Source organism: Urocitellus parryii, chromosome 11 (assembly GCF_045843805.1).
Source record: "Urocitellus parryii isolate mUroPar1 chromosome 11, mUroPar1.hap1, whole genome shotgun sequence".
Classification (NCBI taxonomy): Eukaryota; Metazoa; Chordata; class Mammalia; order Rodentia; family Sciuridae; genus Urocitellus; species Urocitellus parryii.
This window is the reverse complement of record NC_135541.1, coordinates 36,434,269-36,577,984: the sequence shown is the minus strand read 5'-3', so window position 1 is coordinate 36,577,984 and position 143,716 is coordinate 36,434,269. Positions and strand designations below refer to the sequence as shown.

The window sequence follows — 143,716 nt, the reverse complement described above, 5'->3', positions numbered from 1 at the left end:
CATGATGGTCACAAAGGACTCTGTAGTCAAAAGTTTGTCCTGAGTTAAGTTGGACCTGATCTCATAGACCTACAAATCTTCCTATCCTACTACATTGATAAACTTGATCTGTTTTTCACTGATAAGATTATGAGTTACTGTTCTCATTGTTTTCAGAGACTGGCTGAAATACTAATTGCTTTTGTGCTAATTGTTCACACAAAAAAAGTAATGCTTTGTTGTCTTGTTTATTGTTGTCTTAACATGATCCCTGCCCTATGTATGCCTTGTCCAGTCACCTGCCATATGCTACTGTGGGCCTCTGGACTTCCCTGATGCTGAATACCCTTAACTGTCCATGCCCCACCTAATAGAGAACACAGACTTTGGGTTACTTCCTCCAACTTTTCCCTCTTTCATCAAGAAGCAGCTTGGAGATGTCATTGCCTGTGTGCTCATAGAAATTGAATATAGAGATCCAGGAGCCATCTTGGGACTACGGCAAGGCAGAACCAAAGGAAACTGGAAATCAAGATCTGTGAGTTTGCAGCTAGGTCTGTGTGGACCTGTCTGAGCCTAGCAAACCTGTGGAAAGTCAGAAACCGGTTGCATTTCAGGGGGAACACATGTTAGAGATGCATGAGGGAGCAGGCTCTGCCTAGCTCCATGAGCCCAGAGGCTCATGGGGATTGACAGGACTGGTTATAGCAGATCAGGATTGGAAGGTTGGAAGAGGGTGAAAGGGCATTTTGCCCTCAGCTCACCTAGCCAGTCAGTTCAGCACCCAGCAGGTTCTCTGAGCCTGCCTCAGCCCACACTCACCAAGTCCCAGCACCAGCCTGGTCCCAGAGCCCCCTCCTTCCTAGTCCAGCATCCACGGTTTCCGAGCCCCACCAGGTGTGGCACCAAATAGGGCCCTCTGGCTCCCTGGTCCCCAGTCTCCCAATCCCTCCCGGGTCCCCTACCCTGTTCATCATTCCCAGCTTTGTGGCAGGCCCACAGGTCCTAGCACCTGTGCACAGGTTCTGCTGCCCGAACTGGATCAGCCTGACTCAGAACAGCTGGGCCCCCAGCACAGCCAGGCCCCAACTTGCACCACAGGCCACTAGCCACCAGGCCCACCCAGTCCAGCCAGCAGCTTCCTGGCTGCCTGCAAATCCTGGCAGCTGCCTGCAGGTTCTGTTGCCTGTCTTTGATCTGCCCCAGTCAGAACAGCTGACAACCCCACCTAACTGCCGAGAAGGGAAGTTGAGAAACTTCTGAACTCCAACAGAAACAATCATTTCAGTTTTTTTTAAGTATGTATTTTTAGCTGTAGGTGGACACAATACCTTTATTTTATTTTTATGTGCTGCTGAGGATGGAACCCAATGCCTCATGAATGCTAGGCGAGTGCTCTACCACTGAGCCACACAACCCCTGCCCCACAATCATTCAGTTTTTATTGAGATCTTTTTTCTTTTTCTGGTCTTTTTCTTTTTTTTTTTTCTTCTCACATTTCTACCATTTTTGACACCAACTATTTTTCATGCATCAGTTTATTGAGGACTGGGATGTCTGAATAGTATGTTTCAGTATTGTTTTGCATTCATTTATTTGTACCTTTTTCTTCTTATTTTTACATTTTTTAAAAAACATTTATCTTATATGTATATTTTTTCCTCTCACTTCTCTGTTTCCCTTGATTCTCTTTTCCCCTGCTAATAATATACCTCAATTATTTCCTCTTTCATGCTTCCTGTAATTTTTCACTTCTATCTTGTCTCCTCCTTCCTCATAAACATTACATCCTATACCAGTCCTGTTCTCTTTGTCCACCGTCTGAAATTGTAAACCTTTTGCAAACTTGCTGTTTTTACTGTAGGCAATAACTAAATATATCATTTCTGCTTATTGTGACAAAATTGTAGATGTCATAGTAGGGACTAATTTGGTTTAAGGCTGTATATTTTTTTTGCATTGGTTGCTGTTATTATTTGTCTCCCCCTTAAAGGCAAGCTACTAGAAACCTTCAGGGACACTATAAGTCTACAGGGTAGAAACTATACCACCTCAGGTACACACTGTTAGATGGGTAGACACAAAAACAGCATGAAAAAATAAGGGAACAAATTGCCCCAACAAACCAAGACACACCAATAATAGAATCCATTGACACCACAGTGGAAGAAATGTTAGAGAATGAGTTTAGAATATACACAGTTAAAACTGATCCATGAGATAAAAGACAATGTAAGGAGTGAAATCAGAGATAAAATTCAGGAGGTAAAATATCTCTTCAATAAGGAGATAGAGATTCTGAAAAGAAGTCAAGCAGAAATCCTTGAAATGAAGGAAACAATAAACCAAATTAAAAATTCAATAGAAAGCATCACCAATAGACTAGACCACTTGGAAGACAGAGTTTCAGGAAATGAAGACAAAATATATAATCTTGAAAATAAAGCTGACCATGCAGAGGAGATGTTACAAAACCATGAACAGAACTTCTAAGAAGTATAGGATAACATGAAAAGAACAAATTTAAGATGTAATGGGATAAATGAAGGTACAAAGATATAAACCAAAGGAATGCACAATCTTTTCAATGAAATAATATCAGAAAATTTCTCAGATCTAAAGAATGAAATGGAAAATCAAATACAAGAGGATTACAAGACCCCAAATATACAAAATTACAACTGACCCACACCAAGTCACCTTATGATGAAAACACCTAACATATAGAATAAAGATAGAATTTTAAAGGCTGCCAGAGAAAAACGACAGGTAACAGCTGGGTTTCAGCTGATCTCAACCCAGACCCTCAAAGCAAAGAGGTCTTGGAATAATGGCTCTGAAAGAAAGTGGATGCCAGCCAAGAATAATATACCCAGAAAAATTAAGGTTCAGTTTTGAAGATGAAATAAGAACCTTCTATGACAAACAAAAGTCAAAATAATTCACAACTAGAAAACCTGCACTACAGAACATTCTCAACAAAATATTCCATGAAGAATGAAATTATGGCATTTACAGGTAAATGGATGGAACTGAAGAATATCATGCTAAGTGAAATAAGCCAATCCCAAAGAACCAAAGGCCAAATGATATGCTGATGCTAATTCACAATAAAGGGGAAGGTCTAGGGAAGAATATAGCTACTTTGGATTATATGAAAGGGAGTGAAGGGAGTGGAATGATAGTAGAATGAATCAGACATTCTTACCCTATGTGCATATATGATTACATGACTGGTGTGATTCTATATCATGTACATCCAGAAGAATGAGAAGTTATAGTCCATTTATGTATGATATTTCAAAATGCATTGATTGTACTATCATGTATAACTCATTAGAACAAGTAAACAATAATTAAAAATTAATTAAAGAAATGGAATGTAGAAATTAACAGTGGGGAAATGTAACAGTGGTCCACTTTATGCTTTGAGTATAGCTCTTGCTGCTCTGATATTGTAACTTATTTTTTTAAAGAAACATGTTTCTTTCTCTTTTTGTTTCCCTGATCCTCCCTGATCTCTTCTCCTTCCTAATCTTGGGGAAAACAGGATGGCCTTTCTTCCCTATCCTAGGTAGGGGTATCTTCCCACCACAGGAACAAAATAATTCACACTTTGGGGATGGCACCAGAATATCTCAGAAATGACTCTCTCCCAAATTAACAAGCAAATTAACTCTGGACAGAAAATGCGGAATGTAGCCTTTGAAACACCTCTTTAAAAGTCCCCTGTTCCTGCTGCTGAGCAGAATCACAGCCTCTGGGACAGGAGTCTCCTGTGCTTCTCCTTTGCTAGCAAAGCAATACAACTTATTATTATCATTATTTTTATTTGTTTTACTTCATTTTACATGACAGCAGAATGCATTTCAATTCATCATACACAAATGGAGTGCAACATTTCAATTCTCTGGTTGTACACAATGTAAAAAACTTTATTTTCTTCTTTTCAAAAGCATATCCTCACCATTGGATTGGCATTGGGGAACAAGGACCAAGCTTTTGGTAACAATACCCAGGCAAAAAAAAGCCAGTGGTTGTGCTGCTGATAGCCACCGAAAGTGTAAACCAGCCTGATGCTCACGGTGAGAGAATTGGTAGATTCATACCACCAAAAACTAAGCAGCCGTCCCAAAGAAAGTGGGAAATCTACATGTAAAGTTCTCCAAGATACAAGCACAAAAAGTTTCTCGTGAGCTTATATGTATGATCAGAATTTATTTGTGTGAATAAAACACTATATATTCACATCAGAATACATGAGTAGAACAGGTGTGGAAGTACCCACCTGAAGCCATTAATTGCTGTGGGTCTGGGGAAAGGGATGCTGGGTGGGGGGCAGAGAAGACAGGAGTTTCTACTTTTCACTTTATATTTCTCTGTACTGTTTGACATTTTGCACAATAAGCAAGTCTTGCTTTTGGGATCAAACACTTTTAATATTAAAACTATATCTTTGAGGGCTGAAGCTGTAAGTCAGTGGTAGAATGCTTGCCCAGCACGTGTGATGTGCTGGGTTCAATCATTAGCACCACATAAAAATAAGCAAATAAAATACAGGCATGCTGTCCATCTACAACGACACAAGTTTTTTTAAAAAATATATCTTTGAAAACTTACATTTGAAGAAACCACTGGGGCTATTGTGAATCATGAGTTGGGGATGGGGTAGGGACCCGGATGGAGTGAGTAGAACAGGTAGGCACTACCAGATTCTAGATGACAAGTGGGGTAGACAGGAGAAAAGGGTGAGCTGGGAAGTTACTTGGGAGATTGAGAGGAATGGGTGATTTTGTTGGGATCAGGGGGTTCATGCAAGCCCTAGAAGAAAGCTGTTGTCGGTGTGGACACTGGAGAAGAAAGTGACAACGAGACTGCTTACAAAGGTCTGCAAGAGAGATGGTGCATGCTCAGGCTAGCCAGCGGTGGGAGCTGTAATCACCTCCAGGCCTAGAGGCAGAGAGGACAAGGTCACTGGAACCAGACAGCATAGCTGCCACTCATCTGCCAAACCCAACTGGAAGCCAGAGGACAAGCCCATGCAGGGAGCTTCTTAGAATGACAGCTGGGGTGAAAAGGGTGGGAGGTCTAGGTTGAGGTCCAGACTCCTGGCCTGGGTGACTGATAGATGGAGGGTTCTTTGGTGATGCAGGACAGGAGAGAGCAGGTTTGAGAGAAGGTGAGGACTTCCATTTGGGGTGCGTGTTTCATTCAGGTAGGGTGAGCTACCTGCTTAATATACAGACGAAAAATCTGTTGGGGGTGGTGGTATTGAGATGGGATTAGAGCTTAGGTCCCAAATGGTGTAACTTCTTATGGCAGACACCTGGCCCACCTGGTCACCCACCCTCCACTCCTACCCGCCCAGGCCCACAGCTCCCTCCCTGCCTGTGTAGAGGGAACCCTAGATGACTTCTAGTGAAGGGTACCAAGGGGATTGGGTGAGAACTCCCAAGGTCTTCAAGATTGCTGGGGTGGTTGATGTGGGACTTATGAAATCTGCAACATGGTTGGGCCCACGGCGGGCAACGTAGGGACCCAGGGCTTCTGGGGCAGGTTAAGCTGAGGGAAGGGCATTTTCCCCAAACTCATTCAGACCAGCCTTGGGCCACGCACACCACTGTGCCCAGGCAGGGAGACATTCGAAGAGTTGGGTTTTCTGCGGAGGGGTGGGCTGTGGGAGGGGCAGGCCAAGGGGCACTTTCCATGGGCTTGTGGGGACCTGGAGTCCCTCCAGGACGGAGACCCGCTCCTCAGAAGGATGAAGCCCCTGCGTGTTTGCAGGGGGAGCAAGGAATCTGCTGGCACTCTCAGCACATTCCATGGGATTCTACAATCAGATTAGCTCTCAGGAGAGCCTGGCCAGGAGGGGATGATGGGGGTGGGAGAGAAAGCAGGCCAGGAAGGGGCCCTATGCTGAACCGCCCGGCTTTTGCCTTCCTCACCCTGTTCTGAGTCTTTGAATCTCCCCGTCTAAGCACCCCCAATCAGTAAGGGGACACAGCCCCCGAGGAGGAAAGGGACTTGTCAGGGCTGGGGATGTGGCTCAAGGGGTAGCACGTTCACCTAGCATGCATGAGGCACTGGGTTCAATTCTCAGCACCACATTAAAAACAAAATAAAGATATTGTATCCAAAAAGAAAAAAAAAAAAAAGAAAGGGACTTGTCTAGGGTCGTGCCATCAGGGATAGATCTTACTCCCTAAGCCTATCCCTCCTGGTGGGATGCTCTTCCCCAGCCCCTGCTGCTGACAGGCTCCTCCTTACCCCAGGCAACACTGGTGCATAATTTGCAGGAGCCAGTGCAAAACAAAGGTGTAGAGCCCCTTGTTCAAAAATAGGGATTTCCAAAGGGTGATCGGGAGCAGAAAGCCCTTCTGAATGTAGGACCCATGGAACTGCACAGACTCAACAGCCCTGTGGGGCCGGCCCAAAGCCCAGCCCTCAACTCTGATTAGGGTGATTATTCCCCTTTCCCTCCAGGTTGCCACCCTGTTCATCCCCTGGATCCCAGCCCCAGCCCCACACCTTCCCTGGGAGAAGCATTCCCTGTCTCCAGGTTGGGTCAGGGGCTCCTCTCAGCCTGCAGCCCCTGGTGTCTCTTGGTGGCATTGGAGGGGGCGTGATCTAGCAGCTTGTAGGCTTCCTGAGAGACACCCCCAGAGCCCAGTGCAGGCCTCTGGGCATTTGTAAGTGACTGAGCACATTTCTCCTGGCTCCCTGGAGCACAGTTCAAGGATGGGAGGGTGAGCTCACAGACTACCCCCTTCCCTCCAGGCTCACCCAGGACCACTGAGGACCTGAAGTCAGGCCTCCATCCCTGTCTGGTTCCCCAGAGCAGAGTGGGACGGTCCACACACTGCTCCCTCTCCGGGAAAAGAACTGAAGGCCAGGGAAGATTAAGGGGATTTCACAGAGAGCAGCTGTAGAGCTCTGTGACCACGGTGGGAATTAAGAGATTACTGTTCAGGGCTGGTCTTCCGTCTCAGGTCTCAGCTCCAGCTTTGAGCCCACATCTCTGCTGATAATTGTCAGTGTGAGTTCAAGCAGTACAACAGCCTCCAGGCAGGCAGTCTCTAACAGACTATTGCTATTATTCCCATTGTACAGATGAGAAACTGAGGCTCAGAAGTCAAAATGCCTGGAAGTGGCTGAGGTGCAACTTAAACCCAGTACTGACCCCAATTGCCAAGTCAGGCTCTGTCCCACTCTCAAGGTCCCCACTGTCTAGTAACTGAGTCACTAAGTGAACTCAGGAGGGAAAGGTCCCTGTGCTGAGAGCAGTCAGGGGAGATTTTCTAGAAGAGATGAAGAGAAGCTCACAAGCTGCCTGAGAGTTAAAAGCCATTTCCTTCACGGGGGGGGGGGGGGGGGGGGGGGGGGGGGGAGCTGTTGCAGGTGAGCGGACAGCCTGGGGGAGGGGTGGGGAAGGGCTGGACATGGTGGGTCTGGGGTCTTCACACAAGGCCTGATGGAACTGAGGTCCTTGCAGGGAACCCTGAGTGGACAGCAGCCAGGTAAAGCATTTGGCCTTGCTCCTCTGGGTCAGGGGAGCTCAGGAAAGGGCAGGCTGTAGATTCTGGGAAAACTGAGCCACCAGGGGACTCTACCTGCTGCTGGGAAAAAAGCAAGGACCAGCAGCTGAAAGGTTGTGGAGTCTTGGGTCTCCAGGAGCTGCCAAAGTGAGAAAAAAAAAAAAAAAAAAAAAACCACCCTGCTTCGGGGGTGGGGATGTGGCTCAAGCGGTAGCACTGGCATGCGTGCGGCCTGGGTTCGATCCTCAGCACCACATACCAACAAAGATGTTGTGTCCGCCGAAAACTGAAAAATAAATTCTCATTCTCTCTCTCTCTCTTAAAAAAAAAAAAAAAAAAAAAAAAAAAAAAAAAAAAAAAACAAGTTTGCCCTGTACATTAACTCCTAGACCTTGGTCCCAGGATCTGCAGACATGTCCTTCCCAGCTGCATTGGTGACAGCAGTTCCAGAAGTCTAAGAGGTAATAATGTCTACTTGGGTGCCTCATTCTGCCCAGGCATCAGGACAGAGAGTTATAAGAGAAGACAGTGATGACCAAGCCCCCAGAAGTGGCTATTTGACAGATGAGTACACTGAGGCTAGCTGTGGGAAAGGACTTAACCCCAGGCTACTCAGCTAATGAAAGAATTTGCAGGCTGAGAACATGGATCTAGTAAGGGTCTTTTAATTTTTTCAGAGAGAGGATCAAACATCAGTGAGCACACTCAGGCCAGGGACCTGCCGGGTGTTTATTATTATTCATTTTGACTACGTAACATGGCCTCCAAGCTCAGAGGGGCCTTAGTTGGCATATATCTGCAATGTGTGCCGGAGACTTCTTTGCTGAGCCTCAATTTCCTCATCTGTGCAAAAGAATCCCAAGGGGGAAAGTAGAGGCCTGGGGACCTCACCACACTTGTTCATGTGGGTTCCAATGACACTAACTCCTAGCACCAGGTTAGAATCTCCCTGTCCCTGAAGAAGAGGGAGGCAACAGGGTGCCTACTTAAGGAAGGTCAAGAACAGCCTCTTCTTCCCAAAGTACATACAGGAATGTTCCTGAAATGTGCCTCCAAGCCCTGATGTCTGCCTGTGGCTCTGCAGTAGAATCTGTTTTACCACAAGCATGGCGGCCTCATGTGAAGACTGACCAGTTCAATCATCTCTGCTTCCCTCTGTCACACACTCACTGGGCCCCAGAAATGGATAGATAAGTCCCTGGGTGTGGGGGAGGGGCAGGAAAGACCAAGCAAAGGAACAGATGGTGACTGCAGTGGTCATCTTCCTTATCCACAGGGATACCTTCCAAGGTCCTCGGGGGGAACCTGAAACCCCAGATAGTACTGAAACTTACCTAGGCTATGTTTCTCCTACATCTACATAGTTTCATTTATAAATTAAACACAGTAAGAAATTACAATAGGAATAAAATAGAACAGTTATAAGAATGTACTATAATACAAGTTATACAAATATAGTCTTTCTCTCTCTCTCTCTCTCTCTCTCTCTCTCTCTCTCTCTCTCTCAAAATACCTTATTGTTCTGTACTTTAATTTCAGACTTTGGTTGACCAGGGGCAGCTGAAACTGGGAGAAGGACGCATTGCTATCCACAGATGGATTAAAGCCAAGACAGAAGGAGCCCAGGGCTTGTGGCAGCCCAGAGGAGAGAGTCTTCGCAGATTGAGATCAGAAATGACTTCCTAGAGGAGGTGTCACTTTAGAAGAAGAAGAGCAGGAAGAACATGAGCAAAAGTGGAGAGACAGGACCAACCTGTCACATCTGGGGACCTACAGGGAGTTTGGTGGAAGCTGGAGGCTGATGGGGGAAGGGGCCATGGGGATGCAGAGGTGGGATGACGGAGTACCCCGCCAGCATTTTGAATAGTAAGTGAATGAAAGTTATTGTTTTTAAAAAAGTTTTATTTTAGAAAATTTCAAATATTTATATATAAAATAAATAGAATATAAATGAACCCCCATGTACTCTTCTCCCAGCTTCAACAATTATCTGCCAAGGACCAACTTATTTTCACTTTTACCTCCTAACTTCTGCCATCCTTCCCCCACCACCAGGGTATTTAAAAGCAAACCTCAGGTAACATATCAGTTAATACAGTAAAGCTTCATTATAAAACTTCAAATGATTTTTTTCAAAAAAGCATTGAAGACCATAATCGCATGGGTCTGGGAATGAATCATGCCCCCGACCCCCATGACTCATTAGTTGAAGGCCGGACCCCCAGTACCTCAGATTGCTACTGCAACTGGAGGCGGGGTCTTCAAAGAGGCAATTAGATCAAGATGAGGTCATTAGGGTGGGCTCTAATCCAGTCTGATAGGTGTCCTTATAAGGGGAGACTAGAACCCAGGCCCACACAGAGGCAGAGGGCGGCCATCTGCAAGCCCAGGTCCTGCCAGCACCCGGATCCCAGTTCTCTGGCTTCCAGAATTGTGAGACGATAGCTCTCTGGCGGTTAGGCATCCAGTCAGGGGCTTTCACAGCCGCCCTAGCAAACTAACAATGGCAATATTTTGGTAACACCTAAAATATTCATCAGAATTCCTTAATATTGTCAAATTTCCAGCCCAAAATTGTTTACTTTGGGGTTTTTTTTTTTTTTTTTGCTTGAATAATGACCTAAAGAAGGTCCAAACATGACATCAGATGGCCAGATCTCAAAAACCCAATCTAAAGGTTCCTCCCCTCCCAGCACCTGTTTGGAGAAGCTGCACCATTGTCTGCCTGACCACCTTCTGGATTGCCTTCACGGTTGCGTGCCTTCAACCATGCTGACCATATTCCTCCACCCTCTGTGCTTCCTATGAGCTGGCGGGTAGCTCTAGAGGCTCGGTGGTATTCATACAGCTTTCCTTGCAAAAACAACTGGTAGGTGATTGTGTGGACATCCCCCCCAACCCCCAGAGGTATAAAATGTCTGCTTGTCCTCATTTTGTTTTCTGATTTTTTTTTTAATTAAAAAATTTTAACTGGTACATAAAAACATGAAAATTGGACGTTTCAATAGGGTACCATGAGTCACAGCGCAGTTGTGCCAGGGAAGTGGGATAGGTTGGTTAAGAGGCCAAAGAAAATAGCAGCGCACAGGGCATAAAGCTTTATTGAAAAATGCTTACAGGGAAGGTCCAGTGGTGACAGGCTGAACAGCTAGCACCTCTGTCCCCCACTGACCTTCACCAAGCAGTGCCTTCTCTCCCTCAGAGTGTTTATCCAGTGGCCAGCCGGATGACTGACATGGAACCTTTCCACAGTGCCCTCAGTTCCACACCAGTCATAACTGAGAGAAGAGCTGTATGCCTTGGGCTGCAGAAGCAGTGACACCATCAGCATTAGTTTGCTTGTATGTGGCGTCCCAAGGAGCAACAGGATGCAAATGCATAAAGCCACTTTCTACAATTGACACTATCTTGTCCTAATTCCCAAAATACATGAGAAGAAGCCAGTGTCCTTCAGATAATAAGTATCTGAATATTTCCAGCCCAAGCTTGCTCTCATTGTTTCCTGAACTTGGCTAGGTTTGGGGGAAACAGAGAGGGGCATTTAGGGACGTGGTGTTTTACAATCAGTTTTTCCTTAAAGATGACACACCGGGTAATTTTTGACATATGTATAATCATGCAATCAAGTTGAATATGTCTATCTCTTCAAACATTTATCATTTCTTCATGGTGAAAACTTTCAAAATCCTTTCTTGTAGCTTTTAGGACAATGTGCAGTGTGTTATCGTTATCTACAAACATGCTGCTGTGTTAACAGCACACCAGAACTCTTTGCTCCTGATTGTAACTTAATACACATTGACCAACCTTGCCTACTCCCCCACCCCCAGCTTCTGGTAACCCCCATTCTACTCTCAACTTCTATGAGATCAACTCTTTTAGATTCCACCTATGAGTGAGATCACGTGATGCTTGTCTTTCTGTATCTGACTTATTGCACATAATGATCTCCAGTTCCACCCATGTTGCTTCAAATGATAGAATTTCATTCCATTTTATGGATGAATAGGATTCTATGTAGTATATGTACCACATTTTAAAATCCATTTATCAGTCGATGGACACTGAGGTGGTTTCCACAATTGTCCTCATTTGTGATTAGCAGTCATTGAAGAACATTGATAAGAGCCATTCATTGTTTCATTAGGGGGTGCAAAACTATGACATTTGATTCAATTATTATTTTATAATATGTTACCTGGAATATTTCTATGCAGGTAAATGTCTCTTTACCAACTATTAGTTTACCTTGAGGTACAGTCACTGCAGGCATGAAGCTGGCATGTGACAGTGTCAGATATGCCTTTTCTGAGCTGAATGAGGTGGCACATGATCATGATCTCTGTCACAAGCCGTCCATGGGCTGTGTGTGTGAACTATTGCACATAGTAGCCAAATGAGGGGATAGGCCTGGCATTGCGGGCTCCCTGTCAGGAGTGATGGCTTGATGCAGGTGCATCTCCCCCTCTAGCTCTGCCTGAGATCCCACACAGCACCTGAGATAGGTGTGATTGCCATGATGTCAATCAATCTGTTGACCACAAAACATCATGAAGCAAGACTCCACCCTTGAAACCATATCCCTGCCTCTGATGTCCTCACTATAAAATAAAGGAAACACAGGCTCACACTCCCTCCTTCCTAGTGCTTTTTCCAGCATGGAATCTGACCTTGAAGGTGGCAGAACCTTTGATTTGAAAAACTTATGTCTGTGTTGCATGATTTTTCACCACTTTCTTAGTTTAATGTTGTAGCCAGCACTTTTAAACCCAGTTTGTCTCGTCTGTGCAGATGGTTGGATGAGAGATCTCAGCTAATGAGGGGGCTGAGGCAGGAGGATTGCAAGTATGAGGTTAGCCTGGGTAACTTAATGCAACTCTGTCTCAAAATTAAAAATAAATAAATAAATAAAAAGGCTGGGAGTGTAGCTCAATGATAGTGCCCCTGAGTTCAATCCCCAGTATGGGGCGGGGAGTGCTTTTTCGGAAAGAAAAACTAAAAGCACTAAGTACTATGGAAAAACCAAAGGACATAGTTATAAAGATTCCCTCAAGCCATTATACTCTAAATATTCAGGGTGTATCCTTCCAAGCCTTTGGGAACATATCTCCAATGCTGTTTAACTGCTCCAGAGCCTAGAGGAAGGAGCGCTGTTTTCATAAAGGCGGCTTAACTTTGACAGCAAAACACAAGAAAGCACAGAAAAATAAAATGATAAATCAACCTTTCATAAATATTTGGGGTTCAACTATCCCCAGTAAAGTAATACTCTTAGGAATAAAGTTTAGAATTCAGAAGCACATTAAGAAAATAGCATACTGCTGTAACTAATTATTGGAATTTATACCAGAAATGCAAGATTGTTCTATTTTAGGAAATCTCATGTTAATATCAATAATTAAATAGTATGCCTTCATTAATAGATCAATAGAGGGAAAATTATGTTATTTTTCTATATATATACTGAAAATACTTTTGATCAATATTCTTTCCTGATTTTTAAAAACTTCCCACTAAAATAGAAATACGTGAATTCTTCCCTAATAGGCTATTATAGTTATTAATTTGAGTAGTGTCTATTTTATATAATTAGATGACCAACATTTGGGTACAAATATTTACATTTGTTTTATCTTTCATTGTATCTTCTTGTTGAATTGTTCCCTTTACCAGTATGAAGTGATCTTCTTTGTCTCTTCTGATTAATTTTGACTTAAAGTCTACTTTTTTGGATATAACAGTAGTTACTCCTGCTTCTTTCAGGCTCCACTTGCATGGTGGAGCATATTAATTTCCATCCTTCACTTTTAGCCTGTGACTCTAGCCTTTGCCTATAAGGTAAACCTCTTGCAAACAACATCTATTTGGGCCTTGTTTTCAGATAGATCATAATACAATAATTGTTGGTGATTTCAACACATCTCTCTCATCAACAGGTAGGTCATCTATATATAAACTCAGTAAGGACTCTTTGGACCTAAAAAAAACATTATAAATCAAAAGGACTTAATAGACATCTATAGAATATTTCATCCAACAACAGCAGAGTATACTTTCTCCTCAGTTGTTCATAGAACCCTCTCCAAAGAGATTATATTTCAGGCCACAAAACAACTCTTAGCAAATTTAAAAAATCAATATAATTCCTTGTATCTTATCTGATCAAGGAAATGAAATGAGAAGTCAACACACACAAAAAAAAGCCTACAGAAACTATTTAAAGCCCTACAGAAACTATATAAACACATGGAGATAAAGCAATACACTTCTGAACAACGATTAGATGATAGAAGAACTGGTGAAAGGAGTAAGAAAATTCTTAGAATTAAATGAGGATAATGTCCACATATACTCTAGAAGCTATGAAGGCAGTTTTAAGAGGACAATTTATTGCTACAAGTGCCTACATAAGAAAATCAGAAAAATCCCAAATAAACAACCTAAAGATGCATCTCAAGTCTCTTGAAAAAGAAGGACAAATCAATTCCAAAGCCTGTAGAAGGAAGGAAACAATTAGGATCACAGCCAAAGTCAATGAAATAGAGATTTAAAAAAAAAAAAAGCATCAATGAAACAAAGAATTGGTTCTTTAAAAAGGTAAACAAGATTGACAAACCCTTAACCAAACTAATCAAAAGAAAAAAGACCCAAATTAATATAATTAGTGATGAAAAAGGAGAAATCACCACAGACATGACAGAAATTCAGAGGATCATAAGGGACTATTTTGAACACTTACACTCCAATAAATTGGAAAACCTAATAGAAATGGATACATTTCTAGACATATATGACCCGCCAAAGTTGAATCAAGAGGACAGATAACCCAAACAGACCAATAACTAGCAATGTGATAGAATCAGTAATAAAAAACAAACAGAAAACCTTCCAACAGAGAAAAGCCCAGGACCAGATGGATTCTCAGCTGAATTCTACCAGACCTTTAAAGAAGAGATAATATCAATGCTTCTCAATTTCATGAAATATAAAGGGACAGAACACTTCCCAAATTTATTCTATGAAGCCAATATCACCCTGATACCAAAATAAGATAAGGACACATCCAGAAAAGAAAACTATGGATTAATATCCCTCATGAACTTAGGTGCAAAAATAATAAAATATTTAATATTTAATAAAATATTAGTAAATCATATTCAGCAACATATTAAGAAGCTTACATGTCACGATCAAACAAGTTTTATCCCAGAGTTGCAAGGATAGGTTAGCAGATGCAAATCAATGAATGTAATTCAACACATAAATAGAATTAAGAACAAAAATCACAGTCATATTAATAAACACAGAGAAAGTCTTCAACAAAATCCAGCACCAGTTCATGATATAAAACACTGAAAAAATTGGGATAGAGGAACTTGCCTCAATATCATAAAGGCTATATATAACAAACCAAAAGCCAACATCAGAGTAAATGGGGGAAAACTGAAAACATCTCCTTTACAATCTGGAACAAGGATGTCTATTCTCACCACTTATATTCATTATAGTACTAGAAATTCTAGCCAGAGCAGTTAGATAAGAGAAGAAAATAAAAGAGATGAAAACAGGAAAGGGAGGAGTCAAATTATCACTGTTTGCAGATAATATAATCCTATACTTAGAAGATCTGAAAAGTGCCACCAGAAGACTGCTAGATCTAATACACAAATTTAGAAAAGTAAGCAGTTTACAAAATCAACATACCAAACAATATCTTTTGGCCAGGTGTGGTGGTATATGACTGTACTCCAAGAAGCTTGGGAGGCTGAGGCAGGAAGATTGCAAATTCAAAGCCAGCCTCAGCAACTTAGTGAGGCCCTATCTCAAAATAAAAAATAAAAAGGACTAGGGATGTGACTCAGTGGTAAAGCACCCCTGGGTTTAATCCCTAGTAACAACAACAAAAAATCAATAGCTTTCCTATATACCAAATACACCAATAATGAATCTACTCATGAAGAAATCAGGAAAGCAATTTCATTCCCAATAGCCTGAAAAAATAGCTATAGGAATAATCTAACCAAGCAGGTGAAAGATCTCTATAATGAAAACAATAGAACATTGAAGAGAAAACAAAAGAAATTGGAAAATTCTCCCACATTCATGGATGGGCAGAATTAATATCGTTAAAATGGCCATACCACCAAAATCAATATACAGATTCAATGCAATCCCCATCAAAATATCAATGACCATCTTCACAGAACTGGAAAAACAGTCCTGAAATTCATTTGGAAGAATAAAAGATCCACTGTGTATAACTATAATGTACCAATAAAAAAATGAAGGAAAAAAAAGATCCAGAATAGTCAAAGCAATACTAAGCCAAAAAAGCAATGCTGGAGGCATCATAATACCTGATTTCAAATTATACTGCAGAGCTATAGTGACAAAAACTACATGGTAGTTCAAACAATAAACACATAGGCCAATCAATAGTACAGAATAGAAGACACAGAAAAAACCCACACAGATTCAGTCATCTGATCCTTGACAAAGGTGCCAAAAACATCCATTGGAGAAAAGATAGCCCTTTTAAACAAATGGTGCTGGGAAAACTGGTTATCCATTTACAAAAGAAACTAGACTTTTATCTCTCACCCTGTACAAAAGTTAACTCAAAATGGTTCAAAGACATAGGTAGGAATTAGACCAGAAACTATGCAACTCCTAGAAGAAAACAGGGTCAGCACTCCAACATATAAGCAAGGGCAATGACTTCTCAATAAGACCCTTAAAGCACAGGAAATAATGCCAAGAATTAATAAATGGATGGCATCAAATTAGAAAGCTTCTGCACAGCAAAGGAACCAAGACCATGAAAGGAGAACCTATAGAATGGGAGAAAATCTTTGCTAGTTACTCTTCTGACAAAGGATTAATATCCAGAATATAAAAGGAACTCAAGAAACTTAAAACCAAAACCCCAAATAACCCAATTAATAAATAAGCTGATGAACTAAACAGACACTTCTCACAAGAAAAAAATACAAATGACCAACAAAATATATGAAAAAAATGTTCACATGATTAGCAATTAGGGTAATGCGAATCACAACTATACGAGATTTCATCTCACGCCAGTAAGAATGGCAGTCAGCAAGAACCCAAACAATAAGAAGAGCTGGAGAGCATGTGGAGAAAAAGGAATGCTTTCACACTGTTGGTGGGGTTGTGAATTAGGACAACCATTATGGAAATCAGATGGAGGTTCCTCAAAAGATTAGGAATGAAACCAGCATGTGATTCATTTCAAAGCAGAATGAAAACCTATTCTACTTTCAGGTTTTCATCCTAAAGAATTAATATCAGCATATTATAGGAATACATGCAAGGCCATGTTTATGGCATCAGAATTCACAATAACCAAACCATGTAACTAGTCTCGATGTCCATTAATGGATGAATTGATAAAGAAAATGTGGTATATATACACAATAAGTTTTACTCAGTCATAAAGAATAAATGAAATTATGTCATTTTTAGGAAAATGGATAGGACTTCAGAACATTAGGTTAAGTGGAATAAACTAAACTCAGAAAATCTAGAGTTATATATATATTTTTTGCACAAGTGAAAGCTAGAGCGGGTCTCATAAAAATTGAAGAGGTATCAGTAGAATAGAAGAAAGATACCAGGGAGAGGAGGAGGGGAGGAAAAGGGTAAATACTGGAGAATTATATTGTCCAAATTATATTGTTATATTGTGTGCATGTATAATATGTAACAATGAATTTGACCATTATGCACAACTATAGTGCACCCATAAAATATGGAAAACATGACTCTGAGAAGAAAAGAAGGAGATTGTCTCAGAAACACAAGGTTATCATAATATTCAGAAAGCAATCAATACATTTTATTATACTTATAAAATAAAGGAGATAATGCACATGATTGTTTCCATAGATTCAGAAAAATCCACTTGACAAAACTCAAAATTTGTTTATGATAAAAACTGTCAGGAAACTAAAATTAGAAGGCAACATTCTCAATTTGATTAAAGGTATTTACAAACAATCTACAGCTAACATCACACTTTTTTTCTGATTTCAATAACAAGGCAATGGGCTGGAGATGTGGCTCAAGCGGTAGCGCGTTCGCCTGGCATGCGTGTGGCCCGGGTTCGATCCTCAGCACCACATACCAACAAAGATGTTGTGTCCGCCGAAAACTGAAAAATAAATATTAAAAATTAAAAAAAAAAAATAACAAGGCAATGATGTCTACTCTCACCATTTTTAATTCATATTGAACTGGAATTTTTAGTGCAATAAGGAAAAAAGAAGAAGGAAGGAAGGAAAAAGAGAAAAGAAAAGAAATAAACAGCATAAATAAAGGAAAAGAGTAAGTTAGTGATACACTGTTTAAATAAGAACACCCTATGGCTGAGCACTGTGGTGTACACCTGTAATCCCAGTGCTCCGGAGGCTGAGGCAGGATGATCACAAGTTCAATGCCAGCCTCAGCAACTTAGAAAGGCTGTAAGTAACCTAGTGAGACCCATCTCAAAAAAAAAAGGGCTGGGGTTGTGGCTCAGTAGTTAAGCGCCCTTGGGTTCAATCCCTGGTACCAAAAACAAACAAGCAAAAAAAAAAAAAAAAAACACCAACAAAAAAAACACCCTATAGAATCTGGAAAGTATTCCTAGAACTAAAAAGTAAATTTAGCATGGTTGTAAGACATGAAGTAAGTTTATAAAAATCAATTTTATTTGTATCTAAAAACTACAGAGTATGGCTAAGATAAACTAAAGATCTAAATAAATGAAGTGATACACCCTGAAAGACTGGACACAGCGGAGATGTCCATTCTCCCTGGGTGACCAGCACTTCAGGGCAACCCCATCAGAATCACAGCAGACTTTTCTGAGGAAGCAGATGGTCGGGTCCTTGAATTACATGAGAATTTGAGTCTACAGTAGCCAAAACAATCTTGCAAACAGAGAACAAGTTTGAGGAACAGACACTACCTGACTTCAGAACTTATTATAAAGCTACAGTAGTTAAGACAATTGGTATCTAAGTATAGACAAATGGATCAAAGGAACAGAACACAATATTCAGAAACAGACTCCCATCCATGGCCAATTGAGTTTCAACCAAGACATCAAAACAATTCACTGGGGAAGTAATTTTTTTTTAAACAAATGATAGATAAAAAACTGGATATTTATATAGGGAAAAAATAAATTTATCCCTTATATCACTCCAAAAAGAAGCGTTAACGTGGTACAAATTGCAGACCTAAATGAAAATGCCATAATCAAAAACTTCTACAAAAATAACATAAGAGAATATGTTTGAGAATTTGAGATAAAAAGAGATTTCTTGGAGGACAGGACATAATCAAGAAAAAAACTTGATAAATCAGACTTGGAAATTAAAAGCTTCTGCTATCAAAAGATATTACTGAGGTGGCAGAGCAAGGTGGCAGTTAAGATCCTGTGGTGATCGTCTCCTTGCAGACACTCCAATTTGAACAGCGATTCACACACCAAACTACCTTCACAAGTGCTACGGAAGGAGACGTGAGATTTGATCTGAGAAATTGAAGACACTTTAGTGTTCATTGCATTCAGCACCTACTCTGTGCAGAAAAGGCCAGTGTGACAGTTTTGACAGTTGTTGATCTAGCTTCAGCTCTCAAATTCTCTTTAGCATTTTATGAATTCCTGCTCCCTGAAGATGTAGAAAGCCTTGGGATGGAACCTAGATCAGAGAGAAGAGTTGTGCCGTTCTCTTCCTGTTTCACTTGTATTATGTGGATGAATACTTGTTTGAATTACCTGAAAACAGAATCCAGCATCAGAAGAACCAAGTTTTATTTGCATGATTACACATATCGGGACTGTCACGCATGCTGAGTGAATAATGTGAATGACGGGAATATGATTTTTCCAAACAACTGTGCACAAAGGACTGTAATAGATTATTTCCAACTTTTAATTTTTTTGAATAAAACTCTTTAATATCTTAAAACTTCCTGACCATAGATTGGGAGATACATCTTGTCATTAAAGATGCTATTTCTCCTTTTTTTTTTTTCTCATTTCCAACTCTTCCAAAAAACCTACACGAGCAAATAAATATAAAGTACACAGCAACAATTCCCCATACTTACAATACTGTTACCCATTACTTTTGTTGATACTATACAAATAAGATGGTGATTTTGTTTTGGGGTACTGGGAATTGAGTGGAGGGTGGGGGTGCTTTGGCATTGAGCTACACCTCCAGTCCCTTTTATTTTTTATTTTGAGCCAGAGTTTCACTAAGTTGCTGAGGGCCTTGTGAGTTGCTAGGATTACAGGTGTGAGCCACTGTGCCAGGCAAATGATTATGATTTAAAAATAAGACATCATTGAGAAAATGAATAGGTAGGCTATAGATTGGTTAAAAAATAACCTGCAAAACATATATATGAAACAAAGGATTAGAATCTAGAATAGATAGAATTTCTATGACTCAATAATAAAAAAAAGATAAATAATCTAATTTTTAAAGTAGGTCCCTGCTATGAACAGATACTTCACAAAAGAAGTTCTGCAAATGACTAATAGGCAAATTAAGAAGTACTCAACACCGTTAGTCATCATTTAAATACAACACAAATTAAACCACAGTAAGATATAACCACACACCTGCCAGAATAGTTAGAAGTGAAAAGATTGACAATCCCAAATATTAATAAGGGTGATCACAATTGAATTTCTCACATGTTGGTGGTGGGAATATAAAAATTGTTCAACCATTTTTGAAAAAAATCTGATAGGTTTCTTTTTTTTTGTACTCAAGATTGTACCCAGGGTGCTTAAACCACTGAGCTACATCCTCAATCCATTTTATATTTTTATTTTTAGACAGGATCTTGCTAAGTTACAAAGGCCGGCCTCGAACTTGCCATCCTCATGCCTCAGCCTCCTGAGTCACTGAGATTTTAGGCATGTGTCCCTACACTGAGATCTGATAGCTTTTTTTAAATTTTTTTTTTTTTAATTTTTAGTTGTGGATGGACACAATACCTTTATTTTGTTTATTTAGTTTTTTAATGTGGTAGTGAGGATTGAACCCAGTGCCTCACATATGTTAAGCAAGCCCCTCTGATCGCTTTTTATAAAACTAATACACACCTACCCTCTGACCTAGCAATTTCACCCAAGAGAAATGGAAAAATATATATATTTTTAGATAGATTTTTACAAGAATGTTTGTAACTACTTTATTCATAGCTATCCACGCCTGGAAACCATCCAAATGTCTATTGATAGGAAATCAGCTAGACAAATTGTGGAATGTACATATAATGGAATACTACAGCAATAAAAGGAACATAGTGTTGATATGCATAATGACCTAGATGGAATTTTAGAACAACAAAAACAAATCTATGATTGAAAAAAGCAGAGTTGTTGCCTCTGGGCTGGTGGGAGGGGAGACTGGCTGGGAATGGGCAGGAAGGAATCTTCTGGGATGATGGAAATGTTGTCTCTGGAGCAGTTACTTGTGTACACTTATTGAATTAGACACTGAAAAATCTATGCATTTTGTTATACATAAATTATACTACAATAAAAACAAAAAGAATAGCTAGAAGATGATAAAAGAAAGAATGAGTCCATAATTAGACACACACACACACACACACACAGATGAAAATTTAGCTTCATTTCAAATGAGTCAATTAAAATGGGTTATTTAATAATGGTGTTGAGGTAACTGGGAAAAAGCAGATTGGAACCACATACCACTTCTTATATCAACATTAACTTTGGGTGGATCAAAGATCTAAAGGTGATCAATGAAATCCTGAGAGCACTTAAGCAAGCATGGGTAATTATTGTGTTGTTTTTAGTGGAAAGGAAAGGCCTTTCTCAAAATGATTCAAAACCAAAAGCCATATAGGAAGAGATGAATGGGACCACACTAAAATCAACTCCATCTGATTGAGAAAAAAAAATACCATAACTAAAATTAAAAGAAAAACTTAAAAACGATTATGTAAAGGGAAACCACATTTTTAAAAGATTAATAACCTAAGAGAAAAAATGGGCCCAGGATATGGACAGATGGTTCACAGAAAATATATGCAAATGGCTTCTAAACATATGAAAAGACATCCATGCTCAATTATAGTAAGAGAAAGGCCAATAAAAATCTACATCGAGTTACCATTTTCCCCTATGAGAGAGCATAGATCAAAATTTTTTATAATATCCTGTGTTGGTGGATGCTGGGCAATACACTTTCCTGCCTCGTTGATGGGAATATAAATTGATCGACTCTTGTGAAGACAATCTGGTGATATCTATCAAATATAAAACTGCACTCACCCTGTGACCCAGGCATTCAGCTTCTAGGAATTAATTCAACAGATACACTTCCACATGTCCAGAAAGACAAACGACAGAGACATCTAGTGCAGCCTTGCTCGCAGAGGCAAATAATAGCCATCAAGAGGAGGCTGGCTCAATAAATGGCCATGCCTAGACATAATGGGATTGCTCGAGATTGCCTGAAGTACCCCGTGGTGCAGTGTGTTCCTCAGCACTCAGCCTCTCGGGCTGGGAGCCTGGATCCTAGCATCCGCTCCGCTACTTACTGACTGTTTGATGACACCAATTATAACCTAACCTTGATAGGCCTCAATTTTCTTTTCTCTAAAATGGGATTGGTAACAATAACAACAATAATAATAATGTCACCTACCTCAAAACTGGAGCTTAAATGAGTAACTACACTTAAGGCATTTAGAGCAGGGCCTGGCATATGGTAAGTACTATTACATATAGGCTAGAATTGTTGCTCATCTGAAACAATCTCCAAAATATATTAAATACAAAAAAAAATCAAGATACAGTTCCAGTTGTATAAAATTGGGTTGTGGTATTGGAATGTTACATGGTACCCCATAAATATATACAATTACTACGTGTCAATTAAAAATTTAAAAATGTGTTTTTAAAAAACTGGGTTTGGGGGCTGGGGTTGTGGCTTGGAGGTAGAGCGTTCGACTAACATGTGTGAGGCACTGGGTTTGATCCTCAGCACCACATAAAATAAAATAAAGATCTTGTGTCCACCTATAACTAAAATATAAATATTTTAAAAACTGGGGTTTGTGGAACAGTTATACATATTTGTGCTTGCATAAGCATAAAATAGCTGTAGAAGGATACATTAGAAACTGCAAATTGCATCTGAAAAATGAGTGATCAGGTATGTGAGACAGTTCTTATTGAGTAACTTTTATGCTTATAGGTATTTTTTCCTACAAAGCATAGGTACTGTCTTTTCCAAAATTTTTTAAATTAAAAAAAAATGTATATTTTGAAAAAAAAAAAGTCCCCTGGGGTGATAGAATTGTTCTATGTGCTGATTATGGTGGTGGCATCCCAAATTTATCCATATGTTAGAATTCATAGAACATAAAGAGAAAAAAAGTAAATTGTACTGCATGATAATTTTTTTTTTCATTTAAAAAAGAAAATTTTTTTTGGTCCCAGTGCAGAATGTAGAGCAAGCCTGGAGGTCAGATGACTGGTGTGGAGGTAACTGCATTTTGCAGGAATGGAAAGCCCTAGAGCCAGGAAAGGAATTGCAGTGGGAACAGGAAAGGGAGGAGAGAGCTCAGCACTGCCTGGAGGAAAATGCCTGGTGCTTTGTGTCTTGAGTCACACAAGGGCTCCATGCCCACTCTGGCCAGGCACCTGTCCTAATACTCTTTCCTCATAATAATCCCAAAGGATGGCAATTATTGTCACCCCATATTTCCAAATGAGATTAAAATGACTTGTTCAAGATCATTTTGTTCTCAGACTTTGGAGTAAGCCTGATTCTAAAACCTGTGCTTTTTTTTTTTTTTTTTGGCATGGAAGGGTCCTTTCCTCCTAATAAATTAGGTCGAGAGGAATAAAGGAAGGCCTCACAGAAGAAGTGATGACATTTGAACTGGAGCCTTAAGGAATTTATCCAGGGCTTCTGTCCTGAAAAATTCCAAGTGGTGCCATTCACTATGTGGTGTCTGAGACTGGCTCTCCTTGCAGTTGTGAAGTGTACAACTTGCACAGCCCTGGGCAGCAACTCTGTGAGTTTTCACACAGAGATGAGGAAGGTGTATCAGTTAGATATTGCTGTGTAACAAAACACCTTCCAAACACAGTAGTTTAAAACAATAAACATCTACAGGCCAGCGGAGTAGTTCTGATCTTAGAGCTGGGCTTATTCTTGCCTCTTAGTCAGCTGGTAAATGAACCACAGGGTGATCAAGCATCCTGCTTTACCTGGGACTATCCCAGTTATAGCACTGAAAGGCCCATGTTCAGTGAACTCCTCCATGCTGGAGAAAATTGAGATGGTTGGTCACCTTGTTGCCTGGGAGCTCTCAGGTCTAGGTCAGCCTGGGTTGAGTTGCTGGGCCTCTGTCCATAGAGAGAGGTCTAGCAGCCTATCACAGGTCATCCTCATAACAGCAACCACAGCACCCCAGGAGCAAACAGCAGCAAGGTCATGTCTGCTGCCAAGTTCCACTGGTCACAACAAATCATAAACCACCCCGATGGAGTGGTTGCAAAGTAGCCTCCCTCTCTTGATGAGAGGAACTGTGAAGTCACATTGTAAGAAAAATTATACAGGCAGGGGAAAGAACCAGGGCAATTTTTTTTTTTTAATCTTGGTATTGGAAATTGAACCCAGGGCACTTAACCACTGAGCCACATCCCCACCCCATACAGTCTCACTAAGTTGTTTAGGACCTAACTAAGTTGTGAGGCTGGCCTCGAACTTGCTATCCTCCTGCCTTAGCCTCCTGAGTCACTGGGATTACAGGTGTGAGGTACCATACCTGATTAGAGTCAATTTTGTAATCAATCAGGCACAAAAGGGAAGTCCTGACTCAGGTGCACAAATAAACGAAGGGGGATAAGAGCTGCCCCACTAGCCTGTAAATGCTTAGTGTTCAAACGAACGTCTATGCTGTGGAGGTAGTTTATTACACAGCACAATCTAATTGCTGCACCTTCCGCATCTTATGTGAAGTATTTGGGAGTGACATGAAGTTCAATGTGGCTGGAGCATGGTGGGGTTGTAAGAAGATGGGGAGAGAGAGAAGAATGGCTGAGACCAGGCGTTTTCTCATCTTCTGGACTGGCAGGATCGGGGGAGCAGAGAGGAACCATTAATCCTTTATACAGATGAGGAGACAGAGTGGGCGTGACTCGATAAAGCTAGATGGGAGCTGAAATCCTAGAACTCCCCAAGGCCTGGCTGTGTTGCGGGGCTTTGTTATTTATTCCTTGAATTTGAATGATGTTTTTTTTTTTTCCCTCTGAAAATCCCCTGGTGCTCCCACTGTATCATTAGGTAGCAAATGGATTTGCAGGTGTTCAATTAGGCTGGAAAATTATAGACAACGAGAAGCCTTGACCAGGATTCTCTCACCTCCTGGGGGGCCTTCAGGGCTGAAAATCAGGCTGGTTTCCAGAGAAAAGGCCTCTGTGCCAACACCCTGGCCAACCAGGCCCAGGTCAATCCCACTGAGTGACAGCTCACTGGTGGGGCTTTGGACTAGTGGCTCCCCTCCCTGGACCTTGGCTACTATCTGTACCTTGAAGAGGCAGCTGTGATTTGAGACGGCAAGGAGCCACCTATAATCCCAAGCAGGAGGCCGGGTGGGGGCAATCTGGTGATAGAACCACGAGTGCTGGGGCATTACTGCCCCCAAAGTGGCTGAGGAGAGAAGCAGTGGAAGGTGACAGCCCAACACGGCCATGAGGAGTCGGAAGGGCCTCTGTCCTCTATCGGAAAGGACAGAGGGTACTGTCTGACACTAAAGCCTATTGTGTACCCAGGGCTCACAAAGCCTGCTGGAGTCTCTTCAGCTGCTCTGCCCACCCAGGAGAGAACCCTGGCTGCCCCAGGGGGCAGATGAGGAAACCGAGGCTCAGGAGAGAAAGTGGCATACTGCACGGTAGGCATTACACAGGGGGAGAGGCGGGGAGGGGTGTGTGTGTGTGTGTGTGTGTGTGTGTGTGTGTGTGTGTGTGTGTCTCACAGGGGGAGGGGGGCTGTATGCACATGCGCATGTGGACACCTGCACTTCCAGGCTCCTCCCACAAATATGCTGAGCTTCTGCAGAGAACCACCTGCAAAAGTTGCTGTTGCCCCTGCAACACCCTGTCCTTCTCTGTGCTCCAGGGACTGCATCACATGAGCTCCTTGGCTGCTGGCTTCTGGATGGTGCTGCAGTTGGGGCAGCAGCAGGACTCAGAGGGAGAGAAAGCTGGGGGTTTGTCCCTGGCTCCAGCCTGGCGTCCTAGGGTCCAGCACCTGTCTGCCGCTTAAGCTTTCGCCTGCTGCTAGTCTGGCAGTTTGTTCCACTATCCCTCTGCCTGTCATTGAACCCCACAAGGCTGTTCCCACCCTCAAAGGGGTAAGTCTCCGGACACAGTGGTGCACGCCTGTAATCCCAGTGTCTGGGGAGACTGAGACAGGAGGATTGCAAGTTCAAAGCCAGCCTCAGCAAAAAGCAAGGCACTAAGCGACTCAGTGAGACCCTGTCTCTAATAAAATACTAAAAAATAGGACCGGGGATGTGGCTCAGTAGTCAAGTGCCCGAGTTCAACCCCTGGTACCCGCCATAAAAGGGGGGATATGTCACCTCTAATTCCTCCTGCTCCTTTCCTGCCTCCCAAGGTATCCTGTGAACACGTTCCACCACGGTCCCCGAAAAGCAGTTTCCCCCCATTCATGCCTGCCACTGAGCACAGTCAGTATATATTTAATACTTTTCCCTTAATCAACTTGCTTTTTCTTTTCTTTCTCTTTTTCTATTCACACTTTAAAAAAAAAATGAGCCTAGGTTTCTTTTTTTTTTTAAATAAACTTTCTGTCTTAGAATAGTTTTAGATTTCAGAAACATGGCAAAGATATTTCAGAGATCCTTTTGCTTCTTAGACCTTGTTTTTTAAAGAAAGTGTTTTGTTATTTCTGCAAATAGAAAATCAGCATGACTTACCTCAAATGGACTTTAATCTTAAAAATGAACAGTGAAAACAAAACGATGTTATTAAATTTTAAAAATTGAAATAAAAAATGAACAGCTCAATACAGGTAGTAATAAATCTGATTGATTAACTAAAATGCAGTCTTTGTAGAGTTGCCTGGTGTGTGTGTGTGTGTGTGTGTGTGTAGGCAAAGAGGCAGGAGGCAAGCCCCTTCACAGTGCAAAGCCTTCCGCGGCTGCCATGTGGTTTTCTGCCATGGCCCACATCCATGACCCTGCTGCCAGTTCCCCAAGGATGGGCCAATCACAGCACAGTCTGAATTGTGGAGCACCTGCCTTGTATGGGCACCATTCTGATGACTTCCCTGTGTCTCCCCACAACCTGCCAGTGTAGCGGGTACTGTCATCATCTCCAGTTTTTAGATGAAGAAATTGAAACAGGTTAGGGACGTGGTTCAAGGCTCAGCCAGGAGCCATACAAGATAATCAGGCTCCAAAGGGTGCACCTTTAACCACTGTGCTCTACTACCAAGAGCAGAAAAAAGAAGGAACCATTTTTAATTGGAGATTCAGTGGTAGAAAAAAAGAAAAGACAGTCAAGGGGGGAAATCAATTGATTCAAGGGGGCATCTCCTCAATTTTTATTTTCCCCAACCAACTTCATACCCTGAAACGTCTTAATTATGTAGAAAAATTGAAAGCATATAAAAATGAACACCCTACAGATAGCCTCCTCCAAGGTTCAACAATGGCCGACCTTCTGTATGTGTGTATATTCTATTTGAATTGAAATAAACAAAGCCTTTTCCCCATGTGTCCTTGACAATAATACCAGGTTTAGTGTGCATGTTATTTTTTTTGCAATAAATTCATTTAAAAATGAGTGCATTACTGTGAAAATAAGAAGATGTTAGTCTGCAACCCTCATCAAACCTCCCTGTTCACCCCTGGTGGCGTGAGTGACACACACTAGGAAAATCAAGCCTCGAAGCAGGAGGGGGCTCCGTGGAGAGCTGTAGATCTTTTCAACAGGCTTCAAGCTGCCCACGTGCTGTTCCCTCTGGTGATAGGGTTTCAGGGTTCAAGGTGGGGAGAGCAGGGGTTCCGTGTCCCAGGTGGAGGTGACCAATGTACTGACATGGGGCTTTGCACTAGCTGCTTCCTGTGCCTGGAAACTCTTCCTGCATATTCTTGGGCTCCCTCCCTCCACTTGGGCCTTGCTCACAGATCCCCTCTCAGAAAGTCTTTGCTGACCATCCAGCCTCAGTAACCCCACTCTACTTCATTTTTCTTCAAAGTACTTCAATCCACAACACTGTGTCTATGCTGGTCCAGAACCTCCACGATGACAGGGACACTCTCTTTACTCAGCACTACACCCCTGCCTGGCCCAGAGCCCAACACTAGCATGAGCTAAATGGGTGATTGGGGAACAAGCAGATGAATGAATGAATCAGTGGCGTAGTCGGATTCAGACCCTACACGTGGTGCTGTCACCTGGGCTGTTGTAGCCTCTGATGGCCTGCCCACTGCAATGAAGAACTCAGTCTTTGCTCCGGAGAGGTGGCTGCATTTGGTTGTATTTCCCAAGAATTTTTCCACAGATGTGATTTCTTTTGTGTGTCCCTCTGAAACTAGATTCATGTTTATTTCGAACAGTAATGTGACTCCCTGAGGAACTGTTGTTGGATATGGAATGCCCCACAAAGGCTCATATGACGAAGGCTTGGTTCTCAGTGCAGCAGTGTTTAGATGTGGGGCTTCTGGGAAGTGATTGGATCATGAGGGCTCTGACCTCATTAGTGGATTCCATGGATAGCTGAGTGGACTACTGGGAGGTGGAAACTGTAGGCAGGTGGGGCATGGGTAGAGGTGTGCCCTGGGGAACTTTATCTTTCTTTCTTTCTTTTTTTTTTACCATACAATTTATTTTTATTTTTATTCTTTTTTTATTTTTATTGTTTTTACATGAAGGGAATTTTATCTTTCTCTCTGTGTCTGTCTTTCTGTCTGTCTCTCTCCCCTTCCCTGATGCCAGGAGCTGAGAGCTTTCTCCCAAAGCACCCTTCCACCATGATGTTCTGCCTCATGTCGGACCCACAGCAATGGAACCAGAGACCTTGAAGCTTTGAAAACTTTGAAACTATGAGCCAAAATAAATCTTTCCTCCTTTAAGTTGTTATTGTCAGGAGTTTTGGTCACAAGAATGAGAATCTGACAATCACAGGAACTGAGAGGGAGTTTGTGCCCATCATGGAGTGCCTGCCAGGGACTCAATGAGGACAAGGACAACCACTCTCCCCCAGCCCCCAATCTGCATATTTCTAAGTGAGAATCTACTTTCACATCAGGCTTTAGGACCTAAGGGGACCACATTCCTGACACTTTTCACACTGCTGGGGAGTAGGGAACATCTTCTCTTGGTTAAGAGGCTGTGGACAAAATCCAGAGCTGGGTGAAATGCAGGGAAAGGGCCCCAGCTGAGACCCAGTAGTTCTGGGTTTTCCACAGACTCAACCTTGGACCTCTCCTTCCATACCTGGAAAATGGGAACTGTGCACTTGCTCTGAACCCAGGGACAAGGAACTACTCTAGGTCAAATTCCCAAGCTCCAGTGACCTCCTGCAAATAGCAGCTGAACCACCTTGTACCCAGAAGCTGCAGGCACAAATCGGCAGCTGAGACGCACCTCAGGGCCCAGTTCACCTAAGCACAGGCAGTGTACTATTATGGTGGAGCCAGGCAAGGGGCCCTGGGGCAGAATTCTCAGTTGTCAGTATGACGCATGGGATAAATTAAGTTCAGAAATAAAGTCAGAGCGGGCTGTGACAAGTTGGCCCCAAACCACACTCCCTGGCGAGAGATAACAGGGGAGCGCCAGGGGAAGCCTAGGCCAGCATCCTCCAGGTCCTCCCACCTCCCCATAGGTCCGGCCCCCAGGCCTTTGCCTGGCCATACTCCTGCCTGGTGTGTTCTCTCTGAATGGCTCCAGACACAGTGACCCGCCACCTGCCTCACCCAGCAGGGCCTGATTCAAGTGAAGGGGGCCTTGTTGGAGGCAAGGGGCTCCTGGTGGTGAGGTGCTTGGGCCAGCAGTCTGTGTTCAAAGCTCAGTCTTAGGGTGAGGCTGTCTCCTGCAAAACCCCAGCTAGTGTCCCATGGGTCAGGACTGGATGACCTTCCAGCCTCCATGAGGAATCTGTTACTGAGACACTTACACCCTGTGTAGTAACTACCCTCTACCCGTCCTTCACGGAGATAATGGACACCTCCTTCAGGAAGTCCAGATAGAGTGGCCCAGATTCAGCCCCTTGACACCCAGGTGCACAGGCTTCCCAGCTGCCCTGCTTAGAATTCCAGCCTCCTCCTTGATTTGTTTTGAGCCATGTCCTCAACACTATCCGATATACTTTAATTTACTGATTAGTTGATTTTATGTCTCCCCCACTGAATGCAAGCCCTAAGGTGGAAGGTCTTTGTCATCTTGTTTACTTTTGTGTCTCTGCATGTGGAGCAGGGCTTGGCACTCCGGGCCTCAAATGTTAAACAGGGGATGAACAGAAGGAAGGATACACGGTATATGCAAAGACTCAGGGGTGGAAGGTTGTGATAGCAAGGAAGAGTGCAGAAAGTTGGGGTCACAGTGTGAGGTCCTCAGGAGGTTGGTCAAGGGAGAATAGCAAGGTACAAACTAAGGGTTCAGGAATGCCAGACCAAGGCTTAGAGGATGACAGGTAGCCACTGCAGAGTGTTAAACTGGAAGCAACAAGCTCATATATGAGTTTAGGACAATCCAGCTGGCTGAGTAGAGGAAGACTATAGGGGCAGAGAAACTAGCAAGGCAGCTGTGCAATGAGTCAGGTAAGGAAGAGTGGGCACCTGGGCAATGCAGAGGAAGGGGTGTCCATGGTAAAATCAGGAGAGTAAGCAGGAGGCTGGTGGGCAGTGAGTGGCCTTAGGAGTGGGGCGGGGCTGAGAAGCCTCTCAGATGGGGTTCTTCCTGACCAGCCCCTAGGCCAGCCATTTGCATGGGAAGCTTCATCCCAAATGGCCACCCCAGGGGTTGGGGAGCAGGGGACCCAGCCCAGCTCTGCCTGTCAGGACTCCGTCAACACTTGCTATTAATGGCAGGAGCCAGCATTTGCCATTCAGCACCGATCATGAAAGTGTGGAAGAGGCAAGTGAACCCTGCGGGGAAGTTCATCTAAGGCCAGGGCTGGGCTTGGGGTGTTCAGTCCCCCAGGAGAAGGCGACTGGCACTGGTCGACTCCTATGTGCCGGGTGTGCAACTGATGTTTATATGTATTCAGTCCTCACAGTGAGGTGGGCATTTTTACTCCCACGGTGCTGCCTTCCATAAGGAGGCCAAGCAGAAGACATGTGCAGGCTCGGCCAGGCATCAGCCATCAGGAGTCATGTTTCTGCCCAACACAGAAGTTTGATCATCACAGCAGCTCAGCAAAGGAACGGACTGGCCAAGGGGCATTCAAGTGGCCTCCCAGGACAGGCATTAAAGGCAACTGAATGTTTGTTGGCACCCGTGGAGGGAAGCAGTTGGGCAAGTTGTCTTCTAGAATTCTTCCCAGCTGGAGGATGGACTCAGCCCTTGTCCCAGGCCACCAAAGACCAGCTTCCCAGGAGTAGAGTCTACTGTGTCAGTCTAGGCAGAGACATGGGCTGCCACTTCCCTTTCTATTGCTGGGACATGAACCTTACCACACGATGGGAAAGCTGAGGCCCAGAGACCAAATGCAACTGGCCCCAGTCTTATTCATACCACTGGAGGATTGAACCAGGTTGTTGTCCCACGGTGTCCATAGGCTCTGATCCAACCCTGCCCTGGTCATGGAGATCACCTGACTCCTAGACACACACACATGGTGGTCAGAGATTCCCAGGGGAAAGGAAGGAGGAATTCCTGTAAATTCCCTGTGGTGGTCCCCAGCCTGCTCCTGGGAACTCTGCAAACACCAGCACAGGTGTGCAGACAAGAAGCATAGGTGGCATTGGCATCTCATTTCTCAGCATGGCTTGAGCAGGCGGAGAATGCGGCTGCCTGTCCTAAATTCCATCCTCTTTCCTTGGGCTTCCACCAATAAAGCAGTGTCCCTGGGGGTCTCCATGTGGTTTCTCAGGAGGTCGACCTCACTGTATAATTAATGACCTACATCTATCAATTCTGCATGTTCCAGACCTGGTGAGGGGGCACTGACTCAGGACTCCCGGCTCTGAATCCCAGCTCTGCCCCTGACCTTGAGCCTCATTCCCAGAGGGTTCAAACATTCCATGGGCAGGATGCAGCCAGCACAGGGGTTTGTTTGTTTTAGTCAAGTTGGTTGCAAACATCTAAGAGATAAAAGATCAGGACATTTTTAAAAAAATCTACATTTCCAGCTTTTCTCAAAAAATCAGAAGATCCGGTCTCACTGGGCTCCCAGTCCTGTCAGGCAACAATCCTCTGGCATGAGATACATTCTCCAGTCCCTCCAGGCCAGAGAACTTCTGGAGGCCAGTAAGTTTCCTATCTCACTCCGGCTCGGGGCCCCGTCCTCTTGTCTCAGGGTCGCTGGTCACTGGATGGGTGCTATGTTGATGGTTGGAGGGACAGATGCACAAAATGATAACAATAATGCTTGCTCTCTGCCCCCAACTTTCCCAGAGGAGCATGAGGGGTCCTGGTGTTTTGTAAACTTTGAAGTGCTAGAAATAATAATAGCAATGAACACTTACATAGTACTTACCATCTTACCATTAAGATGCCTGACCCTGTTCAAAACAATTGCTTCCTTTACCTCATTCATCCTCACCATCTAAAGTGTCTAGAAAAGAGCCCAGCACACAGCAGGCACTCAATAAATGCTAGCCATCCACACACTTGCCAAGCACTCTCACCAGCAATTAGCTCACGTGGGAATAGATGAGGCCACTGGGGTTGGAAGACCTTGAGAGAAGCACCACCCAAGGTCACAGGAGATCAGCAGGGAAGACCCCAGGGAGCAGTTCTGAAGAGGGATTCCTGAGAGAGCCTCTGGGAGAGCAGAGAGTGGGGCCATGGGAATGAGAAACTTGTTATGGTTTGGATGTCAGGTAGCCTCCTAAAGCTCACGTGTGAGACAGGGCAAGAAGGCTCAGAGGTGAAATGACTGGGTGGTGAGAGCCTTCACCCAATCAGTGAACTAATCCCCTGATGGGATTAACTGGGTGGTAACAGAAGGCAGGTAGGGTTTGACTGGGGAGGTGGGTCATTGGGCCTGTGCCTTTCTGGTCACGTCCTGAGCCACTTCCCTCCACGGAGCACTTCCGCCATGATGTTCTGCCCCACCTCAGGCCTCGAGAAATGGAGCTGGCCATCTATGAACTGAGACCTCTGAAACTGTGAGCCCCCATATAAATTTTCGCTCCTTAAAATTGTTATTGTCAAGTTCTTTGGTCACAGCAGGGAACGAGCTGACTAAAATAGAATTAATTCTGGTTCTAGCCGGGGCATGGCACTTCCCCCACCCTTCCAGCCCTGCAACCTGTCATCACCATGACCCAGCCGCCTGAACCCAGCAGGCCCTCTCCATTTAGCTCCTCTACTCACAGGTGCAGAAACCAGGGCTCAAGAAAGGAGGCATCGGCATCTTTGGCAGGGGGAGGTGCCTGGGCAGACCCAGCACATTCTGGTGTCAGCACAGCCCGTTCCCAGCTCTGAGACCCTGGCCACTCCTCTTAACCACCAATCCTCCACTTCCTCACCTTGGTGGCTCAGCAGTAGTGTTTCCCCAGCCTCAGGCCCGGAATGCTGGGACATTGCCTAGATTGTCCCATTTACTCTTCCCAAAAACCCTATTTCATGGATGGGGAGATGGGAGCTCGAGGAATTCAGCAAGCAATTTTCCTGAGGTCACATGGCTGTGGGCCAATAGAGTCAGGCTTCAGACCCAGCTCTGTGTGAGTCCAAAGCTTGTGTTCTTGAAATGAAGAAAACAATGTGGACTTCATACAATCCTTGTGCGAATATAATGAGATAATAAGTCGCCAAATAGTAGCAAATGCTTCCGAGGAGTCTCTCACTACTGTGCCAGGTGCAGCTGGAAGCATTTTAAAGGTATCAGCTCACCTTATCCACATGTCACTATTGACAGACACTGATGCTGTTATAATCCCCTATTATTGATCAGGAAACTGAGGCACAGAGAGGTTAGGTGACTTGCCTGAGGTCACAAACTAGTGCATAGTACAGGCAGCTAGCTACAGCTTCCTTGCTTAGGAACACAGAGCCCCTGAACTCCCACAGCTTTCCTCACATCTCTAGCACTGTGTTGCCAACAGAGTCCCCACTGAGGTCACAGGGCACAGGGATTCCTGTTCCAGGCAGCTCCCTGCCCCATCCCTCCAGCTCCACCCCAGAATCTTGCTGGATCTGGTGGATGTTAAAGAGAGTTAGAGCCTCTCTGCTCTGTCACTTCCCAAAGCCTAGGTCTGGGACCCCCAGCAGGTCCCATGGGAGACACAACACTTCTCCTGTCCTATGTGCCACCCCTCCAGGGCCCAGTAAGCAAGAAGACATCTACGACAGTCTTCAATGTGCCTTTTCCAACCTCTGGGCCTTTTCTCCAGCTGTTCCCTCTGCCCGAAGGCTCTTCCTTCTTCAGAAAAATCCCCAGCTCTCTGTAGGTGGAGTTTGTCTGCCTTTCTCAGTCCCCACAACCCCTGAGGCCTTTGTCATTATGATTGTATGTGTCTGTCTCAATCCCTGAGCTGTACGATGAATGGTATTATACAAACACACAATCCCCTCCAAATACACAGCAACACACTCAGGAACATACAACCACACAGAAATATGCCACAACTCTTTGCTCATAGGCTATGCCCAGACTCCCAGAGGCCCAGTACACAAAAGCACAGGCATGCACAGGTGACCTCCTGACCAGGACACCCATGTACGTGTTTCCATTGAAACACACAACAGGATAAGATCTGTGAGTCCCCCTCCACCCCACAGCATACTTCCAAGCACTCACAGACATAGCTACCAACACAAGTCACATAGAGAAATTGCCCTTTACACACCTAATATACACAGGCGTATGCAATCATGCATAGGCATGCGACACCGCCCCTCAGCGGGATCACTCGCAGAGGCGCCATCCCAGGCCTGTGTTGGAGTTGGTCCCCAGGCAGGCTGGGCAGGCTCTGGCCTGCGGCTGAGAAGGGCATCTCCTGGGAGACAGGCTGGGAGGCCCTGGGAGCAGGGCCTGGGAAACCAGGCCACCACCTCCTGCCAGAGCTCACGCTGGGAGGGGAAGATAAATGATGCGTCTTAGTAGGGGAGGGTGGTCCTCAAAAAGGAGGAGGGCTCCCGGGCTGATTCCCGGTTCCCTTTCTTGCTTGCCACTTACGCTTTCAGACTACCTCCACCCAGCGAGCCCCTACCCACCAGGCCACTGCTCCAGCCACCCTCGTCAATCTTGCCCCTTATATAATGACCAGATTTTGCCAGCATTTGCAGAGCACAGGGCCAGACCCAGGGAGATTTTGGCCCCAGGAGCCCCACAGATCTCATGCTAGCTGGCTCTGCTGATCTGCTTCACCATTTCATGGGATCTTCTTGGTGCCTCTGACAGGAAGCAGTCTGCCCATTTTAAAGATGTGAAGAAGGAGGTTTGGTAGGTGAAGGAAATTGCCTGAAGTCATCTGGCCTCCCAAGATGGCAGCTGTCCCTGAGCGTCCCCCCCGCCCCCCAGGCTGGTGCAGATTTCCCCTCAGTCCTAACTACCACCTGGGGAAGCAAAAGGAGTGATCAGACCCTAGGCGGGTGGGGTCTTTCTTTGGGGCCTATGGAGGTAGCAGGATAGCTGGTGCTGGGGACAGCTGGCCTTCCTAGCTCTGGGAAACCATCTCTCTACATGTCAGGAGAGGGCTTCCAGGTCTGAAAGCCATAGCCACCCGTGGGACACAGTGTCTGCTTTTACTGGTAGCCCCAGTTTCACATCTGGGTGCTAACAGGCTGTGGTTGGGTTACCAGGTAGAGGCAGCACCCATGACAAGTTCCTATGAGACCCCAAGTTCCACAATCCCTCGCACGAAGGAACTGGGAATTTTGGACTCTCCTGGGCCCTGCAGGAGAACACATTGGTGCTGGGATCAGCACCGAGGGCTTGTGAGATTACAACAGGAAACTTCCAGGCCAGCCCCACTACCTTTAAGAACTAGGCAAGACAGCTTCAGAGGCCAGGGACAGGTTTAGGGAAGCATGAAACTACTCCTGGCCTGCTCCCTGCAGGCCTGCTGTCCCTGGACCCTGAGAAACTCTTCTGAGACTCTGGATGCAGTGACCATCTCTGGCCTCTGCCTCCCCAGCTCTCAAACCATGGTCCCCATGTTGGAAGGGGGCTTGGTGATCTTCAGCCAGCTGTGGGGTGCTAGGAGTCCCCTCTAGCCTGCACTGGGTTCACTTGTGTGACATGGACTCACCAGTCTGATTTCTTCTTTCCCATCCCATAGGAAGACAGTATTTCCCAGCCTAACTTGCCAAGGTGACAAAGGTCATATGCTATGATTTGGATGTGGTTTGTTCTCACCAAGCTCAGATTGAACCTTGGCTGCTAATTAGCAGTGTTGGGAGAGGGTGTATAAGAAGGATTAATGTTTTTCTTGCAAGACTGGATTAGTTCTTACAGGAATGGATTACCTCTCACAAGAGCTGGCTGTTCTAAACTGGGTCAGTGTTTTTGTCCCCTCCTTCTCTTCCACTTTGCCCTCTGGCTAGTCTGGCATGTGTCCCACTGTGGGATACTATCTACCATATTATTACACACTACAGCAGATTCAGCCACTGGATCTTGAACTTCCCAACCTCCATAACTGTGAGCTAAATAAACCTCTTTTCTGTCTACATTACCCAGTCTCAAGTATTCTGTTAGAGTAACAGAAAATGAATCAACATACAATGTAACTGGGTTCTTAGAGAAGGTGTATGAGAAGAAGTGATGTTTACTATTCTCAGGCCCAGTCTTACAACCAATAGAGTGACAATCCTTGCTCTTTTCTTTGCCTCTCACAATGATAATGTGTTGAGATAGTGGTACTGTGAGATTGAAGGAACTTGGATTCCTGAGTAGATATATGGAGGACACATATTCAGGAGATCCACTGACCCACACTGTACTGTGTATAACGAGAAATAAACATTACCTATTACCCTATTGAGATTTCAAGGTTGATTTTTTGTTTCAGCATAACTTAGCCTGACTAATAAACTCCTCTTTAAATTTTATATTTGTAGATTTCACCTGAGATTTTTAGCTCTGTGACTAAAATCCCCTACCCAAGATGTCTTCTCTCAGGGTCTCACAGCTCCCATGTCCTTGGGGATTATATTTTCAGGCAGTTTTGGGCAGTGGAAGAAAGGAGCTTTAGCCGGTCATGTATCATGGCTTGACTGCAGGCAAGCTTCACATTTTCCTTCCTTCCTCCCTCCCTCCCTCCCTCCTTCCCTCCCTCGTTTCTTTCCTTCTCTCTCTCTCTCTATCTCTCTCTCCATACTGGGGATTTAACCCAGGGCCACTTTACCGCTGAGACACATCCCCAGCCCTTTCTATTTGGAAACAAGATCTTCTCACTAGAAGAAGCTTTGCTAAGTTGCTGAGGCTGGCTTTCAACTTGTGGTACTTCTGCCTCAGTCTCCCAAGCTGCTGGGATTACAGGGGAGCACCACTGAGCCTGGCGGGCTTCACACTTTTCTGAGTCTCTGTCTCACGCATAGAATACCTGATGCTTCATCTGCAGGGAACCTGGCGTACAGGTGAGGTCCTGTAAACTGTAAAGGTGAGGATGGTGCACTGACCTTCTGTCATTATGTGGATACCCTCTGCCTCAGACAAGGGCAGGGAGAGACTTTAAAGCTTTTTTTCTACGTGAAGTTTCTGGAAGTCATCTGGAATCTTGAAGTTTCATTCATTGCTTCATCAGACAAATATTTATAGAGTCAGTACTCTTTGCTATGAGGCCACGAGGCTAGGTTCTGACATCAAACCCTCCTGTCTTTTCTCTTCTTCCTGCTCTCTCAGGAATAGTCTCTTTTGTTTTGGAGAAGAGAGGGTGGTGTCAACCCGCACAGCCACCATGGCTCACTTTTGTTGAGAGTATACTATGTGCCTGGCCCTTTGTGGTTTGGTTAAGCCTCATTATCCTCAGTAGGAACAGAGAGTTTTGAGCTGCCTGCCCAGTTACCCAGTAGGACTCGTGGCAAAGCTGGAATCTGGGACTGATAAAATCCTGCCCCAGCACCTGCTCACAGGACTGCAGAGCCACCCTGCCATGCCCATTTGTGCAAGGTGTGTGCGTGGAGGTGTTCAGGGGCAGGCCAACGAGAGGGGGCCATTGGGAGAGGGTTTCCAGGACAAAGCAAAATAGTAAAATTGCTCCGTTATTTTGTCTCTTCTGTTGCTATGTCTCAATTTCCCTCTTAGTTCATTTGATGTGACTGATACACAGTTTTTGCTTTGCTTTTAATTCGTCTAGTAGCTTCTTACACTCCTCAGGATTCTGCCTAAGATCCAAGGCTTGGCATTCAAGGCCCCCAGGATGGTCTTCCAGCCCACTTCTGCCCCATGTGCTGGGCCCTGTGCTGCTTAGTGTGAACCATGTGTGAACAGCGACCCCCCAGCCCAGTCTGCTCTCTCACCCCGAGGCACCCTAGTCTTGTCCTCTCTTCTTGGTGTGCTCTTCCCACTCTCCCACCCAGTTCATTCCTGTCTGACTTTCAAAACTCAGCTATGGAAGCCTGTCCTGGACTCCCAGATTGGGCTAGATTCTCTCCTCTGCATTGTCACAGCCCTGATCCACTGGGATGTCACAGTTCCATCTCTTCCTAACACTTGATGGCTCCTGAAAGGCAGGACCTGGGCTGAGTCCCCAATATCACCCAGTGCAGGGCCAGCCACTGAGGGACATCAGTGACCCTGGGTGGACCTGGATCATGAGTGAGGTTTCATGGACTCTTGGGAGATGAACCCATATCAAGTGGCAGGTTGAAGAGAGGACGGGATGGGACCAAGGGTGGAGAAAGGTGTGAAGACCAGGGCACAGGGAGGTCAGAGTAGCCAGAGGGGTCTAGGGACTGGACTCCTCAGGGCTTGGTTCATCTGAGGCCTCAAGGAGAGTTACCTACACTGGTTCTGAAGGTTGCTAGAACTGGACCACAAATATCCCATGAGACCACGGCTGGGTTGTGGCCCCAGTATTAAAAATTTTTATAAGTAATATATATGTATACACACACACACACAATAGATACATACAAAAGAGATGATGTATGTAGCATTTTGTAAGGAAAGAGTAGACGAGTCACACTCTTTATTATCCACTTCAGGACCTTTCTCAGAAAGAAAAGAGTTGTGATAAATAATTACGTTAAGACGACATATATAACCAATATTGCCCTGGGAACACCAGCTGTATGGCCACCTTGGATAAAAAGCATAGATAATGAGTGTCTTTGAAGCCAACTTAAACTTGAGAGCACGGCTGATAATGTGGGCTTCCTGCCTGTCCCGCCCAGCCTTCCCTACAGAAGTAACCACTTGAATTTCCTCTTCTAAAGCCAATTTCTATACAACCTAGGGAAATCTAAACAGCCTAATTTGTTTGCTTGTTGTCAAGGCCTGTAAATGTTGGACTATGCTGTGTCTCTTGCAGCAAGCTTTTCTCACCCAGTGTTGTGTTTCTAGATTCTTCCACATAGTTGGCTGTGGCTCTGTTGGATTCATTTCCACTGCTGTAAAGGATTTCATTATATGGAGATGCCACAAGTCACCCATTTTCCTGTTTAAGGCCTAAGGGAATTTCCAGGTTTTTGCCATCACGAATAGCGCCAACAGGACCCTCCATGTTCCTGTCTCCCAGGGCTTGTGCATGAGAGTTTTTCTACAGTTTACACTAAGTAACGAAATTACTAAATATTCCCCTTTGAGAAGCCCAAAGCTGGTGCAACAGTCCACACTGCATCAGGAGCAGGTCAACTCACACCTCACCAAATAATTGTCACCATCAGATTCCTTGTCTGTGGAAGATCTGTGTTCTTAATTTGCATTTTCCTGATTTCTTTTTCTTTTTTCTTTCTTTCTTTTTTCTTTCTTTCTTTTTTCTTTCTTTCTTTTTTCTTTCTGTTTTGGTACCAGGGATTGAACTGAGGGGCACTTAATCACTGAGCCACATCCCCAGCCCTTTTTTGTATTTTTTTTTAATTTAGAGAGAGGGTCTCACTGAATTGCTTAGTGCCTGGCTATTGCTGAGGCTGGCTTTGAACTCATGGTCCTCCTGCCTCAGCCTCCCCAGCTGCTGGCATTATAGGCACTTGCCACCGTGTCTGGCTTATTTTCCTACTGATTTCTAAAACGTTGAGCTTCTTTTTTTTCAAGTTTATTTCCCATTCCTATTTTCTCAGCTGTGAAATGCTCGTTCATGTCTTTTGCTCTTTTTTAATTTGAGTTGTTTGTCTTCTTAATGATTTGTAAGAGTTCTTTATATATTCGGGGTAGTCATGCTTTGTTCATTATTTACGCTGTAATGTATTCTCCCAGTTTGTAGCCAGTGTTTTCAATAATCACCCAAAAATTAACTTAGAGTCTGGTGCAGTGGCACATGCCTGTAATCCCAGAGACTCTGGAGGCTCATGAGTTCAAAGCCAGCCTCAGCAATTTAGTGAGCCCCGAGCAACAAAGTGAGACCCTGTCTCCAAATAAAATACAGAAAGGGCTGGGGATGTGGCTCAGTGGTTAAGCACCCCTGGGTTCAATCCTTGGTAAAAAAAAAAAAAAAACTTGGAGGAAGCAGAGACTACACAGGGCAACAAACGCTCCAGCAGAAACACCACCAATGAAACACTAAGAGGAAATATCGCATCCACGAGAAAAGAACAAGATAACACAATAAAGGAAGTCAGAGAACAAAGAGCGCCTGGAAATATGAACGAAAAATTTTAAAACACTGTGGAGAAGTGAAGACATTTTCTAGAATGGAGGGCAAAAAAAAAGGAAATGCAGAGGACCAGTGAGGAGGCCAAAATGTGAATAATTAAAAAGTCCTAAAAGAAAAAATAAAATAAAATCATTATAGAGGTAGGTTTGGAAATTTTTCTCTAAACTGAATATGATGAGCTCTAGAATGAGAAGACCCATGATGAGTCTAGCACAGTGACCAGAGACAGCCTCACTTCAAGACCCACAAAGTCACAGAAACTTAAAAGCCTCCAGAGAAAGAAAAAAATTCCTTTAAAAAAAATGAGGAAACAGCTGAGCATGGTGGTGGCACATGCCTGTTAATCCCAACAATTTAGGAGGCTGAGGCAAGAGGACTGCAAGTTGGAGGACAGACTTAGCAATTTAATGAGGCCCTGAGCAACTCAGCAAGTTGAGACTTGGTCTCAAAACAAACCAACAAACAAAAGAGGACTGAGGGTATGACTCAGTGGGTAAATGCCCCTGAGTTTAATCCTCAGCAAAAAATAAATAATCATAATAAATTTTTTTAAAGAAGATTAGGAAACAGAATGCCATTGGACTTTTCAGTAGGAACTAGAAGACAATGGAGCAAGCCTTCAAAATCCAGAAATAAAATTATTTCCAACTTAGAATTCTACAGCTAATCAAACTAGCAATTTTTAAAAGCGAGGCACTTTTAGACATGCACAGTGTTAAAAATGTACCTCAAATACTTCTGTATTACTCCACTTTCTGATGCTAATAACACAAAATTACAGATTGGATGAATTTTAATGAAAAGAGGTTTATTTTGGCTCACAGTTCTGGTCCAAGGTGGTGAGGGTAGGCACATCTGGTGATGGCCTTTCTTGCTGACCAAGTCCCAAGGCAGTGCAGGGCATCACAAGGATAGGGAAGAGATAGGGAGTGGCACGTGTCTGTGTGTATGTGGACGTGTATATATATATGTCTGTGGACATGTGTTGGTGTGTGTGTGTGTGTGTGTGTGTGTGTGTGTGTGTGTGACTGGTCTCTCTTCTAAAGCCCCTAGGATTTAATCATGGGGACTTTACCCTGATGACCTTATCTAATCCTAATCACTTCCCAAAGACCCTGCCTCTAAATACCATAGTCAGATTAAGTTTCTCCCCTCTTAATATCTTACAACAGGGATTAAACTCCAACATGAGTTTTGAAGGGAACAAACCATAGCATCTCCTTTTAGAAAATTGTGGCTAGGCAAGTAGCTGGGTGCCTTGGCACACGCCTGCAATCCCAGCAATTTGGGAGGGTGATGCAAGAGGATCACAAGTCTGAGGTCAGCCTCATCAACTTAGAGAGACCCTAAACAACTAGGCAAGACCCTGTCTCAAAATGAAAAATAAAAAGGGTTGGGGATGTGGCTCAGTGATTAAGTGCCCCTGGGTTCAATCCTCTGTACAAAAACAAAACAAAACAAAATGGTGGCTAGGTGTTCCCCCAAATAAGGTGGAATTTAGAAAGAAGAGGACATGGAAACTGGGAAGCAATGGATCCAGCACAGCAGAAAACTGCAGAGCAGATTCCACATGCTGGTGAAGGGAGATCCCACAAGGAGAGCTGAGCAGCTGGCCTTGCCACCTGCCAGCCCAGGATGGCCAGTCCGAACTCCAAGGGGACTTCTTAGACAAGGGTGAGTTGATAGAATACTTAATGTGGATGATTGTACTAAGAGGAGATTTACATTAACAAGGGAAAGTTTGGGAAGGAATAAGGGACGGATATGTAGAAAAGCAAGAAATAAAACAAAAATGATCAATTATTAATTCCAGAGAAAGCACAAAATTATGTAGGATAAATATTAATCATGGCATACTGTGAAGAGCAGTTATTTTGTTATGATCACATAAAAATCTTTGCAGGATATGACAGAGAATGTACAGGCAACAAAAGAAAAAAATAGACATGTTAAAAAAATTAAAAATCTGAATTATTGAAGGACATGATCAGCAAATGGAAAAATCTACCCAAAGAATGGGAAAAATGTCTGCAAACACATATCTAATAAGAGGTTAATGTCCAGAAATATAAGAATTTCTACAACTCAACAACAAAAAATTAAATGTGATTTTAAAAAAATGGGCACAGGACTTTAATAGACATTTCTCCAAAAAAGATAAATAAATGTCTGATAAGCACATGAGAAGATGTTCACCATCACTAATCATTTAATAAATGCAAATTAAAACCACAATAAAAAATACTTAAAAAAGGGAAAAAACCTACAACATCCTCATACACATTAGGATAGCTATTACTAACAACAAACAAAACCCAGAAAACAATAAGTGTTGGCCAGGATGTGGAGAAACTGTGCCCCGTTGGTGGGAATATCCAGTGGTACAGCTGCTATGGAGAAAATTTAAAGTAGAATTGTGACATGATCCAGCAATTCCACTTCTCAGTATACTCAAAAAAATTGAAAGTAGGGACTTGAATAGATATTGGTTCACTCATGGTCATAGCGGCTTTATTCACAACAGATAAAATGTGGAACCAACCCAGATGTTTATTGATGGATGGATGAATGGAGAGATGAAATGTGAAATATACATACATATAATGAATATTATTTATTCTTAAAAAGGAAGGAAATTCTAACACATACTACAACATGGATGAACCTTGACGTCATTATGTTAAGTGAAATAACCAGACCTGAAAGGACAAATACTGTACAATCCTCCTTCCTTGAGGTCCCTAGAGTAGGTGAATTCATAAAGACAGGAAGTAGAATGGTGGTTTCCTGGGGCTGGGGATAGGGCATGGGGAGCTACTGTTGGATGGACCTGGAGTTTCAATGTGGGGCTGGTTGTACAACAATGCAGATGAACTTAATGCCACAAGAATTGTAAAACTGATTGAGATGATAAATTTTGTCATTTGTATTTTATTACAAAAATAATTTAAAATTAAAAAAGTATTTTCAAAGGAAAAAAATCTTTTCAAATCACATAATCATCTTACTAGGAGGATGGGCAGGAGTTGACTCTGGATGTGATTGTGCATGGGTTGGGGACCACTGGGGTGTGTGTGAGGGAGCTAAGCTCTCATTTGTATGATGGGAAATCAAAAGATAGTCCCTAGCCAGGAGTGTTGGCACGTGCCTGTAATCCCAGTGGCTCAGGAGGCTGAGACAGGAGGATCACCAGTTCAAAGTCAGCCTCAGCAAGTTAATGAGGCTCTAAGCAATTTAGTGAGACCATGTCTCAAAATAAAACATAAAAAGAGCAGAAGATGTGGTTCAGTGGTTAAACACCCCTGGGTTCAATCCCCAGTACACACACACACACACACACACACACACACACACACAAAGTCTTAAAACTGAAGATCAAAAAAACAGAAAGAAGTGTGTTATTTAACGATATGGAGGTATGTACCAAAAGATTCAGCTAAAAGGACAGCAGTTGGAGTGGAGGTGGCACACAAATAACTTAAGATTTTCATAACAAGCCTTCCGGAACAATATGATTCTCTAAACTATGAGCAAGTAAAACTTTTTAGGGGAAAAAAAAAAAAACAACTAAGTCAAACCAAAAGCAAACAGAAAATTGCTGATCCTCCCCTGGAAGGCCCTGGGCTTTAGGCCAAATTATCAATGACCTTGAGGAATACCTGCTATTGTGGACAGAGAGGTCAAGGCCCCTATGTTCCATCCTTTTCTCCAGAACAAATGGTGGTACTCAGAGCCGGTGGCCTTTAGAGAAGGGAGACACATCTGCACAGGCAGAGGCCCATCGTTGACTGGTGTAGCTGCACATTCATTTTAATGTATTAGAAATGCAATTACTATATCGAACCGATGATTTCATGGGGATTATTGATTACAACGAAGCCAAGTTTATTAGTGAAAGGATTTAAGGAAAACATAGTCACCCTTAGATATTCATGGGTTCCACACTGTCAGATTCAACACACAAATGGATAGAAAAATATTAGAAAAAAATATGTCTGTACTGAACATGTACAAACTATTTCCTTTTCATTATTCCCTAAACAATACAGTCTAACAGCTATTTATATAGTATTACTATATTAGGTATTCTAAGCAACCTGGAGATGATTGAAAGCATTTAGGAAGATGTGTGTACATTATAAGCAAACATTATGTCATTTTATATAAGGGACTTGAGCATCCACAGATTTTGGTTTCTCTGGGCATAGGGTCCTGGGACCAATCCCTGACAGATGCTGAGGGACAACAGTACTAGGAGATGGTAAAGGAGATTAGTGGAAACTGAGAGTGTAGTTCAAGTGGGATGGAAATGACTAAAGACACGAGAAATACTGGCCTAGTACAATCCCTCAGATCAGGGATGAAAATCTCATGCCTGGGGAGGAAGAGGGACCCACTTTGTGTCCTACAGTAAGAACATAGAGGAGGCAAGAAATGGAAGCTGGGTTTGTTCTGCTCTTCTAGGAAGCTCTGAGATACCATCATCCTCTGCACAATGAAGGGTTCGGCAGCTAGTAGCAATCTTGTGGCTGATGGATTGTAGAAGTCCTTCTGGAGAGCATGCTGACTATGTCACAGAAACAACAGCCGTGCCAATTACAGGAGCAAATGCTTACAGTCTGTGCTATGTTCTGAAACTCTTCTAAGAACTTAACACACTTTAGCCTTTTCATCCTTACATATCCTTACAGCCAGCCTGCAAGACAGTTCTCAAAAAAGTTTTGCTTCCTGGGACTCACAAGCCTGTGGCCCATTCCCACTCAGATAGGGCTGACCTGTGTGCCCAAGAGGATATTATAGAAATGATGGAGTGTGACTTCTTCCTTTCTCTGGATCAATTGCCCTGAGGGAGCCAGCTGCCATGTCCCGAGGACACTAAAGCAGAGTGAGCCTTATGGTAAAAAACTGAGTCCTCCTGCCAACAGCCAGCAGCCTGGCCAACATCTTGACTGCAGTCTCACGAGGAACACAGAGTGAGGACCACCCATCTAAGCTGCTCCCAAATTATGACCCCCCAATACTGTGAGAGAGGATGTGTTTATTATGGTTTTAAATCGTTATGTTTCAGGGTCATTTGTTATGTAGCAATAGGTAACCTATACAATTAGGTAACATTCCCATTCACATTTTATTGATGAGGAAATTAAGGCACAGAGAGTCATAAGGTAGCAAGTGATTTAAACTACAGTGGTTTAGATATATACAAAGTTCATGTCCTGAATTAGAATCTCCCATTTATAGGAGATAAATGCTTTCTCCTCTGTCTTTGCCTACTTACAGAGGAGAGAGCAGAGAGAGTGACACAAATGCAGAGAGACTGTGACAAGGAGAAATGGGCAACTGGCTCACAGCATAGTGTGAAGGACTGGAGCCACACATCTGTAAAGTCAGGAAAGGGGACAGCGGGAGCTCCATGCCCTTGCAGTTTAGCTGTGGTTGGCTTCCTGCCTCTGGTCTCCAATCCTAGCTGAGGTACCCCCAGCCTTGGGAGTCTGGGAGTATCTGGTGGTAGGAGTCTGATGCCCCTGAACAACTCCCACCCTGAGGCTTTTGTCTCCCTCTGCAGTCAGTAATTGTCCCAGTCTAGGTCTGCCCCACACCAGAATCCCCAGTGGCAGGGATGGAGTTTTGTCCTCCATATCCCTCCCCTGGCTCAGTGCCAGCCAAAGTAAGCCAGGCAGGGTGCAAGCAGAAGGCCCTTTGGCCCTGACCCAGAGAGAATTCATCTGGTCACACCTTCCTTTAACAAGTCATCAGCAGTGACACACTAAGGACCAGGACAACCCGGTTTCTGACTTGGGACACTCTTCATTGAGTGGACGATCCAACAATGTAGCCCAGGCAGATTGGGACACACTGTGCTTGGGAGCCCAGGGGAGCAGGGCAGATCTTTGTGGAGAGGCTAGAAGGCTTCCCACAGGAGGAGGAGGCATGTGAGCAGAGGCCAGAAGATGAACAGAGGTCACCTGTTCCTCAGTGCTAGTTCTAGGCAGAGGGTCCAGCCTAGGAAGGGTCTGAGAGGGAAGAGTAAGTTCTTAGAGGGAAGAGTGAAGAATAAGGGTGCAGAGTGGGCTTCAGGGCCTCTAGTGGCCCTGGAGACCAGACATGGAGGCAGCAGGGGACAGGGTGTCATGCTGACAGCAGGTAGAAGGTCACCTATGTGTCTATGGGAAACACACTGCATTGGGGATTGGGTTTAGGAGTTTTCTTTGGAAATACAGGGGTAGGCACGTCCCATATGCTTGAGTCATCCCATGACTCAAGAGAGAGGACAGATGAGGACAAGAATTCACCTGGGTAGCAGAAACTACACCCAAATCTCAGTGTTCATTTGGCGTCTTATGCATTCCAAGGGCTGGGTTTTCTCTGTTTGCCCTTCAAAGGAATTGACAAACTCTGGTACCTGAAAAATTCCCAGTTCCACCATCTGGGTTTGAATACTGACAGTGCCATTTATTGGCTGTGTGACCTCTCCATTTAGTTTATCCATTTGTGAAATGGAGATGCCGTAGGGATTAAAGGAGCAAAAGATGAAACAGTTAGAATGGTGTCTGACCCCCAGAAGTATACAATAAACATTAGCAATTATTACTGTTTGGTGTGGTCTTCTTTTAACATTTTCAGATATTTAAACATAATTTATCATATGCTTTTCTTGTACCAGGTCTTGTGTTTATTCTCTGAAACCATTGTCATCCAAGGGGACAGAAACCCTCGCCAGGGACCCAGAGATGCAGAAGAGCTAGCTGGTCCCCATCCTCAGGCTGATAAGGTGACAAGTGCATAAACAGATGGTGGCAGTACAGGGTGATCCGGGCTTTGACAAACAGACAGTCCAGGGGTTGTAGGAACTCAGGAAAGTGGACCAAACTGAATAGGGGGCCTAGAGAAGCTGAGAGAACTTCTGTTGAGGCAGATGTGGAGAGACAAAGAGTAGCCCATTCTGGCAACTTGACATATGGGTAGACAGTATTAGCAAAGATCCCCTTGGGGAGGTGGGGCAATGCCTGGGCTTAATTTGCATTCTTTATATGTTGGGAAGCCATCAAGGGTTTCTGAACAGGGAATTATGTTTGAATAATAGTAATATAACTAACATTTATTATGTACCTCCTGTATCCTGTATGTTGTGCACACACAATCTCATTTAATATAACCCTCATGGCAGCCCTAAGTGGTTAAGTACTGTCACTGCTCCCATTTTTCAGATGCAGAAAATTAGCTACAGAGGTTGAATTGCCCAAGTTCACTAGATAAGGAGGGATCCAGCCACAGTTTGACCCAATATACCCAATAGCTGTGCTTTTTTCTTTATTTTTCCCCTTCCTTACCCCCCATGCTCTTTTTTTTTTCCTCTCTCTCTCTCTCTCTCTCTCTGGTGCTGGAATTAATCTCAGGATCTTGTACATACTAGGCAAATGCTCTAACACTAAGCCACACTCCCAGACGATGGCTAATGTTCTTAATCTTTCTACCTATTGCCTCTGAACTTCACCCCATACAAAAATCTTAAAGCTGGAATGAATCTCAGAGACTCCCCATCTCACTGACGAGAAACTGATGGGAATGACTTTTCTAAGAACACAGAGTAGAGGAGGAGAGGCAGAGCTAGATAGATTAGTCTGGGTAGCAGAGGGGCTTCTGTCCTGGGCTTCACAACCTAGGCATTTTTGCTTAGCACAAAATCCAAACTCCTTGCTCTGGCCTGCAAAGCCCTCCTGCCATAAGGGCTTTGTGGACTCCCTGAAGCTTCTCTGATGCACACACACCCCCCCTTTCATCAGGCCCCAGCCCATCTAGAGGCTTCTACATTGCTATTCCTTCTGCCAGGAATACCTTTCTCTCTGATTTTCATGTCGTCAGTTTCTTTACCATTCATTGAAATGTCACCTCCTCTAAAAGTTACCCTCTATCTTATATCACCCTGGCTTTTTTTCCCCATAGCAATTAGAGTAATCTAAAATAATCTTTTTTTGCTTCCTTGCTTTTGTGTTTTTCTCACCCTAGAGAAAAATTGAGAGGGGCCTTATATATTTTTACACTGCATCTTTGAGCCTTGAACAGAATCTGATACCTAGTAGGTGTTCTACAAGTTTTTGTTGGGAGTGCTTAAGTTCACATTTCATTGCCTGTTCATGGTCTGCTCCCCATCAGCCAGGGACCTCCCTGGGGCTGGCACCATTTCGGATTCATCTTGGCATCCCCAGGCCTAGCACATGGCCAGAATATGCTTAAATGATCGAGGGACAGAAGGGACAATGGTAGGAGCACCCTCAGGTTTCCTAAGGCCTAAGACCTTTCCTAGTGGGGTGGCCACAGCCATTGCCACTGGGCAACCCTTTGGGCTCAGGAAGCTGCTAAGATAGGGTGATTTCAGGTCTATGGCTTATAGCCACCACGCTTCTGCTGGGAAAGAAGAAGGGCAAGAAGGAAGAGGGAGTGGACCTTACACTGGGCCTTGGCACCTGCAAGCTGATTCCATTTAGTGGTCAATGCCCTCAAATGTTATTTTTTAAAAAAGGTTGTGTGGTTGGGACTGGCTTATCAGCAGGCGGCTGAAACCTAGTCCGGGTTCTGTTCTCCAATCCCATACCCTGGAGTCACTGAGGTGGAGCTACGATGCCTCAAGAGAAGGCATCCTCTCCTTTGCTACAGAGGCCAGTGAGGTGGACAGAGGTCCTGTATGTGCGGCCCCTAGCGGCAGAGATGACGGTGAACCCACAGTGGTCTTCTTTCTTTATCAAACCAAGATTACCTGAGGGCCCCCCAATTGTCTGCCTCTTTGCTTGGGCGGGTGAAGAATACTGAATGTGGATGAATGAACAGTCGGTGAGCCAGGCCGCCGCCTGCCCCACATCCCTGCCTGTGATCGCATAAGCATGAAACAAACGCAGACGGACATAGACACAGGAAACAGCTATGCATCTGGAGCTGATGACAGGTGTAGAGGTCATGGCTCATAATCCGAGCTTCTCCCTCATGGGCAATACCTTGATGGCCCAGCTCCTAGTCCCCCAATCCCACCCCCACACGCACACTGCACAGGCTTGCGCGCTCTGGAACATCATTTTCTCTCCCACCCTGGCTCTGTTGGGCATCCTTCTGCCTCAGATCCACCACCTCCTCCTGGAAGCCCATGTTGCTTCCCTGGGACCTGCTACTTTCAGGAGCAGGGGCCTCGCCTGGCTCATCCCTGCGTCTGCAGACCCCAGCACTCGGATGGGCCCACAGCGAGGTCGTGGGGAGTCTGTTAAGGCAGGAGTGGACCAAGGACAAGGAGGGAGAAGAGAGAGGAGGCGGCGGCGGGAGGAGCGTGGGGCGGAGGCGGCAGCGGGAGGGAGCGCGCGCGCCGGCGGCGGCCGCCCAGGGCCGGGGCCGCGCGCCCAGCCTGAGCCCGCCCCGCTGCCGAGCGTCACCGAACCTGCTTGAAATGCAGCCGAGGAGCCGGGGCGGGCGGCAGCGGCGGCGGCGGCGGCGGCGGGGGCAGCGGCAGCCCCGGCGCCACGGCAAGGACTCGGCGGTCTGAAGCGCGGCGGCGGCAGCGGCGGCGGCAGCGGCGTGGGGGGCGCGGGGCGCAGCGGCCGGAGCCCCGGGCCCACCATGAACCGCTTGGAGCGGGCCGCGCTCCGGCCGCTGGCGCTGCTGCTGCTGCTGCTGCTGCTGCAGCTTCAGCATCTCGCGGCCGCGGCGGATCAGCTGCGCGGCGGCCAAGGTGCGTGCGACGGGTCCCAGTCGGTGCTCTGCGCCGCCCCAGCAGCCAACAAAGCGCGGCCCTACGGCCTGAGGGGACCCAGTTATCCCTGAATTTGCACTCGAACCCGCCTGCTTTCTGGGCACCCGGCTCTGGGTTGAAAGCTCTGCTTTCCGGGCACCGGCTCTTAGGGGATGGGCGCAGCGGGGCCCTGACCGGCCATGAACTTTACTGGGGCTGGTCATTCATGGTTTCGGGTGAGCTGTGCCATTCTCGCACTTGGGGTTTATTTAACATGCGCGCTCAACCGCGGCGGTGAGCGGAACCGAGCTGCTTCCCCGCCTGACAATGCTTTACCGAAACCCCCGCGCGCGTTAGAGTGTAGGTCTGTTTGCAAGGGGAATGAGCCGATTAGCCCAGTGCATGTGTCGAGCGTGAGCTGTCTCCTTGTGGGCTGTGTCTGCGTGAATCTTGACTATGGGCCATGTGTGCGGCTGAATGTGTCTGAATGGAGGGTGTACCCCAGTCGTGTGACGCCGACTGTTAAGTATGTGCCTGGTCTCACCGTACCACCAAGCGGCCAGCCATCCGGGGAACTCACAGCACCCAGCCCTCCATTTGGATCCAGGGTGCCCTAAGCCTCCGGGGTCTCCAGCATCACCCCCTTTCCTTCTCCCCTTTCCTTGGCTCAAGTCGCTAACCCAAGTCTCGGTTCCTCCTACCCCCTAGGACCGATTAAGGAGTGCCAAGAGGACCAGTTCCGGTGTCGGAACGAGCGCTGCATCCCCTCGGTATGGAGATGCGACGAGGACGACGACTGCTCGGACAACAGCGACGAAGACGACTGCCGTGAGTGACCAGCCGGGGCGCTCAGACCCAGACAGGGAGGAAGCGGTGGGGGGCGCCATGCTCAGTGTGCACGTGGCTTCAGGCGCCGCGGGGCCACCTGCTTCAGCCACGCAGCCTCCCTCCGGGCGGGGTGGCACTAAGCGACCCGGCGGGAGCTGGGCGGTTGGCGTGTCTTGGCCCGGCCTGGGGCGGAGCCCTTGTAGGTTTGCCCCAAGCCCGCCACGCCTGGGCCGGAACTGTGGGCGGGGACGCGGCAGCCCCTGCGTGCTTCTACGTTCCAGCGATTCGGCCTTCTGGGTCTCCCACCTGAGCTCCACCCTACACGCGAGTGTTTCAGAGTTATAAGTGGCCCTGGCCGCACGGCTTTCCTTTTCCTGCTCATTTTTTGTGAATGAATGGGCTCCCCGGGGCCCCTGATTGGTTGGGCAAGGACCACCCCATAGGCCTCCGTGGCCCGAGTCACCAATCCTGGAGCCGGCGGGTGTGTAATATTCCTGTGCCCTGGGCTCAGGAACCCTGCCCTGGCCCCGCCCCGGCCGCACACTCGCGCGCATCCTCTGGGTAGTGGTGCCGGCTGGAAGTCAGCGCCCGCTGCTTTTCTGTCGAGTCACCGTGAAAACCTTTGAGAGCCACCCTTAGTACCCGACCGAGCTCTCCTGCCAGACCGCGCTGTCCTGCCAGCCGGGTCTGGGTGTGAGTCATGGGCATCAGGAAGTAGGCTACTAGAAGAAAGGGTTTGTTTCCTGGAAGGGGCCCGAGGCCCCGACTGTCTTTACTGAGCGTGGTGTTAGCACACTCTGTGCGACTGATTTTGAAGTTCCTTGTCTGGGGGCGCAGGGTTTCGTTTATCAGTGGGACGGGAAGCTAGTTAGCAGGCAGTTGCCTTGGTAGAGGAATATAGTTCCAGGAACAGAAAAACCGGACTTTTCTAGATAGACCCAGGCAGTCATTCATTTATCATTACTGAGGCCTCTGTGAGCCAGGCGTTGGGTACTCTGGAGAACATGCCAACTCGGGAACACAGGGTCTGAGGGAAGAGGCAGCAGGTGGGCAGACCCTCAGCTCTGCACAGTGCTCGGGAAAGAGAGGGGGACACTTGGACAGGTAACTATCTGTTGGGTCTTTGAGATTTTTGACTGTTGGCTTGTCAACCTTGATGTTCACTCTCAGACCTAACCCAGAGTGGGCTTTGTAACTTGTGCACATCATTTCTGTTTGCCTCAGTTTCCCCACCTGACCACTTGGGCTAATAATTCCTGCCCTGGCAACATCATGGGACTGTTTTGAGAACTAATTCCAGAAATGTCATTGGAAATAACAAGACTCACACGTGCTGGTCTCTGTTGGTCTCTATGCTGAGCATGGAGGTTAAGTGCTTATAGGGGTTAAGTTACTTGTTCCACAGCTACTGAATTGCTAAGTAGGATCCTGAATTGAAACATCTGCCTCTAAACTACTTAGCCTAATGGTGACTTGACAGTCCCTGGTGCTATTGAAGTTGTGAAAATGGCCCTGGACAGGTAAAATATTAGAGTGAATCTCTTGCCTGGAGTTGTTCTTCAGGTGCCCCTAGAGGGGGAGTGCTGTGGAGAGTCAGGGAAATAGAAACTGCACGTCTGCACTGGTTTTACTGTACCTTCTTGGCTCCTTAGAATGACAGTCTTGTGAAGATGGGTGTGAAGAGCAGAAGTTTCTCTTGTTTTGCTTCATAGATAAGAATACTGACTCAGAGAGGTTGAATGGTTTGCCCAAGGCCACACAGTTCAGAATGACAGAACTTGATCAGAGTCTCTGTCAACTTCCTAGCTCAGGGGATCTGTCTGCTGAAGAGGGAAGTGTGGTATGGAAGAATTTAGGAGCTAGAAAGCTGTACTTTAAATGTTGGGCCTGTCGCTTTTCAGCTCTGTGTGAGGCTTTGGGAAAGATGGAAAGGAGAAGTAGATTATGGCTGGGTGACCCCAGGTGGGATCAGGAGTGCTCTGGTGACCAGTCTGGGCTCCTCCTTTGGTTCTGGGATGGTTGGGGTAGAGTCACAGTCAGGGGTAGAGGGAGTGGTTCATAGCACTAAGGATCAGTTTCACACTGCTTGACTTTCCTGAGTTTGTTTCCTCATCTGCCAAACAGTGTAGCTGTTCCTCCATGCTGAGGTTTATACAAGGAAGTCTTCTCATAGGGCTGGCAAGAGAAGGAAATGGAAAAGTGTTCCTACCTCTGAGATCTTTAGAAACCCTTTCTGCCCCATCTGAGGCACCTGCCCAGGCTGAATCAAACTGTTCTCCCTGTTGGCGCCTCCTGAAGCAGCTCCTCCTTACACCTGGCCACCTCCCTTGGCACTGACCTGCAAGGGGGCCCCAGCCGCCCTGCCTCTATGCCTCTCTGGGCTGCAAAATGGGGGTTAGAATTTGTAAATAATGTTCAAGTGAGGCAAAATGACCTCAAGCTCCCAAAGGAGCCAAAGTGCAGCCCCTTAATTCCAAGAGGCTGATGGAGGCTGGCGGGAGGGAAGTTTTGTGTTAAGGAGGCCAAGAAAGGCTTCTTGGAGGAGATAGCTTGAAAGATGGTGGCTAATACCTTCTCTCAGGGCTTACATGTTTTAAAATAGGTGGCACAGAGCCCATATTAGAGAGGACACTGAAGTGCAGAGAGGTGATATGATCCCCCCACATCCCCCAGTCATCCAGCTCCTCAGGGTTGGAGCTTGAACTCACACTGAGGCCTTCCAAGTCTGATCCTGATCCACAGGGAATGGGCTTGGCCCTTTGGAGACAGGTAGAGCTGGTGGGATGGGGAAGGGAAGAGCTCATGGGGATTTAGTTTCCAACTCAGAGGACCTTCAAAGTGAAGAAAGAGGCCGGAAACTGCAGGGCCAGGCTCAAGGAAACCCAGGGGAAGTTAGATGGGATTCCTGGCTGTGGGTGTGGGTCACGTAGGCCAGCTGACCCCTCAGTCTCAGCATCCTGTTGCTCCTGGTGTCTGGGGGTAGAAGTGGGGATTCTGGTCCCTAGCCAGGCCTTGACTCCACAACAAGTCTGGAAGAGTCTCCAGGGCCACTCAACCCATTCACACTTCTCAAGCTCTTGCTGTGGGCTAGGCATGGTCAGGCATCTCACCCATATCCCTTTGAGCTCCTCTGTTCTGTGAAAGGGGCAGCCCTACAAAGTACCTGAATTATTCAGTTTATAAAGGCACAAAAGGGGTTAAATAACTGGTCCAATGGATATAATTTTTAAGTGAAATTTCTGAGATGTGAACACAGCACGTAACTATGGAACCTGTGCTTCCTTGAGTACTAGCTGGTGACCTCTGGTGACCTAGCTTCAGTTTCTAATCTCGGGATGACAGCTTAAGACTCCTTCCCCTCAACCCTCAGCTCTGGGAAGAATCAGTGCTTCTTTGTGGTTAGACTGGTGAACAGGTGGATCGATTTCATGCTCATATACTTCTACCTTGTTCAGGTGTCTTTCAGCTCTCTTGCTCCCCCAACTCTTGCTACCCATCCCATGTTTAATACAGAGTGGCTGCAGCCAGGTCTCCCATAGTGGAGGGCCCATTAGGTGGTCAGGCCAGGCTGCAGGAGTCCCATGGCCTGCTGGGCAGCAGCCATGTGAGTAGGTATAGCCCAGCCACAGCTCCTGGCTGGTGCTGGAGCCCAGCTCTGGCCTTCAGGGTGCAACCTAGACACCAGGCCCAACTTCATCTCCTTTTTGGGATGCTGCTGCTTTTTTCTGAACCTCATCTGACTAGGTAACTCTATCATTCAGAGTCCTCCTGGAGCTCCCAAGTACCCCAAGAATGAAGTCGGTTTGGGTGCCTCTGTATTTGGCCCCCTGCCCAGCCCTGTGCCCGCTCACCTTTCTGCCTCTTCCTATAGCCTGGCCACCAGACTGTAGCTCTGTCACTCTCGTCTTCCTTCAGCTTCTCACCTCTAGGATTTTGCATGTGCTGTGGTAGGTTTTTGTTCTTGTCTGTTTCTTTAACAGGGGATTGAACCCAGTGGTGCTTTACCAGTGAGCCAAATTCCCAGCCCCGCCCCACACACACTTTTTTAATTTATTTTTTTATTTTAAGATAGGGTGTCATTAAGTTACTTAGGGCCTCACTGAATTGCTGCTGAGCCACTGCCTCTATTTTATTTATTTTGAGACAGGGTCTTTCTAAGTTGCTGAGGATGGCCTCAAACTTATGATCCTCCTGCCTCTGCTTTGCCAGATTTTTCTGAAGGCTCCTGCAGTGGGTTGCCTACCCAGTCTGGAAGAGTCTCCAGGGCCACTCAACCTCAAGATGACCTGGAGATGACAGAAAGCAGCCTGGCAGGGACTGGGAAAGAAATGAGTCCAACAGGCCTGGTTAGTCTCAGTGAATGAGTAGCCTCAGGCTCTGGGGAAGGCAGGTCCTATTTGGCCTCCCGCGCCTTTCCTCCTGGCTGTGCCTGCCACCCCTGTGGCTCTGCCAGCAGGCCACAGGCTTCCCTAGCTTCTAGGCCTAGGCCTGCACCCCTGGGGCTGTTTGCCGAAGGCTCTCCCTGGGCCTTCCCAGGAGCCCTCTCAGGCGCCCTCTCAGGCCAGAGTCACCTCAGTGAGCTTCTCACTTTCTTAGGCCTGCTGGGACTCGTGGTTGCACTTGACCCAGGGCTGACTGGCTTCTCCCCTAGTTGTCCACAGGCAGTTGACTTGACAGCTTTCTCTCCTTGGGGAAATGCTGGTAGCAGGTGAAACCAGAGAAGGACCCCGGGAGAGAAGTGTGAGCGTGCAGAGGGCTGAGAGAGCACGTGCCCCTTGAGGGATATAACAGGTGGATGTTCTCCTGGCACCAGGGTGAGCATTTGTACCCCCCAGGCCCATGCTGTTCCCGGAAGGCAGTTTGGGACCTGGGGAAGGGTGCCCAATTGTGTCCTGGGGGCTCTAGAGCCAGGCCCTGGGGGGTCTTAGCTCTAAACAGCCCTGGTAAAACCTGCCCTAAAAACACCCGCATGTCCAGGCCACCCAGTCTCTGAAGTCATGGCCCAGGTACTACCTCTCCCAGGATACCTTTCCAGCTCCTGATCTCCTGTAGCATGTCCTTGTTCTCCTCTTGGGCTCAGATCCTTCTTCACTCTGCCAGCCTTATGTCGAACAATAGAGACTCCAGAAAAAGCATTCCCACGAGGGGATTCCTAGTGACAGATACACTGTCTGCTTGCTCCGCCTGGGACCATGCTGGGCAGTTTGCTTCCTTTAACTGTGGTGCTCACAACCACGCGAGGGACATTTTCTTATTATTTCCACTTTAAATACGATGTGTGAAGGCTCAGAGAGAAGGGACTTGGCCGTTGGTGCTGGATTTGACTTGTCTGGCTGGGCTGGAACCTGGACCCTTCCTCAAACTTTCCTCTCTGAACTCTGTCCACCTGGGAGGGGTCAGGTGGCCTGGTGCTTGGAGGGCATGGAAGAAGCAGGGGAGTAGCCTTGGTACCCAGCAGCACCTCCCTGGACTCCTGGTTTCTGGCTTGGGGAGTGGCACTTGGGAGGGACCCTCTTCTCTGAAGATCTCTGCAGAACCCCAACATAAGGCCCCCATTTCCCAGCCTCTCCACAATTCCCAAAGACTTCTGTTAGCCATTCTACATTCAGAAAGGGAAACTGAGGACCTGATGATGTGTTGCTGATGAGGGTGACCCCTAGGAGCCTCAGCCCACCATCAGTGGTCCCATGTTCCACCTGCATCCAAGCTTCTCAGGGCTTACCCTGCAGACTGTCCAGTCCCGGGCAGCAGAAGGTAAAACTGAGACCCCCGTGGCCAGAATTCAGTTCCAGGTGTCAACAGGGACCTGTTCTCAGAATTAGAGTACCTTCACTTCCTGAGTGGGAGTGGAGGCAGAACAGCTTGTGCTCCTGCCTCTTGCTGCTGCAGCACCCACCTGCCACTCTCACCCTCTCTGTTCCCTGCAGGGAACAAGGTGTTCTCAGACTAAGAGGCTGACACAGGCCTCTTCAGGCTCCAAGACTGAAAACCTCAGGCACACTGCTGCCCCTGACTGGACCCTAGGGCCTGCCCACTCCCAGATGGCTGGGAAGTCATATAAAATAATTGTCTTCATAAGAGTTCATGAGTGTGCTGACTACTGGGGGCTTTCTCATTTAATATCTACAGCCAGGCCTTGAGGTGACATGACTGAACTTCAGAAAGAAAAGAGCTGAGAACTAAAATCACTTGCTCCAGGTGGCCTGACTGGTCAGGGGCAGGACTAGGCCACGCCTGTCTTGACTGCAGAGTCTGACACAAATGAGAGGAAGAGACGTGTATACACAGATCCCAGTCACCACAGCAGCCGTGTGGCTCCTTCCCAGGCTCAGCAGGAGATCCTCTTGCCAGCCCTCCAGTGGGTGTTCGACTTCTTCCCGACTGGCCCAGCCCCTACAGTGCCCTTGAGCATCAGCTGGGCCCTGGTGGTGGCTGTTTTAATGACCAGTCCTGTGACCCTGGCTCTTTTCACATGCTGCCATGTGTTAGTGACCCTGAGCTGGAGTGGCTCGAGGTCCTACAGGCCTTTGGGGAAGCCTGCTCAGTCTTGACCGTGAGCTTCTCACTCACTGTGCCTGGTCAGACCCCATGTCTCTGTTGGGACCCAGCCTAGGTGCTCACAAGCTGGGAGATCTAGGCTAGGCCACCTTTGGTGTACTGTCAAGCCCCTTGAATGTCCTCTGATGACTGGGAATTTTCCAGTAAGTTCCGGGCCTGTGGGGTACCCACATGAAGATCAAGGCCTCCCCAGGGGACTTCTAGTCTGGAAGACATGGGAGTGGTCATGTGGCCACTGTTCTGCCCTGGTCACTGGCCTTGAGGTACCACAGAGACCTCACTCTCACCACTCCGGAGACTTTCAGTTTCCAGCCCTTGATCTTTCCTGATGCAGAGTGGCCTTTTCCCGTTGTGCCTCAGTGGGATGTGCTTGGGAGGTGGGTGGTGCAGGGGTCAATTATTACCCCCATTTTCTTGATGAGGAAGTAGAGGCTCTGGGAGGTCACAAGACTTGCCTAGTTATTGATAATGCTGAGGCTGAAACTCAATTGATTCTGTTTATTTTTTTTCCCATGGAAGTAATTTTTTCTGATTATAAGAAAATAATTTCACACTTGTAACAAAAAGCAGATATTAAGGAAAATCAAAAAGAGGAAGGTGGCAGCAGTCACCCTTGGTACTACCACCATGGGAGCACTGTGTCTTTCCAGACACTGCTATCTTGTGTGTGAGCTAGCTGGTGTATGTAAACCTGTTTTTTTTTTAACAGAAATAAGGTCGTGTTATACCAGTTGATGTCTCATGTCATGCATGGCTTTCCATGTCAATAATAGTGGATCCGTGCCATTGTTTTAAAGGGCTAGATTATTTTCCACTGTGTGAGTTGCCACTCATTTGATGACATGTTCTCCTGTTGATAGACGTGTTAGTTGTTTCCATAACCGCCTGCCCCCCATTCTACACAGTGCAGGGTGAACATCCTTGTGCTACATCTTTGTGCATTTGTCCGATTCTTCCTTAAGATAAATTCTTAGGGAAGGAATTGCTGAGTGTGTGCATTTTTATCATTTCCACCATGTTCTCTAGAGAGACATCCCCTTCATGCCCCCATGGTCCTCCCTTCCAGTGGAGCAGCCAGCATGAAGGACTTTCCCTTTCCCTGAGCACAGGGCCACCTTGTCCCAGCCCCAGGGGACAGACAAAGTAGCCATATCTAGGACACCCAAAGCAAAGCCAGGAGAAAGGGAACTATGTTCAGGCTCCAAGGACTTGTCACCCCATTGAACAAAACAGAAGAGAACAAAACTGTACCATCGTTCTTGTCCACATATTGGTGGACTCTGTCTCCTCCACAGCATTGCAGTGGTTCTTCTGTTTCTGCCCTGACTTGCTGTGTGACCCTGGATGAGTGGCTTCCCTGCCTGAATTTAATTTCCCCTTCACTCATTGGTCCTGGCTCCATTGAACTACCTCCTGCACTCGGACTGGACTCCTGCCTGGAGCTGGCTCGTCTTTCCTGGGTCAGGGGAGATTGTGCCTCAGTGTTCCTTATTGCTTGGGGAGGGCTGGGAGGAGCGTAGCTGGCATGGTAGGTAGACAGGGCAGCTGGGCTTTTTAGGATCCACTTCTAGAACTCAACTCCGAGGCCCAGGTTCCTTGCACCACTTTCCCTTCTCGTGCTCATGATGGGTTGGATGAAGGAGAAAAGCAGAGGAAGGTCCGGCAGCCCCAAGGGCCATTCTGAAACAAGGATAATGAGCTCACATGTGGAGGTGCAGACGGAGGGGGCCCAGAGCCCAGCCCTGGAAATGAGCATCCCCATTCCGTTTCCTGAGCCTGTGATTCCTGCACAGGGAGCAGCTGAGCAGAAGGACCATCAGCAGCTTTCCTCCACCTCCTCCAAGGACACAATAACAGGGCAGCTGCTGAAATAGCAGCAGGAGAGATGTAGGTCAGCTGGCCAGTGGGGAGGGCTTGGCTGCCTAGAGAGCAGCAGCGTTTCTGGTAGGGAGGGGCTCCAGGAATCATCCCACTCCTGCCTGCGGTGGGGCCCCCGGGAGTTGTTAGCCCGCGGGCCTGGCATGGTTAGTTCTCCAGCAGGGGCCTCAGTTCCCCAGTGGGCCCAGGATGACATCAGAGGAGTGGCAGCTGATGAGAGGCAGGGAGGCCCCATCAGGCCCAGGTTAAGCTGCCTGACTGAATAACTGGAGGCAAGGGTGGGCTTTCCTGATGGCCTCAGTCCAGGGACATTCAAGCCAACACTCCTCCCCTGCCTCCTCCCCCGCTTCCTGGACCCCGAGCTGCCATCTGCTGCCCCTGCACCCTCAGAGCCCCTTCCTCGCCACGGGCATTGGCACAGGTTTATGTGCTTGGGTGTGTGCTTGAGGGAAGGGGGTGTGCAGGAGGGAAGTGACCATTCTGGACACACGAGGCCATGGGGTTGGGTGACGCTCTTCCTCCCACACCCACCAAGGTGGCTCAAACCAAGCCAAAGCCCCCCACCAGGCTGTTGTGCAGGGAATTATTTGTATCTGGAGAGTCGCCAGCAATCTCTGTTCCCAGCCTGCCCCCCTGCCACGGCCGCCTCTCTTCCTCAGGCCACAGCCTGCAGCATGCTGTCTGGCCCCCACTCCGAGGGCTGAGATCCTTACAAACAGCTATACCGTGGGCTGCAGGTCCACCTCTCCCTCACCTTGCCAGGTGGCCATTCGACAGGTGCTGGTCGCTCTAGGAGTCTCTACTCATTGGGAGTGGGGCATCTCCACGCCCCCCTCGGCCCTAATTCTCAGAGTCTTTTGTTTTCCCGAGTATCAGGGCATTTGTTCACGGTAGCTGGAGTCTGCCATGACCAGGCCTCAGGTACGGGGGCTCCAAGGAGCTGCCCCTGTTCCCTGAGGACCAGGGATAGAAATAGGGGCAGAGGCTGTGAAACCCAACCCTGCCTAGGGGACATGGCTTCAACTACATACGCAGAACCAACTATTTATTAGCAAGCCTACATCTATTTTTCTTTTTACTTACTTTCTTTCTTTTTTTTCCCCCTGGCTTGTTGATTTTTGCTGAACTCAGAATGGTCCAATTTTTTAGTACCTGTGATCCAGCCAAGGCAGACTTTATATTGGTTGCCTATGTGACAGTTTTTTTGTCTCCTTCCCTTTCCCCCTTCCCCTGCCTGTCACTACTGCCTGCTTCTCCAGGGTAGGTGCCAAGAGATGCAGGGGCCAGTGTGACCTCCCCAGGGTCACCCAGACTGGGTTCCAGCTGTAGCCCATCTGCTTCCTGAGTAAGAGGTCTAAGGCAAGTCCCTTGAGCCGGAGCCCCAGACTCCTACTCTGTTCAAGGTGGGGAATAAGTAATTCCTGGCCTGTAGTAAGTACCAGAAACCTCATTAGCCCATCGTGTGTGTGTCCACCCAGTCAGCCCTTGTCTTTTGGTCAATCCTATGTCATGAACTGGACCAAACCAGGGTAGTTTGGTCCTCCAGCCTGTGTGGTTGGAGCCCCTTGTTCTCTTTGCTAGCCCTCTCTGTTGTGTTCTTCTCAGGCTTTTGGCTAACCACCACCCCCCCCCCCCCACTGCTGATTTTGTGCTGAGGTTCCCCCTTCCAGAAACAGGCCCAAGCCCTTATTGCTGCTAATGTGCTGAGCCACATTGCAATTGCCCCCCAGTTCTCAACCCCATCCCTAGCAACTGGGATTTTTCACCTAGGTCTTGACTTGCTGTGTGACCTGGATAAGACCCTTCCCTTCTCTGGGGCTCAGTGTCCCCATCTGTACTGGGAGAGAGGATTATATCAGTAGTTCGAGCCACTTTGGGCAGCAGTAGAAATTCAGTCTCAGCTCCTTTGAGACCTGACTCCAAACCTCTGCTTGGTGTGTGGCCAGTTGGGAGATGTAGATGTGAAAACCCCCAAGGGTCCCCGCTTCCTCTGTGAGAGGTCAAGCCCATACCTCACCACTTCCTAGCTGTGAGACTCTGGACAAATTACTTTCCCTCTCTGAGCACCTGCCTCATCTGTAAAAGGAGCAATCACCTCGAGGTGATTGTAAGATTGATAGCAGAAGTTCTAATAGTGCTGGATGGCAGTGCTTGACTCGTGACCTGCTAGCCTTCTATTGACCTCCTCTAAACCTACATCTGTCCTTCAGGGACCCTATTCTGTGCCTGGCTGCTGCACTACTGGGGGTGGGGGTGGAAGGAGGCTGGGAGCCCCCAGAAAGTTTCCTTCATCCCCCCCCTTCTCTCCTGTGGCCCCAGACAAGAACTTACTGGCCCAGTTTAATTAGGGAGAGTCCTTCCAGGGACCTCATTAGGAAATGAGCCCAGAGCCTTGGGGACCTCTGGGAGGGGTGGGGTACATTGTGTCTGGCCCTGCTTGTCAGATATGCCCAGGAAGGTAAGGGCCTTCAGCCCCTTGAGGATAGGACACAGACCTGTGACACGGAGCTGGGGGTGTGACTCAGTGACAGAATACCTGCTTAGCATGTGTAAGGCCCTGAGTTCAGTTCCCAGCATAGCCTCCACCCCCCACCCCCAGCATAAGATGAAAAGTAAAAGAAAACTAACAGACCTGTGATGTGGAGCACGGGCAGCCAGGTTGAAGGGACTGATTTGCCTCCATCCTCTGTCCCCGGCTCCACTCCAGCCTCACCCCTCAGTGGGTGGGGAAGACAGAGAGGAAGCTTCTAGTTCTGGTCCACCTGCCTCTGGTGCCCCTGTCCCTGGCCTGGCACAAAGCAGGCTGCAGGGGACATGTGCTCAGTGAACAAGTGAGTGAACCTTGGCTCGTGGGCTGGCGCAGCATCCTGCTTGGCAAAAGCATCCTCTGGGCCCCTCCCAACGCACGAATCTGTCCGTAGTCCCAGCGCAATGCATGGAGCATCTGCCAGCAGGAGCTCACAGTGATTCTGCCCCCTCTGTGCCTGGACAGCTCTTCCTGTTAGGGATCAGTTCTGTCAATCCTGACCCACCTCCAAAAGTTCTCTTGTTTTCTTGCACCGCGGCTCTATTGCTAGGGACTCTGCTTACAGGGACTGCCCCCCCAGTCTCATCCCAAGCCTGCCCAGGATCACTCCCCTTCTGTATTCCTGCCACAGCCTGTGGCAGCTAAGGTGTGCTGTGGACTTTGGTAGGGCCTATTCTTATTGGGGCCACTGCTTTTCTTTGCACCCCCAACCCGTGTGAAGCTCCGGAGGTGCACAGTCTCAAGTACCATGCATGTTGACTGCCTTCTGTAAGCAGGGCTAGGCCCCAGGACTTTGAGAAGTAGAGAGTAAGGGCAGATGTGCTGTGCCTGGAGGTAAGGTGACATCCTTAGAAATAGCTTGGCCTCCTGGGTGCAGGACAACAGTGCTCAGATCTTCAGTGACCTGTGGCACAGCACACAGGCAGGGGGAAGCTATGACTGGCAGTTTCAGCCACCTTAGACCTGTCCGAGCACAGTCATTGCCTGGTTTGGGTCAAGAACCTGGGAGTTGCCACAACCCTCTCTTCTCTTTCCCTCATCTGCCATGGTCCTTAGATTCTCTTCCCTGCCTACCTGCCCATCCAGGCCCCTTCCCCATACCCACTGCCTCTTGCTTCCTGGGCCCTGCTGCAGTGCCTCCCTGACCCCTGTCTCCTGCTTCTAGTCCATCCACTCTGCAGCAAGTGCTCCTGGACAGGCAGAGTTGTCTTCCTGTAGCTCAGCATTGTGCAGGGTCGAGGCTTCTCAATCACCACATTCAGAGTCCTTCATGGCCTAACATACACCTGTCACCTCTGCAGCCCCAGGTCTCACCACCTAATGCCCCCCACCCCATCCCCAGGACCCTGCTCCTGTATGAGAGTCTTGCGTTCTCCCCTGTGTGGTCCCTTGGCCTGGAAGGCCCCACCCTGCTTGTCTGACCCCAGTTTACCTCTAGAGCCACCATTTCTAGGAGCCTTCCTTTCCCCCCCCCTCTGCATGTCAGAGTCTCCTCTGGATTCCTCCATCCCATTTCCCTTCATCTCTGTCCCTGTCACTCTACACTGTGATGGCCTGATTAAAAGGCTGTGGTTCAGGATGCAGACCACAAGCCTCAGGGGCTCAGGGACAGGGGGATGGCTGTGGAGGAGAGTAGAGGGTGGGAGGAGTGGAGGGTGTCCATGGGCTTCGTGCTCGGCATCCCTTTCAGGGTTTCAGCTCCCTGGTGGCCTGTGCCTGGCGCTGTGCTTTTTTGAGTCCCCAGGAAGCACCATACACAGACTGGAGCCTTAGAGTTCTCGCTCCAGCACTACCAGAGGGCTGTTTCTGTGCCTTGTGTCCTGTCAGCAGCTAGCAGAAGCTACGGATGGAATAGCAGCAGGCTCTGTCCTGGGAGCACTGACCCCTAATTCAATTGTGACCTCTGAGCCTCTGCTTCTTCCACTGTAAAGGAGACGGAGGGCCCAAGACCCTTCCCTGTTTCCTTGGGCACATCTACGCTATGGGTGGGGTCACACCTGGCCCTGCAGGGCCCCAGGACTATAGCTGGAGCTGAACCTCCTATCCGCTAGGCCTCTGGAACCCTGGGCCATGCTTCGCAGGGTACAGGTGAGCAGGGATTTTCTCTCTTTCCATGAAAATGCCCATCCCTGTGTTTGTTCTGGTTGGTATTGCCATCTCATCCTGGAGCTGTCCTGGTTTTAGAACTAAAACTCCCATATCTCAGGAAGTCCTAGGACACTGGGCCAGTGCCCCTGTGCCCCCAGCTCTGGCCACTGCTCCTCCCTGATCTGTAGCAGGGCTTCCCCATCACATGTGGATCCCCTCGCCAGCAGCCAGGTCACTTTTAAAAAGTTGGTTTCTTTCCTACATTTTGGAAGAATTCTAGAGAGAACTAGAACATCTTGGGTGGATGTGGAGGGCAGGAGGCCTGGCCACGGTTACAGAGTCTGCCTCTAACACAGCCATGGGACTGCCCCCTCGGAGCCTTGGTTTCCTCATCTGCCTGCTCACCTCCTGGAAATATGGGGAGAGTCATAATCCTGACAGGCCTCCTGCATTCCTGCTGCCACCAAAGCTCTGCAGGGCACTTTCCTGTCTGCCTTGATCCCATTCTCACCTCACTACTCACAAGAGGAGGGCAGCACTGAGATCCTCATTCCCTCGTGAAATGGGAAGAAGCTAGAGACACTGGACATTTGCCTTTCATGTGTGGTAGTGCTTGGGAGGTGATCCCAACAGGAATTACTGCACCCATTGTACAGATGGGGACACTGAGCCCTCTGTCACTCTGGCTCGGACTCCTTGATGGCAAGGGAGAAGGGAAGATAATGGGTGGACCTGCTGCGGTCATGGTGGTTGTACGTGGGGGTCACTGGTCCTCTTCCCCTCTGCCTGGCCACTCTAGATGTCTTCATCAGTAGGAAACACAGAGACAGATGGATGCAGAGGGAGAGACACAGGAGGGGGAGGAGAGAGACTGGGGTGGGGTTGGGGTGGGGGTGGGGTGGAACACTGAGGAGGAGGGGCTGGGGAAGGGGAGGGAGGGTCCCAGCAGTGTCGCTACTTCCTCTTGTGGTTCTCACAGTCTGTCTACACCAATTCCTGACAGATGGAGGGAAAGGGAGAGCCGGTGCCAAGAGGCTGTCACCGCAGGCGGGCAGAGCTAGGGGAGGGTGCTTTGTGGCCAGGGTTTGCATGGGGAGGGGGAAGCAGCTGGTGGTCTGGCTGCTGGGCCTCCTTGGAGTCTGCTCCCCGGGAACTGCTGAGTGTGTGCATGTGGATGTTGTGGGGCAGGAAAGTGGGCAAGGGGTGAGCCTGCCACCTGCCTGGGACTGGCTGTCCTTGCCCCTGTCAGGCAGAGAAGCCACCCTTTCTTCTGACCTTCACACCCTGCTGCCCAGAGTGCCTTCCCACCACTTGCCCACCCTTTACTGGGTGTCGGCAGGGAGTTTGGGGCTGATGCCGAGATGTGGTCAAGGTGGACCAGAGTAGGGAGAGTACGGGGACAGGGATCACAGAGGACATCAGGGGCTCAGAGCAGGATCAGTTCAGCTTCTTGCTGAACTGGCTGGGTATTGCCCATGCCCCCTTTCGTGGCAAAGGGCCCCTTGCATTTCCCCTGGACTCACACATTTGCCTGGTATAGGTGGGGCAGGCCTGACTTGGGGTTGATTGGTATCTTTAGCATCTTTCGTCCCTTTAGGGTCTGGGTTTCTCTCTCTCTCTCTCTCTCTCTCTCTCTCTGTCAGGGCCCAGCCCAGAGAAGGGGCCCAGTGGATGCATGTTGAATGAATGGATGGATATTTTCATACCTCCTGAGATAGACCTCACTCCTTTATGAGGCAGTGCTAAGATTTCTGGAAAGTTCTTTCTGTCTGTCCTCAGAGTCCTTGTTTGTCCCAGACCTGCCACAGGTTTCATTGACTTGTCCCTGTGGCTCCAGACACTCCTGGGCCTGCCCAGCTCCTCATGGCCCCTGCAGGGCTGGGTCTCCACCGTGCTAATCTCTGGGTGTCGGTAATCATGGCTGTGCTGTACTGAGCCCTCCCTCTCCCAGGCTGGTCCCGCTGGTCCTCACATCAGTCCCTTTCAGGTAGGTGCTATACTTACCCTCCACTTGTTAGAAAAGTGAGGTAGAAGGTAACAAGCGACTTCTCCCTGGGGTCACATGACTGATCAATGTCTGAGTCAGGAGGGTGGGGGTGGGGTGGGCCCAGAAGGCCCCCTGGATCAGGGATTGTGGCAGGCATTTGGGGGGACTTGGGGCTTATTAGGATTCACTGGCTTAATAAGGCGCCCCCCTCCCCAAGGGCTTCTCTGGAGGTGGACTCATCTGCTGCCTGTCTCCTCCCTCCCCAGCTGTTGCCAGGCAGGTCCTTGACACCGAGCCTCCAGCTGGGCAGTCCCTCAGTGAGACTGGGAGCCCAGGGTCTCTGCTATCTCTAGAGGCCATGGTGTAGGTATGCTCTAGGGTGGAGCCCAAGCCTCTTCAACTAACAGGACAGGTCACTGGCCTGTACAGTGACCTGAGAATGTTCAGGATGATGGCTAAGAGTCTGACTGGGATAGGTTGGTGGTGGTTGTTGAAGTTGGTTCTGGTCAGAGATGCGCTCCCATTAATATTAATGGCGATCATTAATGATAAACTGCTGCGTGGCTGCTCGTGGTATCAAGCCTGAGAGGGGGGCTGCGCTTCCCACTGCATTTTTGTCTTCTCCAGAGCCTGACCGTGGCTGGGCACTCGGGAGGCAGCTCTCATCCCCTGGGCCTCTCACATGGGATGGCTGCTCCCTGCCCAAGGGCACACTTCTCCCCTTCCTTTGTCATCCACAGGTTCTTTCCACAAACATTGATGCTACCTCAGGGTGGCCCCACAGCCTGACTTTTCACCTCACTTTGGCTTTTTGGATCTTTCCGGGAGCTCTTGCCCAGGAGTTTAGCGGGTGGCTATAGTCCCTTTACCCCTGCCCACAGTGTATTGAGGCCACCCAAAGCGTGACCTATGCAGGTGAGTTGAGCAAGTCACTTCCCCTCTTGATACCTTGGTTTCCTCAGCTGCACAGCAGCCCCCCCCCCTTCAGAGCATGTGGCTGGGGGTACTGACTGAGGTGATGAGCACAGCAAACTCAACGTCACTCACTCTGGAGCCTTCTGGGGTTTGGAATGAAGATCTCTGAGAGCTTTTCCACGTGTGACCTCATCATCTTTCAACATCTTATGAGGGGGTTTTCTCCTGTCTCTTTGCTGATGGGGGTGATGAGGCACAGAGAAGTGTGGGGACTCACCCAGGGTCACTTGGCACGTAGGAGGTGGCAACAGGATTCAGACTGTGGTCTCTTGCTGTCTGGAGCCCATGTGTCAGCCACTGCACTGGGCAAGAGACAAAGGACTTGGTGTGACAGCCCCATTGGAACTGGTATGCAGGGGCACCTGGCTTCCTGGACTGATCTCCTGAGTGCCTTCAGATCCCAAATTCCTCCTAATCCTGGGAAAGACACAGCTCCCCAGTGTCTCAGGTGGCCTTCCCTGGGCCTCTCACCTCCCATGTGAACAGGGAAACACAGGCCTGGGCCTGGGCGCGAGGACGGGGGGATTTTCCGACTCCAGTTGAGATCTGTCACAACATTAATGTTAATTAAGCCTTGTTAATTCAGCTCTCTGCTAATGCAGAGCCCCTGACAGCAAATTACTCATAAGTGAGGCGGTAAATTTATTGCTGTATTTTCCCAAATAGCAGCAATAACCATGCTGGGTAAGGCAGGGGAAAGGCCAGGAGGGCAGGACCTGGGCAAGGAGGAACGCCAGGCCTTGGGGAGCTGGCAGCCTTCCTGGGGGCAAGTAGGCAGGGAGGTGGAAGGAAGGAGCCAGGTGGGCCCTGCACTCCGCACTGCCCTCAGCTCTATGCCTCATCCCCATCTCACAGCAGCCTGCTGGCTCTGTGCTTTGTGCACCCACCATCCCCTTCAGTTTCCTCCCACGGCTTGGGAAGCTCACTCTGCACGCAGTAGGGCTCAGTGAAGGAGAGTGGGCTTGGTCATGCAACCCTGAGCCCACTTCAGTGTCTGCAAACACCTCCACCTGGCATCTCTTCCCCTCCTGGGTCATGGGACACCCTTGGAACCAGGGTCATTCCCACATTGTCGGTGGGTGGCTCTTGCCCTCCCACTTGCTAGCTAGGTATCCACCCACCAAGAGGGAGGTGGGGCCTCTTTTGTGCACATCCTGACTCCCTTTCCCTAGTTCCTGCTGCCCTCCTTGGCTTCAGACTGGCCAGGCGTGGGACATTTGGAATAAACCCAGATTTGGTGTATCTAGAATTTTTTTTTAATTAATTAGAGCATTAAATGGTAGCCCTGTGGGAGAATCCCACCATCTGGCTGTCACAGGAGAGGCAGGAAAAAAAAAATCTATGCATATTTGTCTGCAGTATGTGAGCATCATACGAAGCCACCTGTGCATGTGTGGGTATGTGGCTTATGTGCTTCTCATGTGCACAACGTGATATGTGTGTCTGAACATGTTCATCTGAGTGTGCAACTAGGTATTGTGTGCCACTGTGCACATGTGCCCATCTGTATGTGTGTGCCTGAGGGTCTGCACGACTGTCTGAGCACACTTCTGTGTGTGACCTATGCCCAGTCCTGGCTTTTGGGCGCTGTGAATCTGATTGGTTTGGGTGCAAATAGGGCCTCTTGTGCTGGGTGCACATGTGTAATTCCAGCATCTTGAGCGGCTGAGGCAGGAGGATCACAAGTTCAAAGCCAGCCTCAGCAACTTATAGAAGAACCTAAGCAACTTAGTGAGACCCTTTCTCAAAATTTTAAAAATAAAATTTCCATCCCTGGTACCAAAAAAAAAAAAAAAAAAAAAGTGGACCGGGGACCTCTTGAGCCTTCACGTCTGAGATGGTGGTCGCAGATGGGCTGGGTAGCAGGTGGGACAGGGGTGGGTTTGGCATGTGTACAGCTGGCCTCTTGGGGTGAGTGCAGGGCAGGAATCTTTGTCCCTTGTTTGACAGATGGGGAAACCCAGGCCTGTTCAAGCGCAGAGCCAGAGTGTGGAGGGCCAGGACTGAAGCCCAGTGTGGTGCCCTGGCCAGCATTTTGTGCCTTTGGCATCTTTTATGCTGTTAGATTTTCATGGAGGCTCAGAGAGGCTCCTGAAAGGATACCACTCCTATTTCTCAAGCTGTCCTGGGGCAAGTTCAGAATCCCCATTGCAGATCCTGTGTTCTTACCATTTCTTGGAGGAAGCTGCTGGGCTGCTAGGGAACACTGGGCATGATGGTCTTCTTTCTTTGTGACTGGGCCCATCCTGTCCTTCTCTGAACATCACAGGGGGTTGTAAGGACTAAATGAGGAGGCATATGCAAAGGGCTTTGTAAACCTTGGGGTGAGATGAGGGCAAGGCCCAGAGGCAGCCATTATGTTATGATTGGGGCCAGGAACAAGGCCCAAGTCCACGTGTCCCCAAGGTCTCCTGAGGAGCAGGCCAGGATGTGAGGCCTAGGACAGAGGCTGGTGCCTCCTGCAGCCTTGCAGACTGGAACTATTCCACTCCCCGGAACAATCTGCCTGGTTGCTAGCACTGTCCTCCAGCTTCAGCTCCCTATATGTGGCTCATGGTGATGAAGTAGAGCAGGCACAGGCTCTCTATAGGTAATGACACTGAGTCTCAGGGAGCATGAGATGGCAAGCAGCTCATGGGTAGAACTGGGGCCAGAACCGAGGACCCTGCTCTCCTTGGTACCATACCCCTGTCTTTGAAGAGGGAGAAAGAGGATACCAAAGGTGGCTTGTCCATTTGCAGGGAAAGACACATGGTGCCATCCAATTGGAGAGACCTTAAAGTTTCAGGTCATGAATGAAGGATTTTAAAGCAATGGTTTAATGGCTATTGTTTTTACCAAGTACACAGAATACTGAGTGTTAAGTCTGGTTTGTATCTTTGGTTGTAAATCCCTGTATAGATCGAAAAGACCCAGTCCTCATTCATTCATTCATCGTTCATTCATCTATCTCATACTCTGAAGTATTCCCCGGTGCCTGCCTGTGCAGATCTTGTCCTGCTTCCCATGAGCTGCTGGTTTGATAGGGAAAGATAGATGAGTCTGTGGGCTGGAAGAGGTCTTCTTGGGTTCCCAATAGATTATAGGAAGGGGTCCTTCACTTCTACTCCCAGAGAATGAGGAAGGTGTGTTCGTTGAATACCCTGGCCTTCCAGCAAACCAGGCCTCACATGGGCTCAGCACAGGCAGACTTGAACTTCACCCAGAAACAGGTGGCTGGGCACCTTTCTGCTCCCCTCCCTTCCCCACATCACTCTCCCTAGGTTTGGTCCCTACACATGGGTTGGGGAGAGGCCTCCTAGAGGACCTGTTCTCACTAGTGTGGGACAGGAGTAGAGGCAGCAGGGAAAGTAGGTGGCTGGACTTCCATTGCTGCCTGTGCATCCAGGCAGGCCAGTGGCACCATGCCCTGCTTGGGGTTATGATCATTGGGTGATTAGCTAGGGAACTGCTCCTGAAACCAATTGCCCTGGGAGCCTGGCTGGCTGCCTGGTGATAATTCAACTCACCTCAGCCTCCTCTCCCTTCTAGTTTTTACACAGAGAAAATAAATCACCGAAGAGCCAGGTGGTGCAGGACAGCAGTGACTAGGGCTCCTTTGAAAACTAGCAAAGACTGCTTAAGGGTCCACTGTACACATAGCCTGGGGTGGGGGTGCTACCACAGCAGCTGAGGAACACGGGGGCACCTTTCATCATGAAAGTTGTGTGAGTACTGATTTCACAACCAACTACCCATCAGAGTTTGGGATGAGGAGAGAGAACACAGGCTTAGAGAAGCTGAGTAACCTGCCTGAGGTCACACAGCTAGTAAGGGACAACACCAAGATTTGAGCTCTGAGTGCCTTAACCTACTGCTGACAGGAGGAAGGTCACAGCAAGCAGCAGACTAGAATCTCCCAGATCTCCAAAGGAAATGTTCACTAGAAGATAAGACTCAGAGCCGGGTGCACACCTGTAATCCCAATGGCTCCGGAGGAGGAGGCAGGAGGATTATGAGTTCAAAGCCAGCCTCAGCAAAAGCAAGGCACTAAGCAATTCAGTGAGACCCTGCCTCTAAATAAAATACAAAATAGAGCTGGGGATGTGGCTCAGTGGTTGAGTGCCCCTGAGTTTAATCCTCAGTACCCCCACCCCCCACAAAAAAAGAAGACAAGAGCCAGGTGAGTGGTGACATCCTGGGGTGGTGGGCAGTGTTCATACGGCAGGCTGTTTCAGAACTGGCTTCCTCACCATCCAAGCTGTAGTGGGACTTATCCTACTCTGGGAGCCATGCTGACTGGGGACCCCAAGCTACTGGGCACCCTGTATCAGGGGCTCTGGGAAATGGTAGGAGTGGCTGAGGTGTGGGCCAGGATACTTGTGGGGGTGAGTTTGCCTGGCATCTGGCCCCACTCCTCACCTCTGCTCACCATGTCTGCCTCCTCTTCCCCAGCTCTGGTTGGAGGCACTGTGCTGTGGCCCATGGCCATTAACTGCCCATGTTCCTTCTTTCTCCCGGCTGGCCTCAGATGGGTGGTGGTCTCAACCAGAGCCCTGAGCCTACCCTCCCAGAACCAATACCCCGAGGCAGGGCATGCCCTCGAGGTCTTTTCTAACTGCAGGACTCACCAGCATCTAGCAGAAGGCTCACCAGCATTCAGGAGGCTCCTGCTTGATTCTTTGTCTTCCAGACCCGAGACTTTCTAGCTAGGACAGGAGCTGGCAGAAGCTTAGCCCTCCCAGGTCCCCTCCCAAAACATGGGACTAAAGGTGAACCCTAGAGAAAGCTGAGCAAGAGGAGGCTTGCAGCCTCTGCCCCGAGCTCTCCCTGCAGCGGCCTGGGACCCTTCACCTTGAGCTCTTGCCAAGTGGACCAGCGACTGCGCGTGGGCCTGCCTCTCCTCCCACTCTGCACGGCTGTCTCCCAGGAAACCGGGAATTTCCCTCATTCCCATCATTAGGGTGCCAGGGCAAACAAACAGCCTAATCCAGATGAGCCTTGGGCCACAGCCGCTCTCTTTTGGGGTTTTCTCTTTATTTCTAGCAATTTTGAGAAGCCCGAGGTAATTGGTATTCTGCGCAGGTTAATGGAACTGCTGCCTCCTCCGTATTATGCCTTAATTTTCTTTATCGCATCGCAAGTTGGAATTAATCGCCCCTCTCCTTCCTTTTTCCCACCGAAACCTATTACCAGCCTGTCTGCTGGTTAAAGTCATTTCGTGGCAGCTCTTGGCTTCTTTCCACTTCCCTGGGAATCTTTCTGACCAGAGCCAAAGAACAAGGAGGGGTGAAAAATCCATTTGTACAAAGTGGGGATCTCCTGTTGAGAACTTATTTCCCTCCCTGTTCAGGAGGAGGGAACGTGTCCAGCCTCCAGCCGGCACAGCTGAGTGAGGCCCCTGTTGCTGAGAGTATTCAAGAGGGCCGAATGGCCATATGTCAGCGGTGGGAACAGGATTCCTGCACGGGTGGGTGGGGGGAGGGGCAGGCTATTGCTGTTTCTGGCACCTGGATTAGATCTTGTGACTTCCAGCTTCTAGGATTCTGTTCTATTGTGAGTCTGAGATTCTCTGCCATATCAAAATTGGACAGATTCTCTTAACTCTCTGGGCCTAAACCTTTGGCTGAATAGGTCTGATGACTTTGGGATTGTGTTTTAAAGATTCTAACATCCTCCCCGAGACGGAGATTCTATTATGTGGTTCTAGGGTTATTTTGTGATTCTATGAGTCTCTTAGGCTGAAGTTCTGTTCCATGACTGGGTTTTGGGAAGGAATGTAATTGCTTTGCTGAGGTGGCCTTGGGGGTGTGGCCTCAGACTGCATTTTCCTCATAAATGAAATCTGAGGGTTGGATCAGGTGGCCTCCAACACCTAAGTTCCAGGTGTGTTCTGCCTCCAGTCCCCTCTGACTCCTCCTGAGCCTCCCTATAGTATCCCATGTGGACCAGCCCCTCCCAGCACTGTTCAGGAGGAGGGAACCAGGGACCTGAGCCAAGCTCCTTGCTCATCTGCCATCAGCTGTCCCCAGGAGTCCCAGTGGGAGAGCCTCCAGAAGAGTTGGTGATAGGAAACCAACAATAAACAGCATCACCCTCCAGGACCCCCCTGCCTCTGTGGGGCCATAGGATTCTCCAGATGATTTTGCCATCTACTATCTCCTTCACATCTCACTACCCAAGATGGCTAGTCCTGTTTCATTAGTGAGGAAAATGAGGCTCCGATAGGTTAACTCACCTATGATAAAGATTGCTCCCAGGACCTCAGCCCTGAGTCCTTTGCTTTTAACATGGCTATAGGCTGCTCTCAGGCTGGATATAGTGGTGCAGGGGCCTCAGTGGGAGCTCCTGCTTGGGGACAGTGTTGTGGAGGAATCTGCTGCTGGGTGGAGGTTGGGACCACACGCTGTCACTGGAACCAATAGTGGGGGAGGTTAAAGGGCTTTGGAGAATGGACCCCATTTCCTTCCAAATGCACTAAGAAGCCAGAAACAGCCATCTCCATCTGCTTTAAGAACCTACCTTTTCCTTCTGGATCAAACACGCTTTCTCAGAATGGGCTTCCCACCCGCATTGATGCCAGCCAAAATCACTGCTTCCTTTGGGGGTCTACCTAAGGCTCTTCTGGGCAGTGACCCCCCACCTTGGCCCTCGCTTGGCAGAGTGAAGGTTTGGAGATTACATCCTCCTCTTATAGCTGAGCACTGAGGGACAGAGGAGAAGTGAGTGTGCTTGGCCACACAGTGACTTCACCATCTTCTGTGCTCATCAAGACCATCTTATCTTGCTCTGGGTTGTGGCTTTTATATCAGGTCCTTGTTTCCTCAGCTTTCTATTAACCCTATGAAGGAAGATTCACCTCTCATTTTTTTGTTTAAGCTCAGCTGTATCCCAGTATCACGGTCTCCTTGGCTCCTAAACTCCCCCACGGTCCCCACTGCTGAGCTGATGTGCCTCTTGTGTCCTTGCCTTCACTCTCTCCATTAGGCACCTACCCTGAGCCCCATTCTCTGCTGTCCTCCTCTTCCAGCCACATGCCTGCCTCCCCTCTGGGGGCAGGCTAACCACGATGACCCTCTCTCTCTGCCTCACACCTGGAGTGCCCCCTGTTGGTCCCTTTCTGCTCTCACCTGTGAGGCAGTCCTTCAAATGGTGCATGTGGAAAACCTGCCTCTTTCCTCCTCTTTAGAGGAGGAGACTGAGGCACAGGAGGTTAGGGGCTTGTCCAGGGTCATCCCAGAAGTCAAGAACAGCCTGGTGTGGTGCCCAAGATTTCCCCAACCCTGGCCTGGCTTTGTGGAAATCCCCAAAGAAGCCCCCCAAAGGGCTTTCTCACAGCCAAGGGTCCGACTAGATATTTTCTGACTGGCCAGGGTCTGCCTGTATCTGAGCCCAGCTCCAGCCATGTCACTGGCTTGCTGAGCTACTGGGATGACTTGCGGAGCCTGCTCTGGGCTGGTGGAGGGCTCCGGGATCTCTCTGAACCATCTGCAGGGAGATGAGAGCTGTCCAGCAAGCCTGCAGATCTTCACCCCAGCACTGACAGACAGGGTGGCGCAGCCCACAGGGCTTCCCAAAGGCACTACCTGGGGCTGGACTGCCAAAAATGTGGTGGTAAAACAAGCACCGTGTGGGAGAGTCCAGCTTGCTTAATGTTCCACCCCTGGTGCTCCGTGCCCCCAAGGGCCACAGTGGGGTCCACTCATTTCTGCTTTGCTGGGGGTGGGGGGAATTGATATCATCAAGCTGATGCTTGAGCTGGCCTTGAGGGTTATGGAGAGAGAAGGGCCCTCTGCCTGGTGGAGCTGCATGAGTTAAGGTGCCAGTGGGAAGGCCTATGGCTGTCCGTCATCCTTGAGTGGTTATGAGAGGCAGGTGGCCAGGGATCAGGGCAGTTGAAGAGATCCTGTGTCCCCTGCAAAGGCCCTTGAACATATTATAGGGGATATAGGGAGGCAGCAGGACAAGAAAAAATGGTTCTCTGATTATGGATATGCCTTTGGGAGGACAGTAGCTGCTGACCATGGATTTATAACCCCTCACTTGGAGCCACAGGATTGGATGGTGAGGGTCTGGGGACCAGCTCCTGTTGTCTACCATAGTTTGCCTTGTCCTGGGCCTGGGGGAACTTGGAGCTGAACTTGTCCAATCTATCTTGCCATGGAGGAAGAGAGCAAGGCACAGAGAAGGCAGAGGACTTAGACAAAGGCCACAGAGCACAGCCAGAACCTGCCTCCCACCCCCAACCCATCTGTGTCATGATATCGCAGATCCAGAATGCCCCACGCTAACCCCATTCTGTTGAATATCTTTTTTTTTTTTTTTTTTTGGCAGGTAGAGGTATTGGGAATTGAACTCAGGGGCACTCAACCACTGAGCCACATCCCCAGCCCTATTTTGTATTGTATTTAGAGACAGGGTCTCACTGAATTGCTAAGTGCCTTGCTAAATTGCTGATGCTGGCTTTGAACTGAAGATCCTCCTGCCTCCTCCTCCAGAGCCATTGGGATTACAGGTGTGCACTACCGTGCCCGACCTCAGTTGAATATTCTTATACTGTGTCCCAATTAACCAGCAGTCTCCCTGGCATAGGCCTTGATAATATCATAGCCACCTCTAAGTTGCAGGCCTCCTACTGGGCGCACAAGTGAGCAGAGGCTCCCTGGATGGCTGCTGTGGAACTGGGGGTGGCCGAGAGCTCCCACCAGTCTCCTAGGCACGACTTGCCCCACACTTACTGGCAAGAAGCCCAGGCCCAGCACGGAGGGGCGCCGTGGAGAGGTGCAGGCCCGGCACCAGGAGATGGATTTCCCAATAACAGGGTGTCGCTGCCCATTTGTCATCAAGATGGGCCGGTAGGGCTCCTCTCCTCTCTGAAACACTTCTCCTGGCAGCCTAATTGCTGAAAGCATTTGCATTTTCCTTGCAGCCTCTCAGCGTGAGCAGCTGCTGCCTAATGCGTGGAGAGGGTGCTGCACTGACAATACTGATCGCAGCAGGGGCCTGAGTGCCCTGACCTCTGGGTGGGGAGGAGGGACCAACTGCTCTTCCCCAGATAGGTGGGGTCATTACTCTGTCATTCCCTCCATTGGAGGCAATGTCTGCACCCTGTAAGGTCTGGGGTTCTCAGGGCCCTTTAGCCTGGCTTTCTTGGCCCTGGCCGAAGTTAGTGGGGACTGAAAGGCCTGCTTAGTGTCATGCAGCATATTGGGGCTGGAATGAGATCTGGAGCCTTCGCAGCGGAGTTAGAGAAGAAGAGCGCCTCCTTCTACTGGGGGGGCTGGTGGCAAGAACAGCCCTGAGTGTGAGGAGCCCGTGTGAGCCCTGAGGCCTGCCCAAGGGTGGCAGACCATGGACCTGTCAGCTCCAGTGGCCTGACTGGAGTGGAGCGGGAAGGTCTTCTGGTCAGAGGAGGCTGAGTTCCCTCTGTGGAGGGGAACGCAGACCCGGAGCCAGGCAGGATCCTGGGTTGGAGGCCCCAAAGGGCTTCCCAGCCTTGCCTCCTGCCCTCTGGAGGCTTCTGCTTACAGGATACCATGAATTTTCTTCTGGCTGTTTCCCTGGGACCTATAGTCTAGTCCTAGGGATTTCAAAATCACTAACCAAAATCCAGAGTGGGACTGGCCCAAGCCCAGGAGATGGGCCTGAGTGGGGCCATTTTTCCAGTGTGTCGCCTGCTCCAAACAGCAACTTGCATCATGTTTGGTTCCTTGGCAGGCGCCAGCCAGAGACTCCTGCTGGTCCCATCCTGCCCTCGCCTCCCTCTGGCCCCCTCCTGTCATTGGTTCAATACCTCCTGCCTGTATCCACAAATCACTGGGACAGGAAGACCCCTTTGTCGTCGGTCTCTCAGAGGCGCTCATCTTCCCTGTGGCGACAGGGAGTCCCACATGCCCAAGCTAGGGCTTGGGCCTCCCTTGGTGACAGCCGGGTGGGGTCAGGCAGTATCCAGGAGCAGCTCGGATGTGCTGGGGTCTGAAGGAGGTATTGGCTGGGAAAGCTCCAGGTGACCTTTTTGGAGGGACCATCTGTGTCATGAGGTCACAGATCTGGAATGCCAGCTGGAGGGGGCCTCGTCTCACTGTGAGGCCCTGAGTGGGAACAGGCCATGGGTATTCGTGGAGAGCCCACTTGCCATAAGACTCAGTGAAGGGTCTGGCTATGAAGTCTTATTCTATTCAAGTTTCTCCCCCTTTCTGGGCCTCCCTCCTTAGAGGGGGAGAGAGCATTCCCTCCAAGAGCCCCAGTTGAGGTGGTAGGGAAATCCCATTTTTTGGATGGGATGTGGTGATTCAACCAGATCACAGGGTGACACCTGTGTCCTCTGTCACAACCACAGGACACTGAATGGCCCTGACACTCCCCAGTTATCCCTCAGCCCAGCCCAAATCTTGCTCCCTCAGAGCATGTCTGAGGGACAGACGACAAAGGGCACTTCCTGCCCCAAAGTATCAAAATGAAGAGTCCCTGTGACCCTCAGCCTGCTCAAACTCAGCACCTCATTTTGGATGGTTTTGTCTGTCTGATGATGCAGCGTGGCTAGAGTACCTAACTTCTTAGTGCAATGGGGTCTGGACATTTTTTTTTTTAATTTATATTTTTTAGTTGTCAATGGACCTTTATTTTATTTATTTATATGGGGTGCCAAGAATCGAACCCAGTGCCTTACTCATGCCAGGTAAGCACTCTAACACTGAGCCACAGCCCCAGCTTCGGGTCTGGACATTTTGAGGGAAACTTTTTCCAATTTAAAAGCAAAGATGCCTTCACCCAAAAGTGATCCTTCCTGTGTCACCCCTTTCACCCTTTCAAGCTTTCTCCGAAACCCTCACTTGTCAAGCATCTTCTCTGCACCTGCCGCTTCCTCCTCCTCATTCTCAGGTGGGATGGGAGGGTGGCAGAGAGAGGGCACTCACCTGAGCCAATACAGCAGAAGGATGGGCCCCGCCCACCACACTCATGGGTGTCAGGACACTGGGAACAGTTGCCTCCCAGCACCGCCTAGAGCCCTGAGCCAGAGATTGACAGCGTGTGGAGCTTGAACTCAGAACAGTCCCTGACAGGGATAGAATCTCAGCCATCCACGGCCTATTGACGTGTCTGACTCTGGGAGTGTTTGTCATGGAATCTTGTCACAGGAGCTTGGGATGTACAAATTGTTGTGGTGATCTTAGAAATGTGGGCCCTTAGAAAATTAGAATCCAAAACCCATGAAAGCATCTTAAATGTTATAATAGACCCATGGGCTCTTTGGAGACATCACATGCCTGGGGAGGGGTTAGGATTTAAACCGCTGAATCCCAAAGCAGCCGATGATGGGCTCTGAGCCCCAGGGCTTGACAGAGGCCCCAGCAGGGCATTGAGTTATGGGGCAACAGCTGATGGGGTCCCCTATCTCTGGCTCTGCTTCCAACAGTGCAACTCTATTTTTATCTATTTTATACATTAGAATTTCACTTGGGAAAAGGGTTCCTCTGCTTAAAAATGAAACACAAAGTTTGCCAGGCCTTGCACTGTGCCCCAGCTCCGTGCCAAGACCCATCCTGGCCTAAGAGGGTGACTCTGGCAGTGGGTGGACACAGGCAGCTGAGGTCTCCTGGGAGGAGGTGCAGGTTGCTCAGGCCACAGTCTCCTCCCCGTCTCACTCCTGCTGTGTTGCTGCTGCAGCCAGAGAACACTCCGGAGTCTGTCGTCCCGTTGACTGTGGTGACAGTTTAATAGTAGCTTCCTGGGCTGTCATTTAAATCTGCCTGCCAGGTTAGTAGGCCAAGGGCGGACTGGCACGCCCCCTGCCCCCACCCCGGATCTCCCTTCTGCTGCAGTGGTCGTCTTGGCAACGCCAGGGCCTGGCGAGCTCTGCAGAAGGGTAGCTGTGAGGAGCAGCCCTTTCATCTCCCCGACCCCACCCAGTACAAGTGGCCCAGCTGCCTTAGGGCTGACTGTAGAGGGAGCCAAGCCACCTAGTGCTGGCCCTAGCCTGGGAGAGGAAGTGGGAACAGCTGAGTCCCCTGTGTGTACCAGGGTCCAAGGTGGAGGCTTTAGGTCTTTGCTCTCAGTCTCTCACCTGCCCCAGGAGGGGAAGAACCCCAGTCCAGGCGGCTCAGCAACAGTGTTGCGCTGGAGCCCACCTTTTCTTATAGGTCTCTGCTCTGCGTCTTTCTGTAGCCCAGGAAACCAGAGAGCAGGCTGCATCCCTGATCTCTCTCTCTCATCTCCCTGATCCAGGTAGCTTGGTCTCTATCCCCTCTCTCTGTCCTGATCCCTCCTCTCAAAAAGGTCCTGCTCAGAGGACTGGGTCTCCCCAGGGAGGTCCCCTCAGTTCCATTCTGGGCTGAGATGCTCTGTGAACAACTTCTGTTGTTCCTGGTCTGGTGCTGGCCCAGAGACATGACAGCTGGGTGCCAGACTGCCGGGTGACTGTAGCCAGTCCTTCTAAGCCTGTCTTCTTATCTGTAGGATGAGGGGCTTGTACCACCCAGTGTTTTCCCAGGTATGGCTCATTGGGCCACTTTGACTTGGGAAATAATAGGCATGGCATCCAAAAAAGGAGTTTCTTAAACAAGTTTGGAAGAGCTGGGGCAAACAGTGAACCAGATGTCTGCTATGGGCCATCTCAGGGCCTTTGGTAAGCCCTGAGATGGGCATGGTGAATCTCCAAGGGGAAAAATGATGTCATTCAAAATGTCTGGGTGGATAGCTCCCTGGCCTGTCCCTGCCTTCTGTCCTTCCTCTCTAGGGGCCGAGTGTCCATGTTGCCATTCTCACTGAATTCCAAAGCAAGCTCTGGCAGCTCAGCCTTGGGTTTCGCTGGCTGCTAAACAGCAGCCGTGGGCTTGGCAAGAGGCTGGGGAGGTCCTGGGAGCTCAAGGAAAGCCAGGCCCTGTGCTGGGCCTCTGCCCTGTGGGCCAAGTTGGCCCTGGCCTGGTGGAGCTCCCAGGCCCCTTGCCACTAGCCTCCCGCACAGGAGGGCTGGCTCCTGCACCCCCAGGCGCTGTTATCCCTCTTTCTGAAACACCCTTCATCCCTTGCCCCACTCCCACAGCTTAGCTGACTCTTCCTTGAATGCAGTGCCCTCCTCAGTTGGCCATTCCCCAGCTTCCTGGCCTTCACAGCGAGATTGGAAGTTAATACCTGGGTTCAAGTGCACCCCCCTCAGGCATGAGCTGTGGCCTTGAGAAGGCACCTACCTCTCTTTGGGCTTTTAAAATGGAAGGGGCTCTGACATGTGGAAGGCAGGATTGCGGAGGGGAAAGCACGTGGAGCAGCTCTGGGCAGCTCTGACGAGTCTTTGTTTTGAAGCCCTGTCTGTACTGGGCTGTGGGGAGTGAGGGTGGGAGCAGTGTGAGGGTGTATACTGTCTCAGGGAAGGAGGAAGCTTTGAGGTGCTGAGTGATCATAATAATTTCACAAGATCACAGCCCCTGGGTGCTGAGACGGGCTTAAGAATCAGCACCATGCCTCCATTTCCCGATGAGGAGGCAGGCCCAGACAGGCCAACTGATGGACCCAGCATTGCATGCAGCTGCTGGGGCCAGGGCGCTGACTTCACAGTCCTCACTTTTTCTGCTTTTTAAAGCCCTAGTGCCATCCTTATCCCCAAACCCTCTGCATTTTGTAAAGCAAGGACAGTATCCCTGAATGCAGATGAAGCAAATGAGGCTCAGAGAAGTTGTATAACTTGAATAACATCACACCGCCCAGAAATGGCAAAGCAGAGTCCAATTGGCCCTGGACCATCTGATGCTTTCCTTGGCCTGTGTTCCTTATAAATTGCAGCTCCCAATTTCTTTTGTCCTGGATTTCCCACTCTGCTGTGCCCTGGGGTCAGCCCCTCCTTACTGCCCTCTGGAATCTCAAGTCTTTTGTGGCAGCCCATCTGTTGCCATGGCACCAGATTATGATGTCGCAGACCCTGGATGACTATGTATCACTCCTGGGCTGTGGAGTATAGGGACTCACAGAGGTGGGCATTGTCCAAGGGGCAGACTGGCATAGAGGAACATAAATCCCTGGAAACGGAGCCACGGCCTCCAGCCCAGCTGGGGAATCGTCTTGGGAACCAGAGCCAAGGCCAGGAGAGTGGGGTCTGGCATGGCTTATTCTGACAGCCCCAGGACAATAGCTCAGCCCCTTCCCTTGATGAGGACTCCGGGACCTGTTACACTGAATGATCCGATGCTGGGATGTTTACTGAGATCCCCAAGAGAAAACTTTTGCCTTGTGGCAGTGCTGCATGGGAAGCCATTGTGCCACTGTTTCAGAGAGGGAAGGTACTTACTTGTCCAGTGTCACTCAGTGAGGCTGCAGCCATGCCAGGATTCAATCTTAGCTCTGATGCTAAGTCTCTCTGTGGTACACTTCCAGTGGGGACCTCCCAAGGTAGTTCAGTTGAGTCCCAAACCTGAAAGTGACCCTGCTGCCTCAGTCTCCTCAGGGCAGTGCATTAGCAGAGAACAGGTCATCAGAGGCTAGGTTAATTCTTCTGCACACTCCTGGCCACATTGCAAGGAACTGCTTCATGCAGGTGCCTCTGTGCTAAGTGCCTGACCTGCCTCACTGCCTTGTCCGATGGTCCCTGGGATCTGAAAGGCCTTTCACTGTTTCCTCTCTGGAGTTCTCTTTCTTAGCTGGGGAACACTGGGATAGTGGAGGGCCTTAGAGGGAGGAGCTCAAGCTTTGATAGTCACACAGAACTGAAATTCCACTCTGCCAGCTGCCATCCTTACCTCCCTGAGCCTCAAGTGCCTCTTCTGTAAATGGGAGTAACAGGAGCTACCAGAGAGTCATGGATTTTGGATGAAAGGAGCCAGGATGGAAAATGACCAAACTGGTCTAGACAATGAACAGATAAGTTCTGCAAAACACCACTATGGAACTTCGAGCCTTGCAGCCCCGTTTCTGGGTCTGGATGACGTCTCAACTGCCCTCTGGATTGTGATGGTGTTTGGCTGCTCGGCTTCCTTGCACAGTGCCTGCTGGGTCTAGGACATGCAGGCAGGCCAAGCTCACCCCTGAGCTTCCAGAATGCCAGAAAAGCGCCCTAGGAGGGCATCCTGCACCAAGGGACATAACCCTGACAACACAGTCTCCTGGGTGCTGCCTGGTCATCCATCCTTGCCAAACTTACCCTCTTGCTCTGTGCTCCCAGCCACTAACTTGTTTCCTCTGTGTTCCCAGGGCAGAGGCTCAGTGATGCTGACTAAAGCCTCCAAAGGGCCTCCCCATCTACCCTTGGGCTTTTCTTCCACCTCTACAGTCGAGTGTGTGTTTGGGGAGCATGGTGGGAAAATGCAGACATATGCCCGCAAATTCAAATTGTGACTCTGCTCCCATTCAGATGTGACCTCCATCATGTAACTTAACATCTCTGGGCCCAAGTTTCTTCATATGTTGAGTGAGGACATAATGAGTCTTTGCCCTTGGGCTTCATGAGCAAAACCCCTAGCATCAACACTGCCATCCAGGAAGCATCTGGGGAATGTTAAAAAAAGAAAAACTCAGACTATATGCTTCTTTGTTTGGATGCTGAATCCTATGGGGGAGAATTCCCCAGGTGCCACAGCTTATACAGGTGTTCACTTTACAATGATTGCAGACTATGATTTATCAAGAAGTGGTATTGACGATGACCTCTTGTGCAGAGCTCAGAGAGGGCTGCTTGGGGGCCGAGGGCTGAGAGACAGGGGAGCTGGCTCTTGTCTCTGCCTTGCTGGGTTTTCCTGGGCTGGCTTCTTTCCTCTCTGTGACTTAGGTTCTTCCCCATCTGTAGGTGGACTCCGATTCCTTGGGTTTCTTCTAGCCTGCATGTAGAGGCATCTGGCTAAGGAAAGTGTGAAGAAAGCTCAGAATGCAGATGTACTGCAAGGATTTCATGAAAAAAAGAAATGGAGTGGATTCAAGCTACCCAGTCTCTCTCCCCAGATCCCTGCAGGGCAGCAAGCAGACCATGGAAGGAGTTCAATAAAGCTGGTGGATGGGAAGGAACTTCCTGGGGAGAAGTGGAGTCCTGGCCCTTGATATGTGGGAGCAGAGGCCAGACATTTAGTTCACTTTCCCCCTGAAATCTACGAAGTTGGGTCCAGTGCGGAGCCTGACATCACCATTTTGGAGGACAGAGAGGACAGCTAATCATGTAGGGCTATGGAGTCACTGATGATCTAGAGCATAGGTCATTACGCCATAGGCCACAGCCTGCTGCCTTTTTTTAATAAATAAATTATTATTTACACACAGCTGTGCTCACTCTTAACTATTGTCTATGGTGACTTCTGCCCCACAATGGCAGAATTTAGTGGTGTGACAGAGACCATGTGGCCCTTGAAGCTTAAAGATCTACTCTTTGGCCGTTTACAGAGAAAGTTTGCCAACTTGTACTCTAGAGTGACATTTAGAGGACTGTGGGAGCTCAGGGGAGGTCCTCAAAGATTAGAAGTGATCAGGGATGTCTTTTTGGAGGAGGTGATATCTAAGCACAGAGTGGAAGAAAGCAGTTTGGAGAAACGGTTTTCAGACAAAGGACAACTTGAGCAAGGTGTGATGTTATAAATAGTATGGAGTATGCAGGAGCCCTCTAGAATCCAGGGGGGACTGGATTGGGAAGAATGGGGAGGGGAGGAGGAGAGCAGGGGGTCAAGGGACCTCAGCCCCTGGGGAGGGGCATAATCCAGGTGGCCCCTGCATATCAGCCCCAAGGTCAGTCAAGGGAGGACTGGGCTCCCCAAGGCCTGAGATGAGCCCTGCTGTGCTGATATATCCTCTTTGTGCTGAAAAGAGACCGTCCCTGCCATTTCTGGGCCTCGTCATCTGGAACTACCTTCTCCACTGAAAGGTTATATCTCAACAAATCCCCTGCCCCTTTCCCAATGAAGAAACTGAGGGCCAGAAAGGGACAGAGATTTGCATGAGGGCACACAGCAGAACAGCACAGCAAAGACTGGAGTCCAGGCCTCCTGGCTCCCTGTTCTGTGCTCCTTCTCTCCCACTTTGCTGCTCTGTAGCAAGTCCTGGACCCTCAGACCAAGCCTGGGCAGGATATAAATTGAATACACATTTGATGCAGAGGAGCCCCAAGAATTGAGAGGTCCAGGCTGGGGTCCTCAAGGCCTCACCTCTGCACACCTGCTGGCTGTGGGGGATAGGCAGCCCCAGCTCACCCACAGGAGGCCTGAGGGGTCAATTGCTCTCAACCTGCCCTGGCCTGTCAGATACAGTCAGCATTCAGGAAGAAGCTGGGACCCCAGCTCAGCAATAATAATGAGGGTACCGTAGGACACAGCCCTCACTCTCATTTCCACTCCCTGACACCAAACTGTAGTGCCTCTCAGGACAGGGCACATAGGGCAGCAGAGAGTCTTGTGCTGGGGTTGGTACCCACATTCTTGCCTCACCAGCTGTGAGAACTGAGCTTGCTATATCCCCTGGGTGGACACGGAACACCCATTGCTTACACTTTTAATTAAGACTCCAACCATGAAAACAGCAGTAGCCGCTGCTCACGAGCATCTGCTGGGGGTGGGTTCTTTGCACATGTTCCATTTGGGCTGTAACTTCTCACTGCTCACAGCCTTTGTTTCCCGCTCCCATTACATATATAAGAAGATTACATACAGGCTTAAAGCTAAGTAACTACCCCAAGGTCACGCACATGGAAGGAGGCCCAGCTGGGTTCCAAAACCCAGTGCAGGACAGAGGTCTCCTGTAGGACCTCTGCAAGGGCCTCGGGGATAGGGACTGATTTGAGTGTCTTGCCCAGTAGGTGCTTGGTCACCACTATGAGCACAAAATACCTCATTAATCTTGCCACAAAGGAAACGTCTACTTTTAGGATTCATGAGCTCCCTATTTGTGGAAGGGGCCTTGACTTCCAGGCTGGTTGGGGTGGGGAGGCAGGTAAAGTGGCTGAGAACGGGCTGAAGGGGCAGCTGCAGGATGGGAATCAGAGAGGGCTCCTTGGAGTAGACTTTGAGGGAAGAGAGGGGTGTGACAAGGATGTGATGGCCGCTGGCACCCTTGCTAGACTTGAGCTCCTGGACCTGTCTTCACATGACCCTCAGTAAATGGGTGCAGGGTGAGTCAGCCTTTCTCCCTCTTGTCTCCTCTTGAGTGAGTTGCTCCGTGGTCTGGTGGTACTGTGGGAGGTCACGTGGGCCAGCTTTTAGACAGAGTATATTGCTGTCTTAGAAAAGACCAGACTGTTCTAAGACCAGACCGTCTTAGAAAAGCCTTCTGTGTGCACCTGACCCCTCATGCTCTTCTCCTTGCCCCACAGCTAAGAAGACCTGTGCAGACAGTGACTTCACCTGTGACAACGGCCACTGCATCCCTGAGCGGTGGAAGTGTGATGGAGAGGAGGAGTGTCCTGATGGCTCTGACGAGTCTGAGGCCACTTGCCGTGAGTCCTGTCCCTTGGACTGGTGGGGTGGGGGTTGCCCTGGAGCTGTTTCCTCATCAGCTCTTTTGTGGCAGCAGGTTGTGAGGCTCAACTGAGGTGAGCAGCTGAACACTGCCATACCCCGGGGTCGGGGGCCTAGCAGTCAAGCGTTTCTAGTTGCTAGTTACCTGTTTCTGGGCTTTCTTCATACCAGTTGCACATCGGACCCTGTTTCTATAGCACCAGGCACTGGAATCAGCCCATTGAGTCCTTTTGCCCAGAAGTAGCCATAGTACCTCCTGCAGGCCGCCCCTTGGTGTCCTTGAGGACCCAAATCGCAATTCCAGTAGTGCGAATGGCCGCTGGCACTTGTTAGGCATTTACAGTGTGCCAGACACTGTGCTAAACTCTTTGTGTGTATTAACTCCTTTTATCCCCATAGCAGTCTCAGGAGGCAAGTGCTGTCACTTTCAGAATTTTGTAAAGGAGGACACTGAAGTTCAGAGAGGTTGAGTGACTTGCTTGTGGCTACCCAGCCAGGACTTTGAGGTCCTAGCCTTTTACTCTGCCTTGGGTGGGCTGAGCCCTGGAGCCCAGTTGTCCCTAGCCAGCTGGCTGGTGACAGATGCAGCCAGGGGTGATATGGAGGGCCAAAGCCCTAGGCCCGCCTCCCACACTCAGGGCTTTGTCTTTCTGTGATTTCTTTTCCAGGCCCTAATCCTCTAAGCAAACTTACACCAGGCAGGTCATTCCGTGACATTTGTTAAATTAAAAAGGAGATGAGAAGGGGGTGGGGAAGGACCCAGTGGTCCAGAGGCAGAGTGTCAGCTGTGTAAGCCTGAGACAAAAGATTGGGACAGGGTGAGCACGTGGTGGAATGGTGGGGCTTTTGGGGACCGGGAACCCTTCTTCAGGGGTAATAGTTGCCCTAGAGGCAGAGGCAGGGACAATGGAGGCCACAGTCCCATCTAAGGCTGTGGCTGGAGATAACTGGGTTTCCTTGTCTCCTAGCAACAGAGCTACCAGTCTGTGAGAGAAAGAGAAAGGGAGAGAGAGGAAAGCAAGAGCGACCCCCGCTGCAGACAAGGGGGTCATTTCCTTGTACAACTGCCCCTGCCCTCCTCAGTCATACCACAGGCCCTATCCTTTTGTTACCCCTCCAGATAGCCCGAATCAATGCTGTCCTGGGGCGCCAGGGCAGGAGGGAAGCCCAGTGCTTTGTCCTGAGCTTCAGAAGGAACAAAGCCAGCCACGCCCACTTGCTATTTGCATCTCTTAGAAACCTTGGGAGGGAGGTGGGGCCCACTTAGAAGGAAACTGAGGCTGTAATAGTTGATCCACTTGGTTGTGGCTGCCTGGCCTCCAAGGGCAGAGTCATGTGCACCTGGAGTGAATCTGGGGAGGAGGGCTGTGGCCACAGGGGACCTTTCTACTCTTGCAGTTAGCTAGCTCTGCCATCCGCCCACTTCAGCAGTTACCCTGGACACTGGGGGCAGAAAGGAGGGGAACAGGGGCCTTGTTGTGGTTATTACTGGGGGCTATCTTAATGCCCCAGGGCTGTGCTCCTCCTTCTCTCCACAACTCAGTCTCTATTGCTATTCACCTTATTTCCTGGACCCCCTCAGGCCTTTTCACCCTGCTCTCTTGGGCTGCTCACCCCCTCCTCAGCCTCCTGCTTGTCCTGTCTTGCCCCCTCCCACCCCTGCTTCCCATCCCAGCACTTGCTGCCTTCCCATCCATAGGTTGTGCCGGGCCCTCCTGCTCCATCCCTCTAGCCTCCCAGGTCCCCCTTTATTTGACAGTTGAGCAACTGGAGGCCCAGAGAAGTTGACTGACTTACCACAAAGATACACAGCTTATTCATGGCAGGTCCCCCTTCTGGGACGAAAGACAGGCTCTTCAAGCTCTCTGAGGTTGGACAGGACACCTGTGAGAGCAATAGAGAAGGCAGCATGCAGGAGCAGAGAGGCCCAACTCTCCTTTGGAATATCCCAATAATTCCTTGTGAAGTTCTACCTATTTCTCATTCCTGCCTGGGCCCTGACCTCTAACATTCCAGAATTTCATGATATCAAGATTCCTGAACTCTTAGTATTTTGAGATCCTCTTTCTCCCTTGCCTGTGCTCAAGGCACAAGGACCAGGATCCCTGCTTCCTGTTAACATTGATCAGAGGCAGGCAGGGCCCATGGCTGGGGAGGGCTTCCAGGAAGAGGTCTGCCAGAGTGAAACCTCAAGGGTCAGGCAGAACTTGGGGCAGCAGGGCCTGATAGTAGTTTTGCTCACAGCTTCCCAGCTGAATGAGATCCCGGCAGCCAACCCGCTGTCCATTTAATTGTCGTTGCCATAGCAATCTCCATAGCTTACCATGTTTCTGGGACTGTGCCAGCTCCCAGGATAGAGTCCCACTCCTCACCCCTAGCAGAAAGATAATAGACAATAAAGTATAGTGATTTGGTATCTGATATAGGTGGGTCTGGTCCATTAGCCTGTGAGACCTCATACCAATTGCCCAGTTTTCCAGAGCCTCAGTTTCTTTCATCTGTCAAATGGTACAATGATACCTGCCATATAGGGATTGTGAGGATCTCATGAAAAAGTGCAACTGTCAGTACCAGAGTAAATGATGGTGTTATTTTTATTATTATGTTGGCTTCTAAGACCTCTGCCACAACACAACATTTTATAATAGTAAGATATTAGAATATTATAGTATTAGAACAGTATAAGTGAGGGGGGCTATGATGAGAGGAAAAGGGATGTGGCGGCAGCTCCCAGTTCTTACATTTCCCCCTACTATGTTGTCTGTCCCTGATTGGGCAAGATATCTCCCAGCTCCATTCTTTCTGGTTCTGAATTCTGTACTTAAAAAAAAATATAGCCAGGGTCATAACAGAAAAGCCCAGAACATTTGCCTAATGAAAGTAGCTTTTCAACTCTAATTATAGCTCACTTGACTGGGAACCACTCTGAACCACCTACAGGCCTCTGTTGGGAAGGGGTATGGGCAGGGGGAAGAGAGGTTGATTCAAGAGGAATGAGTTACACTCTGGGTGCTCCTTACCGAATATGGAATATGGAACTTGGGAGGGGGATCTCGCTGATTAACCGAGCTCACCTTCTTATTATAGATCAGGAAATGGAGGCCCAGGGATTTCCTGAGATCACCCAGCAAGTTAGGGACTGACCCAGCTAGAAGCATTTTGCCAGACCCCACGTGAAGGAGCCTGGTGTAACTCCCAGCTTGGGCACAAAGCAATGGTCCCATGCTGTGCTTCCTTGGGGAGAGCTAGTAGTTCCCATCACCTGAGTGTCCAGTCCTCCTTGGAGCTGGTAGTCCCCATTTAGAGGTTGTCTGCTTCTAAAATTCAAGTGAGTTGATATGTAGACTTGCTCAGTCAATGAGTAGCTACTAAGTACTTTCCTTTTTTTTATTCAACAGACATGTCCTTTTTTGTTAATTTGTGAATTTATGTATTGGAGAAAGTACCCATGGATTTGGATTTCTGAGGCAAGATTCTCCAGAAATTAATAAATGCCTTCAGCCACTCCTGGGAGTAGTTTCAAGCCCCCTTGCCAACTTTGGAGGGTTTCTCTTGTCTGAGAGATGGGAGGGGTTTTAAATTCTGCATCTTATAACCTGGGGTACTTGGACAGCAGACCAAAGGTGTCCTTTGGGGGCATGCATGAAGGAGAGGCTGCAGTTAGGTGGAGGCTGTGCCATGGTGAACCATGTGGACCCATGTGCATGTCCCAGGGTAGAAGCAGGTGCCCTACCAGTCTTTGCATGTACAGTTCATTTAAGGGAAACAGTTTCTACAGCTTTAGATTTGTTCCAGGATCTCAAATACAGTGATTTCCATGTTTCCTCATTTAAAACATCCACCAACCGCGCCCCCCCCCCCAAGATTATTCAACCCCAGGATGCAGAGAAGTTAACTGACCTGCCCTAGGACCTTAGTAAATGAAACCTGGACCCAAGTCTATCTGACTCAAACCCTGCTCTTTCTCTCTTATATCACACTGTCAGGGGGCCTTTGGGTTCAAGAATCCTAACAGTGGATATCTGATAGCCATCATGCACAACCTGCCTGAGCAAAGGCTCAGTGAGCCTCCTTCCTCCAGTGACTCCTCTCGAGCTCAGATGTGTGGAAGAGACCTGTGGGGCCTACTTTTTCCATGTGTAATGGTTAAATACAAAAATTACGCAGTGTATTTGGACCTGGTTTGGAAGTCAAGCTCTGCCCCTCACTATAAGACTTTGAGCAGACAACATACCCTCTCTGGGCTTTGCTCTCTTCAGCTGTAAAATGGAAGAAATAATAGGATCTTCCTCCAAAGGAGATCTGCATGTCACTCTACCAAGGGCTCTGCAGCAGAGAGGCCTGACCTGGGGCCTAGAGAGCCAGATCAAGTTCTAACTTTGGGAAGAACAATGTCACAAGAGAGATGATGGGATTCCAGGAGAGACGGGCATTTTGAATATCTGGAATCATTCCTTTCTCAAGACATTGGGACCAGGGGTGCTCATCAATGTGACCTCCAAGGCCCCTCTTGTCTGGCATTCCAAGAGTCTTGACTCTTCAGGGTGAGATGCTGCTATCAGGCACTGATGAATCCTTGAGAGCCTGTAATTAGAACTGTCTATTTAGGGACACAGCAAATGTCTTATTAATTATAAAGAAAGGAAGCAGACGGATTGTTTAATCATTGTCCTTGTTGAAAGGTTATGCTATTAACTGTATAAATATTCATTCAAAGTTCAGTCGGCTGCCTGCTGCACTGGGGTCTAAAGAACCAGGCCTCTAGAGGTGGTGCATATGGTCAAGGGCCATTTTCAGTCACTTAGGCTTTGGGGAAGAGAGTTTGAAGCTGGTTTTAGAGTATCTAGGGTTTTCTGGAAAGGGCAGGGCTCTAGTCAGAGGAACCCAGACTGTCTCTCACCTGTTGTGCATCTTTGGGCCAGTTACTTTGTCTCCTTGAGCCTCAGTTTCCTCATCAGTACAATGGGGTGCTTATCTACTCCACTCTAGGAACACTGGTGACATGATGATCTCTGTACTCACAGCCTGCAGGGCTTGCTTACCTGTCAGGGAAGGGTGATGGTTCTGGCTGCTATAGCCCCAAATCCCTTAAACTGACTAATTTGCAACAGAAATCTGTTGCTTTTAGTTCTGGAGACTGAGAGTCTAAGGATCAAGGCAAGGCATTGGCAGATTTAGTGTCTGGTGAGGGCCCATTCCTCATAGATGGTACATGCTCACTGTGTCCTTATGGCAGAGTGGGCAAGGGAACTCCCTCAGGCCTCTTTCATAAGGCTACTAATCCCATTCATACCCTCATGGCTTAATCACCTCATGAAGGCTCCACTTCTTAACACTATCACGTTGGGGATTAAATTCCAATGTGAATTTGGGGTAGGGGGATGCTAAGCTTTCACACTGTGGTAAGATAAAACGGGAAAATACTTGGCACAAGCAGCCTGATACACCAAGGGTGCTTGGTAAATGTGGCCCTCCCAACCCCCTTTGAGGTTGTTTCCTGGATCTGGCTTGGGAACAAGTGGTGCCTTGCCCTCGTCCCATTGCTCTTTTGGGGGCACTTACAAGTGTCTGAAACACCTATTAACACCTTTTATGGTATCACTTGTATTTGAATGAGGTAAAATATCCTGTATCTTTTATAAATGCCCAATGTTAGTTCAAGGGTTCTAATACAGAGGGGCCTGGAATCCTGAGCTCTGCCCTAGTCTAGATTCAGTCAGAACAAACTGGGGCCTGGGAACCTGCACTTCTAATAGCTCCCTCACTGCCTTCCCCTTGGTCAGAGGACTCTCCAGGAGACACTGGTATCAGCTCCTTGACGTCCTGGTGGAGCCCAGAAGTGCTTGCCTGAACACCCACAGTGTGTTAGTGGAAGAGGTGCCCTGGAAGGACCCCATCTCTAAAACTCCCAGTCCCCCTTTACTATCCGATATGACTGCCCCAAGGTGACATTTTAAAAGGTCATTGAGTGTCAGTGCTTTCCAGAGCTCTATCTGGCAGCTATAAAGGGAAATTTCTATCCAATGAATCCTGTATTCTCAATGGATTGCCTTATAATTCATAAAATATATTCCTAGGGATAACTTTGAAGTTCATACTGGAGAGGTCAAAACTACTCTTCTCCCATGGCATAGTACTGTCGGTGGACCTTGACTCAGACACCTGCCCCACACCTGTCTCCCCAACTTTTCTGTGTCCTTTCTCCATTCCTTGTGGCCCCTCATCCCAGGTATAGAAGCAAGAGGAGAGGAAATTAGTCTGGGAACAGAGATCAGCATGAGATCAGCCACTGCTTCTAGGGGTACCACAGACTGTTCCCAATCTCAGACATAGCTGACTCATGCACTTTTTACCAGCAGCATGACTAGAACTCAGTGCAGACCACCTTGTCTGGTACCCAGCAATAATCAATAGATAAATGAATGAGACTCATGAGTACTCATCTCTTATCTATGGGTTGTAATAGTAGCACTAGGCTAAGTGTTCTTTGAAATACTTTACAGACATTAATTTGGTCATCATAACAATCTTTTTTAAAGATTTTTTTTAGTTGTAGATGGAAACAATATATTTATTTATTTTTATGTGGTACTGAGGATTGAACCCAGTGCCTCATGCATGCCAGGCAAGTGCTCTACCACTGAGTACAAATCCAGCCCCATCATGATAGGACACAGCAGTATCCCCACTTTATTGGCCCAGAGATAAGGATTTTTGCTCAAGTTCACATAGCCAGTGAATGTTTGATCTAGAATCTGAACCCAGGCTCCAGGGCTCATGTCCTCTGTCTCCATGTTGGAGGCTGGGACATAAACCTTCACCTTCCTTGATTATTATTAAGATTAAATAGAGGGCTGGGGATGTGGCTCAAGCGGTAGCGCTCTCGCCTGGCATGCGTGCGGCCCGGGTTCAATCCTCAGCACCACATACAAACAAAGATATTGTGTCCCCCGAAAACTAGAAAAATAAATATTTAAAAAAAAAAAAAGATTAAATAGAGTCAGGTGTGGTGGTACACACCTGCAATCCCAGCGGCTTGGGAATCTGAGGCAGGAGGATCACAAGTTCAAAGCCAGCCTCAGCAAAAGCTAAATGCTAAGCAACTCAGCGAGACAGTGTTTCTAAATAAAGTACAAAATCAGGCTGGGGATGTGGCTCAGTGGCCGAGTGCCCCTAAGTTCAATCCCTGGAACCCCCCTAAAAAAAGATTAAATAGAAGCCTCTAGCACTGTGCCTGGCACATCCTAGAGACCACTGAGATTGGGCCTCCTACACACCCTGGAAGGCAGCAGGGAGCCAACCATGGGAGTCTGAAATGGCATCTGCCTTGGCTGTCAAGTGCATCAGGAGAAGCTCAGGATAAGAGCTGCCCCCAGCCTTGAATAGGGTTCTCATTCTTTCTTCCAAATTGAGAATCAACCCTGGGGCTTCAGGCCCCTGATTGAGTCAGCCTCTGATTGCGGCTGCAGTAATTATAGCTGTGTAGTCCCGCTGGGCCCTGCCATGCGGTAGCTGCTCTCAGCGGTCGGCTTAGCACCATTACTAGAAGAGGGGGCTTAGAGAGGGGTGGGCTAAAGCTACAGGGGCTTTGGTGAGCCCTCACATATACAGCTTCGGATTATGGCATCACTGATCTGGAAGGCAAACCCTGCTCTAGTTGGGCCTATATCTCCCAAGGGCACCCAGCTGGGAAACGTCGGGGAGGAGTGCAGAGTAGAGGAGTGCAGAGGGAGGCTACTGCATGTTGCTAGAGCTGGAAAGAAAGATCTAGAGGGGTGAGAAGGGGAATCAGGCAAGACAGGCAGGAGTCACTGGATCAAGGAGGGACTTGAGTGTCAGGGACCAGGGACCATGAGAAGAGTGTCAGGCAGGGGATGGTGGGGTCAGATTTGGATTTGGAAAGTCCTAGAGGCAGACAGGGACTTCAGATGAAGAAACTTGAGATGTGGGACAGGAGGATCCTGAGGGACACCCACAGCCTTGTGCCAGGTGGCTGGAACTGGGTGGTAGGACTGGTTGGCACTATGCCCTGTGTCCCCCTTGGCTAAACCATGCATGGATATCTGTCTCCACAGCCAGGCAAGTGTGTCCTGCAGAGAAACTGAGCTGTGGACCTACCAGCCACAAGTGTGTGCCTGCCTCCTGGCGCTGTGACGGGGAGAAGGATTGCGAGGGTGGAGCAGATGAAGCTGGCTGTGCTACCTGTGAGTTTGGGATCAGAAACCCAGGGTCTACCAAGCATGGTCAGGCAGCCTTGGGGAGTAGTGGCTGCTTCTATTTTCCTGGGGCCTGGCAAGTGGAAAGGAAAGGATAATGATCAGGACACTAGTAACAGCTGGGCACTTAGGAGACATTTTCTTCTTTTCATCCTAACAACCACCTCATGAGTAGCCATTATCATCACCATTTTATGGGTGAGGAAACTGAGGCTCAGACAAGGAAGGAAAAGTGCCCAAGTCTGAGTGATAGAACTGAGATTGAAATTCAGGTCTGAACAGCAAAGCTTTTTACCACACCTGACATCTGCTCATCCATTCCACAAGTTTTCCAATTTCTAAGAAAAGGCAAAGGATCCAGGGAGTGGGCTGTATGGAGAAATGGTGGTGGCCTGAGCCAGGGCATGGGTATTGTCTGGGGGAGGAGGGCAGATTCCTGAGGTGTGAAGGACTACTGTTGCAGAAATCTCAGATTTGAGCACACATGTCACAGGGTAGGGAAGACAGTCCCAACAGCCTCAGCAGGGACAGATGGAAGTGGTCATTGGGACAATTCCACATCACTGAACTTCAAATACAGGATTATCTCCTTCCCAGGGAGCAGGCCAATAAGGCCTGGGCCAGGGGGAACTATGACTAGGCCTTACTTGTTTCAATTTGATGGGTACCTACTGTGTGCTGGGCCTGGAGCCAAACTCTGGAAGGGACATTGAGGTGAATCCTACTTAGGGCTCCCTCTGGAAGCACAAGGTTATGGGGGCAGGGAGACTGACTACTAATCTGGGAGGCTAGGCAGAGACATGGGTGCTCACACAGAAGGTCCTAAGCCTGCCACTTGCCCACTGCTGCCTCTCACCCCTGTGCTCTCCAACAGCCTCTCTGTGTGCACCCTGGCCTTTCCTCCGGCCCAGGGGAAAGCCATCTCCTCCCAAGACTTCTGAGTCACAATTCTAGGTCTGGTGCTTTGACGGGTCTGAAGCAGAGAGCATCTGGATGTGGGGAGATCCTGTCTGGGACCAGCAGTTTCAATGCCCCAGTGATGGTACTGGCTCGTTTCTTCAGCTATAATAATTTGTAAGGACTCACTGGTCCATGAGAATCCTCTTCTCTCCTTACCTCTCATCCCTATAATCAGATGATTCCTCCAATATAAAGTCTACCACTATGGCAGAGGGTAGTAATATCTACCTAGGTATGTTGGGACAGAAATATTTCCCATTAATTATATGAGCAAGCGTGTTAGGTCTTACTGGGCTTCTCTGCTATAGTTCACTACTGTCTGGGCAGAGGAAAAATGTGTCCTTCCTTCTCCCATCTCTCAGAGGCTATTCCATTTGCATGCTGGGAGTGAGTGTGGGTCTAGGTAGCATGGATTTTAAAGTTACTGTTAGCTTTAGAACCTTGGTGAGAACTTATTATTAGTAAGCACTCCCTGCTGGGCATGCTGGCACATACCTGTAATCCCAGTGATTCATGAGGCTAAGGAAGGAGGATCGCAAAGCCAACTTCAGCAACATAGTGAGGCCCTAAGCAACTTACTGAGACACTATCTCAAAATAAAAATAATTAAAAGGGCTGGGGATGTGGCTCAGTGGCTAAGTGTCCCTGAGTTAGATCCCCAGTACCAACAACAACGTAATGGCTGGGGATGTAGCTTAGTGGTAGAGTTCAATCTCCAGTCCCCCATCACCACCACCACAAAAAAGAAGCACTTCTTATCAGGACTCTCAGAAGGCTATGAATCCTCTCTGGACATGTACAAACTGACTCTGGACAGGTAGGAGGGGAGCTAATCTAGGCATCAGCGTCCTCTTGAGAGCCTGTGGCATCCATACCATGTGCTTCCCACCAATGCCCCAACATCTCAAAAGCCAGAAGGAGAAAAAATGCAACTGTCAGAAATTTGGTAGAGCTGTCAGAAACACATGACATGAGCTGCCTACATTGTGAAACCAAAGACCTCACTTTACGCTCCATAACAATGAAAATTGACATTGTTCCACCAGAAAATATAAACAGGCTATGGGCGACCCCTCGTGGAGAGATCTGGTGCTGCAACTACCCTGTTACCTGTGATCACAGCCACTGCACCCATGACTCACCTGGGTCCCCAAGCTAGTTCTTGGCCAGTATCTGAAGACATAAAGGAAGGAAGGAGGCAAGGAAGTTGTGACCCTGAAAACAGCTTACACTCCAAGAGGAAAGAAGACAAGAAAAGCTAGAGAAGGAGTCAAAGAAGGAAGGAAGGGGTGGTGCACGCCTGTAATCCCAGCAGCTTGGGAGGCTCAGACAGGAGGATCGCTAAGCTACTCAGTGAGACCCTGTCTCTAAATAAAATACAAAATAGGGCTGGGTATGTGGCTCAGTGTTCAAGTGCCCCTGAGTTCAATCCCTGGTACCAAAAAAAGGAAGAAAATGCCCCAAACCTCAGTTCTGGTTCTCTTGTCACCATGGACTGTGTGACTCTGGGCAAGCTGTTCCCCTCTCTGAATCATAGTTTTCCTATCTGTAAACTAGCGAGTGGGCTGACTGGTCTCTAAGGTCCTCCCTGCTTCTGAGCTCAGAGCAGCCCATCAGAGAGGGGAAGCCCAGAGCCACAGTCAGGGCCATGACCTATGCCCTCAATTACTCTTCACACCCAGGCCAGTCTCATAACCATCCACTCCACATCTACCTCCTGCTGGGAGCTCCATGCCAGACCCTCAGGACAAAATAGGGTCACCTTTAGGCTGTTTGTTTGTTGTCTTGGAGCAGATGGAGAAGGATGTGAAACCCAGGCATCTGGGCTGGCTGTGAAAGGCACACAGGGCAGAGGCAGTGGGAGATGTCCCAAGTAGAGAAACAAGAAATGTGTTATGGAGGAGGTGGAACTTGGGCTCTTGAAGGAAAAGAATTGATGACAGAAAAAGAGGCACTGGTGGGCAAGAGGTGGACTTCCAGCGGGTGGAACCACTTGAGCAAGGCCTGGAGGTAGGACCCTCCCTTGTGCATGGCATCACCAAACCATTTAAGGTGTCTGGAGCTGGACACGTTCAGGAGTGAGGTGCTGGGATCAGAGCAGGGAATGCCCGGGCGGGGCCTGTGATGGAATGTGTAGGTTATGCAGCCCACAGCTGTGATATAGGGGACAACCTCACATCCTGTTGCAGTGTGACTGTATAGATCATTGCCTTTCTGTCCAGACAGGCAATGCTCTGCAGCTTAGAGCCTTCCTGCTCCACCATCCTGCTGGCAGCACGGCAGGAATCTTCACTCTCATTTATGCAGGGAAGCTCATAAGGCTCAGGAAGGGCAATTGTGTTGCCCAGGGTCACCACTGGAAGCTCCACTTTGCTGTGCCTGGCTTCACGTCCCTCATTCAGGCCTTCAGCAGGACTCATTCCCTCCTGTAGGTGAAAGAGCCTCCGTAGCAGGGCCGGGTGGGCGGGGATGGGGGCCGGCGGCCGACCGCCTCTCTGTCCTGCGCAGTGTGCGCCCCACACGAGTTCCAGTGCAGCAACCGCTCGTGCCTGGCCGCGGTGTTCGTGTGCGACGGCGATGACGACTGTGGTGATGGTAGCGATGAGCGCGGCTGCGCGGACCCTGCCTGTGGGCCCCGTGAGTTCCGTTGTGGCGGTGTCGGTGGCGCCTGCATCCCTGAGCGTTGGGTCTGCGACCGCCAGTTCGACTGTGAGGACCACTCAGATGAGGCAGCCGAGCTCTGTGGTCGAGCAGGCCTGGGGACCACGTCCGCGCCGGCAGCCTGCTCCCCCACCTCCCAGTTTGCCTGCCGCAGCGGCGAGTGCATACACCTGGGCTGGCGCTGTGACGGGGACCACGACTGCAAGGACAAGTCAGACGAGGCCGACTGCCGTAAGCCCCCTCCACATCATCCAGCCCTGCCGAGAGCCTGCAGATCCGGCTGCCAGTAGGCCAGATGCAGGCTTCTTGTCCTTGCTTTACCCTGAATACATTGCCTTGCTTTACTAGGGACTTAGGTTGGGAGAATAAAGTGACTTGCTTGAGGTCACATGGCTACTAAGCAGTGGGGCTCAGGTCTGACCCCAGAAGCCAAGCATCTTCAATGGTACCTGTATCTGCCCCAATCTCCCCTTCTCCTTCATTCTTTCCCCCCCACTGCCCTGTCCCCATCCAGGCAGTCACATACTAGTGCCTCTAAACAGTGACCTTGTGCACTCAGGAACTCCTCACCAGCCTTTTCTACAATCTGACTATCCCAGCTGGGCTGGGTCCTTCCACTGGGCCACCCCAGGTCCCTGCTGTCCTCATCTTACACTGTCATGCCCTCTTCCACGTACTCCTCAGCCCTTCTCTGCACCCTGAGTTCTTAGAGGATGGGGAGATTCTTTTGCAAGTCTATGGGGTCCCCATCCCCAGCACAGCACCTGGGTCAGGCAGGGCTTGCTAAATGGATAAAGTCATTAAGTCATGAGCACTAAGACTCAATGGAAGGCCAAATGTCTGTTCTGGAGGAGTGGCCCTAGGTGATCACTGACAAGAGACCTGAATTTTACTTGTGGTTCTGCCAGCCAGAGTGCTGTTACCCTGAGCAAAGCCTTCCCCCTCTCTGAGCTTCAGTCTCCCCATCTGTACACTGGAGATGCCTTGGCCAGGTGTCCTTTGAGGACTCCTAAGCTTAGCCACTGGTTTTGTTCTTGCCAGGGGTAGATATGGTGTGGGGTTTGGGGGGAGAGTTGACCTAGAACCACACTGACCCCGAACATCTCCTCTTGCCCTCTTCCAGCAGTGCTGGGGACCTGCCGTGGGGACGAGTTCCAGTGTGGGGATGGGACTTGTGTCCTTGCAATCAAACGCTGCAACCAGGAACAAGACTGTCCAGATGGGAGTGATGAAGCTGGCTGCTTACAGGGTACGTTCACACAGGCAATGGGGCAGCATCCTCCCTGAGAAGAAGCCCTGAGCTCTCCCAGATCTGGAAAAAGCAGAGTTGGAAAAGATCCCCCCTTGGTCCCTGGCATGTATTTCTCCCCAGAGCATCATTGCCCCTAAATTATATGACTCCCCTCCTATGAAGTCCTAATGGCACCAGAACTGGATTTTTTTAAAAGAACTTTGCAAAAAGCAACCTAAGGAGAGATGAAAGGGCACTTAAGGAAGTCCCCCTGTCCCCCAACCCCCTGCAACTAAGCTTCCAAGTGACTTTCCTCACTAGTATATTGAACAGACACTGAATCCTGCTCCTCAGGGAGCCCCCTTGATTTTGAGAGGACTCTTCTGGTTGTCACCTGCCCCTCTAAGGAGCAGAGACCTTTACTCACTAGTCATCCAGGGGAATGCATAACAGATTGGGCAGTTAAGTAGCCTTTCCTATTCGGAGTCCATGGAGCAAAGGTCCCCCCTCAGGAGATGGTCAGTCCAGCCTCTGATGTCTCTATAGAGCTGTTATGTATAGAGCTGCCAGATCAGACACAGACCCCCATGGCTCTCCCCAGCTAGTCAAAGCATGTATCTGTGATTGTTCCTGGGATCCTGTCTGTGAGCCGTGCTTCCCCAGCCCCGAATTTGGCTCTTTGTCCTGAGCTACCCTCTAGACTGGTGGGGGCTGGGGCTGGAACTCTGCTTATCTTCTGTGGTTCCTGGACCAATCCAGCCCTGACCTACCTGCTCAAGGTCTCACAGACACTGTCCACTCTCTTGTCTGGCCCAACAGAGTCAACCTGTGAGGGTCCCTACAAATTTCAGTGTAAGAGTGGAGAGTGCGTGGACAGCGGGAAAGTGTGTGATGCTCAGAGGGACTGCCGGGACTGGTCGGATGAGCTTCTGAAAGAGTGTGGTATGGTACCTGTCTACATACAACGGCTGGACTAACCCTCCTGCCATGCCCCATCCTGGTGTCCGACTTCAAGGCCCTCACATGCTCCTCTGCTCTGACCCTCTCTCTGGACATGTGTGCTGTCCTGTTGTCTTATATGAGGTTCTTTGCCCTTGGAGCCTCTTGTTCTACATCTTTACAAAGTTCTAAAGGCCTTTCCTTTCCAGCCCAAATGCCCCAAAAGTATGTTGTTTCTCACAAACTTCACTCTTCTCCTTATTCTTTTCGTGTTCAGACTCTTGAGTGTGTGCTCTGCAACTTTCTTCCTCGGTGTTCCTACCCTGCTGATCTAGCTAAGGCCCTGGCCTCAAGGCTTCTGGCTCCTGAAGGGGATTCTGTAGGGGAGACATGGAGAATAGCAGCCAGGCAGTCAATTGAGGCACATCCTAGGGCCACTGCTCAGGCCAGGCCAGGCAGCAGAGACCAGATTTGTGGGCTGGATTAGAGCTAAAACTGGAATGAGGTGGCTGTCCTGATGGCTGGAGCTACAGGATGGGAGCCACAGGATGGGTTCCAGTCTAGAGAGAACAGAAGCTCTGCATTGAAGGTGGGCTAGCATCCCAGAGGACATGCCAGGAAACCAGTGTGGTCCCAGAGAGGTGCAGGCATCATTTCTCTGCTGATCCCAGGTTGAGGCCCTAAGGAGACTTGGACAGAAAAGTCTAGGTCAGCCCCTCCCTGTCCTTCCTCCTGGCAGACTGTTTCCAGTACCTCCTCTCTTGGGTACTGAGAGGAACTTCATTCTCTGGAGCTCCCCAGGAACAGGGTCTTTACTCTCCTTTTGAGGATTAAAAAAAACAAGACAATGTAAAACAAAAACAATGCGAAAGGAAGAGTAGCTGAGTGACTTCATCTGTGGGAGATATTATCACCCTGCCACCCACCACCCATAGGCCTTTCCAAGAAAAGGCCCCGAAGAAGGAGCCTGTGGAAAGGGGAACAGGGAAGCAGGAGCAACTGAGCCTATCTCCCCCCCACACCCAGATCTTCAGTAGCCAGGGACTACTAACCTGCTAAATTCTTCTCATCTTTTGCATGGCACGCCAAAGAGAAGTATGTATGCATGTGTCTGTATCTGTGCGTGTTCTTCCTGTCTCTGTGCTGGCTGGTGAGAGGCCAGTGTCTGTATCCATATCTTATCTGAGTAAGGCAGGAAAATTACATTCACACATCTCTCTGTGTGTACTGATTTCTGTGTGAATGTGTTGATGGAGTCTGTGTGTCTGTGTGTGCCACTGTACATAAGCTGGTGTGTGTGTGCATGCAGGTGTGTGCATGCAGATGTGTGCATGCAAGTGTGTGCACGTGCTGGGGAAAGTGACATCACTGCTTCCTCCCATGGAAGTTTCAAATGCTATTCAGGCCTCTGGACCATTCTACCCCCTTCCTTCCTCTCCCACTCCCCAGTAGAATCACCTCCAGGCTACCAGAATTAGGGAGGAACAGGCCTTCTAAGGAAGGGTTGACAGTGACACTTGGATCCAGACCTGCTATCCATTTTCTTCCCCCAACCCAGATCAGTCCTGGAGAACTCTGTTTCTTTCATTAGAAGCCAGAGTCACTGTGAGCTTTCCCCTTTCAGAGCCAGCCTACATGCCACTCCATCAAATGCTCAGTAAATAGAATCATAGAGATGCCGCTACCTGTGAAAGGAGAGGAAGGAAGCGAGTGGATGCATGAATGAGGTAGCAGGTGAATGAAAGAAATGAATGGATGGCGCGCAGGGAATAATATGGTGCCAGAAAGGTCAGGAAAGATTTGGGATGATAGAATGAGTCCTGAAGGTGACCCCACCCCCACCCCTGCCCCAACTACTCCAAAGCTACCATGGCTCAGTCCATCCTCAGGTGTCTGAGGTTTCCCAGGGCTGAACCTGGCTGAGCCACCCCTGGATCCATGAGTCATGGGGTTGCTATGGTCTTGTTCTTTCAGTTGCACCAACATTCCAGGGAAACAGGAGGAGGCCCAGGGGTAAAGGGGACATTCCTTAAGCATGGCTCAGGCTGGAGGTGGGGGACCCCACAGCTGTGCATGGCCTGGGGTGGGCAGCTCAGACCAGCTGTATGCATGGCCATGGCTGGCTCAGCTCAGCTCTGCTTGACTTGGCTGAAGTGGCAGTGCATGAGTCTGGTGGGCAAAGGGGGTGGTGTGGCACCTTTCCTTGGCTTATAGAATTAACCTTCTGTGATTCTAAAGCTCAGAAGATGCTGTGAGAACTTGGTGAGCCTTGGTCCTGGACTCCCTGACCTCCCCTAGGACCTTCCAGAAGTTGGTGAGGGAGTGGAGGATGGGGAAAGCAGACCCAGATGACCTCCTGGCATCCCTTCATCCCTTGAAGCAGTTGGTAATATTGGGACCAGGCCTTTGACTAGGTGGAGGAACAGGGACAGGTGCTGAGAGTGGAGGAGTTGGAAAAAAGTCCATTGTATTGGTTCATATAGGAGAGAACTGACTCAGCCACAGGTCTGTGTAGGAAAAGGCCTGACCTAGGAGTCTTAGATAGCCTCAAGCCTGGTAAGGGGCAAGGATGTTGTTCAGACTCCTGATTCTGTCCCCTACCCAGAGAGGGACGTGAACAGATGGAGTATGTCCAGAGAAAGGCAACTAAATGGCAGGGAGCCAGAAATAAGCACTTTAAGGAAGTTCTGAGGGAGCCCCTGCACCCTGGCCAAGCCCATATAGCAGAACTGGGAGTGGGGGCCAAGTTGGAGGAGGCATATCCTATGAGGAAGAACTTCATAAGGAGCATTGCTATTCCCCGGGAGGGAAGTGGGCTCCCTAAGCTGGAGATGTGTGAGCGGGGGCATTTCAGAAGGCACTCTTGGGGTATCCCAAGGTTGGATGTTACACATGCAGGCCCCTTCATCTTAGAGGTGGTGAGGAAAGAGGGATCATAGGAAACATGATTGTGAAAGTTAAGACCTCAGACCACCAGAGAAAGCCTACTGCCTTCAGCCTGGAGGTGGACAGACCCCTGGCCTGGAAGGCCAAGGACCTGCCCTCTCTGAATCTGTACTCTCCTGGTTAATGAGGGCTGAGGCTCAGTGAGGTCTCCAGCCGTCTTGGCTCTGTGGGAGTTCTGCTGCACTGAGGCTCTGCCCCCCACCCCTGCCTTGCTCCCATCCCTTCTGGGCTCTTGGACTCTCAGGAGCCTACATCCCTCCCTAGGGCTGAACGAGTGTCTGCAAAACAATGGAGGCTGTTCCCACATCTGCACTGATCTCAAGATTGGCTTTGAGTGTACCTGTCCAGCGGGCTTCCGGCTTCTGGACCAGAAGACCTGTGGCGGTGAGATCTCCTCCTATCTGCCCAAGGAGAGGCAGATCCTCCTACCAGTTCTGACCTCTGCTCCTCCCCACAGACATTGATGAGTGTGAGGACCCAGATGCCTGCAGCCAGATCTGTGTGAATTACAAGGGATACTTTAAGTGCGAGTGTCACCCTGGCTATGAGATGGACACATTGACCAAGAACTGCAAGGCTGTGGGTATGGACATCCCAAGGCTATCCACTGCTCTATGGGGCTACATGAAACAGCAAGCCTTCACATATGTGAGAGTGGTTATAGTCACGTGCACCCACATATAGAAGGCAGGTTGCACATACTGTGCTCAAAGTGTAGAAATAGATCACAGTATAGTATACAGTAACCCATATGGACACTACAAATAGCTCCCAATATGGCCTCCAGAGACTATACTTGCACAACACAATATATAGGCACCCTGGGACCACATGCAGAGCATGAGCAGCCCACACAAAAACCGTGACGTGTAGTCCTACACATTGATCATTTAGCTAACTGAATTAATTCACCTTATTCAATTCTTTATATTGAACTGGCGATTCAGCAGTACACAAATCCTCATCTTCCCTTGTATACTTACATTCTAATGGGTAAGACAGACAAGAAATCAGGATAAAATATAGTCTAGCAGATGGTGATAGGGGCTAAAGAGAAGTATAAAGTAGGAAATGGGGATGGGGAAGTCTAGAGGGTAGTAGGTTTTAGTTTTAAATAGAATGATCAGGGGAGCCCTCATTAAGAAGGTGACATTTGAATAAAGACCTAAGGGAAGTGAAGGAATGAGCTACCTCTTACCTGCAAAAATACATTTCAGGCTGAAGGAATCAAAAATGCAAAAGCCCTAAGGCAGGAACATGCCTGACATGTTGAAGGAAGAGTGAGGAAGGCGGGGTAACTAGAAAGGAAACTAGAAAGAGATGGAGTTAGTGAGGTGACTCAGGACAGATCCCCAAAAGCATTCTAGACTATTATTAGGGGCTGACTGCATTTCCTGACAGAAGGGTCTTGAGTAGAGGGAGAATGCAGTGTGCCATTCAGACTGTCTGGCTGCAGTGTGGAGAACAGACTGCAGAGGGCAAGCAAGGAAATGGAAACCGCTGGAGAGGTTATCTCAGTAAAGAGAGAGGGGTGATGTAGCGTGGGACAGGGTGGTTGCAGGGGGGATATTGAGAAGTGAACAGACTGTGGTTATATTTTGAAGGCCTGCCAACAGGATTTGCTTATAAATTGAATGTGGGAAGTGAGAGAAAAAGGAGTGAAAGATGACTCCAAAGTTTTGGGCCAGGCAACTAAAAAAATAGGATCACTATTTTTGGACTTGGGAAAGATGGTGAGAGAATCAGTTTTGGAGGAATGTTAGCCTGTTTTGGACTTGATGAGTATAAGAAACCATTTAAATGTCCAAGTAGAGCTATGAGTAGACAGTTGGAAGCATTAGTCTGGAGTTCATACACTTAAATACATCATATAACATAGAGATTAAAACAACACAACAGCCATGATGCTTAATATGTAGCCCATAAATCCAAAAAATATACACCTACACTATACACTATGTAACACCCGCATCATGTGTACCACATAGTCTGTTTTTAACCTCCACATAGGACATGTGACACATTATCTATAGTAGGGACAATAAACAACTATTCATGTATATATAAAATTCAATGTATATATGTAAGGATATCTAAAGTACATTTACATAGAAATGCAACCGTCTCTCTTACTGTCATAATTCTTCATTAAAAACAACTTGAGATGCCCTCTAACCCAGCTCCTAATTTCAGAGAGGTCAAGTTGGGGAGGAAAATCAGTTTGTCAGTGGCAGAGCTGGTCTTAGAGCCTAGCTTTCCTCCTTGCCCCTGCCTGCACTTAAAGCCCTATTTTATGGGCTCTTTATTTGTATCATAGCCTCCCTCTTTCCCTGACCCTCTTTGTAAAAGTCTTCATCACTATACACAGGTCATACACCCAGCCCCAGACCTTACATGCTTTGTGCTGGTCCCACCCTGCCCCCAGGGAACACATTAGCCTGGCTCAGATGCACAGTTTCAGTGACCAGGTGGCTGGCAAAAGTGTCAACTGGAAAATATGAGAAGGAGAAGACACAGGCAGCTCCAGGGACAGGTATTTCTTAGAGCTGCCGCTCAGACAGTGTTGGTGCTCAAGAGTAGCCGGGTACATATGAAAATTGCCTGGGAGAGTCTGTCCATTTGGAGTAGCCAGGAATGTCTAGTTCAGTGATGATCTTCCTAAAATCTAACCCTAACTCTAAAAATGGGTTTTGTGTATACATGGGCAGTTGTGTATTATGTCCGATGCATGTATATAATGTGTGTTAGATATCACACATGTCCCACTCTGCCACTGATAAAGCAAACTTCACCCAGCTCACAGGATCCTTTGTCATGTGGCTTGTCTGTCTCTGCAGCTTCATCTCTTGTCATGTTCCCAGACACACTCTGTATAAACTAAAGACTCACAACATGAAAAACTCACAGCAGCCTCCCCAAGGATCTGATTTCTGTCCTCCATTCTGCGCCGTACTTCTAAGGCACTTCCTTAATTAGATGGCCCCTTCTTGAACTATGGCAATGGGGTCTCAGGCAAAGAAGGGTGAAAGTTGCTGGGAAGAAATGCATTTTAGGTGGAGAGGAGAATGTGAGCACAGGTCCAAGGCAGCACAGCCCTGCCCTGGCTAGGTTATGACAGTCGTCTGTAGCTGGAATCAAGGAGTGTTGGGGGATGGTTGATGAGTCTGGATACTTCAGAAGGCCTCGGTGCAGGCCGAAGGAGGAAATGGGGAGCTGTAAAAGATTTGGGGGGGGGGTTATATTTAATGAAAAGAAAGAACTCCTTTCATATGTGATACTTTGCATCTTGTGCTTTTTATACTCACTTCATCTGCTCCTCTATACTTGTGGAGTAGGGATTATCACCCCTATTTTACAAGAAAATGAGCCATTACCCAGCAATCTAGTGACAGAGACTTATTCTCCAGACTCCCTTCCTGTCTCTTACATTGAGCCTCTCTCACTTCCCTGCATGGCAGCTGGCAAGAGCCCGTCCCTAATCTTTACCAACCGGCATGAGGTGCGGAAGATAGACCTGGTGAAGCGGGACTACTCTCGACTCATCCCCATGCTCAAGAATGTTGTGGCACTAGATGTGGAAGTTGCAACCAATCGCATCTACTGGTGTGACCTCTCCTACCGCAAGATCTATAGGTGAGTGGCACGTCTCATGCACCCTCCAGGCTTGGAGGGGAAAGGGTAAAGAGCAGCTGACAGAGGAGGAGGGGAAGGGTAGCCTCTGCCTCTAGGGTTTCTAAGGAGAGTTGCATTTGGGAATAGAAAGAGGATCACAGTGACTGTGGCAGCACCAGAATTTCATTCACCCCCTGGGGCGCTTAGTTTGGGAGCTCTGGTGGGAGAGCAGTCTTGAGCCCATGTGCCTGGGTTTTGTCTGACCTCTAGTGAGAAGTTCAAGGCAGGAGCTATTTAACTAGGGCAAAAAGAAATCCTTGGCTCTGTTGAAGACTTTCACAGCAGCTCACATACCTGTGTGTCAGACTCCAGAGATTCAAATATGACTCAGACCTGGTTCCTGCCTGGAGAATCCCATATACAGTGACATCCATTATGGCGATCAAGCAGGGAAAGTACAGAGGAAACCTTTACCCAATCTGGGAACTGAGAAATCTTCCTGGATGGCAGTACCCCCAGAACTCTGACTGTGACCACAGCAGTAGACAGCACTCAGGAGGCCCTTGCATACTCAAGGTGGTTTACTCTAGGTTTCAGATGCGCTAGTTTGCTCCCTATATGTCCAAGCCTCCTTAGCAAGTCATGTCTTTTTTGTTCTGAGATCCACTTGGCAAGACTGTTGGTGACTAGATACTAGGTTGACCCTGAATCACTGTTGCAAGAATGATAGGATAGATGGGTAGATGGATGGGTGGAAGCAAGTATCCCAAGTGCTCTTCTCTGACTACTAGATTCCTACCTCCCCCCAGCACACAGACATGCTTGTGTTCACATCCATACATGTAGAAATAAAACTATAGCAGGGCATGACCAACATTTGCGACTGGAAGAGGAGGATTTGAAGAAGAGACTGGATGTGGGGCTAAAGGAGAAAGAGTCAAAATTAAATTGGGGAGTCTCAGGTGTCTGGCTTGGGGGTTTTGATGCTGCTCTTTAAGCTGAGAATAATTGGAGGAGGATCTGGGGTTGGGTTTAGACAGTCTGTTTGACTAAAGGATTGGAAATGAGGATGAACAGGTTTGGACATGTTGAATTCAGGGTGTCCATAGGACATCCAAGAACAGCCAGAATTGTTGGGGATTGGACAGGCAGGATTATGGATGGCAGCAGACACTGTGGAACCAGAGAGAGGGCATGGTCATTGAACCTAGCCACAAGCTTCAGTCCCCCACTAAATTGAGCTCACCAGACTAGAGACTGTGCTGATTCATGCCTTTATAACTATTCTGGTGGCTCAGGGAACATTTTGAATGTAAATTAGCCAAATTCTTCTAAAATCACTGTCATGATCCTAAGGGAAGAAAAAGGGTGCACAGGCAGCTCCAGATGGGCCCATAAGTGGAATATCTGCTCACACCAGCTCTGGTTTCTCCTAAGTGCCTACATGGACAAGGCCAGTGACCCAGCAGAGCAGGAGGTCCTCATTGATGAGCAGCTACACTCTCCAGAAGGCCTGGCAGTGGACTGGGTCCACAAGCACATCTATTGGACAGACTCAGGCAATAAGACCATCTCAGTGGCCACAGTTGATGGTGGCCGCAGATGCACTCTCTTCAGCCGTGACCTCAGTGAACCCCGGGCCATTGCTGTCGACCCTTTGCGAGGGTGAGTGTCCCCACCTAAACTTCCCATTCCACGACTGTAGGTGCTCAGTCCTCACATGTCTGTCACAAGAGCTGCCTAGAAGATTCTGGGTGGCTCAGACACAGGCCATGGGGAAGAAAGTCCGTGCACAGCCTTTATCCTATTAATCCCAGACCAGGGGTTCTTTGGACATTATTTGCCAGGGTTCTCCCCCAACTCCCCACTCCACTGCGTTATAGAATTATCTCGGAGCACAGCAAGGTTCTGGAGATGGCCTGGTAGAAGCTCCTGGGCAGAGGCCTTTCCTCAGCCTGCTGCCGATGGACATCTGGCAGCTGCTCAAACACTTCTGGGGGCAGGAGATCATTACTTCCCATAGGACCTATTTTATTGTGGGTCAGCTCTGCCCACTGGAAAGTCAGTTTTTTCCCTCATAATCCCAAATCTGTCTCTGTATAACTTCCTCCATTGGCCTCAGTAGTTAAATGAAACATGTCTGCAGGACAGCTAGCAAGATTTGAGGACCAAGTCACTAGGTCTGCTCTGTTCTTGGCTACCCACCTCCATTCCCACCTCAGCTGCCTAGTCTCTGAACTCCTCATCAACTAGGCTGCCTTGCTCTGCCCGTATCTGTTTTACAAGTTAGGAACTGAACAGAATAGGACCTTTTAAATAGAAGTATCATGTGAAGCCTTGCTAGCTTCTTCCTCTGCTGTTTCTTTAGTTATTAAACAAATGAGAAAATACTCTTCTTCAAGTCAGGCCACATGAGCATGTTTGTGAGGCCTTGGGAAGTAATAGCTGCCATTTACTGAGCATGAGTCAGGTGCTCCCAGCACGGTACTCTAAGACACTCAGCGGCCTCATTAACCCTCACCTCAGTCCTGTTCACTGCATGTTCTCATGCAGACCTGGTGCAGCACCTGCCACATCCTGTCCCCTAAACCTGCCCTATTCCATTATGGCTCTGTCAGGGTCCTAGCAGGAAATGCACTGCATACTCAAAGTAAGATATTGGAATAGGGTTTAATAAAGGAACTATTTACAAAGGAGTGAGGTCAAATGCACTATCTTGGAATTACAATGGTCAGCTGCTACCAATCCTAGTCAGCCTGAGGATTCAGGAGCAGGGAGGGCTACCTAATTGAGAAGGTCATCCACTTTCTCCTTTCTGAACCAAGAAAGAGAAAGTTTGCAGAACCCTTCCCACACTGACATGCTAAGGCTCTGATTAGAGTTCCAAGAAATGGGAAAGATGGGCTCATAGACTATTCAGCTGAGACTGTGTAGAATCAGGGAGTCTAGGCTTCTCCAGGTTCTTAGATGAAGGCTAAAGTGTCTGCTAATTCTATGATTTGATGATTCCAAAGGATTTCAGAGGTATTCCTAGTTCCTACAATGTATAATCCTTAATTAGTCCATGGGTCATTGAGCCTTAATGAATCAGCCCACCCCAATCATATCCCTAACAAGAAGCCAAATTGAGTTCTTTTATATTTCAGGTTCATGTATTGGTCTGACTGGGGGTACCAGGCCAAGATTGAGAAGTCTGGGCTCAATGGTGTGGACCGGCAAACACTGGTATCAGACAATATTGAATGGCCCAACGGAATCACCCTAGGTGAGCCCTATTTTCCTGATGACTGTCTGGAACTCCATGGCTCTTGTTTCTAGGTCCTCCTCATGGTGCCAGTGGCTTCATTCCCTGATGGTTGTTGCCCTAGGCTGGGTGCAGTCTGAGGCCTGGGAATGTAGGCAGTGGGGAGGTACAAAGATCTTAACCCTGATCCCTCCTCCCCTTCTTCCTTCCCAAGATCTACTGAACCAGCGATTGTACTGGGTGGACTCCAAGCTGCACCAGCTATCCAGCATTGACTTCAGCGGAAGCAACAGAAAAATGCTGATTTTCTCTCCTGACTTCCTAAGCCACCCCTTTGGGATAGCTGTGTTTGAGGTGAGTCCTGTGAAGGGAGGCATGACCCTGCCAAGAAGCTGAAGCCTAGAGAAGGCTGTTCAAAGAGGATGCCTCCCTGAGACTTGTCCAAAAGGAAACAAAGGAACAGGGAAGCCAGCTGACATGTTTGTACACAAATTGATAGCTGCCTGAATACAAGGGCCAGGTAGTCTTTCCTGTGCTCTCTTCCTAGAAGCCTCTCTCAGAGCACTTCTTATAGGTGACTGCTAGATATGGATGCTTCCAACCTCAGCATCCAGCACCCAAAAAAGGGAGGAAGGGAAGATGGAATGAATATATGTTTCCTTAGAGTCATTTTCTGTAAGAAATGGCCTGAGAGATGCCATGCAATTCAGCATACTTCTATTGACCTTTACCAGAACTTGGGGTCATAGAAATAAATCAGACACTATCCCAGTCCTCAAGAAGCTCCCCAGAAGGTGAGGAGTCAGGGCCCTTCTCTGCCCTGATCCCAACAATCTTTCCTCCTGGGGAACAAGGAAGACAGAATCTACCAAGATCTTACACATCAGTCTCTTCCCTGAGACTAACTCTGCTAACAAAAAATGAGGAGACAGTAGTCTGTGGTGGGCTTTGATAATATTTTCTTGGATCAGCTTCACTCAGCATTGCTCTGGAATTGTGGGCAAAGCTCCATCTCTAAGTTCAGCCCCTGCTTCAAAAGGCAGGTGTGTTTGGACACATATATGTGTGCTCGAGCATATTTGTGTTTGTGTAAAGTATGTGTATGTGCATGTATATGTATAGTACATCAGAGTAAAAATATCCATTCCTGTATGCACTGGTGCTTGTATCATATTATTGATGTAAATATGTCCACCAGTATTTAGACAAGTTTATTTAGGTACAAGTATGCCTTTATGTGTATAGGGGAACATTTAGGTATGAGTCTGGATCTGTGGATAAGGATGCATGATTATACCACAGTAACTGTGGATTGCCTGCAGATGTACATATAGGCTTGAATGAACTAACCACATGGACTTATGTGTATTAGATGTGTATCAGAGGCTGTAGGAAGCCCAGCAGCAGATAGTACTCAGTAGCTCATGTATCCTCTGCAGTCTTGGTCCCTGACTCCAGTGATAGTAATAACTATAGAGATCTAACCTTGGGTTTCTACTGGCCCAGGAATCAGGCCCAGCTTAGCATTAGTGAGTTAGTTTGTGGCCTTCAGGTCAAAGAACAGAATCACCAAGTAATCCTCAAAGAGAATAGGGAACCAGGAGTGTTGACATCATAGATCATAGGCTAATTCTCAGTCCTCTGAGAATCTGTGGATAGGATAGCTCAGGGGAAATATCAGGGCAATTCTTATGACTATAATTTGGGTTCAAGCCCTCAGACTGAGTTCATGAGCTTAAACTCTAGGCCTCCTACCCTCCATATCTGTGCCTTTACAGGACAAGGTATTCTGGACAGACCTGGAGAACGAAGCCATTTTCAGTGCAAATCGGCTCAATGGCCTAGAAATCTCCATCCTGGCTGAGAACCTCAACAACCCACATGATATTGTCATCTTCCATGAACTGAAGCAGCCAAGAGGTGAGCCTTCCCTGGTCTCTGGTCCTTGGTCCCCTGGTCCTCTCCTGCCATGAAACAGACCATGTTCACATTTATATCACGGTTCAGCATAACAACTGTCTCTTGTTGATAGAGTGCTTTATCATCACATATTTTGTCTTATTTTGCCTCAAGCTTTTTGCGAAATAAGGCTGGGTATAAATAAATATATAAATTTCTTATTTTTTCTGATCCTACAAAGGGTACATATTGTTCTTCTCCTTTAACAGCTGAGGAAACTGAGGTTTAGAGAGATAAATTAATGTTAGCAGGTAGTAAAACTAAAATCTAAATTCAGGTCTGATTCCAGAGTTTCTTCTGCTATGACACATTACTTCTTATTTGCTATTTGTACCCATTTTGCAATAGTATAAACTTAAGTGTCATAGGTCTGTACAGTAAGTCAGCTGTTGGCTGGATATAGAATCCAGGATCATTCCTCTAGGTTGTCTTGTTCCCCATTACTAGAATGTACTAATTCTAACTGTAACTGAAGTGTTGGCAGCCAGGGTGAAGATGGGGACGCAAAGGAGGGTAAGGAGATAGGATTGGTGCCTGATTCTAGATCTAGAAATTTAAGAGATGTGGCATATGTTATGGGGTATGGGGGTGGGGTCATGAGTTTTTGGAATCTAACATAATACCCATCTCTCAGAATTGTAAGAATCAAATGAGAATAGAAATAAAGCACGAGGTATAGTATTGGAAGGTGCTCAATATAATTGTAGGGGGTGCTAGGGATGTAGCTCAGTTGGTAGAGTGCTTACCTAGCATGTGCAAGACCTTGGATGGGGGCAATAAGTAGGGAAAGCTTTTTGAGCAAGCCAAGTGGGAGGAGCCTCATCAATGGGAGGTGGGAAGACAGCATGTCCTATTTGTGCCCTAATTCTCTCTCTCTCTGCCATTAGCTGCAGATGCCTGTGAGCTGAGTGCCCAGCCTAATGGAGGCTGTGAGTACCTGTGCCTTCCTGCTCCCCAAATCTCCAGCCATTCTCCCAAGTACACATGTGCCTGTCCTGACACCATGTGGCTGGGCCCAGACATGAAGAGGTGTTATCGAGGTAAGCAGAGCTTCCAGGAGGGGTGGCCTTTGGCAGAAATCTCCCCCTTGACTTCTGGGACATAGTATGCTCCTAGTTTTCCTCCATCTTTTTTGGCTATTTGTTGCCTTTGCACACTCCTTTTTTTCCACCTTCCTTGAATGTGCATGTCCCCAGAGGCCTGTCAAGGTTTTCTCTTCTCCCAAGAAAAAATGCACATATACATTAATAATAATAATAATAATAATAATGTAAAACTCAGTTGTTAGAGTGTGTGTGTGTGTGTGTGTGTGTGTGGTGGTGGTATTGGTATTGAGCCCAAGGCCTCACACATGCTAGGCAAGAACTCTACCACTGAGCTACATTCTTAGACATTTTATTTTTATTTTGAGATAGGGTCTCACTAAGTTGATGAGGCTGGCCTTGAACTTATGATCCTCCTGCCACAGCCTTCCAAGTAGTTGGAATTACATCATACCTGGCCACAAAATATTTTAAATTCAATTTGTAGGTGGTTTCTGGAACTCCCTGAAAACCTCAAGTTAAGAATCCTTTATCTCCATGGCTTTATTACTATTTATATACGGATGGTTATGTGTTTGCCTATTTCTTACCTAGAACTACATTAGAAGCCCTTTTGTGATGTGACTAGAACTAATCATCATATAATACTTGAACCACATAAATTATGTTTATTTCCCAATTTTGATGTAAAGCCAAGACCTTTTATATGAGCACAGGTTTCCTGTACCATATATGATTTTCAGGTTCCATTGTTAAAAGTGGAATAAGAATTTAAACCTAATGATATTAAAATACCACAGTAAAATGCTTCTAGATTTATGATTTCCCTTCCCTCTAGTCTTTTACAGTGGTCTTTCCCACACTTAATTCTGTAGCATGGTTTAATGACTCATCTTTTGAATCAAAGTAAAGTGCTTAGGACTTGGCTCAAGAGAAGATGGTGGCCTATTCAGAGGGATGAGGCAGGGTCTCACCAGAGTGGCATTTGAACTAAGCCATGAGAATAAGTTTCTACGTGTAATTCATCAAGACAATAACCTAGGCACTAAAGCAACAAAATGCTCTGTCCAAGTGACCTCCATGGTCTTTTCCCTCCAGCACCTCAATCTACCTCAACTACGACGTTAGCCTCTACTACGACGAGAACAGTAGCTGCCATCACAAGAGCACCTGGGACCACCATCCACAGCCCCACTTACCAGAATCACAGCACTGACACACCAAGCCTGGCAGCTGCTGTCCCAAGCTCAGTTAGTGTCCCCAGGGCTCCCAGCATCAGCCCATCTACCCCAAGCCCTGCAACCAGCAACCACTCCCAGCATTGTAAGGAAATGAGCTCTGTATTCTTTCATGACATGGGAGGGTCCTGTGGAAGCAGGATGGGAATGTGTGGGAAGAGAGATTAGACCAGAGCTGAATGCTGCATATCTCTGAGGAAGAAGCAGAGGGAAAGAGAATGCCAACTGTGATTTAGGAGTTGTAGATGCCCCTAACTTATAGGGGATCTGTAGGGAAGCTGTAGCCTATCTCTCAGCCTCATTTTCTTTCCCTACAAAGAGAAAATAATAACAATGCACTCCCTGCCTGCTTCCCAAGTTTGCCAAAAGAGACAAAGGAGGCAGTATAAATGGAAGCACATAAATAGCCTCTGCTGCCTGGATGTACATTTGAGCTTTATGAGTTATTGACATGTGTAGGAAAGGTGTCCCTCAGGGTTGGAAAGCTCTGATCTCAGTTCCCAGCATCCTCATTGAGCTGCCCAAATGTTAACATCCTTAGCTATGGTCTACTCATTCCTGTTCCCATACCCTGGGCTGAAAATAATTAAGTTCACCACTTATTAAATCACTGGGAACAGTAATTGTCACTGTTAGAACTATTTTATCTCATTAATGAGCAAATACCTTTTTAATTGAGTTACCTGCCAGGGGGAGTTCATATAAAAGGATAAACTGACACCTTTCTGATTAGGCCTGTTTTGCCAGCAGAAGCTGAATTTTTAGAGTTGAGAACTCACCTGAAGTTTGGAGAGGCAAGTGGAACACATCAATTCCAGTTCCTCTCATCTGGGGTCAGAGCCTCTGACCTCCCCATGGGCGCTGTCAAGCAGTAGGTTTAATTTCACTCTCAGTGTTTGCTGTGGCCCCAGAGTGAGAGGACGGCAGCACTTCCACAGTTAGTTTTGTAAGCAATGCAAGCCCTCTTCTCCCTTCAATAGTTAGATTGACTTGAGGTGAATCAGAAAAACAGATACACTGAAAGGATGGGCCATTGCCAGGGAACAGTCATCTCCTCACTCGGAGCAAATGTGGATAACAGCTTCTCTTCATGCCTCATAGGGCTGTTAAGAGGATCCAAAGGAAAAACGCTTTTAAACTACAAAGTACTGTAAATATACTATAATGAAGATATTTGTGAGAGTGAGAAGGGATGACACAGCATACTTTTTAGAAAATACAGGACATTTTCCAAGTATTTTCCAGTTTAGAATGTGTATTTGCCTATATTTTTAGATGTAGATCTCACAACAACCCATACCCCATGCATTGCCCTCTTTGAACCAGGCAAGGCTGTATCAGGCACTGTGCTAATATTTTATATGAATTATCTCATTTAATCCTTACATTTCCCTAAGAGGAAAATAATAATGTTATCTCCATTTTTAAAGATAAAGAAATATAACATGATAGTGTGTATTTTCATTTATATAGATAGATAGATACATATACATCTATATCTGTATTTATATTTATATAAACTTGCTCAAGGTCACACAAGTAATGAGTAGTAAAATAGGACATGAGCCCCAAATTCTGATGCAGGAGCCTGGGCTCTTGATTCCATTATATTATTATGCCCCAATAATTACTTAAGAAAAATAAACTATTAATACAGATGGACAGACAGATCATCAGTACCATAGACAATGCAATAAACAGTGGCTGAAAAATGCAATTGATCCAGTCATTCAGCAACATAAAAATCTAAGTGCTCACCCTGCCTTACATACTCCCCAGCCTGTGATGCTATCCGAAGGGTGTGGGGCTTGAGTCACCAGTTCTGAGTTCAAGTCCCAGCCACTTATCTGTTAAGATATAATTTCTCCCTCTGTGAAATGGAGATAACACCTTCTGTCCTGTTTGCCTCACAGGAGTTGGATAGCATTTAGGAATACTGTACTATTAAGCATTAGCCAATCATCATTTAAAGTGAGGATGAGAAGCAGTTGGGTAGTTCTTACTGCTTGAGGCCAGTAAAGGCTTGGACTCACTCTAATGGAGTATTATTCTGCCAATGTTTGTATTTTGCAGATGGGAATGAAGGCGGCAAGATGGGTTCAACAGTTACTGCTGCTGTCATTGGGATTATTGCGCCCATAGGTGAGTGTGGCCCCTTGTCACTGGAGAGAAAAGAGAGACCCTGCCCAGCTCTTGGGGAAAGGCACTAGAGGGAGGATAACATATCACACTGACTTGCCTGGTTGACTCATTCTGCCCCAGCAGCCTTCCTGTCACCTCCTGGCACATAAGGCTCTTTAGGACCTGGCCCTAAGTGATGATCCAGTTTGCATGTCCCACCCCCTCTCATTCATACTCTGCACTCCCACCACATGAAACCCAACTGAATGCTCCCTGAGGACAGGGCTGGTGTCTCTCTTGCTTACTACTCTCCCTAGCTCCTAGCAAAGTCTGGCACATGATAGAAAATTAAATTAAATATATGTTGAACAAATGAGTAGGGATATTTGCCATCCCTTGAATAGGTCATACTGTTTTGCTTTCTTTCTGGTTTTCAACAAACATTTATGAAGGAGCTACTATATGCCAAATTGTGATTAAGGGGAGGAAAGGTGACTAAAGATGAATAAGATTTGGTCCTTTCCTACATAAGTTAAGTCTTATTGAAAAGACACATAACATAGATAAGTTCATTATGACATGGTAAGTCCTAAGACTAAGCTATGCACTGAGTTTAGTGAAAGTGTTGAGGAAGTACTTAACTTAGCCTGGGAGAGAGAGGAAGAAAGAGACCAGGGAAAGTTTCCTAGTGAAATGATACATGATGATGGGGCTGGGATTATGACTCAGTTGCAGAGCGCTTGCCTCACATGTGTGGGTCACTGGGTTCCATCCTCAGCATCATATACATGAGATACATTTATAGCTGAGTCAGACGAGTGAAGAAAAATCAAGAGCAATGAAAGCATGAAGACAGCATGAGCAAAGCCAGGAATGGGAAATGGTTTGGGATGGGAATGGAGAGGCTGAACTAGATGGAATTCAATACAGCCAGAGTATAATATTGGTTATGACCTCACACAGAACCATGGAGTTAAATCATTCCCCTACCCCGATGTACATACATGTGTCTCATGCCAGCTTCCTCTCCTCACAGTATCTTTGAACTGTGATTGTCCATTCATAGTTTTTTTCTCCTTTACATGCCCATGAATACCTCCAGGATAGGGACATTGTCCTTTGATCCTGAGAATCCTCAGTATGGTAGTGAGTTAATCAATGAATGTGTTAAAAAACTTCTCCCCTTTGTGAATGCTATATCAATAATGCAGAGAAGAAAAAGATAAAGACTAAGAACTTTCAGTCTCATAATCATATAAGGTAGATATTAATACATAACAGAAGCATGACAGATTAGATAGAGGCATGATATAATAATGACTTGATATAATAGCAGCATGATAATTCTGTGGAGGAACAGTGGAAGGAAAGATAATTCCAGAGAAGAGAGCATTTGAATTGACCTTGAAAGGGCTAACCAGTATAAGATGATGATAGAGACTATTATTCCAGCCTTATTTTGAGTGGAGTGAGTGAAAAACAAATCAACCCCATTCCTGTCAGCCTATGTTCTATAGAGAAAGACATGCATGCTGTTTCATTGATATAACCCACCCTAATATAATCAATAAATTTTAAATTTCTGCTAATCCAAAAGGCAAAAGATAAGTATTATTTTCCTGAGAGAATATCTTTTCATAAGCTTATTGGCCATTATTTACATTTCATCCTTAAATTTCCTATTCACAGTCTTATTTTTCTATTTATTTTTTTTATTTGTAGAAATATTTATACAGCTGGAATCCCAGCAGCTCCAGAGCTGAGGCAGGAGGATTGCGAGTTCAAAGCCAGCCTCAGCAAAAGCGAGGCACCAAGCAACTTAATGGGACCCTATCTCTAAATAAAATACAAAATGGGGCTGGGGGTGTGACTCAGTGGTTGAATGCCCCTGAGTTCAATCCCCAGTACAAAAAAGAGAAAGAAATATTTATACAGGATGAATATTAAAACCTTTTTAATTATGTGATGAATATTTTCTCCCAATCTGCTACTTGATTTTTATATATGTTTATGGTATTTTTTGCCATGCATAAATTAAAATTTATAAGTATCTGATCTGTTAATCTTTCATGATTTCTGAGCTTTGTGTCTTGCTTAGGAAGGCCTCCCTTACTCTGAATTTTATTAAAATATCTCCCAATATTTTCTTCTTATACTTTAAGCTGTTTTTTTTTTTTTTTTTTTTTTTTTTTTTTTTTTTTTTTTTAAAGAGAGAGGAGAGAGAGAGAGAGAGTTTTTTTTAATATTTATTTTTTAGTTCTCGGCGGACACAACATCTTTGTTGGTATGTGGTGCTGAGGATCGAACCCGGGCCGCACGCATGCCAGGCGAGCGCGCTACCGCTGAGCCACATCTCCAGCCCTTTAAGCTGTTTTTAGTATTTAGATTTTCCATTTGGAATTTAGAGTATGTGGTATAAGGGAGAGATTTAACTTTTTTTTTTTTTTCCTACAAATCTACCTAGTTTCTCCAAAACCATTATTGGTCTATCCTTTCCTTTTGACTTGAATTGCCATCTTTCTCACATACCCATGTTTTTGGGCTATTTATTCTACTTTACAAATTGTATTTCTATTCCTATATACTCATAGCACTCTGTTGATATGTTATGCTCACAGCATTTTCTTGGATATTTTTATTCAGTTTCTCTTCTAGATGAACTTTAATCATGTCGATTTTATAAAAATTATGATGGATTTTTATTGAAATCATTTTGGATATATAAATTTAAGTGGGAAGAATTTACATTTTACAATATTGAAGTTTCCTATCCAGGAATATCACATCTTTATTTCAGTCTTTTTTTAATGCCCTTTAGAATAATTTTAAAAATCACATAAGACTTGCACATTTCATATTATGTTATTCCAGGATTTTATAGATTTTGTTGGGCTATTATGAATGTGTTCTTTTTTCATTACATTTTCTAATTGGTTATTGCTGACTAAAAAGGAAGCTATTGATTTTTTGTGTTGGTTCCTTTTTCTTCTTCTTCTTTTTTTTGGTACCAGGGATTGAACCCAGTGTGCTTAACCACTGAGCAATATCCCTAGTGTTTTATTTTTATTTTGAGATAGGGTCTCCCCAAGTTGCTTAGGTCCTCGTTAAGTTGTTGAGGCTGACTTTGAACTTGTGATCCTCCTGCCTCAGTTTCCTAAAGTATTGGGATAATAGGCATGCGCTACCAGGCCTACCTTTATATTGATTCTTGACAAACTAAAATTATTTCTAATAGTTTTTCACTTGTCTCTCTAGGACTTTCTACACATACAAATATTTGTTAATAACAGCAGTCTGGTTTCTTCCTTTCTCGTATTTATTCCCTTCAATTTCCAATTTATTATCTGGTTTACTGCACAGCTAGATCTAAAGGACATTAAATAGTGGCAGTGATAATGACTATCCTTACTTTGTCCCTATTTTTAGTGGGTATCAATGATTATCATCTTATTTAAACAGAAACCCATCAATAATAGCAAGATATAAAAGCATCAGATATCCTAAATAATGATCATCCAGCCTCCACTAGAGTACTTGCAGAGATTACCTACTACCTTATGAAACTGCTTGCCATTTTTAACCAGCTCTGTTAAAGAGTGCTGCCTTCTGTTGAAAGCCACAGCTGAAGGGGCTCCAGCAAACTTCCAGCTGCCAGCTGATGATTGGCTCACAGTGGCCCCAGCAAACTTCTAGCTGCCAGCTGATTGGCTCCTCTGCAGTGATGCTCATTGGGCTGTTTCCCCACCCTTTCAGATCACAGAGCTGCTCATTGGGGGACTTATTTTGGCTCCGCCCACGCAACCCAGCCAATCAGCCTCAAGAGTAGGAGGAGTGGGGGGGTTGAGAGGCTTGTGGGAAGCCGGTGGTGGCAGTTGGGCTCTGAGGGAATTCCTGAAGAGCTCGTGTGGTGTGGTGTGTGTGTTCTAAAAATAAAGTTCGTTTCTGCTTGATAAGTGGCTCATGAATTGTGCCCAGCCAGACTGCGGCATTTGGTGGCCTGTACAGGAATGACTGAGGGTAAGTGATAAGGTAAACTGCTCGCCCCTGAGGGCAGAGCGAGAGGATGGGTAGCCATTTTAAGATTCTTCTTTTGTTTTGTTTCGCTTTTGTTTTAAGTTGCCTGTCTCTGGAGATGGGTAAGACGGAAGAAAAACCGCTCACATCTGAGGAAAAACTATTTGCATCTGAGGAACAGATAGGGAGAAAGGACGGATGGACATTTCAGGAGGATAGAAAGGCTATTATAATGATTTTTTGTTGTTCCACTTTTGTTTCATTCTGTTTCAGTTTTGTTTGGCGTCATCTTGTTGGGTTGTAATAGAAATATGGGATCAGAAATTAGTAAAAGACAAACCAAAAGAGTGTTAAGTAAATTGTTAGAGGAAGGAGGCATCTCAGTAAAATCAAGAACAGTCAGGGCATATGTTGATACAATACAAAAATGTAGCCCATGGCTTTTTAAGGAGGAGTTGTTAAATATATCACAATGGAACCATCATGGTGAAGATTTAAAAAGAAAAGAAAAGCCCAGGGACTCTGCCAGTTGGCACATTGCCATTGTGGACGTTCGTATCTTGTTTGTTTAGTCCAAAGCTTTCAGTTCAGCCAATGGTAGAGGAAGGAGAAGACATATTGATTCAAGTAAAAGAGAAGGTCTCTCAAGTTAGTCGGACAGAGGAAAAGATTCAAGTAAAAGAGAAGGTCTCTCGAGCTAGTCAGACAGAGGAAAAAATTCAAGTAAAAGAGAAGGTCTCTCGAGCTAGTCAGACAGAGGAGGAAAGTTTAGAGCAGAAAAAGCCATCAGGGGAAAAGTTACAACAGGAGACTGCTACTAACACCTTTCTATCACCAGAGGGTGTAAGTGTCCAACAGCGCCACCTCCATATACTGGGAGGCCCCCAACCCCCCATAGTTGATAGATGGGATCCTGAGACAGGACCTCAAATATTAACATGCCCTGTATTTGAGCAGGCATGAGGGCAGCAAATTCACCATGCTTTAGATTTCAAAACAGTGAAGCAGCTAAAAGAGGCTGTAACAACCTATGGTCCTCAAGCACCCTTCACTGTAAGCATGGTCGAATCCATTACCAACTTGAACATGACGCCAGCAGATTGAGCTAGTATGTGTAAAGCTGTGCTAAATGGAGGACAATACCTGTTATGGAAGGTTGCCAATGAAGAATTTTGCAAGGAGACGGCTAGGTGAAATGCAGCAGCTGGTTATTCTCAGAGAAATTTAGGTATGTTGTTAGGAAAGGGACCTTATGAGGATCAGCAGCAACAAACTGCATATGATCCTGTCATATACTCACAAATTGCTGCAGATGCAGTTAGGGCATGGAAGAATTTACAAGGACATGGAGGTTTACAAGGTCAATTATCTAAGGTAATACAAGGAGCTAATAAACCTTATGCTGAATTTGTAGATAGGCTTATTCAAACAGCTATCAGTGTTTTGGGGAATACAGAACAAGCAATGCCATTAATAAAACAACTGGCTTATGAGCAAGCAAATCATTGATGCAGAGAAGTCATTAGACCATGGAAACATGAAGATTTAAACACATATATTAAATTATGTAGAGACATTAATAAACAAGGGCAAGTCTTGGCAGCTGCAGTACAACAGGTTTTAGATGCCAGGCCAAAAACATGCTACAATTGTGAACAAACAGGACATTTTAAAAGGAATTGCCCCATAGGAGGAGGGTTTAACAAAACTAGGTATCAAAGGAGTAGAATACCAGGTATTTGCCCTCAATGCCGTAGAGGGAGACATTGGGCTAATGAATGCCATTCTCAAACCACCATAGAGGGTACTCCATTATCAAAAAACGAACAAGGACCAGGTGTCTATCCACAATATCGTGGAGAAAGACATCAGGCTCCATTGCCAAAAAATGGACAGGGGGGCCGAATGCTCTGGGGCTCAAGACCACAAATATACGGGGCACTGGAGGAACCCAGCAATCCCATCAGGGTAGTGCCCAGGACACGTTGTCCATTAGATCCCTCACTAGACAAACCAGAGGAAGTGCAGGATTGGACATCTGCTCCTCCGCCAGAACAGTTCTAACTCCAGAGATAGGAGTTCAAATCATTCCCACAGGGGTAAAAGGACCTCTTCCCAAAGGAACAGTAGGCTTATTATTGGGACGCAGTTCTTCTACTCTAAAAGGACTTATGATAAGTCCTGGGGTAATTGATCCCAATTATAAAGGTGAAATAAAAATTATAGCCAGTTCTCCAAAGGGTACATCAGTTATTTCACCAGGAGATAGAATAGCACAGTTACTAATAATACCCAGCCTACATGAGAAATTTTCCAGCTTACTGTAGAAAGAAGTTCCAGGGGATTAAGCTCCACAGGTGTAGATTGGGCTATGCTTTCTTTAAATTTAGATTCTCGCCCCATGCTAAAACTAAATATTCAAGGACATGAATTTAATGGGCTACTGGATACAGGTGCAGACCTTAGCATCATCTCTCATCAAGAATGGCCAAAACATTGGCCGTTAAAACAAGCCACTCAAACGCTTCGAGGCCTAGGAGTGGCGACTAATCCCCTTACGGGCCACCAAATGCCGCAGTCTGGCTGGGCACAATTCACAAGCCACTTATCAAGCAGAAATGAACTTTATTTTTAGAACACACACGCCACACCACATGAGCTCTTCAGGAATTCCCTCAGAGCCCAACTGCCACCACCGGCTTCCCACAAGCCTCCCAACCCCCGCCCCCACTCCTCCTGCTCTTGAGGCTGATTGGCTGGGTCGTGTGGGCGGAGCCAAAAAAGTCCCCTAATGAGCAGCTCCGTGGTCTGAAAGGGCGGGGAAACAGCCCAATGAGCATCACCGCAGAGGAGCCAATCAGCTGGCAGCTAAAAGTTTGCTGGGGCCGCTGTGAGCCAATCATCAGCTGGCAGCTGGAAGTTTGCTGAGGCCCCTTCGGCTGTGGCTCTCAACAGCCTTCTTTACTCATTAATAAATTCATTTATACTAACTGAAAAGCCTGTGTTGCCCTCTGTATCCCCTTCTAGTCTTGCCCCTCTTTGGTGGGGCCATAGCTTCATCCCACTCTCCACCCTCTAATTTGTATAAAGGGTGATTTTCTTAAGAGACTCCGGGAAGCAGCAGCAATAGGGCAAAGGGGGAAAAATTGTCTCCTTTGTTTAGCACATGTCACTGAGCACCTCTTCAGTGCTGGGCACTGCGCATGGAGAGATAAGTAAGACAGTCTCTGCCCACCAAGGCTCAGTTGAGCTGGGAGGACAGTTCCAGTAAAGTAAGATACTATGGTCTGGGAGCATACATGAAGGAACAATAGACTCTTGTCTACAGCAAATGGGAAAGATTTGTCATTTGAGATGGATTTTGAAGGATGAGTAGCTAATGGAGAAAAGAATTGATGAGAGAAGGGCTTCCAAACAGCAGAAACAGTGCCCAAAAGGCAAGGGGCAGTGAAGTTGAAGAGGTGGCAGGATCTGCACTGAGGTCTGGGCCATGAGCCGGAGCCTCCTGATGTCCAGTATAATGTGTCCCTTCCTCTAGCGGTAATAGCTCTGTTATGCATGAGTGGCTACCTGATCTGGAGAAACTGGAAGCGGAAGAACACCAAAAGCATGAATTTTGACAACCCAGTGTACAGGAAAACAACAGAAGAAGAAGATGAAGATGAGCTCCATATAGGGAGGACTGCTCAGATTGGCCATGTCTATCCTGCAGTAAGTATTCCTTGCTGGGCGAGTTTCTTCCTTCCATCCTCCCTTCCTTCCTTTTCCCCACATCTTCCTTCCTTTCTCCTTCCTTAACATTTATCAAGACCCACCATGTACCAAGCACTGGGGAATACAGATATCCTGAGGTAGGTTGTTAGGGTAGCAGGGTAGCAGGACCACCTTGTACCTAGAGTCTCTTCCTGGCAATAAAGAAGCCAGAGGTCTTTCTTTCTGCTGAGGAGTTTTCAGCATGTTTGGGATAGAAGGGCAACTGTGGCCATTTAATGTGAATGTATTCGTTTCAACAACACTGTATGCCAGTTATATGCCAAGCACCACATTAGACATTGAGTGTTCAAAAGTAATTAAGAAATGCAGTTGCTCCTAAGGAGCTGCTGGGAGAGTTAGAGATGCTAATGTACATTCGTACAACTGTGTGCTGCATGCCATGGTGGAAGCTTAGGAGTTCTTTATTCTAGGAAGCTTTCCTTGGCTTGCTTTGTTCTCCCATGGTCACATGGGCCTCTCTCCATCCCAGCACCTGTCACACTACAGTCCATTTGTCTTTTAATTAGTGGTCCCCTCTAGAGTGTGAGATCCTTGAGGGCAGGATCTGACATGATTAATTTGTTTTCCTGGTGCCTAGCATAGCATAGCTGGCTTCCAACAACTATTTATTGAACAAATGCTATGGAAACATCAATGAGGGAGCTATTTATTCTGTCTGGGGAATTGGGAAAGGAATGCCTCAGAGAAGGTAACAGATGAACTGTATCTTTGAAAGATGAATAGCAATTTTCCAAGTAGAGAAGGAGGGAAATGGCATTCTAGAGAGAGCATGTGCAAAGGCTTAAAGGCACAAGAGAGCATGACTTGTTGGGGAAGCAAAACCACAAAGTGGTTGGAGCAGGTATCATTGTTGTACAGCAGAGTCAGGGGGCTGAGTGTGACCTCAGAGGTCATCCAGTACATCCCCCTGTCAGGCAATCAGCAGCTTTGATCGCCCACTGTGGGCAGAGCCCTGTCTTGGGGAGACCAGAGAACTGGAAGACCCAGCCCCTGCCCTCAAGGAGCTTTTTGTCTTGCCGGGGGAACCAAGGTCACAGCTGCACCAACTCCCGAAGAACCCTCTTTCCGAGCTGCCTGTCGTCAAGTGCAAGGTAGGGCAGTGCCACTCTGAGCCTGAGGGACTGGTGAGTGAGGGCCTGAACCTAGGCAGGTGCAGCCAATCTAGAAGGCTTTCTGGTCTGGAAGGCTGCAAACTGTAAGCTGGGTGGGGCAAAGAGGAAACCTGGGTTAGTGGCAGACCAAGGAAATGGCATGTGCAGAACATGACTGAGTACGGAGCAAACAGAACTTTTTCTGAAGCAAACTGTTCATAAAGGGGAGACATGAGAAAGGAAGTTGAACAAATGAGAAGGGTGAGCAGATGGCCTTGAGGATCCTTAACCTCGGCCAGTCCGAGCAAACAGTTGCTTAACAATTTTTAAAGATCAAAAGGAGCACAGTACCAGAAGCATTGAGCTTTTGGTAAAAAGATGTCTCCCAGTTCCACCATTCTGTAGACCCGTGATCTTAGTCACTTCTCTCTACTTACTTTTATTTGTAAAACAAGAATAACCCTCCTGAACTTAGAAAGTTTAAACAAGATAGCATTTTGTAAATTACAAAGCACTCTGCATGTGGCATTATTTCCAGAAAAGGAAATGACTTAGGGGAAGTTACTCCTGAGAAGTCTAATGCCCAAGTCTGCCAGTTACAGAGAAACAGAGTTAACAGAATGAGGAAATTGGATTTAGTGAGCACCTACTATGTGTCAGACACTGTTTTCAGTGTTTCACATACATTTTATTTTTTAATCTTTAAAATTATATTATAGAATTGATATTATTAGCCCCATTTTGCAGATGAGAAAACTGGAGACTCATAGAAATTGAATAAATTGTCTAAGATCAAAGCCAGGAAGTGGCAGAACCAGGATTCAAACTCCAGTCTTTATTTACATAAAGGCCCATGCTCTTTCAATTTTATCATGGGGTAAATAACTTTAAAGCTCTTACAATCAAAAAAGAAAAAAGCTCTGTAAATCAGTATTCTCAACCTGTCTTCTCCAATCCCTTTCTCAGGTAGTTCTGCCATCACTATGAGGACCTGTCTTGGCCTTAGAGATCTGTCTTGACTAGAGTGAGAGGGTGGCAGGACTAGAATAAAATGGTCTCAAAGGTCTGTTAGTGGAGCATGGCATTCACAGAAAACCACAAATAAGCCAAAGATGACTTGAAAGGCAGTGGAATTGCTTTTTATCACATGTAGAATGTTCAGAGATGGAAGATACTTACACTGTTTAGGCTGATCTAGAATTCTCCAGATCCCATGTGTATGAAGTCCTATATTAAACACTATGCATGAATTATTTCATTTGGTTCCACATCAGCCCTATAAGGTAGGTCCTTTTATTTCCATTTGACAGATAAAGTCCCAGAAAAGTCAAGTGGCCAGCTTAAACTCACTTAGCTATGAGAAAATGAAACTAGGGTCTGTCCAAAGGAGGAAATGGAAGAATAACAAACATGATTATATCAGGACCAGTTTTGGAAAGCTAGATGTGTATCCTAGAGACAAAAAAAAAAAAAAAAAAACAGAATAAAGGGAAGGAATTCACACATTATCTATAAATTTCAAAGAAAAAACTGGAGACTCATAGAAAGTGAATAACTTGACCAAGATCATAGCCAGGAAGTGGCAGAACCAGAATTCTACCAGGATTGTCCTGTGTAGAACTCAGTTTTTGAGTCTAAGGCATAGAATCAGGGAATCACGTACGATATAAAGACACAAATTTCACATCAGTATAGGAAAGAATTTAAATCCACTGTCCACAAGGGGTTACTGGCTGAAGGGTTAGTGGGCTCACCATCTAGTGGTTAGCATTTGTGGCAGAGGGGAGTCTATATCCTGTGACTGGAAAGCAGGGATAAGGAAGACAGGGACTGAATTTAATGACTTGCACTTCCTTCCAATTCTGTTTAATCAGTTGGGAGGGTGCAGCATGTTACAAACTAATTGTGATTAGCATTCTGGAGACAAGTCACTAAAAGTCTAGGATTTAATGTTTTACAGATCTGATCCACTTAAGTTGACCCAACCTTGAATCATGGAAGGGAAGAAAGTTTAGATCTCTGCCACCCTGCTTTACAGAGACAGAATAGAATGATGAGAATAGCGACAGCTCTGGACTTACTCAGACCTGGTATCAAACTTAGTTCAGCCACTTGCTACGTGATCCAGATCAAACAGTACATAAGCTCATGGAGTCTGTTTTCTCAACTGCAAAATATGATAAATCTTGTCTCAGCATAGTTTGAAGATTATGTGAGCTAATACCCATAAAGTAATAATATGACTGGTACTTTGTAGATAATAAATAGTAGCTCTTATGGATCTAATGATGATTTCTTTGGTCTATCTCCCCAGCGAGTGGCATTAAGCCTTGAAGATGATGGACTGCCCTGAGGATGGGACCACCCCTTCGTGCCTCATGGAGCTCGGTCCCATGCACTACTCTCTCTAGATGGTGTATGATTGGATGAATGGGTTTCTACATATGGTCTGTGTGAGTGAGTGTGTGGATGTGTAACTTTTTTTAATTTATGTTGCAGAAAGGTAACCACAAAGTTATGATGAACTGCAAACATCCAAAGGATGTGAGAGTTTTTATATGTATAATGTTTTATACACTTTTTAACTCGTTGCACTACCCATGAGGAATTCATGGAATGGCTACTGCTGAGTGACTAACCTGCTGTACATAACCAAACAGGGGCCGATGGTACAGTACCTTACTCATCATTTAAATACTATATTTACAGAGGATGTTTGATTTGGGGGGATTTTTTGGGTTTGGGGGTTTTGTTTTTTTGTAAATACAATAATGCTTTGTGGCTATCCATCAACATAAGTAAAAAAGAACAAACACTTCAACTCCCTCCCCCATTTAGATTATTTATTAACATATTTCAAAAATGACATTAGTTCCATAAAACATTTAGAGAAGTGAAAGTATTTATTTTTGGTATGACTGGCCCACCACACAGACTCTGTGTATGTGTTTATGTATGTGTGAGAGAGAAATCTGCAGAGAAGAGACACACCTCTAGTTATTGTTCAAATACATAAAAATAGATTTATTTTAAAATAGTCCACAAGAGGGGTATCTGTAGTTTTCAGAGAAACCTTTGGAAATTTGGCTCAGAAAACAGATACCAAGGTTTGTACAAATATGTGGTGTGAAGAGACAGATCTTTTTACCTCTGGCTATTCCTGAGACCCTAATAAACCAGGAAAAGCCTTTCAGCTCATCTGGGGCTTCTTGTCTGTGGCTAAGGTCAGTGTACAGATATTATACATAGTGCCAGAAGTGTTCATGAGTTCAAGAAAGAACATGCCTAAACCTCAGCAAGTCCTTGTTAAGTTCAGTTCTTTGAGTAATGTCTTCAGTTTCCTTCAGGACACTGGGGTTGAATTCAGTAAGCTTCCTCTGAAGCACCCTGAAGGCTGCCATCCTAACTTATTTAGCTAAGTGGAGACATTTTCAGAACAGCCCATGTTTACTACAGAGACTCACTCAGGCACTGAACTCTGAGACATGCTGTGGGTGAGGATAACGGTGGTGGAGTAAGTTTTATTACATCTCTGTTCTTTCCCTTCACTTTCTACCATTTTCTTTAGGTGGGAAAACAGTTTAAAGAAATTAGTAGGTTTCTTACCATCATTTGGGCATAGAGATGAAACTAAATTTTGGCTTAAATCAGAAAAGTGGTTAAACCTGAAGTCATATTTGAGGGGAAGTGGCATATAAAAAAGTACAACATATTGGCTATGTATGTTCACACAGGGATTTGGTTTAATAGTTTGTAAATAAAAGGAAATACTCTGGTTATATGTATAGATCTTTTTTTCATTATGGACACCTCCTTCCTGCTTGCTTTTCCTGGGCCTTGGGGCAGGTGGAGAGAAGTACTGTTTTTTATCTGTGGGATCTACCATCAGAAACAATCCTACAGTCACAGAAGGAATTCAGTCACCACTGGCTTTCTCATCCAAAGTATGGTCTTTCCTTCACTCTGCTGTTCCGACACTTCACTCCCTCTCCACAACCAGGGACACATACAACATGGAAGTGTTTGGCTTACGTGGGAGCAGAGGACATGTATCTAACCTTAACATACCTGGAACCTGACACTCTGAAGCAAATGTCTCCCCACTCCCACTCTCCAGATGCCCCCAACTCAGTGAAGCTTAGATGTCTCATGAACTTGATACCCTTTAAAATCTCCAGGCAGACAATCTACAGTTCTATAATCCTGTTCCTAGGACTTTGCTCTACTAATGGTCTCCTAATCTTGTTTTCTTAAACAACTGTTCCAGAGCTTGGACATTGTTTTACAACTTCCTCATAATGTACTTGTGTTGATGGTCCTGAGAAATTCAGCTATGAGAATAACCTACAAGAAACAAATGGAGAGTCCTGTGTTGGATCATGAAATCTGAGGAGTCAAATCCACTTTCCTCCTATTTTTGGAGGCTTTTTGGGCCTTATTTTGAGGTGCAGTTACAATTCTGTTGCCTTTTGTTCCTGTGTATATTTATCAACAGCCAATAACAGATCACAGACTCGTTGGATGATAGAGCTGAAGAAAGCTTATAGGTAATGCCAAAAGGGCAAAAATTTCATCAAGACAATATTTCCTTTATTTAAAGAAGCCAGCCCAGTCCTTTTCCTCCCTTTCCTTCTCCAGGAGACATCTTGAAGCTATCTAAACACCGTATCAAACGTGCTTTCTATCTGTAGCTATCTTTCTAGTGGATTTACCAAGGCACTGGCAGAAATGGCCTTCTAGAAACAGGGAAAACAAAAACTTTATTTAATATTTATTCTTGATAGCATGATTATATATAAAACAGACTAAAATAACCTCAACTGGCAAAAAGAGAATAAGATGGGATTTAAATATATGGCAATAAGTACTACTGATCCCTTCAGTTATCTCTATGTGACTGCAGCATATTCATCCCCTAAAATCATTCACTAGTTGCCAACTGTATGCCAGGTACTGCAGATGTAAAGGTCAATCAAATATTTTCTGTCCTTGTGAAGCTCACAACAGCAGCAGAGGGAGACATGTAGAAACAAAAAGGGAAGAGATTTCAATTTAGAGTACCATTAGGGACAAGGAGAGAGGGGTCATTCTACCTGAGGAGATGAAGAATGATGCATTCATAGGAGAAGTGACCTTAAGGTAAGTCTCAAAATTAAGAAGGAGCGTCCAGACTGCTTCTGGCAGAGGAAACTGCAAAGACACAGAGGCATGAATCAGCATGGAGACTTTAAGGAACTGCACGTAGTTCATTGTAACTGGAATAAAAGACTCACCACGACTTAGCAAGAAATGAGGCTGGATGGAGTCAGGTTCAACATAAGCACTTTATAAAATACTTATATTTAATTTCTGATTTAATTAAACATTTCTTGGTCATTATTGTGAACAAGGCACTAAGTACACCATGGAAAATATATGCATTGCCAGCACTTTGCAGACGTGACATTATTCAGCCTCAAGTTTCCAGTGGCCAAAGGGAAATGTTGACTGCATTTCATAAACTTGAATTAGAGGTTTCTTAATATGGTTGATGAAAACTAATATAAAGGCAGTATGATTTTCATGGAAGCATGCCATGTTGTCAAGAGCCTCTTAGATTTTTCTCAACTATGAGAAAACTAGAAGTTTTAAAGATGTGGCATCTGGAGAGGAGATCCTAGTCACTGTACAGTCAGGCACTAGCGGGAATGGGGAGGGCCATTCGCATCCCACAGAAATAAAATCCACACCAAAATTGGTCATGCACTCGTCACAGAATATAAATGAGTTAGTAGTTAAAACATTTCAGAGAAAATTTCCTTTCCCATAAATGCATGAAGATAATATCAGAGTCTTCTCACACTATATTTTTAGGATATTGGGAAATTACAGGATATGAAGAATTTAGAAGGTGGAGGAATTATAGCTTCAAAATTTTCAGTTAATATAAAAAAGTCAGGAAGCTCTTCATTCAGGCTATGCACCATGTGCACAGTCAAGAATCGGCAGAAACCCTCTGCATTTGCAAACACTTTGTGCTATAAAAATAATTTTAAGAAAGCCACCTGTATAAATATATATATATATATATTTAAAGACACAGTTTTGATACTTTTTTACAAAAATTACAAAAAAACAAATACCTGTACAAACCATGTGCTTTTAAAATAGCATTTTGTTCTATACTAATTGTCAATTTGAGGGTAAAGTACTGGTTTGCAAACTCCATCATCTTGTATCCAAGTGGATTTTCCTTGTTTGTCTCCTTTCAATCCCCAAATTACTGTACTTGATGTAACAGTCGGGCATGTTAGAATGTTTGGTCACACCAACTGTTTCTGCTCTTTTTGTCTTACCATTTTGAGTTCTGTTAGCTTCTGTACTCCATGCCCTCTACAATCTGGTTTCTCTTCCAGAGACAGAGGGAGTGAAGGTGTGTGCTGCATCTCCCTAGCTGTACTGACATCATCTTGGTGAACTGAAAACCAAATGTAGACATTTGTAAAATCAATACAATGTTTCTAGAGAGATTAAATTCATTTTTAAAAATCTTTGAAGTATTGTCCATTGTGATGCTTTAATTGGTGGGGGGGATGAATTATCAGTAATTGAGTCCCTAATATGTCTCAGGTATTCTACATAAATCATCTCAATCTTGGCAACAACCCTATAAGATAAATACTATCAGGACTACCCATCCCTATTTTATAAATGAGGAAATGAGTGAAGTAATTGCCCAAAGTCACACAGTTATTTTTCATAGACCCAAAGAGCACGCCCACATGATTCTCTGCCTGGGTTTTATTTTTCTGCCTCTTTCTGACTATTTATCCCTGAGTACTCCACTTAGGTAATGCCTCCTCCAGAAAGCTTCCCTGTTTTCTCATTCTGTAACTCAACTCTGTACTTCTATAATAATTTTTGCCTATTTGCATCCCAGTACTTCTATCCTGACACTTAACTCCTATGTCATTGAGATTATTTTCACCAAGTTGATCCAGGATCTCCTTCACTATAAATGTTGTAAATGCTTTCAGTTCTTAACTTCCTGGACCTGGAAGCCATATTTAACACAGTTGACCACTCCTTATTGGCAAACTCTTAAACACCATACTCATGGTTTTTCCCCGACCTCACTGGCCATATCTTAGTCTTCTTTACTTACCTCTTAAATTAAACCCACCCATTTTTCTATTTCTTTTGTCACTACCTGACTATGGGTCACCATTATCTTGTATTACCACCCTCATGGAATACTTTAACGACTATCCAAATTTCAACTTTCAGTTTTTCATTTTCCAATCTAACCTACAACATGGCAGCCAAAGTGATCTCTCTAAAAATACAATAGGTCATGTCACCACCATTATTTTCTACTTTCCTGATTAAAGCCCTTCAACTTCTTCCTTGGCATTAAAACCCAATATTCTTGGGTTAACCCAAACCCTTTAATAAGAGTAAGGGTCTTGCTGGGTGCAGTGGTACATGCCTGTAATCCTAGCGGCTCAGGAGACTGAGACAGGAGGAACATGAGTTCAAAGCCAGCCTCAGCAAAGACAAGGTGCTAAGCAATTCAGTGAATAAATAAAAATGGACTTGGGATGTGACTCAGTGGTCAAGCGCCTCTGTACTTCCAGAGTATTCAATGCTTCCTCTATTGATTACCCTTATTCCTACCTTATGCCTTCTTGTGTGCTCAACTGCATTCTCTGCAAGCTCTATAAAGATCTGTTCTTTCACATCATATCCTCAGCACATGACACAGAGTAGACAAATTATGCTGAATTCAGGCATTGCAGACATGCATGTCATGCTCTTTCAGCTATTCAATATTATCTCATGTCCAAACACCTGGATTACTTTACAGGCTAACTGGGTCAAGTGTCCTTTAAATTTTTTAGTACTTTTGTTATTTGCCATGTCCACAGATGCCTAGATTTGCCCATTAAGAGTTTTTATAATTTCATTGTAGGAAAATAACCATATGACAACTGGCCTAATTCCAACTATCACTTCAAGACTGTTACAATGGGGGCTGGGATTGTGGCTCAGTGGCTGAGCACTTGCCTGGCATGTGTGAGGCACTGAGTTCGATCCTTAGCACCACATATAAATAAATTAAAAATAAAGGTATATCAACAATTTAAAAAAGACTGATGATTCAAAGAACAAGCACATGTAAATGGGCTCAGCCTAGGAGCTGACATGTATTCAGTGCCAAATACCTAGTGGTTCCCCTCTCTTTTCATAAAATTCCCTTGTTACCACTCCTGTCCAGTGCTTTGTAATAAAAATGCCTCATGATGGGCTGGGGATATAGCTCAGTTAGCAGAGTTCTTGTCTTGCATGCACAAGGCCCAGGGTTCAATCCCCAGCACCACAAACACAAAAAGCCTCATGACTATAGCAATTTACAGTTGACAAAATATTTTCTAAGACATTCTTTCTTATCCTTATAATAGTGCTTCCAGGTACACAGTATTATTAGGTTCTTATTTTTTATACATTTATCATTTTGCTGTACTAAGGATCAAACCCAGAGCCTCCCACATGCTAGACCAAGCACTCTACCACTGAGCTACATTTCCAGTCCTATTATGCCCATTTTAAAGATAATGCAACTGAGTTTCAGAAAGTTGAACCTGTTCACCTATGGTTACAGTGACTCACTGTTAAGGAATTATTTTAACCTCAATCTCCAGTGATTCCCTCAGCCTCTAAACCCACTCTACACTCTGCTACCAATGCTTCTTCAGGGAGAAAAGTGTAGTCTGGGAATAAGAATTTATTAAGAATTTACAGGATTTACAGAATACTATACAATTAGAGTCTCCAGGCCCAAATAACGATGTCATCTTAGCACCATTTCTAGAACCATTCTCTCTATAGCTGGAACTTGGATGGCTAAAGCATGCTTCTATAATTAGGATTTTCATGGCCCTTGGGCTACACAAACCTTAGCTGAGCCAGAAAACTCAGATGTCAACAACTCTCACCGGAAAAGATAGCCTGGGCGCTGGTCACCTACCTTTACCTATCTAGGGAGCTCTACAAAAAAACAACTTCCAGATCCTCATTGGAGATATGAGTTTGGGGTGGGTCCAGGAGTTTATATTTTTTAAAGGCGTCAATGGAACATGATTCCAACATGCAGCCTGGGCTGAGAATCCCTGAGAAATCAGGTATACCGTTTAACTTCCCCTTAAGGTACCTATTCTAGAGACCAGTGAAGCAGGGAGAGAGAGAAAAATAAAAGGAGGAAGAACAGGAATTAGTCTAGGCGAGTTAGTTCCAGGTGTTCTGCACTGTGGATTCGGGGAAGGCGTCACTGAGAACGTTTTCTTAACAGAAGTTTGAAGACAATTTACACACACATCATCGTGCACGGCTTTGTCCTGGTAAGTCGGTCATTTTGCTCATTTTACTGTTGAGATAACCTAGATCCAGAGACAGTAAGGAATCTTCTCCGACTCATGAGTCGGTTTCCTTTAAAATGGCAGGTCCCAGGATCGAAGTCCCGGGCTCCCAGCCTTTAAATGAGGTCGCCAGTCCCTGAAGAAGAAGCACGACGACCGCCGGCAACTTCCACCTCATTCCCAAAACACACAGAGAAGTTCCTCCACTTTACCGCCCCGGGGTGGAAAATAGGGACAGGCTTTTCCCCCCCTCCGGGGAGGAGGGACCTAGACACCGCGAGCGCGCCCTTTCCTTGACGTCACTTCCGCGCGCCACCGTAAACGTCATTATCGGCCGGCGACCGCGGCATTGTTCATTACTTCTGAAGTTCGGTCTTAGTTCCATTTTGCTAGACATGGAGAGTGACTTTTATCTACGTTACTACGTGGGTCACAAAGGCAAGTTCGGCCACGAGTTCTTGGAGTTTGAATTCCGACCCGACGGTAAGAGCGGCTTCTCGCGCGCCCGGAGTGCTAGGCCTGGGGGCATCCCTGGGGTCCAGAATGGGCAGGGAACTAGAGGAAGGGACTGAGACCCGTTCAGACCGGGTCTGAAGGCACCCTCTTTCTCCGCGCTTAGGTTCTTTCTACCCATGTGCAGCGGCTTCTGTTTAGTGCTAGTTGTGACCGGTTTGCTTACATTTGCTGTGTTCCACTCTAGGAATACAGCAACGAGGATAGACAAACTAATCCTCTCGCGGAACTTCTGTTTCAACGCTGGGAGAGGGATCACAAAATGATCCCAGACAGTGACGATTGATCCTGAAAAGGCAAAATGTTGAAATAATTGCTGGTTGAGCTGCTTTAAGATAGGGTAGCCTTTAGAGCGCTCTCTGAAGAGTGGATATTGGAACTGAGCCCTGGGTGTCAAGAAGGAGCCAGCCTCGTGAAGCTCAGAGGAAGAGCATTTTACAGAGGGAGTAGCAAATGTCAAGGGCAAGAACAAGCCAGGCATGTTTCAGATAGCTAGTGTGATGGTTGAGCAATAGTTGAGCTCTGAGGACAATAGTAGGAGATTATGTCGGATAGGTTGGGGCCACACCATGTGTTTATAGACCATGGTAAAGAGTTTAGATTTCTGGCTGGGGATGTGGCTCAAGCGGTAGCGCTCTCGCCTGGCATGCGTGCGGCCCAGGTTCGATCCTCGGCACCACATGCAAACAGAGATGATGTGTCCGCTGAAAACTAAAAATAAATATTAAAAATTCTCTCTCTTTAAAAAAAAGAGTTTAGATTTCTAAATACAGCAGGGCACAGTCGGAAATTTTGAAGCAAAGGAAAGATGTTATCTATTCCTGAAAAAGTATTCTAGCTATTGGGTGCAGAATGGGCAAGAGTGGAAATGGTCACTAATGAGGAAGTGTTGGTTGGGACTAGGGTACCAATTAATAGAAATGGAGAAGATTTGGGATAGTGTTGGGTGCAGAACCAATTAGGCTTGACTGATAATATTTGGAAGGCACACTGGTGGAGGAAAGAGGAGTCAAAGATGATAGAAAATTTGAACTAAATGAGGGTACAAAGATGAATCTGACAAGCTTCAACTGTGAGGGAGATAGATTTGTAAACAGTGACAGAATGGTGTATTAGGTGTTGTGGCATAAAGAAGCAAAGGAAACTTTGGAAGCAAAGAGGAGGCACCTAATCTAACTTGAGGGTCAGAGAAAACTTCCTGCATACTATGACTTGAGTTGGAAGGATGTGCAGAATTGTGTAGTAGTTGTGTTTTGGACGATTCACAGCAAAGAGGCTGAAAGCTAAAAAGTGCTTGAGATGTTTCAGGCAGAAACAACGTGTTTGACACCAGCTATGATTAAAGATTATGTAGGAGAGAGGTTATAAAGAAAGGCAGGGGTTCAGCTTAGTTGCTATAATAAGGAGTTTGGTTTTGTCAGGAAGGCAGAAGGAAACCATTGATGGTATCAAAGTATTAGATTAACCTAGCCATGTAGTTCTGTTCCTGCATCACATTGTCCATTGTAAGTAACATGAAATGAAACTTGAAGTAGAGAAAAAGTGAAAAGGCTTTTTATTTGGCTCTTCTTACCTGTGTCTTCCATAGTGGGGAAAATCATGTTTTCTGTTTTTTTTCTATCTTCTCCTTCATCCCTGCCGTATTCCCAAACTAGCCTGTTCACTCTTCATATGCACAGAGGGCCTTGTGTACCAAATATGTTCAATGATAAAAGCACATTCTTTTCATCACAGAAATATCAGATTGTCACATGGTTGTATGATAATACATATAAACAGCATCCTACAGTTTTCAGTGTGCCTTCACATGTCCTCTGGCAGGTAAGTTATCAACTACAATCCTTATTTTCAGCTGAGAATATTAATCTGCAGAACTGTGGTTTGTCTGAGTCACAAAACAGTCTGCTTTTGTTCTTTTCCATAGGTAGTTGCCTTTTGCTTGAACGTGTAGTTCAGTGTTACCTGAATTTTTGGCTGGGAGGCTAGTAACCTGAAGTGACAAACTGAAAAGACTAGTAGTGTTGAAACTCCAAGGTGTACATAGTAAAACTGACAGCCCCTTTGAAAAATAGTTAGGATACATTTTAGGCAACAGGTAATAGTCTCGGTAGACTAATAATGCTTTATTCATATGTTTTTACTGTATATTGCATTTATTTTCTGCCTTTTACAGGTAAATTGAGGTATGCCAACAACAGTAATTACAAAAATGATGTCATGATCAGAAAAGAGGTATGAGCCTTTCATTTTCATTTCAGTCTGTCTTTCTGCCTTATATTGGTTTTGCTCTTTCTAGGAATAGTATTTAAAGTTAAGGACTAGGGAAGTAGATCTATATTTGTAAACAGCTTCTAGATTATGTCTTTTTTATTTTATTTATGTATTTCAGGGTTTTTTTTATAATTATGAATCAATTACTGATAGCTACTTGAAGCCTGGTATGCCTTGGTTGGATCCCTCAATCTGCTGCTTACTAACCTGTGTGACCTTGGATAAGTTTCCTGGCTGAACTTGATAAGTCTCTGTTTCTTCATATGCAGAAACAGGGATAATAAAATCATTGTCCCTTTCCAAGTACTGTCATAGAATTAAATATGTTATTCTTAAAGCAGTTGGTATATTCCTCGGCACATAGCACTCAATGAAGAGAGCTATTTAATTTGCATCTGAAAGTAAAAAGGGAGCATGGAAAGCAATTAGCATCATTGAATACATGATAGATGCCATGCATGGCACCAGGTGTTAAGATCATACATATGATCTTATTAACCCTGATTATAAGCCCATGTGATGGGAGGTATTATATCCTCTTTATAACAAAATGAAGGCCCAGATGGGGCCTGTTCACAGTCATCCTTGCTAGTAAGAGGTTAACAACTGGAATTCAGATCTGTGCATATATTATGCTTTGGATATGAGATGCTTGTCATACTCCCCTGACCCCAAAGAAATATCACGTAGTAATGCAGGAATGTTTAGAGGTGAAACGGTTTGATTTTGAGAGCTATAACCACATTGGTATAGATTAATCCATTTGATGGACTTATAATTTGAATTACTAAGCAGTAATTATAGGCAGGTGTGTTGTGACTGGAGGAGGTAAGTCACTGAGGGCATGCCCTGGAAGGGTTTATCTTCTCTGTGGCCTCTTCCCCACTGCCCTTCCCTCTGCTTCCCTCCTCCCTGGTGGGCATCTTTCCTCTGCCAAGCCCTTCCCTCATGAAGTTTTGCCTCAACTAGGGCCCAGAGCAATGGAATTAGCTGACCACGTACTGAACCTCTGAAACCATGAGCCCAGATTAAACTTTTTCTCCCCTAACTAGTTCTTATCAGGTATTTTGGTAATGGTGACGAAAAACTGACTACACAGCATGCCTTAGTACAGTTCCATGGACTCTCATTCTGTTGTGATTTGTCACATTGTTTTTTATACCAAAAAAATTAAAACTAATGAATAAGATCTATGTTAACTCAACATGGAAAGACTTTGTCAAAGCTACTTTTTCCTTTTACCACTTTGTTACATTTGAAAATATCTTAACAGTCAACGTATTTTTTTAAATTTTTTTTTAGTTGTATATGGACTCAGTGCCTTTATTTGTTTTTATGTAGTGCTAGGATTGAACCCAGTGCCTCACACTTGAGAGGCAAGTGCTCAGCCACTGAGCTACAACTCAAGCCCACAGTCAATGTATTTTAATAACTATTTAACGAGCAATTGATTTTACACTTTTCCATACTTGTCAGCATCCTTACATTTTTTTTCAACATGGGCTAGCGTACAAAGTGTTTTTAGTTTGTTTTTTTTTTGGGGGGGGTACTGAGGATTGAACCCAGGGTACCTTACCACTGAGCTATATTCCCAACCTTTTTACTTTTTATTTTGAGACAGGATCTCACTCAGTTTTCCAGGCTAATACACTACCATGCCCAACTGCATAGAAATAGGTCTTCAGGAGCTGTTGTTTTTATCTTCTCTGAGTCAGAGTACTCCATAAAAATACAACCTAAGTTCTTTTTTTTAACCTGCTTTCAGGCCTATGTACATAAAAGTGTGATGGAGGAATTGAAGAGAATAATTGATGACAGTGAAATTACCAAAGAGGATGATGCTTTGTGGCCTCCTCCTGACCGAGTAGGCCGGCAGGTGTGTATTTTATTGACTGTCCTTGTAATACAGAATTCTTACAAAAAAGATGACATTTACTGCACTGCTTAATGTGTGCATGCATATGTGCATGTTACTGAGCCTTGCATGAAACAGATAACTAGCATTTTGTCTAAGAAAACATTAATTCCAGAGAGAGGACCAGAGACAGCAAGTGGTGTTGCAGGCTACCCAGAGCCCAGCCCTGAATTGCTTCTTGTGATCTCCCCTCTTAGACCTTTTGCTCTCTATCTCACATATTGAGTAACTTCTCTGAACAAAGCATGTGGGGATATAGAGGTAAATAAAAATAGTTATTTCACAACCTAATGGAAGGAAATCATGCAAGTGACTATATGTATTTAAATTCATGACGTGTGTGTGTGTGTGTGTGTGTGTATAAAATTCTTAAGACTTAAGAAGTTTTGGGAATTAAAAAAATAAGAGCCATTGTCTTATTTAACTGAATTAACCAAAAATATATTTCTACCTTGACTGCAGCCATCATAATCCAGATTTCTAATTGATTTCCTCATCTTGTACAGCCCACATTTCCATCCTAAAATCTTGTGATCTTTAAAAATGTAAATTTGTTTGTGTATTCCACTGATTTTTATGATGCTCTACAAGTGAATTATTATCCCTAGCCCCTGAGAATACTGTTATCCTACTTTTAGGAATTTTCCTAGGGAAATTTTCACATACCTGCAAGGAAATACATAGAAGAATTTTGTCACATTGTTTTTTATACAAAAAATTTTTTTAAAACTAGTGAATAAGATCTATGCTAACTCAACATGGAAAAATCTAAAAAGCAATATTGAATGGAAAAAGTAAAAAGATACATGTAGTATGACCACATAAAATAGATTTAAAACATACTACCAAATCTAAAATTACAAATAGAAAGAATACACTACAGCTTTAGGGGACAGAGGAAGGAGAAAGAATGGGAGATGGCACCAGATATGGTGGTACATGCCTGTAATCCCAGTACCTGGTGGAGGCTGAGGCAGGAACAGCATAAACTCAAGGCCAGCCTCCACAACCTAGTGAGACCTAAAATAAATAATTTTTTTTTCAAAAAATAAAAAGGACTAGGATGTAACTCAGTGTCAAGGCACCCTTGGATTCAATCCCTAGTACCAAAAGAAGAAAAAGCATGGAAGATAGATTTTTTAATATTTATTTTTAAAAAAAGAAGGTGGGAAAAAAAGGTCTCACTGGAAGAATATAAGTTCTTCAAAGACAGAGTTATGTGTTTGGTTTGGTTTTATTAATCTGTCATAAGCACGAAGAACAATACGTGGCAAAGAGGAGGCAATCATATAGATAGTTTGAAGGTTTATGGTATTTGTGTCACTGTTTACAAATTGAAACCCAAGGTCATACAGCTAGTAAGTAGCAAAGCTGAGATCAAACCCAAGATCTAGGATAATTTTCCTTGTTCCATGTTGCCCAGAAAGGTTGGATACCAGATCTATCCACGTCACTTCACAAAGTGGTATGTAAATTTAAATCTCACATGATTGTCCTTGAAGACACTACTCTCTCTAGGCAGATGAGTTTCTCAAGGGCTTATCTAGTATCATCTCTGTTTCCATCACAGTTTAATGCTTAAAATAAGGTACTTTTTCTATGTGGGCATCTATAGCAGAGTTGAGTGATTTGGAAGTAGTGAGCCCCTTCCTTGTACTTGATGAACATTTCGGCTCTGCCCAACTTAGATTTTTTAAATGTTTCTAGGAGCTTGAAATCGTCATTGGAGATGAACACATTTCTTTCACAACATCAAAAATTGGTTCCCTTATTGATGTTAATCAATCTAAGTAAGTATGTATGATCCTTTTATCCACTATGTCTATCTTGGAGTAGATTAATAAGAAACTTGAACCAAATTGGGACCATTATGGGAAGATCTGGTGCAATTGCAAGACAGAACCAGGCAACTTTGTCCCCTTCATTAGAAAAGGACTCCACATTATAGTCATTTCACAGTATCCACCGGGGATTGGTGCCAGGACCACTATAGACACCAAAACTGTGGTTGATTAAGTCTCATATAAAATGGTTTAACACATTCATATAGCTTATGTACATCTTCATGTATACTTTAAATCATCTCTAGGTTACTTATAATACCTAATACAGGGTTGGGGTTATGGCTCAGTGGTAGAGCGCTTGTCTAGAATATGTGAGGCACTAGGTTCAAGCCTCAGCACCACATAAAAATAAATAAATAAATGAATAAAGGTCTATCAACAACTAAAAAATATATTTTAAAAAAATACCTAATATAGGATAAATGCTATGTAAATAGTTGTTATACTGTATTGTTTAAGGAATAATGAGAAAAAAAATCTGCTATTATAGGCCTAAATACATTTTGATCCATGTGTGGTTTGGACCCATGAATGATAAAGATCCTCTGCAGATTTGGGCCAACTGTATTTTTAAAGGCTAGTTCTGTTATTTTTTGTGTTTCAGTCATTGATACTAAAACTTTCTCAGTCTCTCTCTCACACACACACACAGTAATGCATCAAAGCAGCCAGAATAGAAAATTAAATACGCATGAAGAAGTTCTTGAAATACACTGTACCATATCCGAGTCTGAGAGGCTTTCTCAGTCACTGTTGACCATTCACCCCAGCACCTCTTTAAGTGTTGATTAAATTTGAAATCTCTTAATATCTAAATTTAAAACTTTATATTGTCATTGGGGCAAATTACAATGTTGCAATACAAATCTATATGCTTTAAAGGGTCTAGAATCCAACAACTTGTTTGACTCCTGTGTTTTAAGGATTTGGAATTAGTTATGGATCACTGTTAGTAAATGTTGGGTTTAATTGTCTTCCTTCAGTATTTTTGTTCTTAGATATTGATGCCTAGTAATATTCAGCCTCTTGGTCCTGCTTAGTACCACTTTAAAAAGGGGGGAGGAGGTTGTTTCTAATTCTGAAAGCAATACATGTTCATTGTAGAAAGCACAGGAAATATATAAAAAATAGAAAAGAAGGGAAAAAATTTCCCATAATCTTAGATAACCATTGTTAATATCTTGAAATGTATCTTTTTAGTCTTTTGCTGTGTGTGTACATTAAAAAATACAGTTTTTGAAAAGCATAAAAAATATTGAAATGTTATATTAATCATGATTTGGGGGTGGGAGGGGTACTGGGGATTGAACTCAGGGGTACTCGACCACTGAGCCACATCCCCAGCCCTATTTTGTATTTTATTTAGAGACAGGGTCTCACTGAGTTGCTTAGCGCCTCGCTTTTGCTGAGACTGGCTTTGAACTCACAATCCTTCTTCCTCAGCCTTCTGAGCCACTGAAGGAAGGAAATATCAAGCCGGGTGTGGTGACACATGCCTATAATCCTAGCAGCTCAGGAGAGTGAGGCAGGAGGATCATAAGTTCAAAGCCAGCCTCAGCAAAATCGAGTCACTAAACAATTCAGTGGGACCCTGTCTCTAAATAAAATACAAAATAGGGCTGGGGGTGTGCCTTAGTGGTTGAGTGCCCCTGGGTTCAATCCCTGGTACCCCCCTCCCCCAAAAAACAACATATTTAAATGCCCTCATAATATTTCATTTTAATATTTGTAATATTTCTTTATGGGTTTTAGGATGTTCAAAGGTTTAATGCTTCATAAGAAGCATTTTGGTAGATAAATAATCAGGTTATTAATTGGGTTATGTTTTGGAGGGATTTTTTTGCCAGTTTTTCTCAGCATTTTAATTTTTTTCCCCTCTTACATTTTAGGGATCCAGAAGGCTTACGAGTATTTTATTATCTTGTCCAGGACCTGAAGTGCTTGGTCTTCAGTCTTATTGGATTACACTTCAAAATTAAACCAATTTAAATGAAATATTAGTATGGACCTGAGGGGGGTGGAAGTAGCTGTTTTTAATTACCACTATCAGGAGATTTTTGTGTATATCAAGGCAGTATTTTTTTTATAAACTGTAAATGATTGTCTTTAATAAATATGTGATAAAATCCAATTTTTTATTTTATAAAAACCTGAACATATGAGCATTCCTCGGTTACTTTGTAAAACACCAACATTGTGTGGAAGTATTACCAAAATATCTACCAATTCTCTGGAAACTACCATTTACAGGAAACAAGTAAATGGAGAAAAAAAGTTTAAAAACAGTAATAATCCAGTTAATAATATTCAGAGGAAAAGAAATTCTTGAACAAATGATCTGGCTTCTTAAATAAGTTGCAAGAGTTGGGCACTGTGGCGCATGATTATAATCCCAGCAGTTTGAGAGGCTGAGGCAGGAGGATTGTGAGTTCAAAGCCAGCCTAAGCAATGGCAAGGTGCTAAGCAACTCAGTGAGACCCTGTTCAAAGATTTTAGGGATCCAGAAGGCTTACGATAAAATAATACAATAAGGTATTTAAATAAAATACAAAAGGTCTGGGAATATGGCTCAGTGGTCGAGTGCCCCTGAGTTCAATTCCTGGTACCGAGAAAAATAATAAATTGCAAGAAAAACAAGACATGGAACAGAAATGCATAAAGGAGATTTAAAAAGACACATTAATTGCTGGGTGTAGTTTAGTGGTAGAGTGCTTGCCTAATATCCCTAAGGACCTGGATTCATTACCTAGCACTACCAAAACAAAAAAACCCACAGTCCATGCAATGTATGGATTATTTGGATCATGACCCAAATTGACATTAATGAGGAAATTTGAACATTGGTATTTGAAGACAATAATGAAGTAGTGTTAATTTTTTAGGTATGAAATTGTGGTTGGGGCTGGGTTCAGTGGCACACACCTGAAATCCCAGCAGCTTGGGAGACTGAAGCAGGAGAATCGTGGGTTCAAAGCCAGCCTCAGCAAAAGCAAGGCACTAAGCAACTCTGAGACCCAGTCTCAAAATAAAATACAAAATAGGGCTGCAGATGTGGCTCAGTGGTTGAGGGCCTGAGTTCAGTCCCTGGTACCAAAATAAAAAATTGTGGTTAGAGTTTTTTTAAGACATCTTTTATAGACACATCTATATTTCAATGTAGGGGTAAATACTTTGTTTTAACACATTTTTAAAAAATTTTTATTCTAATTTGTTATATATGACAGCAGAATGCATTATAATTCATATTACACATATAGAACACAATTTTTCATATCTCTGGTTGTATACAAAGTATATTCA

At 46.5% G+C, this 143,716-nt stretch overlaps 2 protein-coding genes and 1 long non-coding RNA gene across 3 annotated transcripts; 2 read left to right on the top strand and 1 right to left on the bottom strand.

The window, feature by feature from the left end:
• Positions 1 to 50,084: 50,084 nt before the first annotated feature.
• Lrp8 (LDL receptor related protein 8) lies at positions 50,085 to 126,911 on the top strand. The gene is made up of 20 exons (XM_077791053.1): positions 50,085 to 50,196; positions 50,905 to 51,024; positions 85,285 to 85,411; positions 93,509 to 93,633; positions 97,114 to 97,497; positions 98,393 to 98,515; positions 101,411 to 101,449; positions 102,647 to 102,766; positions 102,840 to 102,965; positions 105,841 to 106,015; positions 107,432 to 107,659; positions 109,141 to 109,259; positions 109,453 to 109,592; positions 111,017 to 111,158; positions 112,085 to 112,237; positions 113,339 to 113,563; positions 115,552 to 115,620; positions 123,152 to 123,324; positions 124,302 to 124,478; positions 126,793 to 126,911. Exons 1-20 carry the CDS (start codon positions 50,085 to 50,087, stop codon positions 126,829 to 126,831), a joined length of 2,916 nt encoding a protein of 971 aa, XP_077647179.1. The 3' UTR covers positions 126,832 to 126,911.
• Positions 126,912 to 128,979: 2,068 nt separating this feature from the next.
• LOC113178169 (uncharacterized) lies at positions 128,980 to 134,105 on the bottom strand. The gene is made up of 3 exons (XR_003300189.2): positions 133,830 to 134,105; positions 130,814 to 130,935; positions 128,980 to 129,668 (listed from the first exon to the last, which is right to left on the bottom strand). It is a non-coding gene; the product is annotated as an uncharacterized LOC113178169 (long non-coding RNA).
• Positions 134,106 to 134,187: 82 nt separating this feature from the next.
• On the top strand, positions 134,188 to 142,564 carry Magoh (mago homolog, exon junction complex subunit). The gene is made up of 5 exons (XM_026382604.2): positions 134,188 to 134,356; positions 136,560 to 136,618; positions 138,423 to 138,533; positions 140,280 to 140,362; positions 142,306 to 142,564. Exons 1-5 carry the CDS (start codon positions 134,269 to 134,271, stop codon positions 142,403 to 142,405), a joined length of 441 nt encoding a protein of 146 aa, XP_026238389.1. The 5' UTR covers positions 134,188 to 134,268; the 3' UTR covers positions 142,406 to 142,564.
• The last annotated feature ends 1,152 nt before the right edge of the window (positions 142,565 to 143,716 follow it).

Excerpts from the sequence above, each read along its gene's own strand:
- Lrp8 (XM_077791053.1), top strand. The coding sequence starts at position 50,085 with ATGAACCGCTTGGAGCGGGCCGCGCTCCGGCCGCTGGCGCTGCTGCTG. Across the intron at positions 111,159-112,084 it reads TGAACTGAAGCAGCCAAGAG|CTGCAGATGCCTGTGAGCTG; the intron begins GTGAGCCTTCCC and ends CTCTGCCATTAG. Across the intron at positions 115,621-123,151 it reads TGGGATTATTGCGCCCATAG|CGGTAATAGCTCTGTTATGC; the intron begins GTGAGTGTGGCC and ends CCCTTCCTCTAG.
- Magoh (XM_026382604.2), top strand. The coding sequence starts at position 134,269 with ATGGAGAGTGACTTTTATCTACGTTACTACGTGGGTCACAAAGGCAAG. Across the intron at positions 134,357-136,559 it reads GTTTGAATTCCGACCCGACG|GTAAATTGAGGTATGCCAAC; the intron begins GTAAGAGCGGCT and ends TGCCTTTTACAG. Across the intron at positions 136,619-138,422 it reads ATGTCATGATCAGAAAAGAG|GCCTATGTACATAAAAGTGT; the intron begins GTATGAGCCTTT and ends ACCTGCTTTCAG.